At 37.2% G+C, this 123,809-nt stretch overlaps 2 protein-coding genes and 1 long non-coding RNA gene across 6 annotated transcripts; 2 read left to right on the top strand and 1 right to left on the bottom strand.

Annotated features, from left to right (window-relative positions):
• Positions 1-3,536: 3,536 nt before the first annotated feature.
• On the bottom strand, positions 3,537-40,101 carry ANKMY2 (ankyrin repeat and MYND domain containing 2). 2 transcript variants are annotated; one of them, XM_077856660.1, is made up of 10 exons: positions 39,822-40,101; positions 34,579-34,643; positions 27,440-27,578; positions 25,467-25,565; positions 16,490-16,650; positions 12,021-12,235; positions 11,148-11,283; positions 8,138-8,266; positions 5,976-6,105; positions 3,537-4,692 (listed from the first exon to the last, which is right to left on the bottom strand). In XM_077856660.1, the coding sequence occupies exons 1-10, from the start codon at positions 39,886-39,888 to the stop codon at positions 4,508-4,510; spliced, it is 1,326 nt and encodes a 441-aa protein (XP_077712786.1). In that variant the 5' UTR covers positions 39,889-40,101; the 3' UTR covers positions 3,537-4,507. The 2 variants fall into 2 exon arrangements, with proteins under 2 accessions (XP_077712786.1, XP_077712787.1); XM_077856661.1 differs by lacking the exon at positions 39,822-40,101 and adding an exon at positions 37,213-37,281.
• Positions 11,452-16,663, top strand: LOC144288813 (uncharacterized). The gene is made up of 3 exons (XR_013356808.1): positions 11,452-14,223; positions 15,088-15,262; positions 16,331-16,663. It is a non-coding gene; the product is annotated as an uncharacterized LOC144288813 (long non-coding RNA).
• Positions 40,102-40,443: 342 nt separating the features above from the next.
• On the top strand, positions 40,444-103,529 carry BZW2 (basic leucine zipper and W2 domains 2). 3 transcript variants are annotated; one of them, XM_077856664.1, is made up of 12 exons: positions 40,444-40,600; positions 64,380-64,444; positions 72,719-72,895; positions 77,585-77,688; positions 79,626-79,691; positions 83,027-83,162; positions 86,432-86,541; positions 91,244-91,414; positions 93,672-93,818; positions 95,166-95,304; positions 101,977-102,099; positions 103,068-103,529. In XM_077856664.1, the coding sequence occupies exons 2-12, from the start codon at positions 64,387-64,389 to the stop codon at positions 103,094-103,096; spliced, it is 1,260 nt and encodes a 419-aa protein (XP_077712790.1). In that variant the 5' UTR covers positions 40,444-40,600; positions 64,380-64,386; the 3' UTR covers positions 103,097-103,529. The 3 variants fall into 3 exon arrangements, with proteins under 3 accessions (XP_077712790.1, XP_077712789.1, XP_077712788.1); XM_077856662.1 differs by lacking the exon at positions 40,444-40,600 and adding an exon at positions 61,733-61,782; XM_077856663.1 differs by lacking the exon at positions 64,380-64,444 and having other exon boundaries at positions 40,467-40,600.
• Positions 103,530-123,809: the final 20,280 nt, after the last annotated feature.

Genomic DNA, 123,809 nt, shown 5'->3' with positions numbered 1-123,809 from the left:
AGGAAAAGAGATTTGTTTTGGTCATTGGTATGGGTGAGTGGCTCAAGATAAAAGTGATATAGTATGTGGATCCCAAGATTTGGTCAGAGAAAGGATTGAAATGTTCTCTTGTTCTCTCCTCTGGATCACTTATTCTGTAAGAAGCCAGCTACCATGTTGTGAGGACATTTATGCAGTCCTCTGGAGAGCTTCACCGGTGAGGAACTGAGGCCATGTGAGGGACTAAATCCTGTTGCCACAACCATATGAGTGAGCCATCTTGCAAGCAGCTCCTCTGGATCTAATTACATCTTCAGATGACTGCACTCCTGGCTGAAAGCTGTATTGCACCCTCCTGAGAAATGCCCAGTCAGAATCACTCAGTTAAGCTGTTCCTGTATTTCTGGCCTGCAGAAACTACATAAGATAATGCTTATTGATGCTTCAAGCTTGATAAGTTCAGGGGTAATTTCTTACATAGCAATAGGTAACTAATAGAATAACTCAGTATAACCCATGGTGCTAGAAGTATTTGTGGTAGGTAAGGATGTTTGGTGAAGCCTGGCAAACTCTAAGAAAGTCACGGTGCAGTCTCAAAAGTCTCAAAAGTTTCTTGAGTAAGGCCATACTACCTTCAGCAGAGAACTAGTCATTGTTCGAAGAGCAGTTTTAGGCAAATTACTGCATCTGCCCTAATACTAACAGCCTGACCAATGAACATCAGGTAACTTTGACCAAAGCTACTAATCATGAGCTGAGTACTATCAGACCCACCAAGCAATAGATGGTGGGTGGCCAGAGCAGCAACTTATTTCATGATGGAAATGGTGGTATATTTGGAATTAGATTCAAGCTGGCCCATAAGTTGCATAAGCAATATTCATTTTGAATTAGATTGCAGTATGTTGGATATTATAATCTCCAGGTTAACAACTAAAAGAATTGTGAAAGTGTGTAGCTTGATATTTTATTTTTAAACCTGCAATTGCTGAAAAGGATGAAAAAATTATTCCAATTACAAAAATAGGGCTAGCAAATTTTAATCTCCTTGTAAAAGAACTAATGGGAGAACGTCTCCTTTATATGAAGAAAAAGATTTCCTTAAAATGCACTCATATTTCATATTCAGTAATGAAGGGCTGCAGAGTGGCTGTGATTTGAAGATATTGTAATAAATACCATGTAGGGACAAACACAAAAGAGAAGACACGATCCTGACTTAAGTAACCTAAAACTCTACAAAATGCAACACACAATTAAGATGGTGCTCTAAGTTCTTTGTTTTAAGCAACAGAGAACCATTCAAGCTGATTGAAGTTTTCAGTTGACTATTTCAGGATCCATCAGCTCTCATGACCAGGAAACAGAAAATATCAACGTATAGATCCATATACAGGGTAGCGGCTAATGGTTGGGGCTCTAGAATCAGACCCAGCTGAGTTCTTCTGCTTACTAGTTGTTACTTGGACAAGTTAGCTAACTTCTCTAAGCTTTCATTTCCTCTTAATGGTAAGAACAGTTAATTCATAAAATTTCAAGGATTAAGTTAGACAACGGACATAAAGTCTTAGGTAGAGTGACTTTCTCAGTCAGTGCTTGGTATATGTCAGCCAATCCTCTCATTCTTTTCCCAAGAGCAGTTGTGTCCTTTAGGAATTATACCTGATGTCATAGACTGAATGCTTGTGTCCTTACACAAAAAAAAATCTGTATACTGAAATCTAACCCTCAACATGATGGTATCTGGAGGCAGGGCCCTTGGGTGGTAGTTAGGTCATGAGAGTAGAGCCCTCATGAAGGGGATTATGCCTTTTTAAGAGGCCAGAAAGCTGGCTACCCTCCTTCCACTATGTGAGAACAGAGCAAGAAAATGGCCTTCTGTAGACAGGAAGAGGGTATTCACCAAAAGCTTGACCACTGTGATGTCTTCTAGCATCCACAACTATGCAAAATACATGTTTATTATTTAAGCCACCCCAATTTATGGTAATTTGTTTTGTAGCACCCAAAGTAAGACACCTGGTGTCCTAGTCAGGGTTCTCCAGAGAAACTGAGTTAATAGGGTATATGCATAGAAAGAGAGAGAGTGATTTAAGGAATTGGTTCATGATATTTTGGGGGCTGGCAAATACAGAATTTGCAGGGCAGGCCAAGACAGGCCAGAAATTTAAGAATGAGTTGATGTTGCAGTTTTGAGTCTGAAATCTGGCAGTCCTTTATTGGGACTTATTTTGATCTGTACTATTGGTACGTCCATCTTGTCAGCTTCTTCAGCATCATTACTGGATATATGAGGCAAAAAACAAAACAAAACAAAACAAAACAAAACAAAACAAAACAAAAGCCTCAGAGAAAAAACAAAATGTCATTGCTTGGATCCTGAGGTCCCCAGCCAGTCTGCCTCATTTCTCTATCCTACAGTCTTATGTTTGTTTGATATATAATATCCAGGATTTTAGTTTTACTTAGTAGAAGAAATAGAGGAAAGTATGTCTATTCTGCTTCCCAGAAGCAAAGTGTTTGGATTATTTTAAAGATTTATTTATTTGAGAGAGAGAGAGCGAGCATGCAGCAGGGGGGAGGGGCAGAGCAAGAGGGAGAAGCAGACTCCCCAGTAAGCAGGGAGCCCCATGTGGGGGGTAGCATCCCAGGACCAGGGATCATGACCTGAGCTGAAGGCAGACACTTAACCAACTGAGCCACCCAGGTGTTCCAAGAAAAATTTCTTGATAGCTTATTGAAAATAACTCAACATGGTTTTAAAAAAAAATGAATTGATGACCACCTATTTTGATGGTATTATAACGGAAACATCTATTTGAGATTATGTATAATAAAGGAAGGGAGTATAATCAGAATCATTGTCTCTTAAACTCCATTTTCAGACCACCTCTTCCCTGAAATATATCTGTAGAAAATTTTAATGTTGACATGACTTATACCTGAAGTCCCCTTCGTCCACTGGCAGTTACAGCGGTGTTAGAGTTCTGATTCATGTCAGCATTCACTTCGATGAAGGGAAAAAGTACCTCTACATTGCCACACCTCTTGCTTTTCCTATTTCTTCCTGCTTTTTCATAACCCCCCATAGTATCCGAAGACAGGCATCATGTTAACACAAAATGGCGGTAACACAAACACACACACACAAAAACAATTAAAAACCAGATAATGCACATAAAAAAGATTGGTGAGGCTTGTCACAACTGACAAGTTTAGGTGCAATCTGCCTGCTGAATTCCTACCCAGTTAACCCTTCACACTGAATTCGCTCACCTAATGTCTTTCTGGAGCAGCGTGCTAGAGGGCGTGCAGAAGGTGTGGTGCTGGGGCTGGAAGAAGTCACTGAGAGGAAGGAAGAAGAGAGCCAGCAACTCAGAAGAATATGACCAGTGCAGTGAGGTGGGAAATGCAGTCATTTTGATTTACAATTGTACACATGGAAATACTCATTACTCTGTTTTCTAGTATTGGCTGAATTTCCCAAAATGTAAGTTCTCTTAATATTTCTCTAATATCTGCCATCCCTCGATAGCAATGAGCCAGGAAACAAGATGTGGAGCTGGTTATATCAGTAGGCACGATTTATTTGACAATCATCACAAGAAACTCTGAAACGCAGTGCTATCTTCGGCGATCAGGCCCTAGCTCTGCTTCTGTACTGCATATGCTAAAAACTGGTGCCAGCACATTCTAAAAGTGACAGTTATAAATCTGTCTCTGGGCAGGAAGAGCCCAATGAAAAGCTTACAGGAAGATAAAAGTCTTTCAAGTAGAATATGGCACATGAATTGGTTTTATAACTGGGGACACACTATGTTTAGCCATTATTTAATCTGAAATTTCATGAAACATCCTTTTTAATGCACATGCTGAAATAATCGTGGCTAGGCCTTAGTTCTGACATTTCTGAAGGTACAAATACTAAAGATAAAACGTGACTGCAAGAACCATATAAAGTTTAGACTGCTCAGGATTGTTTCTATATAAAACTACAGTGAGCTGAACTGTGACAGATCCTGTAACATACAACTTTTTGCTTCATGTCATTGCATCTAAATAAGTAAGACTTCACTATTGTAAATGCTATTTATATGCATCTTATTCACATATAAGTTATGATTCATTTACCCATCTCAGTGGCTAGAAAATCCTTTCTGAAGATCTCTCTCCTACACCTGTTTTGCTTGTCCCTTTGTTCCCCAGAGCCTATATTTCTTCTTTAAAGGGATTTCTTTGGCTTTGAGAACAATGGCTGGGAAGCTGGCCTCAGAAAGGGAATAAAAATGTTTCTTTGATACTTTGAAATAAAAATTTTCCCTTGGAGTATCTGTCCAATTACAGTACAGCAATCATTAGGAAATCAGGGCATGGTAGACAGAGCTTTGCTTGAAGGCATCTATTCTAGGAAACATGGAATCCTGCCATGGTGCCATGCGGTGTCACGAGGCAGTGAGGACACAGTCACATGAGCTTTCCAGCTACCTGCCAGGGTATGAACCGTCCATGATGGCACCTGCTCTGGCTTTCACTCCTCAGATTCCTGTGGACCTGCAGGAGCATCCTGTAAGCCATCCAACCCAGCTGCATTCTGAGGGTGTTCTTTCTCCCCTTCCACAGAATCCTTAGGGTTACAATCCTCTTGGGAGATTCCTGCTTCAGCCTCTGGCTGCTCTTCATTAACACAATTAGAATTGACATCAAGTTTGCCATCTGATAAAAAGGGGGAAAAAAAAGGTCATTTTGTTATTCCTACCAGGTATCAGTCTCTCTTCTAAATGCTTTACTTGTATTAAATAAACTATTTAATCCTCACAACAGCCATGTGAGGTAAATGATTTCTGCTATCATTATTATCATGATTTTTAACAAATGGGGAAAACGAGAGAGAAGGGTTTGGCAACTTGCTCAGAATTTCACAGCCAGTACAGCAGCAGCAGCAGGATTTGGACTCAGGCCTCTGGCTCCACAGCCAGGCCTTAAATCGAAATGCTTGTCTGGGTCTGACAAAATGTGCATTCAAATCCAGCTTTGCCATGAATTAGCTTGAAGTCTTTGGGTAGGTTATTGCCTGTGCAGGGTTGTTTCCTTGGTCCAGAAAACAGAAGAAAGCACAGCAGTCAGAAAGCCTGACTATTCTCTTAACAATTTATTTGTACAAATTAAGTTTAATTTTGTGCAAATCATTCAATTCTACTAATACCGTTTTTCAAGCAGGTCGTAAAGGCAATGCGGTCTTCTGAGGGGGGATGTGGAAGTACTTTGTATCAGAGTCAACTGGGCAACTTTTTCAAACTAGATGCACTCTGCAGAACCTATGATATATTCTCAGGGGTGAGGCACAGGAGTGGAGGTGGTTTTCTACTATAGTCTGTGAATCATTGCTGAAGCAATTCACTTTCTGGTAAAAATGAGTCATACACCTCATAAGGGAGGGAGAGAAAAAATAATATGGAACTCAATGCCCAGACACTTATAGAAACTTAATCTGTACATTTGATCTGCAATGTAATCTGTAATTTATAAATTTACTCTATAATTTCACCAAACCTTTGTACTTTAATTAAAATAAATAGATAAATAAATGTTCCCAACCTTGAAATCCTTGGGTAGCCATGAGGGGAAATTTAATTATTTCCTTAGTCAAAGACCTTAACATCCTTTGTGAGCAAATATAAGTAAATACTTATCTAGAGTCCCATTGCTGCAGAGCATTCTCATGAGTCAGAATGTAGAATACAGAATAAACTATTCCTTAGAATTCTATACCTCTCTGTCTTCCAGTGACTTCTAGGCTAACCATATTCTATACATTATCCCAACAACCCTAAATAAGTACACATTTAAATGTCATTCTTCTATTGGTCATCTCCAAGTCTCCTTGGTCCCCTCCCACCCCAAAGAAGACTTGGTTCCTTGGTGCCTTTGTTAATATCATTAATAATATCATTCTTCCCAATGAGGAGCAGTATATATATCGCTTTTTATATACTTACTGTTTTCCTCTTCACTCTTTTCTTTGGCAGCTTCCAATTGTTGTTTTTCATAAATGTCCTTTAGATTCTTACAGATTTTCTTATGTGCAAACCAGTGTGTTTTCTGGCAGGTTTGATCACAATATATTACCTGAAAACAGTTGTAAGTTTATTTCACTTCAAGAGCTGTGATTGCATGATATTCCAACTACGTCATTAAACCAAGAACTATACTGTAAAAAAATGTGGTTTCCCGTGCTTTCCTTTATTTTTATTTTTTTAAAGATGTATTTATTTTGATAGAGAGTGAGCATGCCAGAGCAGGGAGAAGGAGGTTGAGCAGAGGAAGAGAGAGTCCCAAGCAGTCCTGAGCAGAGGAAGAGAGAGTCCCAAGCAGTCCATGCTGAGTGTGGAGCCCAACACAGGGCTTGATCCTACGACCCTGAGATCAAGACCTGAGCCGAAACCAAGAGTTGGACATTCAACCAACTATACCCCCCAGGTAGCCCCAAGCTTTCTGTTAAAACCATGATGCACACTAATTTATATTTTTAATTTTTAGCTTACACTTTATAACAATGGATATATAATAAGTGGTCTACCAAAGACTAACAAATGATTTATGAAGAGCCTACTATGTGTCAGAATTATACAATGACAAGGAAGATAGTTGTCTCAGAGGAAACTAGGGTTAAGAAAAAGCTGGATGGAGCAGCATTGAGAGAGGCAGATACTCAACAACATGATTTACATCCTAGTATAGGTCATAACAGTGATAGGAGCACAGAGGAAGCAGTGACTCACTCTAAATGAAGGGAGTCAGTCAACAGAGAAATGGGAAAGAAGCATTCCAAGCAGAGAGATTATCTTACACAAAAATGCAATTAGGAAAGTGAATTATATGTTGAAGGACAGCAAAAAGTTTGTGTAAATGGAGTTTAGAATTTTGCAAGATTATATGCCAAACACCATGCTAAGCCCTTTATATAAAAAGAACATATACTGTAGATTGTTTCATTGGTCCTGACTCTTATTTTTCCCTTCATGTATACACTTTCCCATGTGACTTCAAAGTTCTTTTCACTGAAGGGAAGGAGAATTCACTTTAAACTTGGCTATGTGGTGTGTTTTGGCCAAAGGAATGTCAGAGCATGACAATTTCAAGACTAGACTTCCAAGGGATCTCATGTGTTTCTACTTGTTCACTTTTACCTCTGCCATCATAATTAGAGCCGGCTCAGCCTGGTCTGCTGGTCCAAAGAGGATAAGCGATATGTGGAGAAAAAGTGCCCCAGCTAACCCCAGCCAACTGCCAACATGGGAAATTAGCAAATGATTGTTTTAAGTGTTTTATATGCAGCGACAGTTAACCAATGTAGATGGTCTCAATGAATTCTCACAACAACCCCATTTCAACCCCATTTCAACAACCCCATTTCACAACCCTTTGAATTGAGGTTCAAAGAAGTAATTAAAGGAGATGAAGCTGGAGGACTAATTAGTTAAATCAAAATGTAATGGGTATGATGAAGATGCTTAAGAATGCTAACTTTACAAACAATAGGAAATTAATATAATTCAATTAATTAATTAACATAATTTATAGGGTACACTGAATGTACAGAGAATCCTTGTGATAGTGTGTGTGAGAAGATACATGCATTCCAAAGATAATGCTGCCAGAAGTGGGGAGTATAGTTCAGAGAGCTTAAAGATTGGTGGCAGTAGGAAGGGAGTTGTAGTTTTACAAGGGAGAGATGATGAAGAGATTACAGTTCAAGTCACCATCAGAAGATTTAAGATTGCATATTTATGAACTGTCCTATTCTAGGTCCTTATATCAGCACCTGTCTCAATCCCTTACAGAGAATCTTTCCCTCCTTCATTCCTTCATTTACTCATATTCTTTCTCTCCTAGAAGTGGTCTGTGCAGAAGCTGGGGCAGCCTACAAGACTGACAGAAGATAGGGCACAGACCTACATTTATCCATTCTTCTCTTCCAAAATTACTTTTAAGTATTAGATGCATTGAATTAGAATTTACACTATATTAAAATGTATTAGAAAACTAATGTCAACCATTATATGTTTTTTTCAACCATTCTATTTAGAGAATATTAAAACTTCAAGTTGGATATGAAATCTAAGCCAGATCAATGAACTTCAAAGAACTTCACTCTTACCATCTTGCATACGGAACATCTTTTACTTGCTCCCTTTTCGCCACAGGTAGTGCAAAATTCAACATCCACAAAACCCACCTGACCAGTGATGGCTTGGGTAAGTACAGAGAATGCAGTAGGATCAGAACCCTAGAATAGGTATGAAGAAGAGAAAAACACACTTGAAAATCACCATGGAAAGACTACAGAGATGACACTTCATAAACAATGTTGTCTAGAAGCAGGCACACAGAGACAATATCTATATGGCTAGCAATGACACAGACTTTATCTGCATTACCTTATAAAAGCATGGCCGTTTGTGTGAACTACTGCTTCAGAAACGAATTGATGGTATGGCTGAATAACGACATGGCATCTTGTCACTGTTAGGTGGCAAGAACTCTTTCTTCTTTTTTTTTTTTTCTAAAGATTTTATTTATTTATTCATGAGAGACACACACACAGAGAGAGAGAGAGAGGCAGAGACATAGGCAGAGGGAGAAGCAGGCTCCATGCAGGGAGCCCGATGTGGGACTCGATCCCGGGTCCCCAGGATCAGGCCCTGGGCCAAAGGCAGACGCCCAATCGCTGAGCCACCCAAGGATCCCGAACTCTTTCTTACATAAAGTCTCATCCTCTACCTTAAGTAAGAATTTGTTTAGGTTACCAGAGCTCTTCCCATGGAAAGATATTCAACTTAAAAATGAACATACCCTATAAAATCAGAGACATTAGCTAGTCTTTCAGAAGTTAAAATATATGCTGTCAGTTGATAAAGCAAAACATCTTTAATAGAATTCTCTGTTACAATGCTGATGCAACACTTCTTAAATGCAGCCATGCCCCACACGTCCTGCTGAGCTTTGTGACAGGGAGAGGCCAGAGACCCACCGCAGGCAGACAGTTCCAAAAGCTCTGCAGGAGGGCCCAGGCATCCACGGTGCGAGAAAGTGCCACAGGCGATCCTCATGGCACAGCAGCCAACCCTGAGAATTACCAGGCCACAGGAAATAATACTGCTTCAGAGGCTTGTGAACTCGTGAGTTGAACAAAACGCATTAGAAAGTAAAGAGTGGCTAACTGGGACATTCACAACCACAAGTGTTCCAGATAAATAAAGTTTTCAAGAGAGAATATGTAACTCTTAAAGAACAAAAATTTTAAGGAGAGAAAGTTTTCTAAAATGCATGATATACCATCTCATCTCTATTCATAAACCTTTTCTCAATGACTCATATCACTAAGATAAACATTAACAATTACACTGCATAAACTTGAATGATAATCATTCCATGATACAGAGCTACAATGAATTGTTCAACCCCACAATGGTCTGCTTTGACTTTTTTTAAAGTACATCTGGGCTATTTTTAGTTTTGCTGTTTTCCCCTTGGAAGGTGGAATGTCAGCTACCTCTTGTTAGTGTTGGAAACACCCCCTGGAGGCAGTGCTAGCTGCTTCTCGGCATCTGTTCCCACAACCACTTCACTAAGAGAAGCATAATTTCATTCAGCATAACATGGTTTAGGCCAGCCGAAACTGCTCATTGCCCCCCAGACAACCTGTGAAGCTAAGAATAGTCACATTGCACAGGTTTCTGAGAGAGCTCGTGTTTGCCACGATAGACCCCTTTCCTTTTTCTTGCCTGCCTGAGATAAAAATGTGAGCTTGGAGGAAGAGCATCCGATGCATTGCAACCATGAGGTCATAAGCATGTGTATAATCATCTTTACAGCTAAAGAATATTGGGTGAAAAAATGGGAATCGATTCTTGAGCCACTGTGACAGATCTTGCCTACCTACTTTTACACTTCTGAGTATATGGGAAATAATAAACCCTACTGATTTAATTTGTGGTTAGCTAGAGTTTGATAGGTGTACCAAAACACATTCATAATTGACAAACCACCCTCATAAGCTGCTAAATTTAATCTTCTAAATGCCCAAATGCCAAATAGCCAACTATATTAAAAAGTAAGGGTAAAAAAAAAAATCTCTATATGAAATCATGGAGAACTCTCAGGGACAAATCAGTGCGTGAACTTCATGAAACCATCCAGTCTCTTGAGGTCTTTCTTATTTCATGGTTCTGAATAGATTCTTAATGTAGGAAGAAACATCTAGAATCCACTTGTCCTTATTTTTCTCAGTGAGAAGGATGGGACAGCCTAGAGGAGGCAGAGAAGAACCCACACTGCCTGAGGGCAGGAGGAAGCCATGGATGGGACTAGTGTCAGGATCAATTTCTTACCCAATAGAAAAAGGTGATAAAGGTTTTGATTGAAATATATTAAAGCATGACTGGTGTAGCTACAGTGAACAGAAATGTGTTCAAACAGGGAGTATCTTAGGAAATACTACTTAAATATATGGAAAAAGGGCAATAAATAATTCAAAGAACAGATAATAAGTTGACATTTACTTCCTATAGCTGGGAAGTATGAATGTAATTTTGAGAAGTATGGAAAATTTTATCAGAGGCCTTAAGGTAGAATATAAGAAGCTGAGACATACCTTGAGACTGTATGAGGACATACAATGAGCCTCCCCATGACTCATCCCTTCATATCTCCAACCAAGCAGACACCATCAATAATCATTTCCTACCTTCATCCAGTGTGGGACTTTGTACTGGTTTTTCATGAGTTACAAGTGTACATGTGTGTATCTGTATTACATAGCAAGTGTACCCACCTTTATAGATTTCACAGAGGTCTTTAAAATGTAATTTTCCATGTAACCATCTACATTCCAACATAGGAAAATACTATTTATTAAACCATGAGCTATATATATAAAAATGAAAGAAGGGGATCAAGAGTGGGAAACAGATGAACAGAAACAGGGTTAAAGGTATATCCATTGCCATGTCTATTCCTGAAAACTGTCCAAAATAACAAATAATTATTTTTCTGTTAAGTAAATAAATTATTAATAAACTAATGCTAAAGAGAACTTGCCTGTGATTGTACAAAATAGGGTAATTAGGTCTTACTGGTAGAGTTAACTTAGTTATGAGGAGCCTTACAATTTCAACAGGAGCAATGCTTCGCACCAGCTGCTGGAGGAGTGTGGCTTCACAGTAAGGAAATTTTCTGATACTTTCTCTTATGATCTTTTCTTGATATACGGGAAAGCCATCAGAAGCTCGGCCTTTTAACAAGCTGAAAGATATTTTTTATAAAGTAACTGAAGTTGAATCTCGAAGCATTTCCTCCCAACTGAACCCATGAACTTTTAGTTTCTTTGCTACTTAAGATTTTCATGGTCTCTTCAAATCATGAGGATAGACTAATTCAAACTGCTGTTCTACCTGCATGTTAGGCTAGCCCATATCAGGTTTACAGGCCCTGCCATAAAACACACTAACCACCGTTACCGGATTAGCTAGTTACTTATTACCATGCCAGTTATTTGTACCAAGTGTGAAAACTCTCATTAAGTTACACCCTTCTGACATAGTTCACTTTTCTCAGTAAAACTATGGAGGAATTTGACCCTTGGTGGTCAGAGAACAAGGATAACATGCAGCTCTCCCAGGTTCAGTAATGGAGATAAGCTGAGCACCATTATGAATCCAGAGCCACAACCTACGGCATGGCATACCCATCCTCAAAGTTGGACTTGGGTTACTTTCTACCTTTTACACATCTACTTAACTTCTCCAAACTTCAGATTCCTCACCTGTAAACTGGGGATAACAAAAATATCATTGAAAAAGTAAAGTACTGAAAAATCACTCAATCTAAATATAGCATTGCCTCTTATTTCCTACAGACTATGAACCCAACAATAACAACTACTGCTAAAATGCTTAATATTTTAATCTATAATGAGTCTTCATATAACAAAACATTATCCATTTGGGTATATTTTACACATGACATGGGAGAAACAGTACCTTTTGATCAGAGTGTCCAGTTTATTCTCTCCATCTTTTAAGAAGTTAATGCATTTCTGAAAGATACAGCTGATGTAATGCATTTTCATAGCCAATACTTCATTCATGTCTCTTTGCTTCATACATTTCTCACAAATTAAATCCATCACTTTGTAGCATTTATTCAGAGCGGTTTCTTCTGCCAGCAGAGGATTCTCATTTATAAGCATCACGATCTAGAAGAAATTCCAATGACCTTAGAAATTCCATGAGAGGCTTTTCATTGTACAAATTAGATTTTTAGTTTTGGTTGATTTCAACAGATAACCAAATAAAATCTTTCTTAGGGTTATACATTTACTAGGTTAATTCAAATTAGAATGCAAATTGCCAATGATCAAAGTGAAAAAACTAATATAGAAGGACCCTGGCATCATGAGATTTCTTGAAATCTGTATATATAAGCTGTCCCATGATCTGTCATCAGGCTGAACCAGGTGTTATTATTCCACTGAGAGTTATGGCTTTAGATTCTCTGTTAAAAGCACTTTTACTAAAGCTAAACACAGCATATTTACATATGCTTTATATACAGAATCAATTCAAGCAATCACTACTTATAGCTAACATTACTAGAATTTCACAGCTAGGAGTACTGTAATTCTCATTAATTCTTATTAATTCTAAGGAAATGAAATTTTAAAGGAACTAAGTCTAAAAATAAAAAGTGTATTACTTTCCAATTAACTATATTTCTCTGTGGAAATTTTTATGATATGCTTCTAATCTTCTATGGTGATGAGAATAGGTCAAAGAGGAAAGCAAAAATAGCCTTAAAAAGAGGAATATTAGAGAGTTATCAAATATGATGCATTATGAGTCCCACACATCTTATATATGCACAGATTAAGTACAAAATCAGTGTAAGGAGTATTTTTTACTGGCTTTGTAATCGGATAATTACCTACCTGAAGGTCTGCACAGGGTATGACATAACAGTAATGTAAACACATGCATAACATGGGCACAATTGTATTCACAGAGAAGTCAGTGTTTGTTAACCTATGTGTTACAGCTAACTACCTATCCTGGGTAATGTAAATGTCAGGGAATTACAGATAGCAGATTTCATGAATTAGATCCTTTTCTTCAGACATGAAGAAAGACCATTTGTTAACTTATGTAAATCCCATGCCTAGTCTCCTACCTGGAAATTTAACATAGATTAAGTATTCTTGTGAAATCAAAATATTATTTGTACTTATTTTTGATATTACTAGATTAATATATAATCTAATATTTTACTTAAAGTATAGCACTCAAAAATAAATGAGGGGTCAAGAAATAAGTATAATGAAAAGCCTTGTTGATAAATTTGCCGATGACTTATCAAAAATTAACTTTTGGCAGGGAAGGCTCATTAATTACATGTTTATATTTCTACTGTCAACTGCCACCATTTGAAACTATTCAATATTTTTGTGTAAAGCATTTATTATCAAACCATAGGATGTTAAACTTAAAAGTAAAAACTTAAAAAAAAATCTCAGAACCCAGACTAATGATTTTTTCTTTGTTATGACAGTAGGCTTTATTTATTTCATAATATGCACCACTATACCTAAAGAAAAATGATATACAACTACAGCTTTACTATGAGCTTACTGAAACATTTCATAGATACACACAAAAGAATAATATTTGAACTAGTTTCCTTCCTTTAATCTCTGTAGCATTATAAAGCCATCCATTATAAAGAAAATCTCATTATTAATTAGTGAAGAGAAATAAACATATTCCATTAAGCATAAAAGCCTGATACCACTCATCTCCCAAAGAACGTTAGAATATATTCATACAGTGGCATTTTGAATTATTTTTATTTTTTAAATACCTTTAAGAAAAAATTATCAAACCAACGATTCTGGGCTTAAAAAGTTAATAATCAAAGACAGGATCACTTGGGTACATCTGTCTCCTGACTACTTAGGGACCCTGCTCAATTCTGTTGTCATTTTTTCTGTGATTCTGGTTTTTTTTTTTTTTCCCCCTATAACCTCTGTATTCCAGGCATCAGCACAATTCCCAGAGTCCCTGTTGAAAACAAACCTCCTTAATGCTACAAGAGCCATTTACCCTTGACGCAAATGCAGCTGTGTTAAGTGCACTGTAGTGAAAAGGTGAATTGTGTATCGAGGAAGATTTCTGTGCTGCTTTTTAAAAGGTCTGGGACTTTATAGAATGGCTGTTAGTTACTTTTTTATAATATACCCCAGGAAGACCGTGGCTGGCTTGGAAAGGGGTAAAGCATTGAAAATAAGGCACCACAAAAGCACCGTACAACTTTTATCCAAAGTGTGGGAGAAAAAAGGTTTTCAAGTGAATAGATCATTTATACCTACAAAAAGCAAGGTCTGATGTGAAGAAAGGAACTATAATCATAGAATAATGTCTCTTATAAGACCAAGTGTGCTAAAAAAACAAAACGTAGGCTATTTCAGTTTCTATATCTTTACCATTTATTGCCTTCATAAATATACCCTTATTTTAATTTATTCAAACATGTGCTTTTAAAAATAATTAGAGATACAATAATTCTTAAGCCATTTAACCTGAGAGTCTAGGTTCCATGTAAAATAAAAAAAATACTCCAAAGGCTCAATTATCACAATTATTGAGATTATTGCAAGCTCAAGGGGGTAGAAACATAGATATAAAAGACAGTGAATCAGAAAAACAGAGAATTTCTTTAGTCTAAACTAGAAGATCCTATAATGCTCAGGCTGGAAGGACCACAAGGGCCTTGTAAAACCACACATATTTTCTACATCGAGAAATACTATATCCCTAGGAAAATTCTTGTCTTCCCACCCCAGCCTGTCCCACCTCTAAAAAAAGAATGCCATGGACAAGGAGTTAGTTCCTATATAGAGGTTCTCTCTTCACCTTTATATGCTGGGGGAAAAAAAACAAACTATTGATACTGAAGCTAAATATTTTTTAAAGGTTAAATTCTAAGTTCCATGTAATCTCCATCATAAATATAAACATTCAGTTCATGGCTGAATTTCTTTTTTTCCCCACTTAGGTTCACAACAAGTGTTACCTCCTGGGGTTCTTTCAGGATGTGTAGTAAAACATTTGAGTTTTGAAATAAAAAACAGAATAGACTCCACTAGTCTATCTTATGGAAGAGGATCTGCTAGTTTGTCATCCTTCTTGCTGGCCAAGAAAACTCATTTGGGTGGAATGCCATATGACAGGTATGTTTTGTTGGTTTGTTTCTTAAGCTTCAAAGTCTGTATGCAAAGTGAAACATCAATAAAGTAATAACCGGACATATAATTTGGAACTTACACCTTCAAAATGAGTGTCAGTCTTCAAAAGAGTCACTTTATGAGAACTGTCCACTTATTTTAATGGTGTTCCGGATGTTCCACAGATTCACTATAATAGACTTTAAGGGAAATCTATTTCATTGCATTTAGAGTAACATTTTGTATTAAGGGAAAACCTCAATCTTTGATCCAATTTACCATCTTGCTCACCAGATAGTTCTGAATTACTTTCAAATCTACATATATTACGAAGAAAGATATGAATAATTGAAATTTGAAAAAGAATTCTTTTTTTTTTTTTTGAAAAAGAATTCTATGGGTAGCACACACAGAGTTTTCTGTAACGGTTCCTTGAGAAAACTATACTCATTTGGATTGATTTATAAAAAATAAAGTTAAAAAAATTTTTTGTAAACAAAAAAAGGCTTTATGTAAACTATGAAGAAAAGAGCACTGAAAATAGTTCAGAATGGCTCTTGAAGTGTCTCTGTTAAGCCAAATGAACTTCCAGGTTGGTCTAAAAAGTTGGATCATCTGTGTGATTTGACTAATACTGGAAGAGCTATATTACTTAAAGGCATCAAATAGCTACTTGCATTAAAATACGTGCTCATGATTTCAGAACATTTGCTGATAGGATAATTGTTATATCCTACCCTTCCAAAATCCCCACACCAGTCTGTGTACCAGGTTCCAGCTTCTGCGAGTATTGGCTGCTATGGGCTCAGAGCTGCCTCCTGCTCCAGAAACCTGCCTTTATCCATCGGTAGTTGCCTTCTTGGTTGGCAGTACCTGGGAGCATGTCCTCTCCTTCAGGGGACAGGCCTCAGTTAATGGCAACTGAGTGATACAAAAGCCTGCTCCCTTGCCTCTCTGGAGCCCTAACAGTTCAGAGCTCCCAGTGAGATGAGGTGGAAGGTAGGCTTCAGCTGAACCCACCTCTTTGCCTAGCTTTTCCTCCTGGTCCAGTCTGTGTCCCTCACTCTCTTTCAGGTTTCAACTGAGAGCACCCACCCCTTCACTGTAACAACTGAACAACAGGCCCCATTTCAAGCTCCACATCGGCAAGATCCAACCAAGACGATGATGATCTTATATAATTAAGAGCAGTTTAAACTCTGAAGCAATATTTAAATAAAAAGCAAACACTACCTTGACAGGATGAAGGTTTGTTGTAGTAATAATTTTGTGCAGTGGGCCTGCCAACTTTGGAGGCAGTTTTGGCTCTTTATCCAGTCCCTGGGGTTTAGTGTAATAATCCAATCTCTCTCGAGGAAAGAAATTGTTGATTATAGTCACACAATCATGTTGACCTTTTAATAGAAAAACAGGAAATTTGTTATTTTATTATTCAAAATGTGACATTTTCCATTTTTTTATTATTTATGTTGCTGTATTCTCATGAAGTAAACATGCATCAATGTCTTTAATTTTCAGGAAAAGAGAGTAGAAGAGGAGAAGGAGGGGCAAAATGTTTTGAGGAACATTTATAAGCATGCTTTGTGAAGTCCAAAACATAATTCCCTTTTAAAGACACAGAATCTATAGTACATATGAAGATTATGTGGATACAAAAAAATGGATTTCAATTTATAATTGACCCTAAATATTTGATATAAGTTGCTTGTTTTCAATTAAATTTAAATGTATCTTCTTACACCCTTACAGAAATGGTCATTCTTTCCTAATCACATCTAGCTTTCTTTACACAAAATATAAATTTATTCTATAAAAAGTTAATAATAATAATAACAATATACTCATCTCCCCAAATTTGAGAAAAGCTTGGTCTCTTTGTAAAATGAATTAGAGGGATCCCTGGGTGGCGCAGCGGTTTGGCGCCTGCCTTTGGCCCAGGGCGCGATCCGGGAGACCCTGGATCGAATCCCACGTCAGGCTCCCGGTGCATGGAGCCTGCTTCTCCCTCTGCCTGTGTCTCTGCCTCTCTGTCTCTCTGACTATCATAAATTAAAAAATATATATATATAAAATGAATTAGAGAAAAAGTTTTGCTGGCATAAGCTTGGAATTCACAGTATGGCTTCTTAAAGATCCCTATGCCACTTGTCTAAGCCATCTCTAGAGGTAAAACTGGTTCTATGAAAGCAAAACTGTCTATGGAAAAGCTGGTGGCCTGAATGTGTATTCCTGTCACTTCCCCATCTCCAGCTCCCTCACCACTAACTCTCTGGGGCAAGGAAGTGGCCACTCTAGGACAAGCAGGCCGAACCTGCAAGGCACTTTCACAGGTGCAGGCTTTTGGGATCTTTGGAGGAGAGACTTCTTCCTCTTTTCTGCCTGCAGAAGGCAAAGGAACCTGCCTCCCAGCAGCAGAGAGTCCTGGGAAGTAGGTTCAGGCACTGGGGCTCCCAGAGAGTTGGGTGGCCTATGTGGTCCCTAACCACTTGTGCATAGTCTTAGGAGTGTCTGCTTGATCCAGCTGACAAAGGTGATCTGCAGGGGGATTGCACTGCAGACAGGGTGGACTGGGGTACTTGAGGCTGGTAGAGAGCCCTGCTTGCCTGGGATTTCATAGAGTACAGCAGTTTCCCACTTGTGTCTCAGTGAGGGCAAAATATCTACTGATTTGCTGACCCTGGGCCCACAGGTGTAGAGACAGTGGCCCTTCCCTTCACTACTCCATAATTATGTCAGCTCTACCTGGCTGCCTAGAAGATATAGAGCAAAGTACCCAAGGGGATCCAGCATCACAGAAGACTATGCATTGCCTCCAACAGATGGCTTCTGTGGTGGGAAGTATACTTACAACATGGACCACAACCACAACCGAACCACAGCCGTATCACCAAATTAGAACACTGAAATTAAGTAGACCAATTACAAAATGTAAAGTTTCGTGGACTACAGAAAGATTCGAAAATTTAAAATAGACAAAAAAAAATTAAAATAAAATTAACAGACAAACTGAAAGAGGTAATCCAGGTTACTACTGAAGACTAGAATAGTAATGTTGAAGATGGAGTAGATGTAATATCTCAAAACAGAGAAAAATGAGGAAATGGAAATAAATTATTATGGAAGAGATGAGAGCTGTAGGGAGGATCCAGGAAATGTAAAGGTGAAAAATAATAGAAATCCCTGAGAGAAAAAGAGAAATGGATAGGGAATTAATAATTAAACAAATGATAGAAAAATATGTCCCTCATGTGAAGGGAAATTTTAGTGGTGATCACAATCTCGTTTTTGGTATTCAATGCTGTTCTTAAGTACCGAAACACCAGGTTGGTTTGTTTGTTCTTCCTTTTTGCCTTTCCTTTTTTTAAATTGATCAGAAAGCTCCAACATATGTATCTTGAGAAGTCAAACAGTAATAGCATACGTTAAAAATATGAGATGCTCTGTTAGGCAAACAATCATCTCCACCTCCATAATGTTCATAAAGGGAAAGACACTTAGAATCAAGCAAATCCCCTACTATAAGCAGGAAATGAACATGACAGCATCAAAATTAACACAGGTCCCTGTGTGTGGGAATTTGTAACTGTACAGGAAGGAACGAGAGATGAAGACAGACTACATTGTTTTCTTAAAACACAACCTATATCCAGCTTCCATTAGCAGATGTGTGATGCTATTTAATAATAATAATTTTAAAAAGCGTTCTAAAATCACTACTAAAAAGGGAGTGAAGGGATGGGGTAACTGGATGATGGGCATTAAGGAGGGCATGTATGTAACGAGCACTGGGTGTTACATATAACTGATGAATCACTGAACTCTACCTCTGAAACTAATAATATACTATATGTTACTTGAATTTAAATAAAATTAAATTCAATTAAAAAAATAAAATAGCTCCTACAAAAAATCAAAATCAATAGAGAAAGAGCTGAAAGTAAAGGAAATGGGGGGAAATATGGATTAAGCTTGTTGCTATATTTTCTTGTCAATCTCTCCACTAATATAGTCAGGAAAATCCCCATGAACAGTTGGCAATATTTGTACGTAAAAATACTGGCTATATAACAATGACACTATCATTGGACTAGAAGTCTCTTTTGTAAGAAGGACAACATAATATTACTTTATTTTTACTTAACTTCAGGGTTAATCTTTTTTACATTTTAGATAATGCTTAGATTATCTTAATATTTTATTTTAACTAAGCTGCTAACAATTAATGTTATTAGAGTGATATATATTTAAAGTTCATAAACTAACTTAATTTACATTTGTGTTTATAATTGAAACAATTAAATATTTAGTTTTACTGGTGTTAAATTAAATTACTTAATTCTGAATAAATACAAATAAAATAGTACTATTATTACAGAAAATAAATGCTGGGCAGGACGGTGGGCGGTCAGTGTATCATCTGGGGCCAGTATTACCTTCTCTAGACTTGAGTCTTCCTGACTGAATGGGCTCACTGAGTTGGTCCTGGGCAGGATTAATGAGAACACGCACACACACAACTAAACACATCTTAGTAAAAATTTTTTTATTTTTTAGGATAAACTGAAATTGAAACACCCTTCCAGAATGAGAAATGGAAAGTTTACAAAGGAAAATAAATTCTCATTTCCAAACATTTACAAAAGCATGAAGTAACTTCTATATATGACTGAGGAACAGAACAGATACAAGGACCATGAAACTAGCCCTGGTACAGCTCCCATTCCAGAGAGAAAAGTAATTTCGGTTATGATAGGTTCCAAACCATATTCCAACCATATTCAATCTGAGAAGGTCCTGTAACCCAAACCTAAATGGGAACAGAGAGCTGAAGATGGTGGGGGAATGGAGCACACCAGCCGTTAGCAGCAGAGATGGTTAACCCGAATAATGGGTGGCAGCAACACGACTCAGAAATTACTGTGTTGATCGTGAGGATTAGTGAAAGAGAAGTAACTCATGGTGAATGACAGTCTAATAACATTTTGATACTAAAAATACTAAACTCTCTCAGCAAAGTCCACAGCTGGTAGCAGTGGTGGAAGAAGAAAGGAAAGGCGTGTTGTCTGACAAGGCAAAAACAGAAATTGTGGAGAAATACATGACTTAGGAGGATTTTCTCATGTTAGAACTGCTAAATAGGCAAATGCAGTGCCTTGGGGGTGGGCCATGGGGATAGTTTTGTTCTTGCTTTCAAGGAAGTGACAAATACGGGTTTAATTAGGAGTACTGTGAATAGGAGATAAGCATTAGTGGAATGGGAAAGCATTCTTGACCTTTCAAATTAATAAAAGAAGAAAAAGATGTACTCTGATATGACCAGGCCAGCCATGTTAAGGAAACACACACACACACTACACGCAAGCACAAGCAAAAACATCCACCAACCATGAAGTAAAACAAAGCGTAAAAAAAATAAGGTAAAAGAGGAGGAATGCAATCAAGTTTATCAGTAATCCTATATACACATAAGCTAAATATCTGTTAAAAACCAGAGACTATCATTTTGGGTTAGAGAACAGAGCACACCTACACGGGTTTATAAACATAGGAGTATAGCAGTAGTTACCCTACTAAAATGAAATAATAAAGATTGAAAATAAAGAGATGGGCAAAGAGATTATTGATAAATGCAAAAACTCAAAAAGGAATCAAGAATGGCTATAACATGTAAATTGGTGCAGCCACTCTGGAATGGGTGAGCGGGCAGGGTAATTTGGGTGATGAGCACTTGATGGATGTTATTTGCAATTGATGAATTGCTAAATTCTATCCCTAAAGCAAGTAATACACTACATGTTAACGTGAATTTAAACAAAATCTAAAAAAGAGAGAGAGAAAAGAACAGTCTATCAGAAAAAGTAGAAATAAAAACTAAAACAAGACAAAGAGTGGCATTCAGCAATCTAAAAACAATAGCAATATCATAAAAAATAAAGAGCTAAAAATACTTCTATTAAAAATAGGAGAAAAAACCAGACATGCCAATTTTCACTATTATTTCTTCTTACTTGGAAGCCTGGAGCTAATTCAAATAGAAATAAACTCCAATTAAAAAATATATAAACAACAAAAAAAAGAAATTGAGATTCTAATAAAAATGACAAGAAAAAAACAGAAATCCATAGCTTTCTCCTTATTACCTGTAACCAGCTAGAAATGACAGTGTGGAAGTAGTGGGGGGAATTCTCCTTACAACATGAGCAATAACTATCAGCTATTTAGAAATAAACTTTAAAAGAATGTAGTTTTATTTAAAAGAAAGAACATATGTGAAGGGAATCTGATGAATATGACCAAAGGACCAAAAACAAGTAAAAGAAACAAACAAACAAAATATATATATAGGTATACCATGCAATTGAATAGGATATCTTATCATAGAGTTGTCAATTCTCTGCCAATAATTACATAACCATTTAATGAAAGTCCAATAAGAACAAACAACAAAAACAAAAAAACAGGGGAAACAATGAAGGAGGAAAGTATTCAAAGAGAAATAACTGAAGGGAACATTTTAAAGTCAATGTGATCAAGGGGGATCCCTGGGTGGCTCAGCGGTTTAGTGCCTGCCTTTGGCCCAGGGTGCGATCCTGAAGTCCCAGGATCGAGTCCCGCATCAGGCTCCCTGCATGGAGCCTGCTTCTCCCTCTGCCTGTGTCTCTGCCTCTCTCTCATGGCTATCGTGAATAAATAAATAAAATCTTTAAAAAATAAAAATTAAAAAAAATAAAGTCAATGTGATCAGACAACGTGGTATTAATATAGAAAATGACAAGCAGCCCCATGGAAGAGAATATGGGATCCAGAAATAGATACCACATATAAGAGAATTTAATGAACCACAAAAGTGGTATTTCATTTTCAGTGGGAAAATGTTGAGTGGTTTCGTAAGTGGTACTGTCACAATTAACTAAATATCCAGGGGGAAATGAACTTTAAAAAATTAAATCTTGAAAACACACATACACATAATCTGAAGGACATTTAGAAGAATACTTATCTAACCCATACTCAAAAACTCTTTTGTCAAGACAAGAAACATGGAAGCTATAAAAATGAACTATTTGAAACACATTTGATAAGAAGTTAGCATCCAGGGATCCCTGGGTGGCTCGGCAGTTGAGCATCTGCCTTCAGCTTAGGACATGATCCAAGAGTTCTGGGATCGAGTTCCGCATTGGGCTCCTGCATGGAGCCTGCTTCTCCTCCCTCTGCTTATGTCTCTGCCTCTCTCTGTCTCTCATGAATAAATAAATAAAATATTAAAAAAAAGAAAGCATCCATAATACACATAAAGCTCCTCAAAGCAATACGAAAAAAGACAACCCAAAGAAAAAATAAGTAATGAGTATGAGCAGCCACCCACAGAAAAGTACAGATGACCAACAACAAAAGCAGCTGAATTTCATGAATAATAAGGGGAAAGTACATTCACAATGTAGCATCTTTGCAGCTATTAGATTGGCAAAAATGAAAGAGTGAAAACACCCAGTTCTGATGAAGACATTAATAGGAATGTGAATTGCTATGTCCTCTTGGAAAGCAATAAAGACTTATACTAAAATTAAATATATTCAGACCCTGTGTTTGAGTCATTGTACTTCTGAGAATGTGTTGCATGTACTTCTGACAATGTGTTGCACATATTAAAGCATCACCATGTAAAAATGGAAGATCAAGGATCATTATTACTTTATTCATTGTGAAGTGATTTTTAAAAAATTGTCAGCTGGGCATCTGGCTCTTGATTTCGGCTTAGGTTGTGGTCTTGGGGTCATGGGATTGAGCCTTGCGTCCAGCTCTGTGCTCAGTGGCAAGTCTGCCTGTCCCTCTTCCTCTACTCCCCACTCACACATGCTTTCTCTCTCTCTTAAATAAATAAATATAATCTTAAAAAAATAACCTGTAAAATTTAGCGATAGGGGAGAGCTAAATGAACTCTGGGCACCTGTATCAGAGAATATTAGGTAGCTGCTGGCATCACTGAATTGAGAGCTACGGAGATGATGAGAGGGACTTTCAAGGCATACTGGTCAGTGAAGGAAACAAGTTACAGGGAATATATTTGTATGATAAATCTTTAAAAGATAAAATTTTTTAAAAGATAAAAATCCTGCACATGTGTGCACATATTTATGTAAACCTTTCTGCTGGAGGGCAATAAAAGGGGACAATGACTTTTTAAAAAGAGTAACCATAATGGAAAATATGTCAATCAAAGAGTTTAATTTTTGTCCATGAAATTAATCTATACAGATTAAAATGGAATGAAAACATCATTCTTAGTTCTTTCATTTTAAGATGGGATTGTGGCCAATTTCTACCTTAGATTTTTATGGATATAGTAGTGTTAAGAAAAATAAAAGGAAAAGAGCATTGGATTTATTTTGGAAAAATAGGCTCCTCCATTTCTAGCCCTGTGATCTGAGGATAGTCAGCAAATCTCTGTCTGAGCTCTGTTTTGCTACATTGTGAAATAATGAAAACTTACAGAGTTAGGTAGAACTTTCTTTGATCTAATTGTTGAGCATCATGGCACAGGTCAGAAAATGGAGGTCTCTGGAGGGGAATGGATTTGTCTATGATCTTGTAATGATTTAGCAGCAGACATGAACTAAAATATGAGAATCAAGATTCCCAGATTAGTCTTATTTTCCTCTTGTACTGACACCCTCAAAATTAGCTTGGAGGTGAGTTAGGGACAACCAGAGCACCCTTAATTGTGGCAAATAAATATTATTCCTCTGAAGTTTGTACTGAAAAACTATACTCTTCTCAAATCCTCCTAAAATTGAGATAAAATAATATTTGCTCTGACAGAGGTGTCATACAGTGACTCAGTGACTATCTGACTTATACACTGGTAGCTACCATTAGCTACCATCTAGTAGTTTTCAAATAATTTAATAACAAAATTAAACAAAATATTTGGTTGATGCTTCCTATATCAGACTAATTCCCACTAGATCTCAACTTAAATGTAATTTCTCTCGAAACCCCCTTGGAATAGGATAAAAGATCCCTCTCTTTGGTCTATTTCTATGAAACTCTTAAGTTTTCCCTTGAAGTATATTTCTACAATGCTTGTCACTGCTGTTAGCCTCTAACTGCTATGAACACCACTGTAACCAAAGTACCTAAAGTGATGCTTGGTGTGTAGACTATGAACATTAAGTATTTGTTTAACAATTTATTAGTCTCACAAAAGCCCACTTGCTGCATTCTCAACAAATCAGATATTTATATATCTGCTTCTCCATTTATGGGCCATCGTCCTTAACTGCCAACTCAATGGGACCAAAATACCAATGATCAGATATTCATGCCACTTTCTTTAAACCCCTCATATTATGCCCAGTAAAAGGATTAATATACCAAGAAATACTAGGCACACACAATAAGTGTTTGCGCTTGATGAGGATGATAATGAAGTGGCTATATATTATTGTTAATGTTCCTTCCTATGAAAAAAATTGTACTGTTGAAATTTTTATTAGGAACAGTAATTGATGGCATCCATTCAGTGGTACCTGTAAATCTCCTTAGGTCAGCATCTCATTTAATCTTTTCAATAACCATGAACCAAGATACGATGAGGAAAGTTAAGTTTAGAATAATTAAGTAACCTGCTACTGAGTGGCATAACTGGAATTTCAATTGAGGATTATTGACTTCACAGTTCATGTTCTTGACTTTAGATTAAACTACTTCCCTTAAAGAAATAAAAGAAAAAAAAAGAAATAAAAGATACTCATTCAAAGCATTTAACTACAACTAAAATGGTCCCATTATTCTTTGTATTTCATGAAGTAGAAATTCAAAATAGCTTTCTCATTTTCTCCAAAGTGTCACTGGATAGTTTACTAAGTTAGATAAACCCTAGTAAACTGTAAACATTTTTCTTTTTAAAAAATAACCAGGGCAGCCCTGGTGGCTCAGCGGTTTAGCGCCACCGTCAGCCCAGGGTGTGATCCTGGAGACCTGGGATCGAGTCCCACATAGGGCTCCGGGCATAGAGCCTGCTTCTCTCTCTGCCTGTGTCTCTGCCTCTATCTGTCTCTGTCTCTCGTGAAATAAATAAATAAATAAATAAATAAATAAATAAATAAATAAATAATAAACATGACAGCATTTGCACTTTGAGAAGCAAAATGATATTTTTTCATGGAGGACACTTTGGATACAACTTAAAATTGCCATAAAAACTCACCCACAAAGGCTGCCATCTGAGCTGCTGTTCTTCCTACAGAGTTTACAACATCTGTCTCAGCACCAGCTTCCAACATTACCCACGTGATGTCTTTGTTACCTGACGTTAAAAAGGAACATATCAGTTAATATTAAGGAATGAATAATTCAAATACCCTCTTCTAATTTACCTGTACCTTTTTCTCCATTTAGTTTTAGGTTTCTATCTTGTGAATATTTTCATTTTTTAAAACATCATAACTACAATAGAGGAAAATAATATAAAAATCCTCATAAAAATTAACCTAATTTTTTATAAAGCCCCTTCAGGCAATACAAAAATAGGATAGAATTATCACTTTCTGTTAACAAAAAATATATATATGTTTCTTAAATATAATGCTTAGTGTAAAGTCAAAACAAAAAGTATCAACAATAAAGAGAGATAAAATGAAGTCTCAACTTAGTATCTACTAACCCATCCCAACCCTCATACCCACAGGCCCTGGAATAATGATTTAACAGGTGATGGTCTATTTTTCTATATTCTTTTCTCTCTAAACATCCATTTGCCTTTATTCTATTTGCATTCTATTACTAATGTAATCATTACAGATATTTTGCTATTATAAACTATACTCAGTGGCCAGCATTTTCCATTAATTCTTGCAAGTTCAAACTATGATTTCCTTAGGAACAGTTCCTAGAAAACACTGCAGAATCAAAGTTATGCATATTTTAAATGCATTTTGCTAGGCTGACTTCCAGTAAGGTTGGGCAAATGTGCATATCCCAAAATGGTACAGAGAAGTCCCTATGCCAGTGCTGGATATTATCACTCTTTCTTAATCTCTGCCAATACAGTAAGTGACAAACGACCATTTATTCTTCTAATTTGCATTACTTTGCTTATTAGTGAAAATGTCTTATATGCTTATTAGCCAGTTGTATTTCTTTTGCTCTCTACTCAACTTTTGGTCCAATTTTCTATTGCAGGACTTGTTTCTATATGATTTATGAGAACTCCTAATATATACTGATATAACCCCATAAGACATGAAATAAATATTTTCCTTAGTTTTTCACTTGTATTTTACTCTATATATGGCATATTCTATATTTGGAAATGTTAAAATTATATATAATCAAATTGGTCAATGTTGTTCTTTTTTTTTTTTTTTTTAAAGATTTGTATTTATTTATTTAAGAGAGCATGAGAGAGAGCACAAGCAGGAGGAAGGGCAGAGGGAGAAGCAGACTCCTCGCTGAGGAAGGAGCTTAATGTGGAACTAGATCACAGGACCCCAGGGATCATGACCTGAGCCGAAGGCAGATGCTTAACAGACTGAGCCACCGAGGCACTCAATTTTGTCCTTTTTGAATTATATATTTATATATCATACTCAGAAATGCTTTCCTGTTCCAGGCTTATAAAAATACACATTACTGTTTTTAAAGTGTGAGAATATTCTATTACATCTTAATTTTCTTTAAAAAATGTACAATTACAGATTAACTCCACTTAATTTTAAATATTTCCCAGTTGTCTTTATTCAAAATCATAAGCAACAAGAGTGAGTTTCTGATTAGATCAGCATAATTTAGTACATAAATCTAAGTGAAGCAAAGAGGTCTATCATAGCAGCTATTTTCTTAAGAGAACAACAAAGAAGTTTTCAAATTACTTCAAAATACAAAGATACAGAGCATCAATATAACTAACCTGAAAGAATAATGATCCAACTCCTTAACTCTACACAAAATAAATTGTCAATACAATCAGGTAATTTAAATACATAAAGAAATATAACACCAAATTAACTATATAACATATTTCACACATTATAACTTTTCAAAAACCAATTCCTACCTTTTCTATAAGAACTGATCTTAAAATTACTAAATAAACATTTACTTTAAAAGTATTCATGGACTTATAACAAATTAGAATGGGTGACTAAAATTAATATATCAGAATAAATGTTAAAACTTCACCAGAAAGTGCAGCAAACATGAGGGCTGTGTATCCATGTTCGTGTTGATGACAATTTACATCAGCTCCATGTCGTAAAAGTAATTTGCACATATCAAGTTTTCCTTTATATGCAGCATGCATTAGAGGGGTCATTCCATTCTTTAACAGAAAGGAAAAAAAGTATTAATTTTACTTATTCACCTCTTCCCCTATAAACAGCTCCTGCAATTAAATTAAAAACATAAAAAGAATATGAATTAATAAATTCATCTTTATAATCTGTTAAGTACTTTTATATTGATTCCTCACTTGGATCTTCCATAAACTGCTGAGGAAAATCAATGGTTTTGTTACTGATTTTTTTTCATGGGTTAGCAAACAGATTTAGAGACTTGCTCAACCTCACATAACCAGTAAAATGGCCAGGCAGGCACCAAATCTAGATCATCAGGGCTCTCATCTCTATCACATATATTTAGTTCCTGGGAAAACAGATGAACCAACAGATACAAATACATAATTTTTTTTTTTTAAAAACCCTCAAAACAATTAGAATGCCTATCAAAGAGAAAGTTGAATGAAGCATGTTATATCCACAACATGGAATACTGTGAAGCTATTGACTGAATGCATCTGTCTCTATTGAACTGGGAAAATTTCCATAAATTACTATTGCCAATGAGAAAAACAAGACGCAGGAAATGTATATTAAATTAATGTACATTAAATTAAATTAAAACAATGATCCCCAAACCACATATATATTTTAATTATATATATGATTTGGTCATACATGTGATTATATAAATATGAGAAATGGTGGTATTTACACTACCTTGTTTAGTCTTCATATGTTTTGTGCATATACAGTGTAACATCCAACCTTATTTGTTCTGGGTATCTGACACTATTTGGTAGATAAATGAACAAGCTGTTCTCTATAAGTGAATTTCCAAAGTAAACCAGGATAAACTATATAAATGCTACAATCTCAAAGCTGTTTTTCATTAAAAAAAAAAAAAAAAAAAACACACTCCAAAACATAGAATCTCTTGCTGTAGTAAGTCTCTGAATGTTAAAATACTTTGAATTATTCTTTATGATTCCACACTATTATTATGAACATAAGCCATCAATATTCTTGAAGGACTACTAATGTGAGAATTATAGAAAGGCTGGAACCTTTCAAGTGGCTCTCCAGGAGATATCTCAGTAGTAGTCAATGTTTCTTAAGAGTAATAAAACATTAATAAGATTATAATGTTAAGACTCCCTTTACACAAGTATATACAAGGATGAGGTATTTCAAGGTTAGGAGTGGCTTGGGTGGATATAGGTAATCAGGATCTTACTACAGAGGCAGCTTTGAGGAAGTGGGAATGAACTCTATGGTTATTACCTTTTGAATAAGGCAAAAATGTATTCAGAACAGGACTAGGGTGGTAGCCCCTGAAGGATGCGATAATCTGAATGTTAGAAGCTAGCATGCAGCATGGGTGGGGGGAGTGGGAAGGAAGGACACGGTACAGGCAGGTGGGCAGTTAATCACACAGCAATTTCATCCTACAAGGAAAGGTTATCTAGTTCTGAGTGAATAGCCTGACACTGTAGTACTGCCATATGTGTGTGTGTGTGTGTGTGTGTGTCTGTATGTATGTGTGTATATATATATATATATATATATACACACATACACACACACACATATAAATCTAAAGCAGCTTTCAACACAATGTGAAAAGATGCTTAAGAATTAAGATGTGCAAAATTTTTGGATGTTACATTGCAAAGTGTCCTCATTTATTTATGTCTGCTTGTGTTTTAACTGTCCTCTGTATTGATCGCTTCTGTCCATTTACCTGTCTGCCTCCCTGCTTCCTGATACTGTTTCCTCTTTTTTTTTTCTTAATTTTCTTTCTTTCTTTCTCTTTTTCTTTCTTATTTACCAGCAATCTTAACAGGGATTGATTTTTAGAGCCAATCCATGAGAGATTTTTAAAGAGGCAATGAGTAAACCCAATCAAATCATTTGTATAATCTCCGAACTGGTTATTTCGGTCATGTCTATAACACAGTGTATGTTTTCTCATATCAAATTTCAGTGCTGAGTTGGTTGATCCTGGGTAATAGAAGCCAAACATGTGTTAAGTGACAGTTTACACTAAGCTTTTCTTTTCTTTACTGAGGTACAAATACATACAACATTGTATTAGTTTCAGGTATACAACATAATGATTTGATATTTGTATATATTATAAAATGTATATAAACTTTTCAAGTAAGTGGGTATCACATATACTTTCCTATTTCTTAGTTTAATAGGTTATAAGAACAAAAAAAATTACACATTTTGAATTCAATGATTACTATGCACTACCTTACTTATAATACTGTTTGTTATTTGTCGAAGCATTTCAATGGGCAAAGAAAAAAGGAAGTAACATTAATAAATTTTGATGTTCTACACAGATATAAAGCTACCATCCTATAAATTATCTAGTCTTTCTAGTATTTTTATATTTTTCCAGTATAAATATACCAAGAGAAGGAACTGCATAATTTAAAAAGCTGTCAATCTATTAGACATAGAATATTCCCATGTTTAAAAGAAATTAAATTGAAAATGTCATATTCGGGAACCCTGGGTGGCGCAGCGGTTTAGCGCCTGCCTTTGGCCCAGGGCGCGATCCTGGAGACCCGGGATCGAATCCCACGTCGGGCTCCCGTTGCATGGAGCCTGCTTCTCCCTCTCCTTCTGCCTATGTCTCTGCCTCTCTCTCTCTGTATGACTATCATAAATAAATAAAAATTTAAAAAAAAAAAAAAAAAAAAAAGAAAATGTCATATTCTAGTTATAAAAACAGACTAAGTTAGTATCAGTTAGAAAAATAAAATACCTAATGTCCATCCCTGTTCAAATTAGGAAGGCAGAAAGAAAATGTTTCATAAGATATTATCATAGTGTTATATATAATTCATCAGTTATAAGGGTTTTATTTTCATATTTTAATATCTTATTATTTAATATCTTTAATATCTGAAATTGAGTTGTACTTTATAAACACTGGAATCTTACATATTATCACCAATCTCCACCCCCTTCACTTTTTAATATCTCTGAAATCTGGATGAGTCTTAAAACCTATGGCATCTTAGATTCAATGAAACACCAAGACTAAAAATCCTCGCTTCCTTGTCATTTCCCAAAGGCAACTTTGGAAGAAGTCTGCTTCACTGAACTATATGAAAAGCAAGCAGTTACAATTCCTTTGATATTAATGACCCTAAAAAGAATTGAAGCTTCTCTCCTATAATTCTTGTATCAAAGAATTTATCAATATTAGCCAATTACGTTACAATTCTCTATCGTTACCTAAAGCATTCATTCAGTAAACATTTATTGAGTGCCTAATATAAGTCAGACATTGGTGGGTAGCAATGAACTGATTCCATGCCCCTCCAGTCTAAGTCCCTGACATTTAAATTTCCATTGAAGTTACAAGGCAGACAGTAATACAAGTGCTATAGAGAAAGAAAGTCGAGTAAAAGGAAAATAGAATGCCAGAGAGTAAAAGGAGATTATCATTTTTAAAATGACAGTTAAGAAATGTCTCTCTGGGCAGGTGGCATTTGAACAAATCCTTTCCCGAAAGGAGCAAAGACACAGAGGATTTAAATCACTAGTGGAAGAATGCCCCAGGTAAACAGAATACAGGTAGGAGACTCTCGGGGAGAGGAGTACTGCCTTTGAGAAACATCAAGGAGGCTAAATCTGTCCCCAGTTTACTCAAAGCATCTCCAGGAATCTCCTTGTCTTGATCCTCATTCTTCTAAGGTTTTAACATTCAATATAGAGTGTGTCTAATGTTTTAACATTAAGTATGCTATTGTTTGTGGAAGGTTTCCACAAACCTTTATCTTTTATCAAGTTATAAACACACACACACACACACACACACACACACCTATTCAATCCTAATCTGTTAAGTGCTTTTACCATCAATGGATGTTAAATTTTATCATCTGTTGAGATGATCATATTTGCTTCTCTTTTATTCTGTAATATAATGGATTACATTGAAAGATTTTCTAAAACTGAACCATCCTATCATTTCTGAAGAAACCTTACTTGGTTATTATATCTAATTATTCTTTTTTTTTTTTGTGGTAAAGTTTTTTGGTAATTATTCTTTTCACACCTACTGGATCAATTTGGTAGTATCTTAGTATTTTTATGACTGAGTTATAAACTGAATTGGGGGTTTTCTCCAGCTTTTTCCTATTTTAGCATTAGTGTTGTGCTACTTTTATTAAATGAGTTGGGTAACTTCTTTTTATGACCTAACAGTACACTTTGTGTAAAATGAGAAGTCCTTGAAGGTTTTGTAGAGCTAACTCAGGTTTGCAGCTTTAGAAAGTGGTTAGCATTTAAATACATTTATACAAATTTTCCTTAGTTATTCCAGTTTTTCTGCTTCTATATGAGGTGAATATATTCATTTTTATTTTTCTATGAAGCCACTTTTATACGAGTTTTCATATGTCCTGGCTTAAACAAAAAACTTACAAAAATTTCCTTTATAACTACAGTCATGATCTTAGTTTCTTGGTGTTTATTTCACTATTTTCTTTCTTAGACTTTCCAAACTGTGTCTAATATTTTGGTCTTTAGGTTGATAACTTTGTTTTTTCTTTTCTTTTTAAACAGGTTTATTGAGCTATATAACTCACATACCATACAATTCACCCATTTAATACATACAATTAAATGGTTCTCAATATATTTGCAGAAGTTATACAAGTATCATCACAATCAATTTTAGAATATTTTTATTAACCCCACAAGAAACCACATACCATTATCAGTCATTCTTATGTACCACACCCCCACCCCAAGCCCCTGCCCTCTATCCCAGTCCTAGGCAAAACACTAGTCTAATTTCTATACCTATAGACTTGCCTATTTTGGACATCTCCTATAAATGGAATCATATAATATTTAGTCTTTAGTGACTGGCTTCTTTCACTCGGCAAATGTTCTCAAGGTTTGTCCATGTTATGGCACTTACCAGGACTTCATTCCTTTTTATGAATAAATATTCCATTGTATGGATATATGACATTTTGTTTATCCACTGGTCAGTTAAGGGACATTTGGGTTGTTTCCAGCTTTGGCTATTAAGGATAATGCCACTATAAACATTTATAAGCAAGCTTTTGTGTTGACATATGCTTTATTTTTCCTAAGTATATCCCTAGGATTGCTCGGTCATATAGAAACTCTATATTTAATCAGTGGAGGAATTGCCACCTGTTTCCGGAGTGGCTGCACCATTCACCCCCCAACAATTAATGAGGGCTCCAATTTCTCCACCTCTTCACCAGTACTTGTTATTATCTTTTTTATTATAGTTACCTCAGTGGGTGTGAATTGATGGTATCTCACTGCAGTTTTGATAGCAGCTAATACTGAGCATTTTTTTCATTTGCATTTTTATTATAGCCATCACAAAGGGTGTGAACTGGTATCTCACTGCAGTTCCTTGGCAGCTAATATTAAGCATTTTTTCATGTGCCCATTGGTTATCTGAGTATCTTTTTGGAGCAATATCTATTCAGATCCCTTGCCCATTCTTTAATAGGATTATTTGTCTCTTTTTATTGAGTTGCAGAAGTTTGTAATAATTTATAACCTATAGTTATAAGTCCTTTATCAGAAATGATTTATGAAACCATTCTATGGGTTATCTTTTCACTTTTTTAATGATATACCTTGAAGCACAAAAATTTTTATTTTATTTTATTCTTTTGTTGCTTGTGCCTGATGGCTTTTTAAACTGTTTATTTCTATTTTAGTTCACTGGTTCACTTTCTCTATTCTTCGAGTATAGCCTAATTCTTTTTTAAAATTCCAAGGTAAAAGCTGAGAACACATAGATTGAAAGTACAATAATAAATGCTGAAAAATTTCCTCTGAATATCACTCTGGCCACATAGCACAGCTTTTGATAAATACTAGATTTTGATGAATGTTGTATTTTCAGTGTTAAATAGTAGACAATTTCTACTTCTATTCCTTCTTTTACCCAAGAATTATCTAGAATTAAAATAAAACTTTCAGGTTGTTTTATTATTTGGATCATATTTTTGTTTATTTTCAATGTATTCTGTATTAGTCGAACTTTGAAATTAGCTAGTTTCCTTTATAAAACAGTAAATAATACATAGACTAATTTTTATCAATGTTCCATGTAAAAGAAAATGTACTATTTTTTTTCCATCTTACATACAGTGCATTGACTATCAATTAGCTATCCAAATTTTCTGCTTCTTATATTACTTTTTTGTTACTTAATCTGGTGGTTTCTCAAAGGTGTTATTGTGGCCTTACAAATTTCTTGTTTGAATTCTTTTTCTTTATGAATCTCAAAGCTTATGAACTTATAAGTGAAGGTTTACACCTACTATATTCTTGGTGGGTTACTGATTATTAAATTAATCTAGGAGAAAGGCATTTTATCTTTTTAAAAAATTTTTTAAATTTTTTGCTTTAAACTTTATTTTGTCTGACATTAATTTTGGTACTCATTTTTGGGTAAAAGGTCAATAAAACTCCTTCCTCTTTCTGCACGAGCAACTGACATTCAGTTAACTTTCTAGTACTAGAGCCACACTGTATCATAAAGTAGCTACTAGTTACACATGGCTAATGGCTGATATTGGACAGCTCAGAAAAGACATCACCATCATCACAGAAAGTTATTTTGAAGAGCAGTTGTTCTAGAAAGTTGGGTTTAGGTTTGGTTAGCTTTCCCTAGAAGTAGAATCACTTTATCAAAAGTATGCACGTTTAAAAATGACACAATTCCAAAATTTTCTCCAAAATGTGATGCCAATCTACACCTAATCCATTAGTATATAGAAGTCCAATATTTCCCACACTTTACAGAAATGATGATTTAGTTTAATTTGTTCTTATTTGATTAATAAAATTAAACATGTTCTTATATACTTTTTTGTCTTTTGTAAACTGCTTACATTTCGTTTAGAGATGAGTATAACTTGAGCACAAATGCTAGAAAACAACTCTTACCATTGCATTTTATATATTATCAATTCTTATAAAAATAAGCATTTTATTCAGCTTTTTAAATTTTACCTCATCCAAACAGTTGACACGAACATTCTTGCTGGCTAATAATGTTCCAGCTTCTTGGACAGTACCTTTAAAAAAGAAAGAAAAGGAAAAAAAAAGGAAGAAAAGAAAGAAATACAAAATTAGTTATTTATCATTACAACAGAAAAAAAACTAACATCATGGAAACAAATTTTAAAGGGTTATATGTAAAACTAAAACTAGTCTGGTTAGCTTGTTAGGAAATAAAGCATCAACATGTAGTATTTTTTCCACAATGTAATTATCCAGAAGAATTGATTTACAGAAGCCAAAATAGCTCCATCTTGTTTTTACTTCCAATGACCTTAAAGTATATTAAATTGGCCATATTTTCCCTTTGGCAGTGATACAATAACCACAAAGCATAAATAAGACTCCTAATACTGAAATCTTAAAGAGCATGTAGTCCAACCCACCATCTGAAGCTTAAATTCCAGTCAATGTAATAACTGGAGTTCAAAATGTAGTCAGTATTTATATGCCCTGTCATCACGAGGCCCTGTGAATTGATAAGAGCATTCTTATAATAGAATTCTTGGTTTAGAAATGCTTAGGTAAACATTTCTTTAAAGCCTGCTTCCATATAAAAGTGCCTTATGGTCAGCACTCAGACTGTCATACTGAACGTCCTCTAACATAAACCTGAAGGTTAGTCCTTTGTAAATTTGGAAATACACTGTAATTGGGCTGCACCTGTCAGGTTTTTCCAGTCTTCTGTAAGGCATACTGACATAAGCAAGTAGTTAAAGAGAGAATGTTGCTATTATCATTAATAACAGTCAGCCCACTCATTCTGCCAAAAAATTTCTGGTTTGACAGGGAAGGGAACAATGAAATTGAATGTTCTCAGAAAGAAAGGATGAGATAAGCCTCTCCTCCAAAAGGACATAAAAGAAAAGGAGCATCCCACAACTAGGAGTTATTTCTCTCTATAAACTGAAAATTACAGTTGCAGAATGTGCTAAATTCTGCTAGTTGCCCAGAGTTAAATGTGGAATGCAGAATAAAGATTAGCATGCTTCTCTCTCCCTGACCTGCTCCTTAGGCATCTGGTTGCCTCATACCAAGAGGGAAAAGACAGAGAAATGTCTCCCAGATTGACAGAGAAATAGCTCTGCTGGGAAAATGTGTCAAGTGAATGATTTACAAGTCCCTGGGTCATGAGAGCAGCTATCTTGTAAATAGTGCATTTTTCTGACACTGTACTCCATCTGAGGGCAGGTAATATCACTGGCTATAGCTCTGAAGGGCTACAGAGTAAGTGAGTAAAGCCCTCAAGCATGTAAGCAAGTTCTATATGGAACATTATCCACACCTGGCCTTCTCATCAGAGACTTTCTCCTCCACCTTTAGAAAGGAATTATAACAGAACAAAAACTCCAGCACCCCAATTTCACTTCAGGATGATACTTTGGCTGATATCCATTATTCAGTGAGAAATAATTGAAGTTATTTTTCCACCTAGTCAGGTGTTCACTCAGTAAAGGGACAATACTATAGGGACTGTGAGCATGTCAAAGCATGCCACATGTTAGGGGGAGGATAGGGATTCCGATTATAAACATTTGGCTCACGTGAGAGAACAGGTCAATGATTCTATGAAATGTTTATCCCAATGGCCAACAATCTAAGTTAAATCTGTCTTGTTAGGGAGTAATTTAAAATAAATAAGTAAAGATGAGGCGTGTATACATATACCACTGAATACCAGTTAGCCTTTTGAAATGCAGGGACCAGGATGGAGCTTTTTTTCTCCAACTGTTTGGGCTTCCAGATTTTGGAAAACAGATGAGCAAATGAGGAAAATGTGTAATGAATTCTAATTTTATTTTCCTAATATAATGACTTTGGTAGAAAACTATAGGTCTAAATACACTAATATGCACCATCTATCATACTTTAATTATACCTAAACATAGTTGGTGAAATAAACCTTATTGTCCAAGTCTACTTCATAAATCCTTTTATGTAAATAATGAAAAAAAGTAGTAAATTTATTTTCTCATTTAGTCAACAATCTCAGAGATTTCAGGTACTAAACAAGTAATGGAAGATTTTCTGATTTATGCCCTTAAGGAAAGTTTAATGTATTTTGAAATAGTGCTTCTTCAGTGCTTAACAAAAACTATATCAGAATTTAGAAGAATGGGTCAATGTACACGTAACATAAACTCATCAGCTGTGCTTCAGTGATCCTAATTTTCTCTTCTTAAATGTAAAATGGATGCCATCATTAACTATGATATGAATGGTATATATGAAAGAGCTTCTGTTTTATCTGGAACTTCTTGGCATTCCAACAAATAGATAATCTATAAACTACCTAGCATTTGATTTGAAGAAGAAAGTGTTCTGAAAGTGTCTAGAAGCAATGTGCTGTATTCTCTGGATTGTAAGTCTCACTCACAGTCAGCTTAACTTCTGAAGGGCAGTAACTGGCAGAAAAGAGATACTCAATAATTTGCTGAGTTTATTTTGGATTGGCCAAAATGACAGGTCACACTTGGCTGAAAATTTATTGTTAGTTCCAACTACTAGTGCTGACTAATCTAGCACTTCTCAAAGTTAAGAATGTAACCAAGGGAAAAAAAAAAAGAATTAAAAACTTCTACCCACCCACTTTAAAAAGTTTCTTATGCGTATTAATACAAGCTTTGCTTATGATCTTCATTCAACTGCAAAAAAATTTACAAATTAAACGCACACAAAACTATAAAATCAGTAACAGTTAAAATTAATTTAAAAACTAGTTAATTTTAAATTATTTTAAAATATTTTATTTTAAATAATAAGTTAAAAAAATAATAAGTTAGATTAATTAATACAGATGATACTGCGTTGCTGAAATTAAATTGCCTCTAGAAGTGAATATGGAATGGGCTGCTATGGTTCTGGTTTCAGTTTTAGTTTAGTTTGTTTTCAAGTCCAGTGCATTTCTAGGACCACAGGCCAAATGATATCTCTGCTTTGCCACTTATTTTCAGTGTGACACCGGACAAATTATCTAACTTTTCAGTTCCTCCGTTTCTATGACTATAAAGTGGAGATCACTGTACATACCATAAAAACAGATAACACAAACAGCATTTTAAATGCTTTACAGGCACTAACTCATTTGATCCTCCCAACAAGAGTGTGAGGTAGGTACCATGGAGAAACGGAAGCTCAGTAAGAGTAAGTTGCCCAAGGCCACGTGACCAGCAAATGATTGAGATAGGATTCCAAATCAGATCTGCATGGTGAACCACCACCCCATGTGGTCTCATCATGCTGTTGCTTAAAAATAATTCCTAGGGCATCAAAATCAAATATATCAACAGATGTAAAGTGCTAAGTATTATGATGTAAAGTGCTATGTATTATGTCTGGCTCATATTCAATATTCAATAAAGGTAGATTATAATTGTTATTTTCTCATATCTCCCATTATTTTTCTTTGAGAGTACAGTGATGTCCCATGGACCTTCACCTGAAAAGAATGTATCACCGACTAAGTCCAGTCTCATTTCTTCATGGCTTGGGCCAATGAAATCGGTGAACCATACTGTGTCTGTGCACAAATGCAACGTGATGTACACTGTGGATCCAGAAACAGCAGCAGTAACCAGACTAAACTTTACATTAATTCTCGTTTATACCATCTTCAAAATAAAGACTGGTGTACACCCCCCCCCCCAAAAAAAAACCCACAAAAGCATCCAAGGCTTCCCTTTCCACTTTATAAAACTGCTCACTTGTTCATACTTTGACAAACCGATAGCTCTGTACTGTTTAAAAGCAGAACGTGCATCTCTGGTGGATTCTGAGCGGATCCTGTTTCCTTCTGCCCAGCACAGTACCTGGCTCACAGCTGGCGCTCACGTGTTAGAACTGAATCCCAGAGCCAACCCGGGGAAGGGAGAAAGTAACCGCAGGACACAAAGCATGCAGTACCAAAAAAAACAAAAAAACAAAACAAACAAACAAACAAACAAAACACAAAAAAGGGGCCAGAACCGTGCAGCACAAACGATAAAAGCACCAACTCCATGTCCTACAGTCCTGGGCAAAGATCACTTAGGATAAATGTAGCTGTGACTGGTTTAAAACTGTTGAGATCAGACCAGGTGGCCTTGGGCTCATCTGCACCAGTGGGGTTCAAATCCGATTTTTTTTTTTTTCTCTTTTCCGTCTAGGCTTCCCCTTGTCAGTATTAAGAATAAATCTGCCTTACTCTCCGAGGGTCCAGATTTGAGCCAGGCTGCCCGACAGGAAGAGGGCTGGCAAGTGGGGAGCCTGCATGGACAGATGTGCAGATGTGCCTGCCTCCATCCTGGAGCGTAAACTGTGTCCGCGGTGCCTGTGCAGGAGAAGCCACGTAGTCACGCTGCTGTCACCTGCCAGGTAACGGGACTCGGCAGGGGACTCCTCCGGGACGTCCACTCGGGGGCAGAGGGGAAACAGGGCCCCCGGCCGGTCCCCGCGGCCCTCGCGGCCCGGCACCCGAAGCTGCGGAGGTGGGACAGGCGCCGGGAGAGCGCCAGGGCAGGCGCTGACGAGCACGCGGCGGGGAGCGGAGCTGGGCGAGGGCGCCGAGGGCTGCGGGCGCCCGGCCAACCTCCTGGCTTCCCCGCGGGTTGCAAGGAGGCCGCGGAGGCCGGGACGCAGACCCCTCCGGGTAGCAAAGGACAGACCTAGTTCTGTGCCCTTGGAAAGAACCCTTCTCTAGAGGATTTCCCTCCCACCCCACCACCTCCCCCCCAGGCGGGGGCGGGGGCGGGGACGGCCGAGGCATCCAGATTCTTCGGCCTCCGGAAGTCGAAACGGCCCTTTAGACAGACACCCTTCCAAGAACCCGAGGCCTCCCCCTGTCGCCAAGCCAGGCGAGGGTCAAAATCACCTGGAGAGTTTTGCAGAAGGCGCACCATGGGACCCACACCCAGGGGCCGCTCGTTAACGATCTGAGCCGGGGCCTGGAAATGTGTTTCTTTCCAAAAATCGGATTCGGAAGACGAACCGCCGCAGCCTCCAGCTCCTGTCGCAGCAGTGCTGCTGGCTCCCCTGCTCGCCACCCCCGCAGCCGGTCCCGGGCCAGGCCGGGAGACACGCTGCTTTCCCGGTGCGAGGCCACCAACGTCGCCGGACCCGCGGCGGAGGGTCCGCCCGGCCAGGGCCGCCTCCAGGCTCCGCCACGCCTCCAAGACCAGGCCTGCGAGCGCCCCGCCGCAGCCCAGCAGCGCCCATACCTTTCGCGATGACTTCTAGCAGCTCCTTTTCTTCCCGGGTCAGCTCGCCTTTCGTTATGTGCACCATTGCTCCCGCCAGCTTGAAGACGGTTCTATTTCCTTGGAGGTATTAGAAAAAGAAGCAGTGTGTGCGCGTGTGTTAGGAACGCCGAGCGCAGCGGGGCAACTCGAGGCCGGGGCGCTGAGCAGCCAACCGCGGAAGCGCCCGGAGGCTTGGCCCCCTCCCGCGGGCTGGCGAGCAGCTGGCGAGCTCCGGCGAGCCGGGAGGTCCTTGGGCCGGCCCCGCGGCCGCCGCCGCCCGCCCGCCCGTCATTGGCCAGGCCGGGGGGCGGAGCCACAGGAGGCGGCAGCCGGAGACTCCCATTGGCGCAGCCCGGCCGGGAAGAACCCAACGGAGAAAACCAGGGGGGGGGATGGAAGTCGTCTTCCGCCTTCCCCGCCGCGCCCTGCCGCTCCGCTCAGAGGTCTAGGCGCACGCAGCCTTCAGGCTCCCTCTCCTGAAGTTCTGGGCCCGGGCCTGGCTGCTCGGGGCGCCGAGGCCCCCGGCTGCGGCGACGAGGCCGCGGGTTCCCCCGGGAGTGGCGCGGCCCGAGCGGGGGGCGGCCCGGGGGGCGGGGCGGCGCGGGAGGCGGGGCTGCGCCGGGCTCCGTGGGTCGGTGTCAATGTGTCTGTCCTTCACTCCTCCATTGTCTGCCGCCGCCACTGCCGCGGGTGCCACCGCCGCTGCCGGGATCGCCGCAGCCTGCAGCCTCGCGCGTCGCCGCTACCTCCTCGGACAGGTGAGGAGCGACTCGGGCGGTGCGGGGGGCGCGTGGGAGGCTGCGGGGAGCGCGGCCGCCGCCCCGCCCCGCCCCGCCGGGGGCTCCCCTCCGGGCCGGAGCCGGCGGCAGGAAGCATGTGCCCGCTGGGGCGCTTCCCGGCCCCGGGGTGGGGGAGCCTGCCCGCCTCCCCCGCGGCCGTCGCAGATGCCGCGCGCCGCGCCCCAGGCTGAGGACCCGCCGCTCGCCACGTCCGGCCGCCGCGGGGAGACCCGGGACCGCGAGGCGGCGGGGGCGGGCCACGCGGCGGGACGCGGTGGGTGCAGAGCGGCGGGGGCGTGGACCGCCAGATGCGGCCCCCCGGAGGCCGGGGCTGGGGCCTCGGGCCAGGGGCGCGATGGGGGAGTGCGGGCGAGCTGAACGCGGCGCGGGAGGGCTCTCCAGAGGGGGTAGTTCTCCTTCGGCCAGCCTCGACCGCCTCCCCCCCTCCCCTCCCCACCCCCCTCCGGCCAAAGCACACACACTCTGCTTGTCATCTCCTCCGGCCCCTGTGGACGCCGCGGAGGAAAACCGGATCTGAGCGCCCCGTGGTGCCTGTTGAGGATGTTTGGAAGCAATTCACACTTAAACTAATACTTGGTTTAGGAGCGATGGCCCGGGGGGAAGGGGGAAGGAAGGGCCTCCGCTCGGCTGGAGTTCCCGGTCTCTTTGTAACTCAGATCTTGAGATTTATGGAAATAGGGAGGGGAGGGGGAAGAGGGCGGAGATTACATTGGTGTTGCTGTCTATATATAGCCGTAGATTAGCCTCCTAATCCAACCTTCATTCAACCGTTGGAGGTTGCCTCGAGCGAGCTTGCAGTTTCCCCCGTAGGTAGTAGCTAGGGGGTAAGTACAAGTGTGAACCCTCCTGCGGCTCAGAAGCGAGACTTAGTAGCTAAGACGGAGTCAGTCGTTGCTCCAGGGCGCGCCTCCGCAGCATATTTACGGCATCAATGAAAGCTTCCTTAGAAATTAACGTTCATGTGTTACTGTGGTTTTCTCTGCCGACTTGTATTGATTTTTCTTCCTAGACGCATCTACTTCAAAGAGAAATATTTGAATAATTATGTAGACTTTTTTTTTTTTTTTTTGCTAAGCATCCCCCACCAACCACTCTTTCTCCCCACAGTGCCACATATGAAATGAAATGCATTTTCATCTGGCCTTCTAATGCTTCTATTTCTTTTTCTTTCTTTCTTTCTTTCCTTTTTTTTTTTTTTTAAAGCATTCACGAAAGCTTCTGAAATCCTGGAAGATGTTCATCATTATTTCCTGCATTTAGCAGAATCTTTTCTAAACTCCAGCTGTTTTCTTTTTAAGGCTTCATCTTTACAGGCTGAGGCAGATCCGAGCCAGAACATCTCACATGAAAATACTTCGTAATTATTCATCTCAGTGTATAACAAAGAAACTGTTGTGTGATGATGCTTTAATAATGATGTCCCTGTTCAAACGACCAAGTAGTAAGGCTTTTGAGAGTGACCAATCTTTTGTAACGCTCAGAATGCTGTTCCTGCTACAGTTACAACTGATTTAAAACATAAGTAGCATGCAGAAGAAACCCACAAATGCTTGCAGAGTAACCTCCTCTAACATGTGATGTAACATTTTCGGCGGATCCCTCTCTAGAACTGGGTACTTCATTGCCAGTATTTCCATCTCTTGTGCCAAATTGGGGCCATGGTTGCTTGAAGGTCACACCTGTTTGTCTCACTGAGGTTGTCAGTTCCTCAAGGATAGCAACTTATTGCCTATTTTCTTGTTGCTTTATGGCATCTGGGTGGCATTTAGTCCTCTGAATACATGACTTCAGTGAATTTAGTCAATGCCATTTAAAAAACTTAACACCTACCCAGAAATGCAGATAAATACTATGTTTAAATTCCTAGAAACCGGTGCGTAATGGATAGCATTCATCTGATGGATTACATTAATCATTTTGTACAGGGCAAATATTTAATGTAGGAATAAGGTTAGCTAATGAGCATACCTTAAACTTGATCAAGGAACTTTTCTTGTACTATGAACGTATTCATGTCAAAGAAGTTTTATTGGTAATAAAATAGCTACCACCCACTTACGGAGTTTTTGGTTTGTGCCAGATATTCTAGCAGATGCTTTATTGTATAGAATCTACTTTTACCATTGTTATAGTGACCTGAGTTAGTCAATGTTACCTCTATTTCAGCAGAGAAAGAGGACAGAAACTAAAATAACTTAGTAAGTTTGCCCACAGCCCCACAGTTAGGAAGTATCAGGGCCAGAATTGGAATCCAGATGTGCCTTCAAAACCTTTCTCTTTCTGCTATTTTCTGCCTACGTGGATGGCAGTAAAGGGGAAATTCTGTAATCTTCAAGTAGTCAGGAGAGAACACATCTGTGTGGTTCAGCATGCCACAGGTACAACAGCCTCCTCCCTACCTCTTTTCCCAGTCTTTTCTCCATGCCCAGCAACCATTGGTATCTGTTTCTCTCAGATCCTTCCTGAGAAGTTTCATATAAACATAGTTTATATGTTTATAGCTTATATGTATATTCCCACTTTTTGAAAGAAACTGGAGCATACAAACACACTTTTCCACACTGCATTAAAAATTTGCTTTGGTCTCTCTTTTTCTTTTGTCACCTTTTAAAAAATAATATTTTCTGAAATGTCTGAAATTGTTGTGTCTCTTTTCTATTACTGCCACCCTAGACCTCTCTCCTGGCCTGTTCCAGCGGGTTCCTAAGAAGCCTGCTTCTCTCTCAACTCTCCTCATCCAGCTAATTCAAGATGCCACCAGTTCAGTAAACCTTGAACACCCACCCATCATCCACCCAAGCATGATGAGACATAACTCTGTAAAGACGGAATTGATTCACTTAAAACATGTCAATAGCTTTCCACTGGCCACAGAACAGAGGTTCAGTTCTTGCTTGGAAGGCTCCAACTTCTGGTCCCAGCCGGCATTTCCAGTCAGCCAGCCCCTCCCACACACTAAGGTCACCACACTTCTGGTTCCCTCACATGCCAGTAATTTCCACCTCTTTGTTCCTGCTTTTCTCTTCCTGGAATGCCCTCCCTTCCCTCACCACAGGGCTCTCTGTCTCCTCAGATCTGATGGACTGCTTAACTTTCAAAATACCACTTCATGTAAACTCTTCTCTCCAGCTTTCATGATCACCTCTCCCATCTCATTCAGTGAGGGCATCACAGGTGCTAGAAAACACATTACTTCATAGGTTTGAAGGGGGGGTAACTAAAAAGCTCAAAGTCTCTACCCTAATCATTGCTTCTTCATCTGGCTCCCCATGAAAATACCTGAAGCAAGTACCTTTTTCGTGACATTCTATGATAGTTCTTATTTATCTGTTTGACCCCTCCTCCTTCTCAACTATGAATTAACTAGGACTAATTTACTCTTGTTTCTCAAAATCGTAACCTAGTGTCTGGCACCCAGTGTATACTCACTGGTTGCTGAGTTGAATTTAGTTTGATCTCTGAGTTATTTTAGGTGGATTTGTTTCCCTACTTGACTAATCCTTCCTGGCAATATGAGGTGATGTGGCACGGAGCGCACACAGCCATAACCAAGGGCAGAAGGTCTTTAAATGTTTCATTCTCAGGCTTCTTGACATTCTGATTGATGAATGCTGTCAACCAAGGAATAAAAAAATGTTAATATGCACATGTTACACATTTTGCATGCCATTCCTGGATTTCCCCCATTATAGCCCCAGACCTCCAACTCTCTGCTTTTAGAGAATGCTGTTTCCTTTTTGTTGCAGGGGAATAGCTTGTTTTCGAGCGTTGCATCTTTCAGGATAATGTTTCCTTGACGTTCGATTTTCTTTTCTTAGGTACATTTTTTTTTTTTTTTGAGAGAATATTTGACACTTTTAAGGAATTTCATTTTAGGGGATCCCTGGGTGGCTCAGAGGTTTGGCGCCTGCCTTTGGCCCCCAGGGGTGCGATCCTAGAGTCCCAGGATCGAGTCCCACGTTGGGCTCCTGGCATGGAGCCTGCTTCTCCCTCTGCCTGTGTCTCTGCCTCTCTCTCTCTCTCTCTCTCATGAATAAATAAATAAATAATCTTTTTTTAAAAAGGAATTTTATTTTATTTTAGGTTTGAAAGAATTATTGTAGCTATATTTTTAAAAGATCCCTTGTCTTTTAGAGATATACTCTGAATTATTTGAGAGAATTATATGGCATCTGAGATTGGCTTCACTATAATTCTGTGACCATAGGAGACAGACACCGAGTAAGAGTATTAATGAAGAAATTGACTTGTGTTAACACTTGAAGCTGGGTGATGAGTACATTGATTTCGTTAAACTGTTCTACTCTTGGGTATGTTTGAAATTTTCCATAATGAAGTTTTTAAGAGGAGGATTTGGAAGTATTACAGCCTCTAAAAATTGTTGTTGTTGTTTAACAAAGCAGAAGAAATAATATGAATGCAAATGTTCTTTCTCTATACTTGGAATTTAGCTTATGCAATTATTCATTTAATGTTAAAACAGTTATACCTAAATCTGCAAAGGATGATCTTGTGAACAATGCATTTCCATAAACTGTTCACATCACATTTTAGCTTCTCCACAAAACTAAGAGGTAGGTGGCATTGCTCAGTGCTTGTGTCACAGGCTTATGAATATCTCACTGGAAGCTAATTTTCATCTTTTTTGGAAAATGACAAAGTAATTTGCAGACGAGTCTGAATAAGGGGTGTAAATATATTGAATTTAAAGGAAAAAAGCAAGATGTGAATGAAGTGGAGATACCGATTTTCTTCTATTCCTTATAAACCATTTCCAAAAAAGAAGTACCAAAACTGTTGTGAGCAATATCAGCATTTTTAGGACAAGTATATTAATGTAGGAATATAAGACTCAGAACTTGTGCCTGCAAGATTCTTACTCAGGGTTTGCTTAACTAAATGCTTATTTTCACACTTACTTCCTGGATTCTTACAACTTTATAATTTAATATATCCTGGTATTTAGGTTTCTTTTATTATGTCTTGGACTTTTTAAATGTTAATGATTCCCAAGGCCGACATGGAGATTTTTTATATCATTTTTAACATGTCTTCCCAGACTTTGACGGATTTTTAAAGATTTAATTAAGCTTCAAGGTGAAGTCTTCACAATGTCTAAGGACAATGTAGCCAATCCAATATCACTGCCAGATATTGCTGAAGTACACATTAGTATATCTCTAGCTTCATCTCATATTTACATTACCTATATCACTGTGCAATTTAAAACTATGCTGGTGCCTCTTATCTGTGTGTAACAGAACTGCTCCAATAATTAAAAATAGAAAGCTATTTCTGTATCAGAAGAAAAAAGTTAGTACCCCCTTCCCAATATTAGGCTAGAAAATTGATGGTTTTGTCTCTTGTCATTTGATTGTCTATTGTGGGATTGTGTTAAGCCTAGAAGACAAAGCAGCTCTTTAAACTACATTGATCACCCTCTGAGTAGAATTTCTTCCTGGTCTGTTGATCGTGGAGTAAAGCAGGCCCACTAAGTAGCCTCTTCTGATCTGGTAGGAAATGATTATGGATGGTCTCTGGGAGACAGCCAAGCACAACCAGAGCTCTGGGAATTGGAGGGAGAAAACTTTATTTATTTATTTATTTATTTATTTTATTTATTTAATTTATTATTTATTTATTTGTTTCTTTGAAAGAGACAGAGAGGGATCCCTGGGTGGCGCAGCGGTTTGGCGCCTGCTTTTGGCCCAGGGCGTGATCCTGGAGACCCGGGATCGAATCCCACATCAGGCTCCCAGTGCATGGAGCCTGCTTCTCCCTCTGTCTGTGTCTCTGCCTCTCTCTCTCTCTCTCTCTGTGACTATCATAAATAAATAAAAAAAAAAAAAAAAAAGAAAGAGACAGAGAGACCTAGTATAAGCAGTAGGGAGGTGCACAGGGAGAGGGAAAGGGAGAAGCAGACTTCCCCCTGAGCAGGGAGCCAGACAATGATGATGCATGGCTTGATCTCAGGCCCGTGAGATCATGACCTGAGCCCAGGTAGATGCTAACTGACTGAGCCACTCAGGCACCCCAACATAAAAATTATTTTTAAGGAGACAGTCACAAGAGATACAATTCTAATAATTAAATCTCAGAATTGATATGTTATTAAGAAAAATCTTGGTGTTCATCTGTTATGACCAATGAGTCCCAAAGAATAAGACATTTTTTCCTCCAGGAGGATGGTATGATATCTTTCAGGAGATAGGCCAACCCCTGAACCAATAGGAACTGAATGAAGTAATCATCCTAAAGCTTTGTCCTGCTTATATCAGTCCATAGGTTAGATACCTTTGAGAACCCTTTGCTTGTTCAAGTGGCATCTCTGATACCTACCTGCCTTTCAGTTCTAATTGGAGCAATGTTTTTACTCCTCTACCCATCAGGCTTCCTGATCCTGGAATGCCCACCTCCACCCATTTCTGTATCAAATTTATTCAAATCCTTCTCAGCTCAAATGATCCCTCCTCCCCACAGCCTTCTCCAATCCCCAGCCAGAGCAGTACAAACAGGAGTGTGAATTCCAGAAGGAGTGGAGCTCAGTGGGAGGGCTAATTCCTGGACAAAGTGGGATTTTGAACGAAGTCTAGAAAGGACTGGTAAATTTGGCAAGCCAGAAAATGGACAGCATTCCAGGGAGAACAACCCCCTAGAAAACCAATTATAAAAAATATAACATTAAAATATTTCCAAGATAAATATGGGCTGCAGTTTTAGGGTCATCCATACAGGAACAAGCAATGATTTCACTCAAAGACATGTTTTTCTCAATGTCAACTTTTTAAGATCATAAAAGTAGTAGATTATGTTTTAAAGCATACATTGATGATGTTCTTACTCTCAAGTACTTTATAAAGCGTGACGTCACATGTTAAGACTAAATCAAAATTACAAACCACCGCGTTCAGCATTGGTGATAGCAGAAAGTTGATACTAGGCATGAGAATACAATGGAAAAGAAAATCATATACCTATTAGAATTTTTTGCCCTTGATTACACAATGATTTGAAGTTATCCAAAACGACTAGAATAAACAGCTAGAAAATAAGTAGGAAATTCTTTGTGAAGCTTACTTTTTAGATAAATTATATGAATATCTGATCCATGGAATTTTAAAAATCTATACCTTAAAGGAATTTTAGGACTTTTTACTGTCTCAATTTGACTTTTTTTTCCGTTTGGACTATTCTGATTTTGATGTTGATTTTTTTTTTTTTTTTAACACTTTTACTCAATGGAATAAGGCCTTGCTGAAACAGTTAAACCTGAGAGATATGACAGGGATTTAATAATCAGACTAATGTGAATCACTTTAATGCAAGATTGTGGTTGTCATTAGGAGTTTCTGCAGCATTTTCCCATGGTGTCTATTAGGGAATAAAATATTTGATGATTTAGAATAATTTCTGGGTTTTTAATAGAAAATTGTACTAATATTAGCAGAATATACACAAGAATACTTTTCATTCTTAGCGCACTCTAATGTTGATATTGATGCCGTGAGTCTCTTTAGAAAATGTTTTTTGGATAGTTAAATGCCAAATGGAATGATTGGGCTTATTCTGAATTTGACATGCATTGACCAGAGTGCCAAAAAAATGTTCTGAGGGTCATATTTGTAAACTATCTACTTCGAAAATAAAGGTTTAAGTAACTCACTGAATGAGCTATTCTTTTGGCAAATGCAAAAGAGACAGTGCTTTTGTTATTCTTCCTTGATTTTTTAATATCAGGTGTATCTTTTTTATGCAAAAGAAACAAAAAATAATGTAATGATAACATTTAAGAAAGCATAATGGCCCACATTAATAGTAAAGATAGTGTCTTAGGGCACCTGGGTGGGTGGGCTCAGTCAGTTAGGCATCTGACTTTGGCTCAGGTCCCGATCTCAGGGTCCTAGGATCCAGCCTCACACTAAGCTGGTAGCCCACTTGTCCCTCTCTCTCTGCACACCCCCATTCATGCACACACATTCTATCTCAAATAAATACATGGGGATCTGAAAGAAAGAGTCATTTGGGGCTACCTTTAGTTCTCTTAATTGTGCAAATAACATTTTAGTAGGAAAACAGTAACTTACATCTGTGAAAGATGTAGAATTATATTTAGTCTATTCATATTTCAAGTTATTTTTATGTTAGATGAGGACTTTCAAAAAACAGTTGTTATAGTCACCTGGGTGGCTCAGTCAGCTGAGCGTGGGACTTTTGGTTTTAGCTCAGGACGTGATCTCATGGGTTGTGGGATCAAGCCCCACCTACAGCTCCAGGCTCAGCCAGAAGTCAGCTTGAGGATTCTAACCCTTTGCACCTCCTCCCATTTACATGTGCATTCTCTCTCTCCCTCCCTCTTTCTCATAAATAAATTAGATGGATGGATGGATAGACAGACAGAGAAATGCAGTTGTTAGATGTGCTGTTATATTTGAGGATTTCTAAATAAATCACAAGAAAACTACTGGGCAGAGGTGAGTAATAAGAAGGAATACCAACCCTTAAACACTGCAGGGTATATATCATAAGCCACTGTGGGGTGAGCAGTTTTAGAATATTCTACTATTATCCTGTTCTTATACATTCATGCAGAGGACCTTACTGCTTTTCAAACTTAACTACAACAGTTTCCTGGGTTTGTGATTTCTTTTTTCTTTTTTTTTTTTCTTTTTTAGATTTTCTTTAAATTCAAGTTAGTTAACATATAGTGTATCTTTAGCCTTAGGGGTAGAATTTAGTGATTCATCAGTTACATGCAACACCCAGTGCTTATTCCAACAAGTGCCCTCCTTAAGGCTCCTCACCCAGTTACCCCTATACCCACCCTCCTTCCTTCTGGCAATCCTCATTTTGTTCCCTATAGTTAAGACTATCTAATAGTTTGCCTCCCTCTCTGTTTTTTTTATCTTATTTATTTTTCCTTCCCTTTCCCTAAGTTCATCTGTTGTCTTAACTTCCACAAATGAGTGAGATCACATGGTATTTGTCTTTCTCTGATTGACTTTGCATAGCGCAATACTCTCTCGTTTCATCCCTGTCACTGCAAATGGCATGGTTTCATTCTTTTTGATGGCTGAGTAGTATTCCATTGTGTGTGTGCACATATATATATCAATTATAAGTTTTTTATGTATATAAATATATATACCACATCTTCTTTATCCCTTCATCTTTTATTGGACATTTGGGCTCTTTCCACATGTACCCATTCAAATCACTATTTTTGTATCCTTTGGATAAATACCAAGTAGTGCAATTGCTGGATGGTAGGGTAGTTCTATTTTTAACTTTTTTAACCCTCCATTCTGTTTTTCCAGAGTGGCTGCCCCAGTTTGCATTTCCACCAACAATATAAGAGGGTTCCCCTTTCTCCACATCTTCCCTGACATCTGTTATTTCCTGAGTTGTTTATCTTAGCCATTCTGATTCCTGTGAGTTGGTATCTTAGTGTGATTTTGATTTGTATTTCCCTGTTGCTGAGTGATGTTGACCATCTTTTCATGTGTGTTGGCCATGTGTATGTCTTCTTTGGAGAAATGTCTGTCCGTATCTTCTGTCCATGTCCTGGCTGGATTTTTTCCTTTTTTGTATGTTGAGTTTTGATAAGTTCCTTATAGATTTTAGATACTGGCCCTTTATCTGACATGTCATTTGCAAATTTCTCCTCCCATTCAGTAGGTTGTCTTTTAATTTTTTGATTGTTTCCTTGGCTGTGCAGAAGCTTTTTATCTTGATGAAGTCCCATGTCATCATTTCTAAGGGGGAAAAAAATAAAAGATGTGTGTTTTCCTCAGTATACAAGGTAATAGAACTGGATTATTATAAACAAGAAGGAGAACCCCACATTGCTGGGACAGAGGAAACCGCTGGCTAGGGGAAGGGATGTGGTGTTATTATTCAGGAGTGGGAAGATTGTTTTTGGTAGAGGTGAGCCTCTACAGGAAACAATATGATAATCAGCTTCTATAATACTAGAAACCATGGTGCCATAAATTTCCTATTGTTTACATGTCCCTCGGAGGCAGAGCTTTTGTTAAATCCTCTCACTAAGGATTTTTTTTTTTTTTCTTTCTTAATAGAACTCTGGAAAACTGTTTGGCATTTAGGAGATGATGAATGCCAATTCAGTTTATCCAAGTGCTGAACTAGACTTGAAAATTAATATTTATGCTTTATCTAATTCTAAACCATAAAATCTATGAGGCAAATAATGAAAAAGGCTGCCTTTGAGTATCATAGAAATAATTGCCCAAGACACGGCAACAATTTTGGTTGACTTTTAGGAAAGTGCACTAAGTGGAGTCTGGGTTAATCAGATTCTGGCCCTGACTGTTCCTTGTATGTAAGCTCCTGATACACAGGAAATTTTTTTTTTTTTTTTTTTTTTTTTTTTTTTGCTTTTCTCTCTTATCACCAATGTTAGGATGGAATGCGTGACCTCAGGCAAATGGTATGGTACCCCAGAGCCTTATTGGATTGTTAGATGAAGATCTGGTTTTAAGTCCTTGGTTTTCAAAGTGTTGCATGCTTCATGGATATCAATTATAAGTTAAAACATTAAAAAAATGTATTTAATTATTAAAACCCTCATAAACACAACTGCAGCTCCAATGGATTGTATGATCACTTTAACATCTTGAAAACCATTACTTCTTGTGAACTCATACTTGCCAGGCTTTGTGCAGTGCTTGAGTACAATCTCCACCTGCTAGAAAGTAAGAACCATGCAACTTGTCTGATTGGCCCCTGTTGAATTCCTGTTGTTACGTTTGAGCCTTTAAAAAATGTACTTGAGAGAATCTATAGGTCATTGCTGGTTTGTTTTGTTTGTTTGTTTCATTTTGGGTTTTGGGGGGCTTTTTTTTTTGCATTTTCAATTTTGAGTTTGTGTAGTCCACTGCTATAAAATTATGTCAGGGAAGACAGTCCCATATCCAGTGTGCTGTGTGTCATTAAGTCCTAGGCTTGGCTTTGGCATTTCTGTACAGTACATGCTCTGCCCATTGTGAAATACTCATGTATGGTAAGTGTTTTTGTTGTGCAACCCTTCAAATAAGGCTTCATCTGCTAAACAGGCTTGGGCAGGTCCCCCCCTGGGAGGTTTGGTGGCAGGAGTGGCTTGGTTGAGAGAACTCATAAATGCGGATATTTGGATGCCTGCCCACTACCACTTTTGAGTTTCCTGAAGGTCCAGTATCATGTTTTTTAATTGAATGCTCCAAAGCAAAATTCTCCCATTGGTTACTAGTCAGGGTGGTTTGTTTGTTTGTTTGCTTTTTTCTAGAAGATTCTATTTTCCTCCCCTTTATTAAAATGCTGAGAAGAATGGAATATACTTCAATCCCGTTTGCCATAGTTACATCTTCTAACTTCCCACTTAAACTAGTAGTCATACACACTCTTATAAGTTTTTCATCTGACAGAAAATCAGCTTCAAAAAACTGAGTTGCTCTCTGGCATTTGGCATCACTCCCTGCTGATTCTGTCTTTTTTTTTTTTTAAGACTACTTTCTTTTTTTAAAGGTTTTATTTATCCATGAGAGGTACACACACAGAGGCACAGAGACCTAGGCAGAGAGAGAAACAGGCTCCACACAGGGAGCCAGATGTGGAATTCGATCCCAGGACTCCAGGATCACACCCTGGGCCAAAGGCAGGTGCTCAAATGCTGAGCCACCCAGGCATCCCTTAAAGACTACTTTTTTAGAGCAGTTTTAGTTCATAGCAAAATCAAGAGGAAGGTGCAGAAATTACTATATACCTTCTGCTCCACACATACATAGTCTTTGCCATTATTATCATCCCCTTCCAGAGTAGTACATTTGGTACAACTGATGAGTTTATGGATCATTTGATAGCACATGGTCTGGCATATCTTGAGTTCCCATTATAAATCTTCCACCCATTTTCTTTCTTTTTTTTTTTTTTTAAGATTATTTATTTGAGGGGGTGGGGGAGGGGCAGAGGAGAGGGAAAGAAAGTCTAAAGAAGTCTCCTGCATCTGGCGCCAGGCTCTATCTCCAGACCCAAGATAACAACATGAATGAAAATCAAGAGTCAGCCACTCAACCACCTTGCCACCCAGGCACCCCTCAATGTATTTTCTATACAACCATGTATGTGTATTTGTTGACATAAATGCATAGACATTTTCTGAAAGGATACATAAGAAAATGTCAAATTATTTGTTAACTGTTTCTATGAGTGGGATTCCACTTTATGGACATATATCATGAGTGAAAGTTGGAAAGTGTTCTTTATTTTTTTACTGTTATGCCCTTTTATACTGTAGTAGGTTTTTTTGCCATCAGTGTATTAATAATACTTTACAGATTAAAAGAGACCTATAGGGGCAGCCCAGGTGGCTCGGGTTTAGTGCCGCCTTCAGCCCAGGGCCTGATCCTGGAGACCCGGGATCGAGTCCCACGTTGGGCTCCCTGCAGGGAGCCTTCTGCTCCCTTTGCCTATGTCTCTGCCTCTCTCTGTGTGTCCCTCATGAATAAATAAAATCTTTAATTAAAAAAAGGTATTTTTATACCTTATTCAAGTAATCAAATGGCATGCATTATAATCTATAAAATATATGACCATATATTAATGAGATAAATAATGGGTAAAATAAAAGGCATATCTTGGTAGATATTGCCCTCCTAGATCATCACCTTGTGAGATTTTACATTTACCCTGTTGATAATTCAGTTGATCAAAAATGTGTTACATTTATTTATTTATTTTAGATAATCTCTACACCTAATCTATGACTTGATTTGCAACCCTGAGATCAAGAATCACATGTTCTACAAACTGAACTAGGCAGACACCTCATCAATAAATGTTTTATTTTTTTAAAGATTTTATTTATTCATGAGAGACACACAGAGGGAGGCAGAGACATACAGAGGGAGAAGCAGACTCCCTGTGGGGAGCCCAATGCGGGACTCAACCCCAGGAAGGACCCTGGGATTACAACCTGAGCCAAAGGCAGATGCTCAACCACTGAACCACCCAGGCTCCCTCAATAAATGTTTTAAATTACTTTTTTGAAAAGTGTATTCAGGGGCCCCAGGGTGCCTCAGTTGGTTGTCTGTCTGGCTCTTGGCTTTGGCTCAGGTTGTGATCTCATGATCATGAGATCCACATGCTCAGCACTGCATCCACTTGGAATTCTCTCTCTCTCTCTCTCTCTCTCAAGTAAATACATAAGTAAATTTTTTTTAGAAAAAATATATTCATTGCCTTTGAACATTATACAAAGGAGGAAATTTTTAAAATATTAATTAAAAGAAATTTTGATTAGTGGCAGCATAATTAGTTTAATGAATAGTTATCCTATATTGAAGGAGGGAAATAATTTGACAGGTAAATTTTGGGATGTAATCTTTTTAAATCAGTTATTGTATAACATTTTGTACTTGCATGTTTTTTGCTTTGATAAGTATTTTTTTATGTATATACAGAAACAAAAATGGACTGTTTTATTTAAAATTTTTAAAAGCCTTTTCCGTTCAGGAACTGTAACTTTGCCTTTAGGTATTTGTTTGAATCAGGAGAAGTTAGAACTTCTTACTTTTAACAACCTTACCTCTTAATTTGCATACATTCATACATACACACTTTTTTTTTTCCACTGTTGCCTTTATTCTTTCTATGATGCTAATCTTTAATAATACTCTTTCATTTTATATAATTCTCAATCTCTCAGTCAAGACTGTAGTATAGAAGATGATTTCCATGGCAGGAATAATACATGTAGTTCAGGACATGGTTAAACAGGTCATGGCTTGCTTATGCCAAGGATCTTGTGTAGTCTGTGTATACAACAGTATAAAGAATCCCCATTCTGATGTTACAGTAAGGATATTTGAGGGGAGTGTTTTCTTGTATCTTCAGATAGTCAAATACAAGGAAATATGCTAACCAGAGTAGTATATTATAGGCATCTTCAAATCAAGATTTGACTTTTGCTTTGCTTGCCTTTTTTTTTTTTTTTTTTTTTTTTTTTTTTTGCTAAACTGTGCAATCAGTACAGCAGGGTTAATTTAATTCTTACTTCACAGCTGACCATATTCTGAAGTATCTGGGGAGATATAGTAAGTCTCGTTATGGCAAGCTTTATTTCTAATCAGTCCCAGAAAATAGAAAATCCTCATGTTATTTAAGTTCCTGGCTTTTTCAGCCCCCTGAATTGTTCTCCTTGCCCATCCTCATTCAGAAAGTACATAGGACTTCAAATGGATGTTTGCCTTTGCTCCTTGGTTCTGTATGTATATGTTCACTTTTTTTCTGAACCATTTGAGAGTGGGTTGCATGCCCTTTGCCCCCTATTATTAGAGCATACTTTTGATAGAGCCACAGTGCAATAATAAAATCCTGTGAATTTAACATAGATATCATACTTATCACCATAGTCTATACTCCATCAATTGTCCTAGTAATGTCATAAAAATATGAAAATTGTATATATGTAACATGTATGATTACCTCACAGCACATACACTCAAGGATTGTATGCTGCATTTAGTAATGTCCTTTTCATTCTCCTTTTATTTGCTACAGTTCTTTGATTTTTATTTTGTTTTTGTTTTTTTAAGACACTGACATTTTTTAAGAACACAGTTGTTTTGAAGAATGTCCATAGATATGCATTTGTTTTCTCATCATTAGATTCAGATCATTCATTCATTTTTGTTTGGAATGCAACATAAATAATATTCTGTTCTAACTGCAAACATCCAGAGCCACGTGATGTCTGTTGTCTCTTGGTTAAGGTGTTATCTTGTTTCTCCACTGTGGAGTTACCATTTTTCTTTCTGTAATTTATGCAAAGATACTGGAGGCTCTCTGAATATCCTGTTGATCATCAAGCATGCCTGCACACATGTCAGGGCACTTTTAGTATACATGGATGATTCTAGCAAGGATCCATTTTTGGTACAATGATGCAAAATGATGATTTTCTACTCCGTGTTTCCTTCTCTCTGTATCAGTTGGCATTCTACTGAAAAGAAACTTTCATTTCTGCCCATTTACCCTCCTTTCCCTTGTGCCCTGATGTATTTTTCTTTCTCTGAAATAAATGAGTATAGGGGATCCCTGGGTGGCTCAGCGGTTCAGTGCCTGCCTTTGGCCCAGGGCATGATCCTAGAGTCCTGGGATCGAGTCCCATGTCAGGCTCCCTGCATGGAACCTGCTTCTCCCTCTGCCTGTGTCTCTGCCTCTCTTTCTCTCTCCCTCTCTCTCTCTCTCTCTCTCTCTCTATATATATATATATATATATATATACATATATCATGAATAAATAAGTAAAATCTTTAAAAAAATAAAATAAATGAGTATAGACATATAGATTCTTCCTTTATTCACTGAATTATTGTCCAGGCCGTTTTCCATTATTTTGATGGCCACATTATCTCAATTATCCTCAGGATGATTTCTATGTAGTTTGATCTGTTTTTATCTTTTTTTGTTAAAAGCAATTCACTGTTTTTTTGATATAAGACATCTCTAGCCTTGGAATCAGCCATTTATCTTTTTTTGTTAAAAGCAATTCACTGTTTTTTTGATATAAGACATCTCTAGCCTTGGAATCAGCCATTTATCCAAAAGATCTTTATTTCTTTTAGTAGGAAATGATACTTGGATCTTGTGTCATATTTCTTTTTATGCACAGATAATATTATTACTTGTGACCCTTTAGGGATTGGTTTAAATTTCAAAAGAGGTTAAAGAGTTTCTGTTTAAACATATATAACTTTTTAAATTAAAAAAATATATATCCTTATATTATAGAAAATATAGACAATTAATGTAACAGGAATAAAATGCCCTTTGAACTTAGTGCTCATGTTGACCACTATTGAGTGCTAGTGTGTTTTATGTAGCTTAGATCACATAATAAATTATATATATATATAGAGAGAGAGAGAATTTGTTGCATTGTTTTTGTTTTGTTTCTGTTTTTTGTTTGACTGTTTTTCAGGGTATTCTTGCTGTTTTTACCTAACGTATCGTTTTCTCCAAGTTTGAAAAATTAAACAATTGTAGTTTTCAATCTTCGTTGTCTTTCTATTCTCATTACTGTGATATCCAAAAGTAGGAAACATTTATTTACTTGGCCTCCTCCTTTTCTGCCTCCCTCTTCAATCCCATATTGTTATTTATACTCCATCTTTCCCCTGATCATCAGAGGATATAAAATTATCCATGTGGAAAGACAGCTATTAGTATTAAAGACTGTGGGAATAATTTATTTTGTATACTAATTGCACTTTTGATTTTAGCTATGACAAGCTACTCAGTGATAAATGTGTTTTCTCTAAAATTAACATCACTGTTTGGCAAACAAATAAGTGATTCGAGGAAATATCCGCCTGGTTGTTGCTCTGGTATGTTTCGATATATGTGGATAGTTTTTAAATAGTGTGAACAAATCTCTGGTTTTGCAAATAGTATTTTTCCTTTTTAGTGTAGGATTTTTTAACCTTAGCACAATTAAAATTTTGGACCAGAGAACCCTTTGTTTTGGGGGAACTCTCCTGTGCATTGTCCATTACTTAACAGCATCCATAGCATCTACCTAGGAGACATCAGTAGCATCCCTACATCCCCAGCATGACAAAATAAATGCCTACACACATTGCCACCTGTTCCTTGAGGGGATAGAATTACCCCAGGATGAGACCCCTGCCCTAGAACAATGCTTAACACATAAGCACCCCAAAATACAAATTAATACATATTTAAACCACAACTGCCCAATTTTTGGGCATTTCCTGGTTTTATACCACTATTTCCTCTAAGCTCTCAGAATTTATGGTTTGAAATCTTGTAGGTATACAGTCATCACAATGCTGTTATCTGGTAGACAAAAGTTCCAAGTGTCTTCACTTACCAAGAACAGAGGCTTGAGGGCATTTTGCTGCTAAAATACTTTGAAACATTTTACTTGAGGGGTGGGTTTTCTAAAAGCCAAAATGTGCTGCAATGTCTGGTGTGTGTGTTTGCCTGTTTCCACCTTAACAGGATTTGAGAGACTTAATAATCACATCAGCAAGATTAGCCCATCTGTAAAGCCGAATGGAGATGCTTGGTCAGTTATTAAGAGAAGGGAAGGACCTAGGAGAGATTGCATCTAGGGCAAGTGGAAGCCCAGAAAAGGGAATTTGCATGCCCCCCAGGATACTTTTTAAAAGTCAAAGTAAGCAGAGGGCATGGATTGATAGGATGAAAGTATTTTAGGATTTTATTTCCAATTCTTGAAAGTATTCTAAATTAACTTCACTAGAAAAAAATAAATGAGCTTACACATTATCTTAATTTATTTCAATGAAAAGGTTATATGTTATGCTTCAAATGCAATTTTTAGAATATTTCTGTTTTTGCTAAAAGGAAAGCAAAATATCAGCATTCAGAAATAAGGTAGGTATACTAATAAATTTAAGGTATAAAATTGTGAAATGTGATAATGAAAATTTGACCATGATGCCTTTATATCTTAAAAGATTTAGATAAACAGCTCTTAGTTCTCTTTTTTTCACAACATGATTCCTTTGGGCATTGGCCATTCTTTCCTTGTAAGGTGGTTGCTTAGCACAGTCTAGTTTCCACCATTTATGTCCCTCTGGAAATACATAGTTGTAAATTTTTGAGGAGTGAACTATTAAATGTGATACTCTTTAAGAAAGATTATTTTTCTTCTTTTATACCATTAAGGATAAGAGAATAAAAGGATACCTGGGTATGGCTCAGTGGTTGAGCATCTACCTTTGGCTCACTCCGGTTGTGATCTTGGGGTCCTGGGATCCAGTCCCATATCAAGCTCTTCACAGAGAGCTCTCTCTGCCTATCTCTCTGCCTCTCTCTCTCTGTGTCTCATGAGTAAAAAAATCTTTTTTTTTTTTTTTTTTTAAATGGAGGGCAGCCCCGGTGGCGCAGCGGTTTAGCGCTGCCTGCAGCCTAGGGCGTGATCCTGGAGACCCTGGATTGAGTCCCACATCGGGCTCCCAGTATGGAGCCTGCTTCTCCCTCTGCCTATGTCTCTGCCTCTCTCTCTCTCTGTCTCTATGAATAAATAAATAAAAAATCTTTAATTAAAAAAAAAAAGGATAAGAGAGGGATCCCTGGGTGGCTCAGTGGTTTGACACCTGCCTTTGGCCCAGGATGTGATCCTGGAGTCCCCGGATCGAGTCCCACATCGGGCACCCTGCTTGGAGCCTGCTTCTCCCTCTGCCTGTGTCTCTGCCTCTCTGTGTGTCTCTCATGAATAAATAAATAAAATCTTTAAAAAAAAAAAAAAAGATGAGAGTAAAGGGGATATGAATATAACAGTAGTATTTTTGTACTAAAAAAGAGAATATCTGATTTTATTTAGAAACATTTTTCTTTTATAGGTAGGCTACTATTTTAAATTTCATTGTTGTTATTTTTTTTCCAATTATCATAAGAACTAAAACCCACATAGAATTTGCTTGGAGATACAAAGAAGCATTTTGTAGAGGCTAGGTGATTTTGATTATAGAGAGGCTGTTTGGTACAGAATCATGATAAGGACATTATACAAGATAGTGTTATTCTAGGCAACAAAGTGCAGTGCTATTGTAAGCATTTATCTGGTCTATTGCTTTAGAATATTATAATTTACACTTTCTGAGTGCAACTTAATTATTTTTGCTTCTCTTGAGATCATTGTTACCAACCCAAATGACTCCTGGACATTACAACTTTGTTTCTGTGAAGGATTTGATGTATGTTCTTAGTGTTTTAGCTTTAATGGAAAAGAGAATAGTTTATAACTATGGGCAATTTTTAGTTCTTTTTATTAAATGCTACATTATTTTGCTCATTTGGAATATAGAATAAAAGATGGTTTTGTGTTCCTAAACACAAAGTACTTCCTGAGAATGTTGCAGTGAAGTGGCTCAGTTATATTACTAGTTTTGTGTGCTAGTATTACTATCTTTGTGAAACACCTTATATTTTGGAGATGATATTGTTGCCCTATAACTTTTATTATCTTAGAATTGAAAGTCGTCGTCTCCTCCTCCGCTGCCGCCTCCGCTGTTGTCGTCGTCTTCCTCCTCCTCTTCTTCTTCTTCTTCTTCTTCTTCTTCTTCTTCTTCTTCTTCTTCTTGCTCCTCCTCCTCCTCCTCCTCCTCCTCCTCCCATGGTTATTTACTACCCACAGAGACTTTCACTTTGAAGTTTGTTATTTTTTTCTTTCTCACGATAGCCACCTGGTTTTGAAATTTGAGCAAAATGTTCCTCAGAACTAAATTTTTTTTTTTAATTAATGAAAATCTTTCTGTTCTTTATACTTTCACCTCTGTTATAGAATTGAAGTGTGTTGGCCCATAATGAATTCTTAAAAACTGGATTGACCAACATAACCACTAGTCGTATTGGCTATTTTCATTTTAATTAATGAAAATTAAATAAATTTAAATTCCTCAGATACACTAGCCACATTTCAGGGCTCAAGGACTATATGCATCTAGTAACTTCCATTTTAGACAATATAGATACAGAACATTTCCACCATCACAGACAATTCTGTTGGATACACTGCTTTAGAAAGCAGGTATGGCAGACCACAACCTGAAAGACCAGTCTGATCCACCACTTATTTTGTAAATAAAGTTTTATTGGAATAACTGGTTTACATGTTGTCTATGGCTGCTTCCAGGCTCTAATAGCAGAGCCACACCATGCGGCTCACAGGACCTAAACTATTCTCTTTTCTCCCTTATAGAAGAAGATTGCTACCTCACTTTATGTAGCATATCATATTCATAATGTTGAAGTTCTTTGAATCACATAGTTATATGTATATATTAGCAGTATAACATATGATATAAGGCAGATTATCATAGTTCAAAGATGATCCAGACCCAAAGAACAGTCATCTCCTTCTAGAAACAAGAAAGTTAGTCCTTCTCTGGTAGATCAGATTCTTTCCAAAACGAAGGGAATTAAAGAAGAAAAATACCAGGCAAGGCAACACACAATGTCAATCTACTCAAAGTGTGCTGGGCAACCGCAGAATTAGTACACAGTTGCCAAAGAGGCCAATCCATTTGAGCTGCTGGTCCATTGTCACACATGGGCCCAGAGTCAGTTTGGGAGTAAGGGATATAGAATCTACAAAGGACCCAGGGCAGCTAGGATATTAACAGAGGGGAGATGGGTGAAAATTTATTTTCTAATATGTTAAACTTTAAAAAATCTTTCAATTGGGCCTTTCAATTTAGGAGTTTATTAAAAAAATGCTTATTAATAAGGTACTTAATTTTGAATTTTTGATGGATTGAATCTTTTTAATATTTTATCATCTTTTGTGGAGTATCCAAGAAATTTAGTCTCTTAGGTAACATGAAATATTTAAATCCATTCGTCTTTTAACCATTTTACATACAGTTTTCTTGTAATACTATTTTAAACCATGTCCCCCCCAAATGGAGCTTTTCCATTTGTTTGTATGTTTGGCTTATAGTTTTTGAATGTGTGTGTATATATACACATATGTTGTACGCCAAATAAATTTTGCCTCTGAGGATTCTGTTAAACTCTGATTTAAAAAGTGCATATTGGTAGGGCAGCCCGGGTGGCTCAGGAGTTTAGCGCCGCCTTCGGCTCAGGGCCTAATCCTGGAGACCCGGGATCGAGTCCCACGTCAGGCTCCCTGCATGGAGCCTGCTTCTCCCTCTGCCTGTGTCTCTGTCTCTCCCTCTCTCTCTGTGCCTCTCATGAATAAATAAAATCTTTATTAATAAATAAATAATAAATGAATAAAATAGTGCATATATACATATGTGTATATGTATTTTTAGTTAGTTGTTTTCAAGTTGTAAATTATAATGTGACCTAATAAAAATAAGCTTTTGGCCTCATAGAACTGTCTTTGTTATTCTTTGTTACTTTCCCAGGTTTAAGCTAGCACAGTTTCTTATTCTGAGTGCCCTTGCTTCTCTTCCACCAGAGCTTCAGTGAGTGCCTTATAAAGCCTGACCCTCACTGAAGCAGATTATAATGTAGCACGAACTGCTAAATTTAGAGACAAGCCAAGCTTCTGCTCTAAATAGTAACAGCTGAGCAATACAGACTTTTGGTGAACAGAATATCTTCATTTAATCTTTCAATACCAGTAGGTGAGTTTCTGTTTGTGTTTGTTTTAAATTGTACTGCTGTACACGTCAAAATCTTTGTATGCTTTTTTGTTTACACGTTATTATTTTGTTTTCCACATGCAGTATAGGAGGCTGTGAGAAATAAGGTCACAAAACTAAACCATGAAGAAACAAACTTGTATTTAGAACTGAAGAAAGTGTAAATGGAGCTAAAGATTTTTGAAATAGAGTAATTCTGTCATAGGCTGTTTTGTGGTAATTCTTCATCAGAAAAACAGCAACAAAATGCCAAGGTAGAGTTAGAGAATTCTGTGAGTTTATATTCTGGACTGTAAATAAAACTTTTAGAAAAGGCTCGCAGTTCTTTTTTTTTTTTTTTTTTTGTTCCAAAGTAGAGACATCTTTAGCAAACAGTAACTTTGCAGCATGTTCGCTTGCTAGAAAAGCTTCAGGCTACTTGGAGTATATTTTTGTTATATCGCAGTATGAGATCTAAACTCTTTAATAGATATTTTTTCTTTGCTAGCCCAAGAAAATATTTTATGATATTTGTAGTGTTTGGGAGGTGTAGAAACACACACATTCATTATAAGTACCCCAATGAAATCTTTGCTAATCTAAAATGAATCTACTAAAAATGCCAACAAGGAAATTTCTGTGTATTGTAGTGAATGTAAATAATGCAGCTGTATTTCCAACCTCCAGCAAATAAAATGAGATTTCATTGATGACATTTATTGCGTTTATAACTATTTCAGTATGTAGCTGCTACACCACCCCACCCCGCTGTGCCCCCCCCCCCCCCCCCCCCGCCCCAGAGGATCACTTTCTCTACTCTTTGTTCTAGATGTGTAATGCTATTCTATTGTAAATGTTTGTGGATTTTGTCTCTGCCAGACCCTGTGCACATTGAGGGCATGGATTTGGGCTTAGTCAGCATCTTTATATCTCATAGCATGATATATTAAGTTCACTATAGGATTAATAAAACTTCTCTTTCCTTAAACCATAAAAGAAATTACTTTTTGTGTTTGTTACTTTATTTTTTAAACAATTTCGCTTTTAAAATTATGATTAAAGTTCAAGTGATAAACAGATTACTTTCTGTATGAGGATAGATTTTCTTTCATGGTGTAGAAAAGTTTTGGCATATAAATTGAATAATTTTTACATGTTCTTAAGGATCTTTTTAAACTTTGAGACATAATTAGTTTGCTTAAACACAGTACATTTTCTTGATTGTTTAATAGTGACTTAATTAAAAAATCTAGACATTTTCAAATCACAATTTAAAAAGAACTTTGAAAGGCAATTAAATAATTTGCTTGACATTTTCTTAATTACATCGTCTTCATAATTTTGGCAATCTGGATATATTTTCAAATTATAATATTAATGTCACAAGGTTATTCTTAATTTGTAAGAGGTCTTATGGGGCAGGATTTTTGTTTGTTTGTTTAAACTTTTTTTGAAGATAAGTTAGTCATCCTTGAATTTTCCTTGTAGAGAAAAGCAAATATTATGTATATTCCCTCTTTAACCAAAAAATTACACTCCACACTTTTATTCAGCTTGCTTTTTTCCATTGACAGTATGCCTTGAACATCTTTCTATGTCTGTGCAACAGCTTATTTGACAATTATTTGCCAAATGTGAACTCTTCACTTGGTGTTGTTTTAGGTGCCAAACATACTGTTTTGAGTAAAACCTACAAAGTCCCTGCTCAGATGGAGGTTACACTCTAGTGGGAGAAATGGACCATAGGCAAACAGCTCATAGTGAATGGCAGTAGCACAGTGAAATGCTACTAAGGGCTGTGAAGATAAATAAAGCTAGATAAGGAGAGAGAGAGTGTTTGACAAGGGGCACCAGTAGTGGAGGGACCAGGGAAGACCTCTGAAAAAGGAAGCACTCAAATGAGGGCAGAGAGTGAGCCATGGGAATGGCTGGGGAAGGCCCAGAGGAGAGGCAGCCTTGTCTGGCAAACTGAAGAAGACAGCAGGATGGCTGGAGCACAGTGAGTGGTAGGAGAGACACAGATGTCTGAAACATGATCAGAGAGACAACCAGGGCAAGAAATGTAGCATTGCATTTAGACCCTAACTCATTCCTCTGTAAAGCTTCATAACTTTCCATTTGATGGCTTCTTACAACTTATTTAACCAAACCACTGTTTATGGGCATTTAGCTTTGCACATTTTTATTCAATAATCCTGCAACTAAATCCCTTTACACACGAGTGCAAATGGGCATAAATACGCATATCTGTGTGGGTGAAATAGTAAACTTCTTGTAAAAGAATTGCTGAACTCAGGTTATGCACATGTAAATGTTTACATTTGCCAAATGCTTTCCCCCAAGTACAGCATGGAGTTTATTCCCTATGCCAAATTTTATGTCTGTGGTTGCTTTCCCTCTGACTCTTGTCAACACTAGATGTTATTCAATTTTAAAAGTTTGGCTAGTTCAACAGTTAACAATCACACCTTGCTTTAAAAAAGTGTATTCAGGATAGCTGAGGTTGAATGTATGCTTATTATCCATACAATTTTTATGTGAACTGCTTATTTGAAATACATAATCTTTATTTTCTTTGTTGTTTTTTTTTTTTTTTTTAGAAATTTTATGAATAAGCATCAGAAGCCAGTGCTAACAGGCCAGCGGTTCAAAACTCGGAAAAGGGGTAGGTTGTGCTGTGTATTTGCGTGTGTATGGGGCTTTTTGAGAGTGAGTTAAGTTCTGACCAAGTTATGAGATTGGGGAAGGATTAGAATTATCCTTGTTTCCACTGAACCTCCCTACTTACCTTCTTTTGAGCTCTGGATGTAGAATCTGAAATTCTGTGTTCAAGCCTCTGAACAGCCAGTTATTTGTGTTTGATTTTGGACAGGTCATTTAACTTGTCTGAACTTGGTGTCTATCTACTAAAGGAGGATGATTCTATCTGGTCAGGTTTCCTCGCTCTCCTATGAAGCTATGAAGATAATAGATAATAAAATCTACTCATTTTTGATCTCAGCATTTGTATCTGAGTTTTGCTGTCTCTGTTGCTCTTAAGAAAATGTTGAGAACAAAGATGGTAAAGCTTAGGAGAAAAGTAAATGCAGGAAGGAGATATTGATGAGTTTTTACTCTTAAGGACTTAAGAAGTCAAATTAAATTGACTACCTAAATATCTTTAAAACTCAGGATATTTTCAAGTGTCTTTTATTGTGGGAAAAGTAGTAAGAGGCCCCGTTTGGTGACCAGTAACATTTCTATTTGTATGAGTGGTTTCTTTTTCTGTTATGTTCATCTTACCATCCTCTCTGTGTAAAGAATAGTTTTACATTTTTCATCAGTTTTGCATAATTATATAGAAGTCCTTTTGGGCTTAGAAAAAAATAGTTGAGCCATAACTTAATAAGGAAACTTTTTTTTAAAGGGAAACGTAATATGAAATTATTATGTTGACTAACACTGAGGACAATAACTGAAACATTTAAGAAAGTATCATATAGAAAGATGAATGATGATTGGATATCCCTCTGTAGGCCTCATTGCTGATTATGAAGCATAACCGCATATAATGGACAGCAAGTGCTAAATTGTTGAATCGATAACCCATGTTATATGACTTTGGCATTTCCAACATTGAGGTAGCCCCTGCAGCTTATGCTCTCTTGCGTAAATACTATGTCTGCATAAGTAGCAAGTCTAACCTGGCAAAAGGTAAGGAAGTCTCAATGCAATCAGTCATTTGGAGTAGAGGAGTTCACCAGAGAGTCACTGGATAGCAGTGGAGGCTACATTTAACTCTTAAGTGCTGCTTGCTGGGAATTCACATTCCTACTAAAAAATGAACATTAAAAAACCGTGAAGTAGCCAAAAGGTGGTCATTTGGCACAGTATGTCTTGTGATTTCCCCTTTTCCTTTTTTTTTCATTCCTGTCTCATCCCTATAAGGTAATACACATGGTCTGAACCATCTCCCTCTGCTAATTCCTCATCTTGGTCTTACAAACTGTGTCCCCACCACATTTCCCGGTTGAAATCCAGATGCTGGTATCAATACAAGGCATTACAGTCAACGCGCCTTCATTATCTCATTGTTTAAAGCTGTCATGGGGAAAAAATGATATGGATAATTTCAAAAGGACTTCATCAGCAAGGAATGATGTAGTTCAGAAAGCTAATTATAGTTAGGGTATTGTTGAGCCTGGTAATGTGATAATATCTAACATATGCCCAACTGTGAGGTGCAGAAAGGTTCGCCTTTGCCTGCCCACTGGGGGAACGTGTTAATCTCAGACCTGGATCTCCAGCTCGAACAGCTTTAGAGCAGCTTTATTCGTGCGACGCTGATTCACGGTAACTGAGCTTAAAAGCCAAGAGAGGGCCCAAGGATTGCACAACAGCAGACTTGATTCAACAAGTAAACTGGCCTTAGAGTCAGTCTTTAGTTTTGAACTGGAAAGGTTTTCTCTGATTCTGAGATGGTTTGTCATTTGGTGGGCAAGATTGTGCCTGTGTCTTGCTGTGCTGGAATACTCTGAGAGAGCTACCCGGAAATATATATTATTTGTCAGTTGATCTGGATTTATATAACTCCAGTCTGTTGGGGATTTAAGTGGCACTTGAGCTATTTTGTGCCAAACTGCTGGCTGGAAAAAAAAAAATGGAGTCAACCTCATTTTCTACACTTCACAATGGTGAATTGCCTCCTGATGATTTATCATGTTTTGGCTTTTCTTTTGCTATTATGATAAATCTGACTTCAGATAAATGGTTGGCAATTTTGTAGAGCTGAGGCAAAAAAAAAAAATCTAGTGAGGATATTTCAAGGTCATTTTCATAGGCTGTCTTCTGAGGTTCTGTCTTCAGTTTAAATCTGTTTGCTAGCAAAGCTGCTAATGCTCTTCCGTGCCAAGCTAGTAAAAAAAAAATGTATTTTCTATTGCTTAACATCAAAATTAAACATTATGATAGGACACATTTAGAAATCCATTCAGACTCTTTCTTTATGAAATATACACATCTTGTTTATGATACGACTTCAAAGAAATTATGTTTTCTAGTGTGGCTTGTGGGAATTTGAAACAATGGAAATTTCTCCCCTGAGCCATTATTATGTTTAGCTAAATGAAATATTTAATAACAGAACTAGCCTCCCTATAAATTTTGTAGAGAAATTGGATTAAAATTAGTGAAAATAGGAGAGAAAAAAATGAACAACTGCAGGCATCCAGAGTGAGCATATACCCTGGGTTCTCCCTGAGATTTTTCATCTGTCTTGGCAGTTTTAAGTCACTCTTGGATTTATAATAAGTGTTAGCAACTAATCTAGTATACCTTCAAATGTTGAAATATATATGTTTGTATGTAAATATAAATATGTAAATTATACAGGTATGTGAATAGTTAGAAAACCCATGATTGTTCTTCATTTACTACACTTAAGTGACATTCAAAAAAGGATGTAAAACAAAACAAAAAAGGATGTAGATTTTGTTTTCATCACTTAATTAACAGTAGGGAAAATGTTCTATTAACCAGTTACGGAGGTTTCCAGAGAAAGAAATATGGTTAGGTAACTTGCAGGCATATTTGAGCATCAGAAGTAAGCCTGTTTCTCTGTCAGTATAAGGGCCAGCATGACTAACTCTGTAGTGTCACGCTTGTGATTCACCAACACAGTGTAAATTTTAGACCCTAATTATATAGTTCCCGCTTCAAGGGAGGTTTGACCTGCCAAACGGAAACTCAAGGAAGTTATAGCATATTTTCACTAGGATTTTATTAGTATTTTTTGCTAGACTGTCCTCAAGTGAAATACAAAGTACGTATAATGTTTCAGATAAAAAAGGAACTTGGGAGTAAAATGTCCTGTTTCCCCAAACTTTAATCAGTGTTCTTGCCATTTTCTTGTTGGGGAATTTTGTATTCCTCTGGATGGACATTTTATCAGGTCCTTTTCAACCTACAAAAGAATGATTAATCCTCGCATGCCATCACTACTTTGTAAGATTCCCAAACTGCACAGGATTATCTTGATCTGATGCATGATTGCTCACTGTTGAAGTATCTTCGGCCATGACATACTGTCTTCCTTCTCTTACTTTCCTCTTCCTTGGCAAATCTCTTGGGAAAACAGAACTGAAACGAAGGGCTTTGTACAAACACAAGTTTTTTTATGTTGTCTCTCCGATTCAAAACCGAATGCTCTGCATGAATTCTTAGCATAGCCTAGATTTTTACCTGGTTACTAACTTTCATTTTCCAATGCCTCACATTCATCATTTTCAAACCATCAAAGTCTGCTTCTCCACCGGGGCAGCATTCAAGGACGTTGTAGAGCCATCCCGGGAATGGCCTCAGTTGGTTTTGAAAGCCAGTTATGGGACACTAAACAACTTGTGGCATTTTGGCTTCTCCTGTTCTCATCAACAGAAAGAAAACTTTTTCTGTCAAGGGGGAAGGAGAATTATCTTTTGGCTGGACCCCAAGTGTTAGGGGGTAGTGTCCCATGCTTGCCAGTGAGTTCCTTCTGTGCAGTCACCATTTCCTCCTCTGGCTTCTCGTCATCTGTTCCTCTGGAGTTCCCATTCTTTTCCTCCCCTTCTACAAAACAAGCCCTTAATTATATTTTTTTTCCACCGTCAACATTTGCATGTTCTTGGCTGCATAATGTTTTGCTTAGGGCATCAAAAGGACTTTTATCTCTTGTTCATGAAAAATAATGTTCAAGTTACATCTGTCTTTATGGCATCTTACACAGTGTGACTCTGACTGGTACTGGGAATGCCATTCTTCTCTGGCTTCTCTGATGCTGTGGTGTTTAACCCCTTACAACTCACCCTTTCTACTTGACCGGTCTAAGGAGTCAGTCTGTACAGACCAGACAGGCACTGTCTGGTTTTCAAGGAGTTTTGAAATGTATCAGAGTCACCTGGTTTAAATGCTCAAACCATCCTGCAAAGCATGTTACAGCAACAGCAGATCGTCTCCCCAGAGGAATGCCTTCCACTCTTTATATGCTTTTTAAAATTTTTACATTCATGTGACCATGTAACATTCTTACATGGTTATTTCCTGACTTTGCTGTGGGGGGGGGGGGGAGGGTATTATATCTGCACTTGATACTATGGAAGATAAGGATTTAGCTCTCTACACAGCCCTACCCACCTGCAGATGTCTCTTTGTTTCTCTTTACTATGGGTTGGTTTTAGTCAGACCACTGTTTCAGGTTTGTATTACTGTGACTTTGTGCATGCTAGTCACAGTTCAGCTATTCCTTGATTATTCCTCTTTTTCTGAACTTCATTTTGTCTTTGGAGTTAACATTTCCTAATTTATCCTTTTTTGTCAGTCGTCATTGGCCGTATCTGAACACTCAGTACTAACATTTCCCTTCATTGCGTAAAAATCTTTGAATACAAAAACTTTAGGAATTCTCATCATATATCATTATACTATCAGAGGGAAATACTCTCCCGGGCGGTTTGCCTTCCAGGTCAGCAGTACAGCTGGCAGTATGAAATGTTGGAAATGTCTTTTTACCACTCTCCAGGAGAGTCCTGTTGCCTGGCTCATATTTTTTTTCTCTTTTTCCTGGGATCTCATGACTTAGTAAGATCATGAGATCATGAATGATTCTCATTTTGGTGGAGTGTCTGCTTCAATAGCTTTTTAGAAAGGAGTGTATGAGAAACATCATTTTCAAGGCCATGAATGTCTCAAAATCCATTTATTCTGCCTTTACATTTGGTTGATAGTTTGACTGAATCTCAGACTTAAGAGTTTGGAAATCATTTTCCCATAGAAATTTGAAGAAATTTCTTCTGGTTTCTGGTATTTCTATTGAGCAATTTAATGTCATTCTGTTTTTTGATAGTTTGTATTTGCTTTGGGGTTTTGCCCCTTAAACTTCCAATAGCTGCTTTGTTCCCAGCATTGAGATTACATGATAAGATAGGAGTCTTATCGAGTGTCCTCTTTGAATCTTTGTGCTGGGTGTCCTACAGCTGTTTACTGAGAAACTCATGTCCTTCAACTGTTTAAACCTTCTTGGAATTTTTAAATCATTTCTTTCCTTTAAAAAAAAAAATTCTCAGAGTTCCTGATTGGTTCAGTTGGCAGAGCATGCGACTCTTGATCTTGGGGGCTGTGAGTTCAAACCCCACGTTGGGTGTAGAGATTACTAAAAAAAAAAAAAAAAAAAAAAAGAAATCTTAAAAATAATGTCATTATTATTTGAACATTTGACTGGTCTGCCCTTTTTCTTATCTTTTTTGCTCCTATTTAATAGGTCTTTTTTTCTTGACTTTTATTCTAGTTTCTAAAAAATATTCTCAGCTTTCTCTTTCAGCTCTTGTATTTAGTTTTTAACTTTTTCTATTATACTTTCCATTTCCCAGAACTTCTTTATTCATGAAAGGATTCTTCATTTTTTGACATTTTATTCTTCCTTTCCTCTTCCTCCTCCTCCTTAACAGTTGCAGTGTCCACTTATCTCTCTAAAGGTATTTATGATAGGATTTTTGTGAAGTTTCTGGTTCATCATTTGCCCCTCCTTTCCACATCTAAAATCATTTTCTGAAAGGGGAGTGAAAGTGAAGTCCTTTGAATTGAATCCTACCTTTACCTTTAATTTAGTAATTTTTTTTCTGCCTCTTCTGACCTCTGATTTGTCATGTTCACTTGTTTTCAACAGTATGTGATCCTTGCTTTGTTTAGGATCTGGCTCCAGGAGCCCCTGATTGGTTCAGTTGGTAGTGCATGGGACTCTTAATCTCAGGGTCAAGAGATAGAACCCCACATTGGGCACAAGAATTAATGAAAATATAAATAAAAAATAAGATCTGACTCCAAATTAACCTTCCACAAGAAGTCTTTGAGTCTGCTGAGGGTAGGAAGCTCCATGTATCTATATCCCTAAATCCTCTGAAGCCTTTTCTGGGATTCTACAAATTCAGAATTATTTTCATTATAATAGTGAGATACCTTTTGCCTCTTTCACATATTCACTCATGGTTTATGGTGGTTTCCCAAAGGCTACATGATGTGTGATATCACAACAGATTGCACTCCGTGGATATGGGAATCCATCTGTCTGCTATTAAGCCAAGCATTAAAGAGATTAAACAAAGCCTGTCTTCACACTATTTTAATTTGATAAATATTTCAAAATTTTCTGTTTTAATTTCTATAGAGTAAGTATCCATAAAAATAACCTCCTTACAGAAAAAAGCTCTTTGGAATCCTCAGTATTTTTTTAACGGTGGCAAGGGGTCATGAGACCAAAAAGATTGAGAACATCTGCTCTGAAGCAATATATATATATATATATATATAGCTCATGGTATATATTAAATATTTAAGTGTCCTGGAATAACTTATCTTATAAAAAGAAATAAGTGTTCATTACATGTGGAGAAAAGGAAATCTTCATGAAATGTTGATGAGAGTGTAGAGTGGCATAGCTAGTATGGAAAACAGAATTAAAGTTCCTCAAAAAAATTTAAAGGGGCTCCTGGGTGGCTGAGTTGGTTAAGTGCCCAACTCTTGATTTCAGCTCAGGTCATGATCTCAGGGTCCTGGGATCCAGCCCCGCATTGGACTCTGCTCTGCAGAGAATCTGCTAGAGGATTTTCTCTTCCTCTTTCTTCCCCTTCCCTCCCCTCTCATGTACACACACAGTCTCTCTCTCATAATAAATAAATCTTTAAAAAAATAAAATAAAATAAAATAGAACTACCATATAATCCAGTAATTCCACTCCTGGGTATTTATCTGAAGAAAATGAAAACAGTAATTTTGAAAAGATATAGTCACCCCCATGTTCATTGCAGCATTATTTACAGTAGCCAAGGTATGGAAACAGCCATACCTTCTATCCATCAATGGTTGAATTGATAAAGAAAATACGATATATATATATTTATAATAGAATATTATTGAGCCATAAAGATAAGGAAGTCTTGGGACAACCTGAACAGTCCTTGAGGGCATTATGATAAATGAAATAAGTCAGAGACAAATACCATATAATCTTACTTATGTGTGGAATCTTTCAAAACAAAAAACCTAAACTCATAGAACTGACAGGTGGTTGCCAGAGGCAGGGAGTGAGGGGCAGGCAAAATGGGTGAAGGTAGTCAAAAGGAACAAATTTCCAGTTGTGAAATAAATAAGTTCCAGGGATGTGATGTACAGCATGATGACTAAAGTTAATGATACTGTATGGTACAATAGAAAGTTGTTGAGAGGGAAGATCTTAAAAGTGCTCATCACAAGAAAAAATAATTCTAACTATGTATGGTGGTGGATGTTAACTAGACTTACTGTGGTAATCATTTTGCAAAATAGACAAATACTGAATCATGCTGCACATCTGAAACTGATATGTTGATTATAATTGATATACTGATAATTGAAACTAATGTATGTCCGTAATAATAATAATAATAACAAATAATAAAATAAAAAAGAGATGTCCCTCTTTATTTCCTCTCTCCTAATCTTTATTTTGTTCATTTGTTTATTCTCTTTTATTCTGAGGCACTTCTTCCTGAGTCATTTTCTTCTAAATGAAACAAAATTTTAAGTTTTGATCGTTACACCTTATTTTTTCTCAGATAGTTAGGGTTAATAGATTACATTGGCCAATCCTATGTATGAAAGAAATGATCAATTATCAATTTTATTGTATGTTAGAGTTAATATACTCTTCTGGAAAAAAAATATACTCTTCTGGTCCTTTTAAATAGAAAAATAAATTATTTGATCAAATAAATATTTAATCAAGGGGTTTCAAAACCTGTAAATCTAGCAGAAAAGCTTAGTTGTCTTCCAAGTTTTAAATAATCAAACTGTCAAATATAATATCAAACTATCCAATGAACAAAGCAAATGTATGGTTGCATTTGGGAATAGGATTGTAAATAAAAAGAATAATTTTGTAACTTCTTTATTTTAGATGAAAAAGAGAAATTCGAACCCACAGTCTTCAGGGATACACTTGTCCAGGGGCTTAATGAAGCTGGTGATGACCTTGAAGCTGTAGCCAAGTTTCTGGATTCCACAGGCTCAAGATTAGATTATCGTCGCTATGCAGACACACTCTTCGATATCCTGGTGGCTGGCAGTATGCTTGGTAAGCCGGGCGTTATAGATTCTTCTTGTAGTACTTTAAATTCCATTGAAATGTTTCCTTACAAGATAGAATCTTTATAAATTTACATTAGTGAGAGTTAATAAAAAATAGAAATGGGAGTCTCTACAATTTTTACCTAATTTACAGTTTGGGGTGATAGTAGTTTGTCTGTAGAAACAGTTATTGGTTAAGAAAGGCATAGAAATGACTATTTTTGTTGATGTCACAACACGGCCACTTTGTTGTATAGTGAAAGGCCAGGTTCCCATGCATCTCTAATTCTTAAATGATCTGGAGCAGATATAGGAAGAGTAATTGCTGTAGTAAAGTATAACTTGGTGTATGTCTGCTAGTTCCTTCCAATATATTTATTTAACCCCCGAATGCCTAGTACCTTTTTTTTGAAGCCATCCTTTTTTCTTGTAGTGAAATGTAACTGTGTCAACAAATTTACAAGTAATCCTCTGTTTTTCATTAAATGCCATTTAATCCATAAATAATAAAATATTGGAAATATGGTTTAAATCTGGTTTTTAAAAAATGTACAGTTGCGAATATATAATTAAAAGGAATAAAGATAAAAGTTTAAAAAATTATTAGAGATGGATTAAAAGCAAAATAATCTTATAAAGCAGAGGCATTAGAGAAGAAGGCTTTAGAATACTATTTGAGTGACCTGGTATGTTGACCTAAATGTTGATTAGATATCATAATGACCCATTCGTCTCATATTTATTCCTTAGAACTTAGTTTTTATAAGTAGTTTCTGTGGTAATCATAAATCACGAGAAGTGGTCAAATCTGCTAGGCCAGTGATTTTTCAACTGCCTAGAGGATATTTGCAAATGCGTAGAAATGTTTTGGTTGCTGAAAAGACTTGATGGTGGAAGTAGGTATGCCACTTACTTTCCCATGCAAGGGATATTCAATATAATGAAAAATTGCCCTGTCCTATGCGATATCAGCACCTTTCACTGAGAAACACTGTTTAAGCCAGCCTACTTTAGGACAAGATATATACTTTCATCCATTTTGAAGTAGAGCCATACCTTAACTCTTCCCTCTGAAAAATCTCTCCATTTTGGTACATGCCTCCACTACTCCCAGGTCCCCTTTTGATCTGTATAGCTGGTTTTCACTACATACCACGTTAGTTTTGTTGCTGTGATTCATAGTAAAGATCTACCTTTCCACTGGATAATTCAAGTCCAAGTATAAGATCTATATGTAATGTGTTCAAATCCCATGACCCAGAGATAACAGTTGTTAATATCTTGATTAATTCCCTTCTTGAAATCTCTTTACCTATGCTAATTTTTGAGAATGGGATGGTATTATAGAAGTATGATACTCTGCATGGCTGTTTTTTGTTTATTCAACAATATATTATTGCCTTTCATGTCCATGCGTGTTACTTTAGATGATTCCAAGAAGAACCAAAACCATACTAATTTTGAAACATATTTAATTTGTTCCTAGTTGTCTTTATTGTAAACAACAATATAATCAGTATCTCTATACACGTAGCTTTATATTTTCTTATTATATCTTTATATATTTAGCAAGGATTAATGAATTGAAGGATATCTCTGTCTTTGTCTACCTATCTGAGAGAGAAGACCAGACCTCAAAAGCAATATTCTAATTAACATTTTATCAAAAATCGTGTTCCTACAATTTACCTATACCTTTAGCAATATTAGGTACTCTCAAGCTTGTCAGTTTTAAAATTTTTGCCAATTAAGTAAATGATATTTTCATTCAAAAATTTTAAATCAATGGTGAAGCTGAACATTTTCTGATGAGATGATTCGCTTTGTATTTCATTAATTATGATATACTTTGGTTGATGTACTGGTAAATTCTCTACAAGAATGGTCTTCTGCGGGCAGCCCCGGTGGCTCAGCGGTTTAGCGCCACCTTCAGCCCAGGGCGTGATCCTGGAGACCTTGGATCGAGTCCCATGTCCAGCTCCCTGCATGGAGTCTGCTTCTCCCTCTGCCTGTGTCTCTGCCCCTCTCTCTCTCTCTCTCTGTGTCTCTCGTGAATAAATAAATAAAATCTTTAAAAAAATAATAAAAAATGCTTTAAAAAAATAATGGTCTTTGGCAAGTTTTGATTTGCCAAAGTCACTCATGACTATTAGTCAATCCTGTAGACCATTTTCAGTTCTTAGTGCTGACCTTCTGTCGTGCTGGAAAAGTTTACTTTTTTCCCTTACATGACCTGTATACTTCACATTGATAATCTCAAAGCTTCATTAACCATCTGTATAATGATGGTCAGCAAATTGATAACTGTGGCCTCAATTTTGCTTCTTCACTCTACATGCATATATCCAAGAAGGTAGGGTAAACTATGTGGTAAGACTTAAAAGCACAGCAGGTCCAACCCCTGGACACCTACCAGGTTGAGGCCTATGATGTAATGGAGAAAGCCAGCCAGGAATAGTCTTTTTATATAAACACTTTGTTTACTTATTGAGTATGGGAATTGTCCTCACACCTACACAAAAAATTTACCTTCGTGCATTGTTCTTAAAACAATAGTCCTCATGGTTTTTCAGTTGTATTCTTTGAAGAGTAGATACAAGAAATATTTTTTCTTTCACTTCTATTTTGAGAAAAACAGCAGGCCCACCAAAATTTTAGAAAAAGCAAATAATATTTGGTTCTAGCATCAGAGTGAAAAACTTAATGCAAGCTATAGCAGTATTATTAATGTGTAACATGTTTTGTAAAATAATGCAGTTTTTAAAACTTGTCTTTTACGGGACCTGGATGGCTCAGTTGGTAAGCATCTGCCTTCTGCTCAGGTCATGATCCTAGGGTCGTGGGATTGAGCCCCACATCAGGTACTCTGCTCGGTGGGGAGCCTGCTTCTCCTTCTCCCCCTGCCTACCACTCCCCCTGCTTGTGCTCTCTCTGTCAAATAGATAAGTAGATAAAATCTTTTTAAAATTTTTTTTAGAAAGCAAAACTTCCTCTTAAGGAAAAAGACTAGTTTCAAAATCAGACTTTTCAGTTATGTAACTTCTGTCAGACAGGAGTCATTAGCCCAGAGTTTTTAGATTATCATCTTAATAAAATTTTGTTCCAGGTGGTTGTATTCATTACATAGGGCTAATTAAATCATGCATAAATTAATTGCATGAAAATAGATTTCTGAACAAGCTGACTTTTCTAAAAAGTAATTTGCTTATAAAACTGTATGCAAGGGCAGCCTGGGTGCAGGATCAAGTCTCACATCGGGCTCCCTGCATGGAGCCCGCTTCTCCCTCTGCCTGTGTCTCTGCCTCTGTGTGTGTGTGTGTGTGTGTCATGAATAAATAAATAAAATCTTTAAAAAAATAAAAATTAAAAAAAAAACTGTATGCAGGAGTATGAAAAAGGTTGGCTAGGTATAGCACTTCTCATCCAAAGATCTAAAATCACAAGTTAAATCAAGGCAGTTATATAAATAAATAAAAGAAGTAGCTGATATATATTCTTCAAATATTTGTTGAGTGTATAAAAGGCATTAGTCTAACTTGGCTTATTCAAACTTCCTGCCCTAATTACAATGTAGAATCAGAAAACAAGGAGCACCTGGGTGGCTTAGTTGGTTGGGCAGCTGCCTTCGGCTGGGGGCATGGTCCCGGAGTCCAGGGATTGAGCCTGGTGTAGGGCTCCCTGCTCATGGGGAACCTGCTTCTCTTTCTCCTTCCCTCTACTGTTCCCCCTGCTTCTGCTCTCTCGTTTTCTGTCAAATAAAAATCTTTTTTTAAAAAAATCAGAAAATGAAAATATCTAGCGTTGACTCTGTTCTAATCAACCAGTGTTTGTAATGGCCATCATTGAAATTTACAGGAGAAGCCTTTGAATGTGCAAAGTTGAGTCATAGAAAAAGACATTATTTTGTTCTAGTCTGCTTATTCCATGACATTGTGTAGGCAATAAGGAAGAAAGATGAGAGAGAATAAAATATACCCTTTCCTAGCCAGCATAGCTACCCAGTGATCAAATACAAATAACAAGGAGTCAAAGTGTATACTGTTCAACCCTGTGTGGATAACTGCCTTGTTAAAGAAGGGAACCGTTCCAAGTCTATTCAAGTAGGAAGTCATAAGGTCTGCTACAAGAGCCAAGTCTGGCCAACCTCGCTGTTGGTGACCTGGAGTCCAGCAAAATGTTATCAAGCCTGAAAAAGTGAACCATATCCTGATGTCAGACACATCAGGAACTACATTGAAAATAACTGAGTCCGGACTTCTAGTGATAGTATCCTGGTAGAATAATAATCTCACACACTATGGCAGTAGTAGAAAATGGAACAACCAGTTTACATTGTATTAGAAACATACACAAATATGTAACAACATATGCATCTACACAGACACCCCATCCTATGAATTTTTCTGTGCTTCTAGGTTTGTACATCTACTTTTATTGTGGGTTTTTTTTTTTTTTTTTATGATAGTCACAGAGGGGTGGGGGGGCAGAGACATAGGCAGAGGGAGAAGCAGGCTCCATGCACCGGGAGCCCGACGTGGGATTCGATCCCGGGTCTCCAGGATTGCGCCCTGGGCCAAAGGCAGGCGCTAAACCGCTGCGCCACCCAGGGATCCCTACTTTTATTATTCTTGGTATGCAGGATGCATATGCTCCTGTCATTTCACAGTTGTCATAGTAATCACCTTTCCCTTTTCAGCCCCCGGAGGAACACGCATAGATGATGGTGACAAGACCAAGATGACCAACCACTGTGTGTTTTCAGCAAATGAAGATCATGAAACCATCCGAAATTATGCTCAGGTAGAGTCCATCATTGAGAGATTGTTGTATAAGAAGGGACACATTTGAGCAGGAATTAGGGAAACATTAGGTTCAGAAATTCTACAGGCTACTTTTTAAATAGGAATGTTAGCTCTTAAACATATGAAAAGATAACTGCATTCATAAGGCAGTGGGCATTATAACTTCGCAAAGGTAGACTTGTTTTCTTACCTCTCACGTATACAGACAGAGAATTAGATGCTTGCATAAATTCTCATGGGATTATAAATTGGCACAACCTTTAGGGAGAGCAATTTGGTGTACTATCTTTTAAAACTAAAATCACACACTGTCTTTGACCCAGCAGTTCCATTTCTAGGACTGCATCCTACAGATATGTTTGCATGTGTGTAGAATGACACAGACAGTGGGAGTAATCAGTGATGCTTGTACTAGCATCATGGGGTGGAAACAGCATGGAAGTCATACCAGTAGAGTACTCGTTAAAACTTTCTAATTCATATTAATAGATTATTATGTAGCTATTAAAAAGAAAGAGAAGGAAGGTATTTGTGATATAGAGAGTCTGTAAAGGATTCATATCCATATTAAACTAAAGAATTGCAAGTCAGTAAGAAAAGGATAAGCATCCTTATTAGGAAAAGATGTATGGGCATTTCAGAGGAGAAGAAACACAGGTCTCCCCCAAAACAGATGAAGACATGTTCAAACTTATTAGTAATTAGTGAAACTTCAAATAAAATCATGCACTATCTTTTTTGCATTTGTTACATTGGTAGAAAAATAATAATAATAATAATAATGTCAGGAAGTGGGTGGGATCTTGTAAAGCTGAACATACATGCATCGAACACAGCCAATCTAGGATTGGTGTGTTCCTGTTCTGTACTGACTCTTTAACAGTCATTGTTACTCTCAGTGCCAATCCAATCCGATTTGTTGGATTTTAATGCCATTTGTTTTTCTTTATTGCATATTAGTTTCCTGCCTGGGTCATTGTCCTTTCTTCATAAAGGGCAACACCGCACTGCCATTTTTACTCTTGGACTCCATCTTGATCACATTAAGGAATAAATATACTGTTTTAGATGGGAGTATATTATATGGATGTAAGAGAAAGGAATTAGAATCAGAAATCATTTCAGTTAGAAAAATATTATATTGATAAAATCTCTATTTAAATAAGAACATTATGTTATTTTCTTCAAGCTACCATAACAAAATACTGGAGGGCTTAAACAGTAGAATTTTATTATTTCCAGTTCAAAAGGCTGGGGAGGCATGATCAAGGTGCCACCCAATTTAGTTCCTGGTACAGTCTCTCTTGTTCTTACAAGGCCATCAGCCCTATGAGATTAGGGCCCCACCCTTATGGTCTCATTTAACTACCTCCTAACGTCCCTACTTACAAATACAGTCACATTGGAGGCTAGGGCTTCAACATGTTTATTTAGTAGGAACACAAACATTCAGTCCGTAGCAAACGTCATTCCACTTTAAAAAATAGCCCAGAAATCCACTGACACAGTTGCAAACCCTGCATGAGTGTTCTCAAGACTGTGGGGGCCAGTAATCTTTTATAACTATTAAGTTATACCAATTTTCACTTGTCTGCCAAAAAACATGTTTGTGTCAGCCAAGAGTCAAATTTCTCTGAGGTCTGCTCTCCTCTCCATCATATCCTTGATTTATATGATTCTGTCTGCAACCCCATTCATTTCAGTTGTTTTTAATCTCTGCATCCCACAGTTTTAACATTATTGTATTTTCATCAAAGTCGTGTTTGATTTCTTACCTATTTTACTCTTGACTGAATTTCTTTTATTCTACACGGTTGAATTTAACTACAATTTTTCTTATTATTAGAGGTCCATGTTGTGGTTATTGTGAGTTTCTATACCTATTGCCTTTTTAAATTATTTACCTAATATTAAATGGTTCTCTTTTATGTTTAGGTCTTCAATAAACTCATCAGGAGATACAAGTATTTGGAAAAAGCATTTGAGGATGAAATGAAAAAGGTAAAATTCAAATGTAATGCCTTATCTGCTTAAAGTAACTAAATGGAGGGGTTGGAAATTTTGCATCTACAGCAACAGTGCAGAAGTACCAGGGACATAGTAAAGTTTTTAATAAACGTTGAATGAATGAGTATGACAGATCACTAGCTAATAACTATAGGAAAAAATACATGATTAACTTAGACTTTGTTCATTCATGTTTACTGTCAGATAGCATGTTTTGCTCCAAGAAATGATTTTATAGCATCTGATCCCTGACCTATATGGGCTTAAAATAAAAACTGGAGATTCCAAATATGCGAGAAAAATGATTATATCAAGGGAAGAGTCTAGATACGGTGATTTAATCAGTTACAGCGTATGAGAGAATATATGGACAGCTAATACCCAGAAAAATTCTTTTAATTTCCAAAAGTACAGTTTAGCAAAGGGATAAAAGCATGTCTTTGGAGATAATATATGAGTGGCAATCTCACTGAGGTTTCTCAACTGTAAAATAGCTGCAATAAGATGACATACCTCATGGTTGCTGTAAGAAATGAGATAACACATAAGGTAGTTTAATAGAGTAAGTAGCCTCTAGTACATATGGAAATAAATAGTACCTCATTAAGGAAGAGCTCTGTTCAGTAATTGCAACATGTTCCCTCTTCCAATTTCTAAATCTTGTGTATTTATATCTAGCACTCACTACATTAACCTGTTACAGATGTGCATGTTGCTTTCTCATTGTTTCCAGTTTTAGATAACTGCAGAATTATAAACCAAGAGAATAAAGGAACCATAACATCTATTTTGCTACTTACTTACTTCCCCCTATTCAAAGTGGATCCATACCAAAAAAAAAAAAAGTGGATCCATACATGATGGAAGATTTTGACAGTAAAATCTTTCTTCAAACAATGAAGGGTAGCCACTTGAATTGATTAAGGAGAATATCCATGATAAATTCTACAGGGTGCAGAGCAACCTTTTGGTAGCTTAACCTCAGCAAATCACTCAGTTTCTATGTGCCTCAGTTTACTTTTCTGTGAAATGAGGATCCAGGCTTTTATAAGTAGTAACACACAAAGTACTCAGAAAAGTAGCTGGTACCCTTGGCAAGTTTTAGCTGTTACAAACGTATAATTCAGTAGAAACACTACATTTTTATATATATAATTATTTATAATATATTAGACCTATATAAGTGCATTTAAAAATCTGGAAGGATACCTATCAAACAATTAATAATGTTAATTCTAAGGAAGCCGGACTAGAGAGATCACATTTCTATATTATTCTGAGGTGATAGATTTTATTCTTACTTGCATGTATTAAAGCTTGCTTGCTTGCTTTATTAAATAGGAAAAAACTTAAATGGAAAAAAAAAAAAAGTCCATTACATTGCTAGGTGCCTAGAAAAATAACAATGCTTGATTAAATTTAAAAAATGGGGGACGCCTGAGTGGCTCAGCGGTTGAGTGCCTGCTTTTGGCTCAGGGAGTGATCCCGGATTCTTGGGTTTGAGTCCCACATCAGGCTCCTTGCATGGAGCCTGCTTCTCCCTCTGCCTGTGTCTGCCTCTCTCTCTCTTTCATGAATAAGTAAATAAAAATCTTTTTAAAAAAATAAATAAAAGAATGGAAATAATGGAGGGAAATGATGTAAAGCATTTAAATAAGCACTTTACTACTTTTGTCTAATGTATTACCTGTCATGTTTTTACTTCTATTAGCTCATTGGTATCTTGAAAGCTTTCTTAGTTATTTCATTCATATAATGAATATACTTTCAAAAATGATTCATTTTTCATGGTATATCCATTTTTTAAGGAACATTCTGGAATACACACAGCATCTGATTTTAACATTGATTAATATAATTGATCGATGTGAATATTACTTTTATAAAAGATCTAACTTTTGTACTATTTTGTTAGAATGAGTATTTTTAATGAGTGCGAGTGTATTGATGTGCTTAAAAAGTACTGTTTAAAAGTTTATTTTGGAAACTATCTTTCATTATCCACTTGAACCTTAATCATCTTTACAATCAGAGGAAAAGGCCAGATTAATGTGAGGTGTGTATGATTTTGTCAGCCTTTTTACTCTGCCTCATTCCTGGTGCTCCCTGGAGCTGTATCCATTGATGCTCTCATTCCCTCATTGTTTTCTTACAAACTTTGAAGGTGACTTTTTTTTTCAATTCTTTGCAACTTTAATAGGCATAACCTGGGAGTGAAATGGACAAGTTTGATTCCAGTTCTGCCACTTACTCATAATATAAACATTTAGAATCACATAACTTCTCTGTAATGTAATAATCCTATAACTGTCAGGGATGGTAAATTAATATTGCTCTACGTGCTGCACAGAGTTAATGGAATTTCATTGGTACAAAGTAATGAAAAAGTCAGCAATGCCCCAGTTGTGATGTTGAGCCCTGGGGATCTTGGTAACATGCCCAAGGACTATGATAGTCATGGAATAGAGTCAAAGCACTAGGTGGGGAAAGAGGGGGACGTTGCACATGACTGAATATACTCTTAGAATTAAAAATGGGAAGTGAGGTATAATCGCTTTTGCTTAGGTTTTCCATTAGCCGTTCTGGGGTTGCTACTTTTTCAATTACCCCTCCAAAACTGTTCTTTCTAACACATCAGAGGTCTTTTCTCCATTAAGAACTTGTGTCAGATCCTCTGTTACCTCATCACCAGGGCTGGTAAAACTGCATGATCCGAGAAATACCAAGTTTGAGTCTTGTTATTTTTACAAGAGCATCAAGAACTTAAGAAACCCCTTTCTCACTCAACATTCTTGCTTTGAAGAACATTATATGCTCTGAATTCAGAAAAGTCTGTGATGATGTCAGAGCTTATTGACTTTTTCCTGTTTTTTGTTCATTGTGCCTTAACAAACCGAAATAAAATGGGTAGATCTAGTGGGGGCACAGGATACCCACAAAAATGAAAAATGTGAAGGACAGTAATATACGTCAGTAAATGCTGTGCTTATTATGTAAAATGTACCATCTGTCCTCTACAAAGTCAAATGTAAATTTTTTATGTAGCCTATTTACACTGTTCAAATGTCTCTTTTTGTTTCCGTGAATGTTATCTATAGCTATGTGTAAGTAAGTAAACTTGGAAGAAAGGAACCATGCCTGAGAAAATCACTTTCCTTAGCCTCCAGTTTACGAGTGAGCATATGTGTGTGTTTCTAATGAATAATAACTATGCTCTGCATATGACCAGCTAGCTGTTTGCCATCTAGCCATGCGTGCACATTCCATTTGTTATTTTCCTACTTTAGTCCTTGGCTTTATAGACATAATTTCTTTTGTTTGACCCACAGCTTCTCCTCTTCCTTAAAGCCTTTTCCGAAACAGAGCAGACAAAGTTGGCAATGCTGTCGGGGATCCTGCTGGGCAATGGCACCCTTCCTGCCACCATCCTCACCAGTCTGTTCACCGACAGCTTAGTCAAAGAAGGTAATTACTCTCGTGCTTTCTTAACCTGGCAGATATAAAAAGTAATGCCACGGATGGTTAGAAAAATACCAGTACCTCTTCTTATTGTGTTCTGCTACCCAGCCATCCTTCATGTAAGAGAATTTCTGTTTATCTTTAAACAATAAGAATTGTATGTGCTTATTGTAGGGAACTGGAAGACAGAAGATGCCCACTCCTACAAAGACAAATAAAAACTAATAATAACCTGAAATTTGGGCTGTAGGACTTTAATGTCTAGGTCAGATAACCCTGAAGTTGATGTAGTCTAAGCCACTTCTCTCCATTTAGTTGCTACCGGCATATTTTGCTGGGAAAATGCTTCATTGTGCTTTGTGGGAATTTAACCTTTTTGACCTTAGGCACAAAATACCAGCGTGTAGCACCCACCTCTAGTATAATGAAAAAAAGGCCCCTTCATGTTCCCAAATGCTCACTCCTCCCCACGCCCCACCAGGATGTTATTTCCCTGGTTAGGACCATTCTTCTAAACCATTACTTCCCAAAACCTTGTGCTCAGATGTTCATTTTATCACATTTTAAGATATTCATTATCTCAGTTTTAGAAAGAACGTCCAGATGGTTGCCTCAAAGTCTTGCTTTAATTTTAAGGCATTAAGAGTTTGATAAGCATATATACAATCACTTGGTTATAGAATAAAACAAAAGTGGGCTCTTAGAGGAGGATAATGATATTCAAGTTATAATGCAACACAAAACAAAGAGTTATTTTTTTCTTAAAAATAAAAGAGCTTTTGTGAAAACATCTGCTTCTTAGAACGTAGTTTTTCTCCTACAAATTTTGAAGTCCCAGCCTCGTTCATGCTTACAGTGAAATGGATTCTAGTTTCCTTGTAGCTGAAAGAAGATTAGTAAATTTAGAATCAAGTGATCTTATTTAGAGATTTTCTATAGTTTTTGACTTAACATAGCTTAGATTTGTGACAGTTCAGATTCTGTGATTATTAGTGTGTTGTTAATATGACATTTTAAAGTGTTTTCCTAAAGAGAATTTGTGATACTTCACATCTTATTTATGTTGTGAGCCATTTTACACTTAAATAAAACAAGGTAAAATGTAAACAGTAAATGCCAATTATATTAGATTATCCTAGGCTTCATAAAAAAATACTTTTCTTTCTAGTTGTAGTAAAATTCTAAGTGATACCTACAACTTCCTTTGAAATGTATCAAAAATTATTAGCCTGATGGACAGTGATGGAGCAAATAAAATTCTAACAGGTATAAAATTTAGGTAGTGGGTATATGAGTGTTTATAGTCAATTTATTCAGTTTTTCTTTATATTTGAAAATTTTTATATTGAAATTTAAGAAAGAGGGGGGAAAGAAAAATACATTTGCTACGGAATGACAGTGTTTGTGTCATATAATTTTTTCTGACACTCCACCATCTTTAGAAGCTAAAGGCTTAAACTTTCCCTTCTTCGATAGGAGTATATTGATAAATTACACCTTTTTCCCAACTGCACACAATAGCTAAGGAGAAAGGATTATTCCACTCAGAAGAATCTTGAGTATAGAGAAATTTCCCAGATTTTCCAATAGGAACCACTGTTAATGCAAAGTGATAGGTTTAAGCCAAGATTTACATTCCTGGTTTAAAACATTATTTTTAATGAAATACAGATTATACTGCATCTTAATTTTTGATTTAATGACATAAATATATACTAAATTTTACATTGACTTGGTGAACTGAGAGTATTAAAAATTCATGTCAACAAATATAAAATTCCCTAGTATATAGCACCTGTTCTATTGTCCTAGCCATAGTTTTCAATTTTTTTTCTTTTTTGACTAGTTCCTCTGCTTATTCAAGTGAAGAAAACTGGATAAAGTTGGCGTTTGCCTAATTTATATATCAATTGGATGCTTTTACATGCAACTAACTTCGAATACAAGACTCAAATTGCTATATAAGAACATTTGTTGACATATAAGAACATTTTGTATGTAACAAAAAGTATAGAAGTCGCCTCGACTTCAGGGTGAACAATAATGTCATCCAGGTCTCAGATATTTTCTCCCATTATTTCTCACTACCATTTAATAGCATCATTCCAAGTATGATTTCCCTTGTCATTGTAAGATGTCTGCTGGCACATGCTTTCTTGTTCAGATTCAGTGAAAGAGTAATTCTCAACATAGGATAATTAATTCATCTTGCTTTCACCTAATTGGCTGTCATAGGCCACATGTTTTGTTTTGGCTCAGTAGCAGTTGCCAGGGAGATGCCCTGGGCAGATTAGCTACCCATGAGGTCTCTAATCATTGCAGAAGGAGGTGGTACCAGGACTTAGACTAGAAGTCACCTGGCCTAAGCAAAGTTAGAATACTGTTAGGAAAAGAAAAGGGGAATAGAGCTGCTTAGACCAATAATAGTGAAGCTTCAATTGAGAAAAATCAATTTAATATTTCAACTACATTTTAACTCTTAAGTAAATGTAACATTAACTTGGAAATTTGAAGTGTTCACAGGAGAACTGTCTACTCGTTATCTAATTACTTATATTTGGAAATAAATCTTAATGTTAGTATGGATATGTAATCGAGTGGTTTTCTGATTACTGTGGCTCTTTTAGTCATCTCTTTAAAAATATCCCGAAAAAAGTTCAATTTGAAACAGCCTCAATGCTTTTATAGTTTAGCTCATGAGTATTTCAAATGCTTTTTATAAAAAGTAAAATTGTAAAGTAAATAATGTACTGTCTTGCATAGCTGTATTTATAGCCATCACCAACAATGGTTTTTGACTGGTATTATTTATCAGCAAAATAGTTGACATGTTGCCATTTCATTTTTTTGTTTGCTATACCTCAGGATTACTATTACACACATAAAATATTGGTGAGCCACATAGTGAAATGGAGGCAAAAGCACTAGAAAGTACTGGGTTTTTAATCTGTTTGAAACCAAGGTAAAAATAAATAAATAAATTTACAATTATACCAGGTTGGAATTAGGGAGTCCCACTTTGAAAACTATTTTAACTTTTTCCCTCTTATAAAAAATACTCTCTTGAGTAATGAAAATAGAACTGTGCCTAATGAAGAGAACTGCACCTAGAGAGCTATGCTTTACTCAACCAATTCAAGTATTTGAACAGTTTACTCATTTCAGGAAACCTAGGGCCGGGTGGCCTTGTCCATCATCACAAGTGGTTTTGCTTATGAAAGGAATGAAACTCTCACTTTTTTTCTTTTTCTTTTTCTTTTTTTTTTTTTAAACAGGTATTGCAGCCTCATTTGCTGTCAAGCTTTTTAAAGCATGGATGGCAGAAAAAGATGCCAACTCTGTTACCTCTTCTTTGAGAAAAGCCAACTTAGACAAGAGGCTGCTTGTAAGTGTTGTCTAGACAAGGGATTGTATGCTTGATGTGTCAGTTGTGGGTTTGTCAATCCATGACTGAAATGCTTGGGTCTTTGTTAAATTGGAGCGTGGTTCCTTTTATTTCTGTATATTTGGCAGATCAAAACTAATTCCAACTTAATCTTTATAAATAAATGGTATGATAAAATTAAGGAGTCCAATTTTAAGTTGTAATATTATAAAGTCCCATCAGTCCCACCTAATTAAACATTTATGTGTTAGGTTAGAGATGGATGACACTGATCTCACATGATTGTTAATTTAACAAAATAACAGTTTAAACAGGATTCCTTGTTTATACCAAGATACCTTGGAAATACTTGGGTATTTGCAATAAACTGCAAATAAGTTTATTGTGGTTGATTCTAAGTTTCTGTGATCACAATTACTTGATTATATTTTTATTTCTCTTTGTATTTAAAAAAGAATCAAGAGAAAAATTTTGTTCTTATATTTCTATCTGCTCACTATAATTTCTTTCTGCTAGAAGCAACAGATGTGCAAATGACAGAAATTTCTCCAAGTGACATTGCTTTTGAAATCTAGGACAAAGTCTAAAATTGAAAGACACCTTTATCATCTTCTCTTCACCTGGTCTTTCCTGTTTTTCACTTCTGAAGTGTTCCAGTGCGCAAGGGTATCTGCTTGTCTGTAGGGTAATTCTAAAAGTGGGCTCTTCCCCTCAGAAAACCCAAGGATAATTTTAACTATAAATGCTTTCACTGTCCTTTTTTTTTTTTTTTTTTTTTTTTTTTTTTAAGATTTTATTTATTTGTTCATGAGAGACACACAGAGAGGCAAAAACATAGAGGGAGAAGCAGGCTCCCAGCAGGACCCCGGGATCACGACTGGAGTTGAAGGCAGGCACTCAACCACTGAACCACCTGGGTCCCCCAATGCTTTTATTTTCAATCACTTAAAATTTCTTATCTCTTAAAGCTTCCCTTAAAATAGCCCTTTTGGGTCTTTAAAGTCTTAATATGATTAAGAAGAAAATTTTAAAGATACAGAATCTAGCTAATTTCTGGAGCTAATAATAAGTTGTGTGTGTGTGTGTGTGTGTGTTTTAAAGGTTTTATTTATTTATTAATTCATGAGAGACACAGAGAGAGGCAGAGGGAGAAAGAAGCAGGCTCCTGACAGGGACTCTATCCTAGAACTCTGGGATCACGCCCTAAGCCAAAGGCAGATTGCTGAGCCACCCAGGTGTCCCTAATAATAAGTTTTATTCAGCCTATATTTGAGTGCCTGTTCTGTGCCAGGCATGGTCCTAGAAGCTGAGGAGCCAGGAGAGAACAGGATAGAAAAGTTCCTTGCCTTTAAGAACCTACTTTCTCAAGGACTTCAAGTAGATCCTATAAACAGAAGGAGAAAACATAAGTGATAGGTGTCAAAGCTGAATGGAAGTTCATGGGAAGACAATATATTCTTGTTCCTAGGTCTGTGGATAGGCTATATCTGGGCCACGTCCCACTGTGATCCATATACCTTTTCATTCTGAGACCTAGCCTGCAGCTGCACCTCCCAGGTGGGCCATTCTGTCCTCATGGCAAAGGACCAGGAGCACAGGAGATAGAAGTGAATCACTCCAGTGTAGTAAAAGCTCAGCTCTTACTGGCCGAAAGAAGTCCTCGTGAAGCCTAGAAGTGGGGTGTGTGGGAAAGTTCATTCTGTCGTAACCTACTGTTCCACCTCTGCACACAGACACAGCAAGGAGGGGCTTTCTTAATACTTATTTAAAGGAGAGAGGGCAAATGATTGGGAACAAATATACAGTCTATTATAACTTGCCACAAAAGACTCAGTTATTTCTTAAGCCATGATTCCTTAAAGATGCCAATAGGCAGAGCTTGGTTAACTTTATTAAGTCACTTAATTTTTTTTAATGTCTTTCCTTTTTGAAAAGTATATTATTTAACTGTTCCTATGAGGTTTCCATGTCAGCATATGTTTTGGATATGAAAAGCACAGGTAGACATTTCTACAAGAATCACTGTAAGCTTGACAAGAACAGAGTATTTCTCTGTGGACCGTGCCGCTTGCTATTTGCTAACTCAGTAAATGAAGGGGAAACTAGAGGGTCAGTTTCACCATCAAAGAGGAAATTTTTTGTTTCCTTAACACAACAAAATTCTCTCTGACTGTACTAGTACATTTTAGGAAAAAAAGCATATCTCAAAGTTCAATAGTTACCCACTTCTGTAATATGGAAGCACAAAAAAAAATTATAGCAACTCTGAAAAGAGGGGATGGAAGGCAACAGACTAAATCAACCATTAAAATATGTAGTTCAGGAGCACGTGGGTAGCTAAGTGGTTGAGCGACTGCTCAGGTTGTGAATCCTGGGGTCCTGGGATCAAGTCCTACATCAGGATCCCTGCACGGAGCGTGCTTCTCCCTCTCCCTATGTCTTTGCCTCTCTCTGTGTGTCTCTCATGAATAAATAAACTCTTTAAAAAAGAATGTAGTTCAATAAGAAATTAAAAGTGCTATGAGGAAAAAATGAGCTAGGGAAGCTCTAAGGAGTGTCAGAGTAGGATGCGATTTTCAGTGGTAAGAGAAGGTCTCTGACAAGGTAACATTTGTGTAGACTTGAAGGAGGTAAGGAGTGAGCAATCTAGGTATCTCTAGGAAGAGTTCTCCAGGCAAAGGAACAGAATACAAAGGTTTTGGGGCATAGCATGTTGGGGGCAGTAAGGGGGAGAGTGGTTGGTAAGAGTGAAAGATCAGCTCAGAGATGTAGCAGGTCGATAACATCTAGTAACTTTGGTTTTTATTCTGATGGAAAACTTTTGGGAAATTCTCAGCAGGATTGTGTATAATTGTGTTTAGGGTCTAAACGGGATCACTCTGGCTTTGCTTTTGGGAATAGACGCAGAAGCGGGGAGACTTTAATCTGATGGACATTTGTACCTAGATAGGGTTTTTCTAACAAATACAAACCATATTCCAAGCCAATAAATGTCGTGATAGGATTTAGACCAACTTTACTTCGGTTTAATCTGAATAATAATCTTCAGTGTATTATGTGTCATTTATAAGGGCTATGGATATAGTTCATAAATAAGCCACCAGTAATATGTTTGATGATATATTGCTCTGAACATAATTTGCAGTCCCATTCTTACTAAATTGAATATTGAATACTTGTGTGGAGTAACAGAATAATTGGGTGTCCTCAGCTGTGACCTTAAATATAGCTGGCCACATAATTTCAGTCAAGCTCCTTAGCCTTGTTGAGACTTCAGTCATCCTCTATAAAAATTTTTACTTTACATAATTATGAGAAATATGCCCATCACATTTTGATTCATAGAAGAAGCTCAGATTAGTTCCCAGCATCTCAGATTTGGAAGACCTCTTGAATGACAGAACAAATGTGCCAGAATTTCAGTCTGATATGAAATGTTTGCTTTAACATGAATATGTGTTTGTTTGTTTGTTTGTTTGTTTATTTTAAAGATTTTATTTATTTATTCATGAGAGACAGAGAGAGAGGCAGAGACACAGGCAGAGGGAGGAGCAGGCTCCCTGTGGGGAACCTGATGTGGGACTTGATCCCCGGTCTTCCAGGATCACACCCTGGGCTGAAGGCAGGCGCTAAACCACTGAGCCACCGGGGCTGCTCTGAATATGTGTTTAATAGCTGCTCCCATCAACTCTTCTGACATTTTGAAACTCGGAACTCAACAAGACAAGTTTGGGGATGATGATATAGAGAATATTGAAATTTGAGTCATGTCATAGAAGGCTTTGGCTCTGTCCCTCTACCTGGTGGCAAACCAGTTACAGATTTTTCCACCGAGATTTTTACTGGAGCAATATAGCCCGTTGACCATACATATGCAAATCTAACCACCATGAAAGTTTGGATCTATTTTTTTAGACTGCAGCAGTCTGAAAAATGTGAGAGTTTTAAAAACTGTCTTAATATCTTAGTTGGGTGTTAAAGTCACACAGGATTAGAACATGACTAAGTGTTACTGAGACTCTGCCAAGCTGTGTAAGGTAAAATGGAAATGAGGTAAAAATATGCAAGCAGCCATGGTATACTGCTCTCTTTAAAAATTTCCAACAGAATTATGTAATGAACTGAAGAGTTGATAGGGTTGGTTTAGATTAGATCTTGCTGTGACTTAATTTAGAGCCACCATCATTAATAGACAAAAATTTTCTTTCGCTCCAAGCTAGTATTAGAATAATAGCAGCATTTTCTCAGAATGTGAATAGAGGTTCTTGAGATAATAGTCAATGTTGTTTTTCTAATGTTATCTCAAGACATCTCAGCAGTATCAAAACTGGCTTTTGCCTTTTAACTCCTAAGTTATCATATTATTTGCATTTAATTTAGCAAGTTTACTTCTGTATTCATACATGCTACACTTTGATTAAAGTGAAAGAGATAGTAAATATTGGTTCACAATGAGTGAAGCCAGTTTATAGAAGTTGGTTAGCATTTTTTTCTCTTTTTCTATAAAACTGCCTAATTTTAGAAGGTGCTTAGCGAATGCTCAAGAAATATACCCAAGATTTGTTCTTTTGACAATCATCCTTTGTTCTGGTCTTCCAAATATGAGATGGCCTGAGTGCTATTTTAATATGAAAATGTCCTTTATGCTTACTGAAATATGAATAGTTTTTTGTTTAATAGTCTTTGTCCTTTTGTCTTTCAGGAACTCTTTCCAGTTAATAGGCAGAGCGTGGATCATTTTGCTAAATACTTCACTGACGCAGGCCTAAAGGAGCTTTCCGACTTCCTCCGAGTCCAGCAGTCCCTGGGCACCAGGAAGGAGCTGCAGAAGGAGCTCCAGGAGCGTCTTTCTCAGGAATGCCCAATCAAGGAGGTAGGAAACCATCGGCTTGTATCACTGCAAAACACATGAATGGGAGCAGTAACATCATGTGGCACAGACTTGACCTTCCTGAAGGAGACTTCCTTTTTTACTTCTGTGAATTTTATGTATTTGTTTATACCATTTAAACTAGCATAATTGCAAAGTTTTGATTCAGAATCCTCTAGCATGTTCCAGAAATTGATGGTCATTTCCACGCAAGTGATTTATTTTATCAGGCTACTGTGATTAGCCGAATAGTTCATCTGTTAAATAGAGTTGCCATCCACTCCATATACACCATTATAGAGTGGGTTTTCCATTTTATCGCAGATAATATAATATGGCTAAGTATATGGTTAGTATTTGAAATCAACACTGGGGGATCCCTGGGTGGCGCAGCAGTTTGGCGCCTGCCTTTGGCCCAGGGCGCGATCCTGGAGACCCGGGATCGAATCCCACATCGGGCTCCCGGTGCATGGAGCCTGCTTCTCCCTCTGCCTGTGTCTCTGCCTCTCTCTCTCTCTCTCTCTCTCTCTCTGTGTGTGACTATCATAAATAAATAAATTTTTTAAAAATTTTTAAAAAAAATTGAAATCAACACTGGGTATTTCAGGGATCACTGGGTATGAATATGTAGGGGTTTTTTTTATTTTAAGACAAAAAATTTTGATGGTTTTTTAATTTATATCTTGGGAAAAGAGCAGTTGGGCCAGTGGCTTATTTGATCATACTCGCAATAGCTGTGTATCCCTGTAAATGTAAATACTACCTTTTTTTATAATGGTAGTTTGTATAACTGTGACTGTATATTTTTAATTTTTAAAAAATTTACCATCTGGGACACCTGGGTGGCTCAACGGTTGAGCCTCTACCTTTGACTCAGGGCATGATCCCGAGATCGAGTCCCTGCATGGAGCCTGCTTCTCCCTTTACCTGTGTCTCTGCCTCTCTGTGTGTGTGTCTCTCGTGAATAAATAAATAAAATCTTAAAAAAAAAAAAAAAAAAAAAAACTCCCATCTGAAGAAAACCTCCTATTTGAACTTTAACAGTTTTTACATGATAATCCAAAATTAAATCAAGTCCTTTCCTTTTGCCATTCACTTCCAAGTCCCAAATGCTTAGCACTCTGTGCTCTAAGCCCCACACTGTACCTTATGTGGCTGGAGAATTCTGGACCAATGCTATCCAGCAGATGGAGGTGTTGTGACAAAAATATTTCTAAGTCTCACGGCAGTAAGGTCAGTAATGTATTCAGGAACATTTCTCCAAGTAAGAACTTGAACATGACTTTTCGATGGAGGAAAAAAAAGCAAAACCAACATCATAACACTGTGATGCTTCTGGATGCAAGGATGTCACCTATCTTGGCAGCTTCCTCCAGCCAGCTCAGGCACTGGGACCTCCCAGTCCCCTCTCTTCTCTAAGGCCACTTAACCCATTTATGACACCAGCCAGGAGGAAAGAAAACTATGATATTCACTGATAAGTGGGGACCAGGCGAGAGTTGTGCTATTCACAAAGCAGTAGTATACTTGATAGAGATTATGGTGTTTCATCACTGTCTTTATGATTATATTTCAAAAGGGAAAAGACTTTTCTAAACAAGTTTGATTAAGCTAGGCAGACCTTTTATTCCAGGCCATCTGATTGGAGGATAAATTTGCATATTTAAACATGATTCTAAGGGAGAAAATAACCTGTCTGTTGTTGTTGGATTAATATGTATCATATTAAAAAAATTGCCTCTGCACTTTACAGTTTATTCACATGGGGAATCAGGGTCATCAGAAATAATCATTAAGGAATAAATTATAGTGAATGGACTTGCACAAACCCAAGACATCATTCATCAACGGGTTTAAAGTTGAGAGTTGAGGATCGGAGGAAAAGAGTCCCGGCTCCATCCCCTTGTTTGAAACCCCATGAGAGAATCAAATTGGCCCACGTAATCTGCTCTGCCGGACCCAAGGGGGGTTGCTGCATGTAAAAGAATTAACTCCTAAGGAACAAAGATTCCCTCTTATTTCTTACTACCCAGCAACTCCTGGCCAGAGCTGAGCCTATTAATTTTTGGACTAAAAATAAATCTGCTTCGAGAACACATCATTGTGTTTTTCCTCCCTCTTGTCCTCTGAGAATATGTCCCAGGAAAAGAGGGACTGAGCAGAATATTTATCCACCCAAAACCTTTTACTGACCAGGCACAGTGAGAGGGAGCCTCCTATCTGCCTGTTCCTCTTTGACCCCTTCCTCCCTGAAATGTAGGTGGTGCTCTACGTCAAAGAAGAAATGAAGAGGAATGATCTTCCAGAGACAGCAGTGATTGGACTTCTGTGGACCTGTATAATGAATGCTGTTGAATGGAACAAGAAGGAAGAACTGGTTGCGGAGCAGGCCCTTAAGCACCTGAAGGTACAGACTCAAGAGGGCACAGTCGTGGCTGCAGACCTATGGCAGCTGTCAACTCTACATTTGACACATGGGTTCTAACTGCACTTCACCCAGGTTTAGGCCAAAGATAGATGTCCATTTTTTTTCTTTGATTTTGTTGTTGTTGTGGGTTTATTTTGTTTTGTTTTGATTTCAAATTTGCCATTATCTAAAATGTCTCAGAGGTAAGGGCCTATGAAATATCAAAGAGTAAATTCTTACTAAACACAATGTCGGGGGCACCTTGGTGGCTCCGTTAGTTAAGCGTCTGCCTTTGGCTCAGGTCATGATCCCAGAGTCCTGGGATCAAGCTCCGTGTCGGGCTTCCTGTTTAGTGGGGAGTTTCCTTCTTCCTCTCCCTCTGCCCCTCCTCCTGCTTATGCTCTCTTGCTCTCAAATAAATAAATAAATAACCTTAAAAAAATAAACACAATGTCAGAAAATTCACAGAATAATCATATTCAGTATTTAAAGAAAAATATGGCCTAACTATTGTTTTGTTTTTGTTTTTGTTTTTTTCTTTCTACATGACAAAAATTCTTGGTAATTTTAAGTAGACTACTGATTGGCATTAGAATTTGAGAAGTGTCTGGTCGGAAGTCAATTCATTGTGTAAATTGCATGTTTTTTTCATGGATACATGTTTTTGCTTGTTTACTCCCTATAAACCTATATTAAGATGAGTGAAAGACTTAGATCCTTCCTTCAGAGTTTACATTTGAACTAGTAAGTCAAAAACTACCTAGTAGAAATTAGGTAGAATGTAAATTAAAGAACTCTCAGGGTTTAGAACAGAGCAGTGAGTAAAATCTGCAGGTTAACTTGATCCGGGAGGGCTCCTTGGAGGAAATTTGTGAATGGGGTTAGTTAGGTCTTAAGAAAAAACGGTGGCTATACATCAGGGACCGGAAACCAGGGACAATTGGGACAAAGGGAGCAATATGAACAAAATGAACAAAACCACAAAGATGACCTGTGAGGGGGGTCCGGGATATATGGAAAAGAAAACTCCACACTCCACCAATACCGAATGTGGCCACTCCAAGACCTCACTCTATTTTCTTTTTATAGTGCCCAGTAGATGACATAGTACATGGCCTTTAATAAAGTCAGAATTTCATATTTGATCTCTTCTTCTTTTAGTGGGTGCTGTGAAGAAATCTGATATGACGCTAAGATAAAAGATAAATTCTGATTGGACACTGTTATAATCCTAAAAGTAAATGCTTTCTAAGCAAACCCCCAGATTCCAGCTGTGATTCAAGTATTGTTGGCCCTGTACTTCCCATGAAAATTAATGGTTGGTCTTATTCCCCACTTCTGTTCCAGCAATATGCTCCACTGCTGGCTGTGTTTAGTTCCCAGGGCCAGTCAGAACTGATCCTCCTCCAGAAGGTTCAAGAATACTGTTACGACAACATCCATTTCATGAAAGCTTTTCAGAAGATCGTGGTTCTCTTTTATAAAGGTATCTGTCCATGTTACTCTACAACGTTTCCATGTTTTGTTGAAGCTCTTTGAGGCCCAGCACAGGGTTGGGGGAGGCAAAGGGGGAAATGGGGTTCATGCTAATTTTTGCAAGTTTTAGTGAGGCAACCATATTATGTGAAAAGAGAAAGTGCAAATGCCATATAGGCATGATTAGGCCCCTGGGCCCATTGCCAGAAGGCTGATGATAAACTGGTTATTATTTTGGGTGGGGAGGGATGGTGAAAAAGATTGTACTAACATAAAGTAATGAGGTCTGCTTTTGAATTTTAAGGATTAGCTCTAATAACAGTGACTACTGAGGGCTGCCTGTAGTATATTCAGACCTGCTCAGATGCTAAAAAGCTGACTAAAATTACTGAAATAATTAGCTTTTTACTTTGTATTTTAATTATCTGGTCCAGCCATTCTCCTGTTCTTCATGGAAATGATTATTTTTAGAATTTACACTTTACTGTCTTTTCATTGTATTTGGAAGGATTAGGTTGTCATGACAACTAGCACTGCCTTTAATAAGTGAACACTATTAGAGTGTTAACTGATCTCATTTTCTATACCTGTAGTATACAAAAAATGATCCTGGGCTATTCTTTGGTCTGAGTTCACATAGTTTTATGGGGGGAAGAAGGAGCACCTAAGAAATGATACATTTTGAACATTATAAAATGATTAACATCAACTAAATGTTTCTTTTCCTTTCTATGCGTTTTTAAATTTGTCTATTTTGAATGATAATTTGGACATGTGGAGTGTAAGAATTTTATATTATTGATTAATAGCTATTTTTAAAATAGCATTTCACAGAGTTCTAATTATCCAGATTCTTCGATGCACATATCTTGGCTACAAGTGTTTGGGTAATATTTTACTTTCTCAGCATGAGGGTATTCAGCACAATTTTTATATCAGTAGGAGTATGTGCTTACACGTCCCATTTGAAGTTCAGTACTTGGTGTGTTTCTCTGGCCAGATCTGAATTAGGTCCTCTTGGACATGGTGTCAGGAGATATCGACGTCCTAAAACTAGGGCTTAGAGGATGCCCAAGGTGACCCATCAGAACCCAACCTGAGGGTCATATGGCTACCCACCTGCGGTACCCAGTAGCCAAGAAAGAGAAACCGTGCACACCCAGCCCGTGGCCACTCTGTCCACACTACCATTGCTCACTTCACTGTAAGCTGGTAGAGAGAGACCTCGGAGACAGGTTTCACATTTGCTTTGTGAGTGGCCAGGATTATCCCCTACAGAAAAGCAAACTGTTTGTAAACTACTAGCCTAAGCACACAGTTTACTTTCTTGTCACTTAAGAGCTAACCCAACTGAAGCGAACTGGGGGTGGTGGAAGGGGAGGTGGGCGGGGGGTGGTGGGGGTGACTGGGTGATGGGCACTGAGGTGGGCACTTGACGGGATGAGCACTGGGTGTTATTCTGGGTGTTGGCAAATTGAACACCAATAAAAAATGAATTTATATTAAAAAAAAAAGCTAACCCAACTAACCAAATCTTTTTGTAACAGAGACATACTGTTTGAGCCTTATCTGCAGGAGCACTTCATTTTATTATTGAACTTGATTTTCACACACACACACACACACACACATGTACACGTACTACTCTGTCAGTAATGGCATCTATTAAAATTCTTTTTCAGATTTCTCATTTTAACCATTAATGTCAACATTCTTTCCCACTGTACTCCTTATAACATCTATTGACAACAAAACTGGATGCTTTGAGTGATTTCTTATTCTTCATCTCCACATGCAAAAAAACAGAGACCTGGAATTATAAAATTAACAAAGAAGTGGATACCAAGAAGAAAAAAAAAAAAGCAATAGCTCTTCCTAAGGCCATTGATTAACTAGGTGGTCAGGTTTTAAGTAGTTAAAAGTCAGGTCTGTGGAAAGTATGAGCGAACCCAAGGGAACACAGGAAGGTGTCAACGTCAGTTTTATTATGGCTTAGTTATTTTCGTGAATGAAATCAGGAAACCATAAAATGGAAACCGAAAATACATCACTGAGGAATGAAAACTAAGTGTTATTTCCTAGGTAGTTTCATAATTTCCCACAAAATTATACAGATAGGCTATTATACTGGATGAAATAATTAGATTTTTTTTTTTCCTCTTGGAAACATGGAATCCCCGAGGAATGATCTTTCCACCCTACTATTAAGAGTTAGTGTTTACCTTCTTACCTTTTTTTGGATAGTGGTTTTTTATTCGACCTAATTTTATCCAACAAACATCTGTGCACCAGGAAATGTACATTTTTTGTTTTACGAGGACTTGGATATTCTTATTCTGTATTTCATATGCCTCGAAATGCTTCAGGAATAGTGTGTATGTATTAAAGCACTCTCTTCCCCAGTGCTACTGTGCATATGAATCACCTAGAGAGCTTATTAAAACAGATTCCCCAGAGATTCTGGTTCAGAAGGTCCAAGTTCAGGCCCAACAAATTTGCATTTTAACACATTTCCAGGTGATGCTGTGACTGTTGGTCAGGACCAGTGGTCTAAAGAGTTACAAAATGCCAGAACTGACAAATTCTATGAACTATAAGAACATGCATGCTCCAAGATTATACTTCTGTTTAATTCCATGTACACACACACATTCAACAAATACCAAATAGTATCTCTTTTGCTTCTTTTATGTAGTAATGTGGATTCCCTTTATTTATTGTAAGGAATATTTTGCTTTAAAGCAGGTTTTTAAAAATGTAATAGAAATAAATAATTTCTCCTTTCACTTTTAATCTCTCTGTTAATATACACACATACCTTCCCTTTATTTCTAGAATGTTTCTAGAATGTGAGGATAACAGACACTTGGGGGTATGATTTGCCCTGTCTCCTTGACAAACTTAATTATTTTTAAATGAATGCCAAATTGAAAGATTTTTTTTTCAAACATGTAAATAACAAGGGAGTGAAAGTGAATAAACTATAAATAATAGTGCTCTTCTGGAATGAAAGAAAAAGTAGGGATTGGTCATTAAGTTAAGATTCACTTTCAGTATTAAAATCTAGATTTTTACATTTCTATGCAGTAAGAAAAATAGTAAGATAGTAAGCCCATCACTAATTTTCAGACATTAGTCACCTCTTAAAATAATTTCTCTTCCTTTTGTCCCAAAGCTACGTACCCATATTCTCAGCATGTAGATCTGAAAAATATAAAACTCCCTTCTCAAACCCTGTTAGTACCTCTATCATGGATTGTGTGGTTTGCAGATATTTCTGAGGTTAAGTTCTGTCCCTCATGCACATTTTTGTGAAAGAAACTTTCTTTTCTCATCCTAAAAAAAGGTGAGTGGCCTTCTCACCATAGCATTCTTAAGGTAAATTATTTTTGACTTGTATGTCTATGTGACATCCCTAAAATAATGAACTTCATAAGTTTTAAGTGACATCGTTTTGGGTTTCTGTTTTTAATATATATTTTTTAAGATTTTATTTATTTATTTATTTATTTATTTTTTTTTTTTTTTTTTTAAGATTTATTTTTATTTATTTATGAGAGAGAGAGAGAGAGAGGCAGAGACACAGGCAGAGGGAGAAACAGGCTCCTTCCGGGAGCCCGACGCGGGACTCGATCCCGGGACTCCAGGATCGCGCCCTGGGCCAAAGGCAGGCGCGAAACCGCTGAGCCACCCAGGGATCCCCAGATTTTATTTATTTATTTTAGGGAGAGAGCACATACAAGAGTTCACAAGTGGGGAGGAGGGGCAGAGAGAGAGGGAGAAAGAATCTTAAGCTGACTCCATGCTGAGCAGGGAGCCTGACAAAGGGCTCAATCCCACAACCCTGAAATCCTGACCTGAGCCAAAACCAAGAGTGGGACACTTAACCCACTGAGCCACCCAGGCACCCCCGCAAGTGACATGAGATTTAACGTAAATATCTAAGTAATCTTTCTTACAGCTTTGCCATTCTCAGACCACTTGTACAGTCTTCTCTCTTTGATCCTAGTGAAAACCCAGCATTTAAATTATAACTCTGCAAATTGAGAAATATGTAGTTTTTCTCATCAGGTTTATTTGTGCATCATACATTTATTGAATGCGTAGTAGATGGCAGATCTTCCATTAAATGCTGGGAATGAGACGATGAACAGAATAGATCCTAAATTTTAGAGTGTAGAAGAAAACCAAGAATTAAAGTCACCATTTCATTTCTAAAATAAGACTCACACAGAGGAGGATGAGAAGTGAGATAGGATGTTAGAGGCACATAGTATTAAGCCAGATAGAATGGAAGAAGATATTTTGTAATCTGAGAGAATTCTACATGCACTTGTAGAATGTTTTTCTTACTGTACTTTTACTGATATTCTATTCCTAGCAGGCATTTCTGGGAGATCCCGACAAACACTGTTGTTCTTCAGCGTTAATGAACTCCTCTCCCCACTTTTCCTTAGTAGGGGAGGAAGTTCTCTCTTTGTACCTCAGGAAGTTCTTTCCTCTTTAGATTAGGCCTTTCACTAAACAAACGTTGAGTTTCTTCAACTTTTTGATGTCTGTGCTTTTGCTTCCTAAGCTGTCCTGTGTAGTTGTTTTTGCCCCCTCTTTATTATTTCTTCCCTGGTACTAGAAATTTGGTCTTGCAGCAAGTATTCATTACTAAATTAGGCTCTTCTAGGAACTCAACTTTGCAGTTTGTCTCACTTTCTGTGGACAGTGCTTCTGATAAGTTTTACCTAGTGATTCAGTGTCTGTTTGACCAGCATTTTAATAGTGACATGGCCTCTTGCAGCCTCTGTGGGGCAATAAAATGCACGGAGGAGCTCTTAATCTTCAGAAGGAAAACCTGAGGGAAAAAGTGCAGTCTCCATCAGCTTTCCAACATGAGCATTGCATCACACATAGTTCATTAAAGTAAGGAGATAAAATAGCATTTCTCTATGTGTTTGTTACATTTTAAAATCTGTTTATTTTATAATAATAGTTCTGTAGTGCTTGCCTGTAAAAAAAAAAAATACATATGTTAGATTTACATGCTAAGTGATCTGATAGGAAAGCATGACCAAAACAGTTTGGAAATTGAGTGATCTAAATCATAAGCCTCTTAAAAAATGTCATAAAAACAAATTCTCTAAAAAGGACTAAAAAATCCATGTTTGAGTCAATAAGTGTTCTTGAAAAATCTGCAAAGCAGCCTTGCACAAGAACAAGTCATGTCCTTGGGCTATGTATGAACTGTCTGCTCCTCACCTCTGCAAACACTGGGCTTTGATGGCAAATGGCCAAAGTCTTTTTATCATTGTGAGAGAAGAGTAGGAGCTGGGAATGGGAGCGAAAAGATGAGATGCTAAGAGTAATTCTATAGGACTCTTGATTATGATTTTTACACCCAGCTTTTATGAATGAGTAAATCCAGACTTTCTTCTTCCCTTGCAAAATGTAGTGTATTTAATGATGAAAATAAGGAAAACAAACTTGATATTTTCTACAATCAGTTGTGTGCATTTTTAGTCAATTCACTCTCTTCCACTGAATTCAAACCAATTAATTTTGAAAAGGACTTCCAGTTTGGGTTATGAAAACATTAGTGATGTTTTCAAAGAAAACAATATCAAATTATTTTGCTTGTTTTTTTAAGTTAAAATTATATTTTAACTGCAAAACCTCATTAGTGTGATTTATCAGCATTTCTAATGGATTGGGTGGGTGTTGGGGACAATAATAAATTCTTTTTATCTGCTTCCCATCTCATTTCTTACCCTGAAATCCCAAAAGACAACCCATTGGAATGTTGGCAAAATACATAGACCATTATTTTCATATTCTCCTTCCTGTTCTTAACATTAAGTAGTCTAAATTAGTGGTAACTTGAGGGTTTCATGGCACATCTGTGGGATTTAGAATTTAAGGTAGAGTAGTTAATAGATAATGCTTTTTGCTAGAAACCTATAAGAGTCTACCTAATGTCCCTGTTTTTCTCTTAATGGAGTACAAAGAAAACATTGCTCTTGTGATTTAGGATATTATAAGAAATTCATGACTTTGTGATAGAATAAATGTAGAATTTTGAGTAACATGTATATTGGTCCTATGATACACCCAGATAGCTCATCTTCATACTTGTTTGTTAATAGCACTATTATATTCTACTTATGTGTTTTTATTTGCCTTTTTTTTTTCTCTCCTAAGAGAGTAAATCCTCTTAAAAGACCAGTCATTTGAGGTTACTGCTTAATCAAGACGTGTTTGAAGTTGGCAGAACACAGAGTGTTCTGAATTGCTGGAATTGCTGATTCATTTGCAAAATTACAAAATAACCCACTTTCCTACCAGCAAATTAGCACTGGGAAAGATTTCCAAGTCCCAGTAGTGACTCACAGATGAGCCTGCAATATATCATGCCTGATGGGGTATATCATCATCATCATCATCATCATCATCACTTAAGTATTTGCTAAACTAACTCCCAAAATACAGCACTGTGCTTGCTATATGGAAATGAGCTTGATTCCTTTTCATCTTGATACATTTCAGATATGGGTTTGTTTTATAAGAGAGCTTTTAGTATTTTAAAGTGATTGGTTTCTATTAAATTATAAGACAAAAATTGCTTTAAAACATGACATTTTTTTAAAAATGACATTTATGTAGTAACTTTGAAATCTTTGGTTTGAAATTGCAGCTGATGTACTGAGTGAAGAAGCAATACTGAAATGGTACAAGGAGGCTCACATTGCCAAAGGCAAAAGTGTCTTTCTTGACCAGATGAAGAAATTCGTTGAGTGGCTACAAAACGCAGAAGAAGGTATGATGCCATTTAACAACCATTTTAGCAGACACTTTCTCATTATAATTAAAGGTATCTACCTCTCCCACAGGTTTTTCTGGCTCTCCTAAAACTAAAGTCCTTAGGGTATTTTCCATATCGAACATCTTGCCTACAAACTTAGCCTTCCTTTCTGAAATGAAAGCAATGAAATGTCCTACATGGTTTAAAAAAAAAGATAACCTGTTAAATTGTCCATCCTAATGGGGGACAATGGAATAAATCATCAGGCTTTTGTGAAAGGGGGAAAAATTGGCTACCTTACTGATTATGGGATTATGTAGGTTTTTATAACCCCTTAACCAGTTCACTAGTACTTACAATGGGAGTACTCAGTGAAAGAATAATATGTATGAGTATGGTACATTTTTAGAAAGGCAAAGTTCATTGAAAAGCAAAAAACAGTTTGCTACTGCCCTCGTGTGACTCTCTTCCCTAGTAAATGCATGCCTGTAGCAAGAAAATTTCTTTGGGAGGTTGGGGTTGGGGTGTGAGACAGATTAGAAACTCTTCCATGACTTTATTTAAAGGAATCTCTGGGGACATCTGGGTGGTTTACTTGGCAGAGCATTTGACTCAGGGTCATGAGTTGGAGTCCCGTGTTTGGCCTACAGTTTATTTAATTTTTTTTTTTTTTTTTTTTTAGTATATATGATGCCTAAGCGAGCACTACTTAATAAAAATTTTTTTAAAAGGACAGGTGCCTGGGTGGCTCAATCAGTTAGGCTTCTGGCTCTTAGTTTTGGCTTGGGGCATGATCTCATGGGTTGTGAGATGGAGCCCTGGTCAGGATCTGCGCCCAGCAGGGAGTTGACTTAATGAGTCTCTCTCCCCCACCCCCGTGCTTGCTCTCTCTCTCTCTAAAAATAAATAAGTAAATCTTTATCTTATTTTTTTAAGGAATCTCTTAATAAAAAACCTGACTTTTCTCTCTCTTCTCTCCCCAGAATCTGAATCGGAAGGTGAAGAAAATTAGATGGCTCAAGAAGCACAATACCTAGGCTACCACACAACACTTTTACTGGGAATGCTGAACCATTTGAGAAGAGAAACTTGGCTTCTGTTTTCACAAAGGAAAAAAAAAAATAGGATAGGTTTCCCTCATGCCGAGGGGGAAATGGTTTTTGTTTTTGTTTTGTTTTTAAATGGAGCCCTGAGGCATCAGCTATTATACTTGGGACTCTACCTCTCACTCACTATATGCTAACTTAAAGCCATTCAACAAGGAGTCAAGTAGGTATCTGAAATTAAATACTCAACAGACTCCTCTTTTTTAGCTGTATTTTTCAGGTACTGTGTGGTGAACGCCCCACTGGTGTCTATTACAGGGCCACTTTGGTAGTTGTGTATCTGCTCGTATATGTGATTTGACAAACCAGTTTTTTAAAATAAATGGCTTTTTAAAAATCTGGGCTTCTATTCTCAGAGCTTTCTTTAGTGCACATGACTTTTTACACAGATGACCTTTCATCATTATGCTTTTTCCCTCCAACCAAAATTGTGAATGGTTACATTTGTCATCTATAGAAACAACTCTGTTTCTTTCACCATCATAAGTAGTACATTTCATTCTTCTTCATACTGCAATAGAAATTGACCCAAAAGTCCACAGCCATACACCATCCTGAACACACTCAATTTTGTCTGATCTCAAAAGCTAAGCAAGGTCGGGCCAGATTAGTACTTAGATGGGCGAAATCAACCCAAAATACATGCACATTAGCACTAATACCATGAAGCGATAGTATTTTATAATTATTAGGTATGTAAATATATAGTTCCACACTTCTCATGTTTTCTCAGTACTATTTCCTCCCTGTTTGGAGGGGTAATTGATATACATATGTAAACAGATCTTTGTTTATATTTATAACTAGGTGAGTTTTGTCTTTAAATTATCTTGTCCTCAATAGTAACAATGTGGAAACATCTTACTGTTTGGGAAAGCTCATAGTTTTGTTACAGGGTTCTTTCTTAACTCTTGAAAAACTTAAGGAATGCACCTGTTGCTATTGGGGCAATCAATGGTTATCTCCAAGACATTTTATCTAAGTATAAGAGTTGAAACAAGGAGGATACATGCCAAACAACATTCAGCAAATTAAGTGTATAAAGAACTTTATCATTGTCCTGTCACCATCCTGTATCAAAAGACAGGTTTCTAGTCAATCTATTTGTCCTCAGGAAGAAAAGGAAATCTTTTCCATATGACAACTACACACCTAAATCTGAACATGATGGTTTCCTCCTGTATTTTAAACACTCAGCCTTTGATTGATTCCTTTCTCCCCATTAGAGCACTGTCAAGTTCTCTGTCCCAACAATGGATAGGGAAATATCAATTTGAATAGATCCTTTTGAAAAAAATCCTCTGTATGTGAGAATGTCATTTTCATTACACAGGAATAATGACTGAATAACTAAGCCAGGAAGAAAGAGCTTTACAGCACCTTGAAGTGATTAGAATACCCCTGGTTGTACGTATGTCTATCCTTGAAATTCTGCTGAGCGATGCCCCTCTTCCGAACTAGATTTCTTTTGTAGTCTGCTTGTTCACAATTTCCCTGTATTATAAAAGAAAGTATTAATGCCTCATCTAATTATGGTACACTGCCCTGGAGATGAACACCAGCTGGTACTGGGACAATTCTAGAATGTGTTATTCTTCTAGGATAGACGTTTGAAAGAAATGCAAAAACCTGAAGGGAGAGGGGTCTGATACCTTCCAGGCTATCAATTCATGACAAGCCTCCGTTATCTAGCTACCCCTCTTCCCCCTACCTAAAAATTAGTAGTATGAAATGGTAGTTACATCCTAGAATACATGCAAGTGTGTTTGTTTAAATTGAGAAAAATGGAAAATTTTAGTTGGAACATAAATTTGGCCATCTAACTTGATAAGTGCTGACTGCCAATTAAGATACATGGCATATTTCAGAAGTGGAATAAGTTAAATCTGTATCTGATATTTTGACAAAAATAGATTTATTAAAGGTAAAAATTTTGAAAATGACATGCAATTTGTAATAAAAATTTTATGTCAAGTTTTATGTCTTATTTCATATATATCATGTTTAATTTTATATGTCAATGTGTAAAAGACTTTCCCCTTCAACTTGGGGAAACAACAAAAAGTGTGTTGGAGGATACCTGACTTTGTTTTCACTATATCAAAGGTGAGCACACAGAGCTAGAAAGGCACAGAGTTGTCCAAAGCCTTAAAGTTAGTGACCAAGATAGAACTAAAAGTCCCATCTTCTGAGTCCCACACCTAATACTCTTTCTCCTCTATGTTCTTCTGTCAAATTATAATGAAAATATGTCTCTACAATTCAAGCAAGTGTTTTTTTTAAATAGCACTTTTTCTAGATGAATAAACATCTAGAGACTCCAGAAAATCACTTTTCTAAATTATAAAAAGTAGCACTGATAAGATACTCAATACTTAACATTTTCTAGCACAGAATATTTTTTTCCAAACAATTTAAGATAGTGATTTTAAGGTAAGCAAGCATGGAGGGGGAAAATGTTCAAATAGCAAGGACTGTATCAATAGATAAAGACAATATGGCATAGATATAGATATTTGCCATTTGTGACAACATGGATGGAGTTGAAGGGTATTATGCTAAATAAAATAAGTCAGACAAAGGCAAATACCATATGATTTCACTAATACGTGCAATCTAAAAAACAAAACAAATGAACAAAAACAAGAAACAGACCTATAAATACAAAGAATAAATGGTTGCCAAGGGGTGGGAGATGGGCAAAATGGGTGAGAGGAGTGGGAGATAAAGGCTTCCAATTATGGAATGAGTAAGTCATCGGAATAAAAGGTACAACATAGGGAATACAGTCAATTGTATTGTAATAGCGTATGGTGATAGATGGTAGCTACGCTTGTAAGCTTGGCATAATGTATTGAGTTGAATCACTATGCTGTATACCTGAAACTAATGTAATATTGTTTGTCAACTATATTCAAATAAAAAGAAAAAAGCATCTTAAGTATTTTTAAAACTAACAAAATAAATAAAAGTTTCTGGATAGTCACAAGTCTTGATTTAATGTTAAAATAATGAAAACACTGAAAGAAAATGTAGGAAATACCTACATAACAGGCATGGGAAAAGCGTAACAAAAAAAAAAAAAACAAAATCTGATTATAAAATGTCAACACGTTTTTTCATATTGAAGCATTCATACATGAGTAATAAATACCAAATATATGTGGGATCAGAGTTTCAACAGATTAGATGAAAATATTTTTGATAAAAATAATCAACATAAAGAGCATCTATAAATAATGAAAAAGTGAAAAAAAATCCAAAATGACTGAAAAGTCCATTAAAATGGGCAGACAATATGGAAAGATGCTCAATCAAAGCATGTGCAAATAAATCACGACCTTTAGAGCTAAAACTTACAATAAATATTAACACTTTAAAAATCTCATATTCTTTGACTCAGCACTTCCATTCTGGAACCCACTCTATAGGTGTGCCCACAGACATGTGCAGTGATCATTCTGTTAATAATGAAACTGTAATGGACAGATTTTTAAATTGTCTAGTGGAATAAATTATGATAAAGCCATCTGAGGGAATGAGGTAGACTCAAAAAGTTGCTCATAATATATGATTAAAAGAAAATGTAGTTTAAGAATATTTTCACCATTAAGAAGAGCTGTGTCTATATAATATACCTTTATAAATACATAGAAAGGGAATGATATTTTCTAATTATTTCTGTATTAGTCTTGGGCAGAGCTGGAAGAAAAAGAATTTTTCCCTTTTTATTCTGTATACTTGAATTTCTTTAGAAAGAACATGGAAGGGATGCCTGGGTGGCTCAGCCGTTGAGCATCTGCCTTTGGCTCAGGGTGTAATCCTGGGATCCAGAATCGAGTCCAGCATCAGCCTCCTTGCAAGGAGCCTGCTTCTCCCTCTGCCTGTGTCTCTGCCTCCCTCTTTGTGTGTCTCTCATGAATAAATAAAATCTTTTAAAAAGAAACGATGACATAGTTTTCTGCTACAGAGATGAATACTTCCAATGTTTTTATATTCTTACAAATACTAGTTTTGCTTAATTCTTTAAATAATGGGTCCATTCTACATCAATTTTATGTCTCACCCTTCATTAAATACTATTCTGTAACATTTTTACCACATGAATAACTCTTCAAAAACGTGATTTTACAATATATGTAATTGTTCTTATTATGGATGGGCCGTATTTATAGCCATGGTTCAATATGAGACATTTTATAACTCTGCTTTTAAAAAGCATTCAAAAATATTTGAAAAATATTTAAAAGCGTAACCATTCAAAATATTTTTACTTAAATCTGTTTATGATTATTAAGAAAAATAGAAATGGAATTTAGGATTAAATAATTTGAATATTCTTAACACAATGTGGTCTTACTTTCTGAATTTGCATTTATACATCTGAATGCATTTACTCCCATATTGGGCATAGTTCAAGGCAGTATCATTTTAGTTAAAAATTTTAACATTTTAAAACTCTCTGTTAGCCTTTAAAGATATGAAAGTTTAAACTTCTAAAAAAAAAAAAAGTTTAAACTTCTGAAATTCAGCAGATCTGATTTATAAAACTGTAGGAGTAGGAAAAAGTAAAATATTTCATTTACAAGCCAAGAAAACCAGCAGTCTGGAAACACCTCAGGTCTTGTCTGGCTATAGAATCATCTGATTTGAGCCAACGTGGTGTCCTCACCTGAGGTGATTCAACATCTCTGACCTCACTTTCTCCCAGCGAATGGCAATTACCTCTCTCCACTCTATTTTTGAAAGATGATGGGCTTCAAAGGCCTTCCGAATAGATGCTTTCTACACTGCCGTGGCCCTCTTCTTGTAAAATGAATGTGAGTAAAACAATTCTTGCATGAAAAACACCTTTTAAAAAAAAAAAAAAAAAAAGAAAAACACCTTTTAAGAACTAGTCTTTGCACATCTAAAATCTCTACATCTTGGTTTTGTGTCTTTCAATTATTTATCGATCAATAAATAAAAATGCATAGTCTATGTCTTGAATAGAAACAGCACATCTTGAATGTAATCAGCCATCAAATGAGACAGAGAACATTAGCAGAGTCTCAGAAGCACCTCCCCCCCCCCCCAGCCCCGTGCCTTTCCCAATCTCCACCTTCACTTCCTCAACATAAATCATTACCTTGCATTCTGACAGCATAGAGGCATTTTGCCTGTCTTCGAAGTGGTTGCAGACAGTGTTATTTTGTTTATAACCTTCTTTCATTCAACTTTGCTTTACCAATTTTGTTGTTGTCCTTTGTTTAGTTCCTTTCTGATATGTAATTAAGTAAATACAATCTTTCTACCAACAATAATACCCAGCTCTTTCAGCAAGAACATGTGAAACACGAGAACTTTTTTTTTTTTTTTTGAGAGGGAGTGGGGAGGGGCAAAGGGAGAGAGAGAATCTCAAGCAGACTCCATGTCCACCTTAGAACCTGATGCAGGGCTCAAACTCATGACCCTGAGATCATGACCTGAGCCAAAATCAAGAGTCAGACCCTTAACCAACTGAGCCACCCAGGTGCCCCAAGAACATTCTTTTTCTAATGAGCCAAAATGTTGCACTATTTTATTTTGGTACAGAGAATATCTGTTATTTTGGTACAGAGAATATCTGTTTTTCAGAGATAGTTTTGGAACGCACACATTTCCTCATGGTAGCTATTACAAAAAGAAAATCATGCCTGCCTTCTCTGAAGCAGTAGTCGCATTTTATGTGGGCAAGATCAATTCTTCAAAAATTAAATCAGAGACTACTGTGGCTTCAATTACATGTTCTGCCTCCCACATTTTGCTTTTGCTGGTGTGTAGGCAGAGGAGTACAGAGATGAATTTGGGATTGTCTGGCTTGAGCTTGGAGGCAGCATTCTGCCATTAATTAGCTGTTTAACTAATTAGCGAGTCACTTAATTCTTGGTATTTACTTTGCTTAATTGTAAAATAAGGGTCTGGATAAGATCATTCCTTAAACTAGGACTTCACAGCTCACACTACCCAAAGTTATATGCAAGACTCTGCTGGCAGCAGATTCTGAGTGGTCTGTGACCTAAGAAAGGTAAACTATAATTAGGGTAGGTTGATGGTTCTCAAAGCTCAGTATGCATCCAGATCACTCAAAGGGATCACCTGGATTGCTGGCCGCAACTCCCTGAACCCCAGTACAGGGAGTTTCTGACTCAGTAGGTCACCTGGGCGAGGTCTGCACACAAGTTTGGGGTGATAACTGATCATCCCGGTATCAGGATATTACTGAGAACCACCAGGGTCGATGGTTACTAAGGTCCATTTCCGTGCTGATTCCTGCAGTCTATGCTGTCTTCAACGGTGGGGATGGGTTGTATTTTGCTCAACTGTGTATCTTTGATTGCCATACAGCACAACGCATAGCTTGGCAAGAAGTTGGTGTCAGTAAATGTTTGAATAAATAAACCCACAAATGTGCCTTAAGAATTCCTTTTGAAAGGGTTGATCATAAATTCCATCTAGTGTTTTCCTATATCTTCTTTTAAAAGTTCAGCATTGGGACCGCAGCCTGACTGCTACTCAGTAAGAATTTGGATTATTGCACTTTACAGAAATGCATCATTATTGATTGTGTCATTTTCTAAAACAGATCCAATAAAATATAGGCCCATAACTTACAAAATGATCCTAACACTATCCCTTATCGAAAGGAGAGAAAATGAGTAGGAAATATCAGAGAGGGAGACAGAACATGAGAGACTCCTAACTCTGGGAAATGAACAAGGGGTGGTGAAAGGGGAGGTGGGTAGGGGGTTGGGGTGACTGGGTGATGGGCACTGAGGGGGGGCACTTGATGAGATGAGCACTGGGTGTTATGCTATATGTTGGCAAATTGAATTCCAATAAAAAGAAATTTTAAAAATAAAAAAAATTTTAAAAATTAAAAAAAGAAATTTTAAAAAATTAAATTAAAAAAAAAAACACTATCCCTTATCTGTTTCCAAAAGAAGCAAAAATATAGTCTTGCATTTTCTAGCCAGACTCTGTGAGAGTGCATTCTGAGTGTTGACAACACCGTATTGAACAACTGTGAGCTCCTTAGTCTATGTTCCCATCCTAGAACAGATCTAAGAAAGGCAAAAGGTAGGATCATTAGCTTTCAGACTTTTGTGTGCATCCAAACATGGAGGGCATGTTAATTACTGATTGTGGACAACAGCCCCAAAGCTTCTGACTCATACATCTGGGGTGAGGCCTGAGGATTTGCATTTCTATCAAGCCCCAGGTCCTGCTGCTCCTGCTGCTGGTCCAGTGACCATACATTAAGAACCACTGGGATAGATGGCTTCTGATCCCTTAGTAACTGGGATGTTGAAGCAACCCAATCCCATCGAATGGAACCTTAAATTAGACGAGCTGGAAAGTTTTTGAATTTCTATAATTTCTTCCCTAGCTCTCTCAAACTCCTATCTCCTCTGAAATTCTAAAATATCCTAAGAGGTGTGAAAGGATTTGACACATCTCAATCCAGATAGCTTTGACTTCTTACCAGAGAAAATCAGTTGAGTAAATACTGGACCATTTCTTAGCATTCTCTTTCCCTTTGAACAGGAAAATCCTGTGGTTTTCTATGTGTGGAACCCCCAGAACCAACAGCATCAGCATCATCTGGGAGTTAGAAATGGCTGTTGTCAGAATCCACTCCAGATCTACTAAATCAGGAATTTGGGGGATAGACCCTCCAATCTATCTTAACAAGCACTCTGGTGTTTCTGATGCAGGCTTAGTTTTAAGATCGACTAGCTGGACCTGAACTTCAAGCGGCAGACCACCGTGGCACACATCCCTAAAGACACAGGGTAGGAAGACAATTAAAACTGAAGCAGGACAGGCTTTGGTACAAGGTAAGAGGTGGTCAGGTGATATCATTTTTTTTTTTTTTTTTTGAAGGCTGATCAGAGACTGAAAGCTATCCCTGGAGGGAAGATGACCTGGTATGCTTCAGTGATATAAGGGAAGGGGATAGAAGATGTCCCTGCCCTGTAGCTATATGGCATTGATCAAGCCATGGAAGAGCTGGCAGCTAATAAGAACTTATTCCCAAGTGTGTGGGAATGCCTTCTGAAAAGAAATAGTTCTTCTGAAAACTGATTTTTTTTCTTTTTATCTTCTTATTGAGCAATGAAATGAAAATATATTTCATTTTTTTCTCCTTTCCAATATGCTCATCAACAAGCACAACAGCAGGTTCTGTAGTAACAAGCAGCAGCTTTTTCAAATGCAATGGAATCTAGAAGATAAGTATTCCCAAATATATCTCAAAATAGACTTCTGAGTAATAAAGTGGAACATAGGGGCAATGGAGTAGTGAAAGAGGAATTCTGCATGTACATGCATACATAGGAGAATTACAGTTAGGCTAAGTAGCTTGTAACAAAAGATTGTTAAGGGGCGACTGGGTTGCTGAGTTGGTTGAGTGTTTTGGCTCAGGTCATGGTTTCAGAGTCCTGGAACTGATTCCCAAATTGGGCTCCATGTTCAGTGGGCAGTCTGCTGGAGGATTATCCCTCTCTTTCATCCTCTGCCCATCCCCCTGTTTGCTTGCTCACTCTTTCCCTTCTCTCTCTAAAATAAATAAACCTTAAAAAAAAAAAGGATTGTTAAGTTCTGATACCTCATTAATGCTGGGGATAAATAACAGATGGACTATCTGATCACTGATCTTCTTTTGGCCAAACCTTAAAGCTTTGCCATGGAGCTTAGAAAAGCTGTTTACTTTGCCCATATGGTCTCTAGTCTTTTGTTCACATCAAAACATGTTTCACGTCATAGCATGAGACTACTCAGTGGCTTCTGAAATATCATGAACAATGGCAATGGCCCAGTGACTGTTTGCAAGTGCATTTTAACATTTCCAGATGTTGGAGTGCCTAGCTGACTCGGAGTGTGTGGCTCAGGGTTATGAGTTCGAGCCCCACTTTGGGTACAGAGATTGCTTAAAAATAAAATCTTTAAAAATAAATAAATAACATGTTATTGCTTTCTGCCATAATTTCATTATGGTCAGAGAACATACACATTACGATTTTAGAGCTTTTGTGTGTATTAAGAAGGTTTGTTTTACAGCCCAGCATGTGGTCCGTCTTGGTGAATGTCCTATGTTCACTCAAAAATAATGTTTAATCTGCAGTTGTTGGATGAGATGTTCTATAAATATATATGAGATCAAGGTGGTTGATGGAGTGGTTCAGAGATTCTTTCTTCAATGATTTATTTGTCCAGTAATTATATTAATTGCTGATAAAGGGGCACTAAAATCAACCTTAATTGTACACTGTCCATGCTCTGTTTAAAGTGACCAATTTTGCTTCATATACCTGGAAGCTCTGTTATTAGATGCATATACATTTATGATTGTTATGTCTTTCTCATGAATTGGACAGCTTTTCATTATGAAATGTCCTTCTTTACCTCTTGCAACAATCTTTACCTTGAAGTCCACTTTCTCTGTTAGTATAGCAGATACTCCACCCTTTTTAGGCATACAATTTGTATGGCATATCTTTTTTCATCCATGCTCTTTATGTCTTTGTATTTAAAGGTTGACTCTTGTACACAATATACAACTGAGTCTTGCTTTCTTTCTTTTTTTCTTTTTTTAAGATTTTATTTATTTATTTGACAGAGAGAGCGTAAGAGAGAGTACAAGCAGGGGGAACAACCAGGCAGAGGGAGAGGGAGAAGCAGGCTTCCCGCTGAGCAAAAAGCCAGATGTGGGGCTCAATCCCAGGACTCTGGGATCATGACTTGAACTGAAGGCAGATGCTTCATAGACTGAGTGATCCAGGTGCCCCCTGAATCTTGTTTAAAAAAAAAAAATTCATCTTGATAATCTCTGCCTTCCTAAATGGCATGTTTGGTCCATTACTAATACAGTTAGATTTAAGTATACAATTTTACGATTTTTTTTCCTACTTCTACCCTCTAGTTTTTAGTCTTGTCCTTCTTTCCTACCTACTTCTATAATTAATTGAATTTTCTTAGAATTCCATTTTAATTTGTTGCCTTCTAGCTATGCCTTTTTGTTATCTTTTTAGAGATTGCCTAGGGATTACAATGAACACACAAATTTTCAGTCTAGTTAGAGTTAATATACTTCACATAAAATATAACTATACAGGTCTATTTACCCTCTCTCCCATCCTTTCTTGTAACAGTTGTCATATATACTGCATCTATAAACAGTAAACACTCCAGAAGACAATACCATTACCTTTTGTTTTAACAGTTCTATGTATTTTGGGGGATCCCTGAGTGGCTCAGCAGTTTAGTGCCTGCCATTGGCCCAGGGCGTGATCCTGGAGACTGGGGATCGAGTCCCACGTTAGGCTCCCTGCATGGAGCCTGCTTCTCCCTCTGCTTGTGTCTCTGCCTCTCTCTCTCTCTCTTTCTCCCTCTGTCTCTCTCTGTGTGTCTGTCATGAATAAATAAATAAAATTTAAAAAAACAGTTCTATGTATTTTTTTAATTAAAAAAAATAACTTGTATACCTATCCATTTATGTACCATTTTGCTGGCTTCTCTTCTTTCCCAAAGATCTGAGTTTTTAAACCTTGTATCATTTCTCTTAATGAGAAAGCAAAACTAAAACCAAAAAGCCCTATTTTGAGAATTTCTACAAGTACAGACCCGCTGACAAATTATCTTAGTTATCCTTTACTTGAAAATGTCTTTATTTTGCTTGGATTATTAAAGAATATTTTCACCGGATCTGGTGTTCTGGGACTGCAATTTTTATCTTTCAGCACTTTAAAGAGCTTGTTTCACTGTATTCTGGCCTCCATTTTTTCTGATCAGAGGTAAGGGGAGATTCAGATCAATGTGCTGGAACTGCCCCCACACTCAAAGCTTTTACATACGCATACACATGTGCACGCACACACACACACACACACACATACACACACACACACAGAGGCATGTACATGTTTAAAAGTTTGGAAGAGACACACTCATCCAGTGTTCTTCTCTTCCTCTAAGTATCAACTCCCCCACAATGTGTGCCGCCCACCAGTATCTGCCTTATTGTTTTGTCATTCTCCAGTACCTCCAAATAATTATTTTTCTTACTTTGTTTTTTTCTTTTAAGATTTTATTTATTTATTCATGAGAGAGACAGAGAGAGAGGGGCAGAGACACAGGCAGAGGGAGAAGCAGGATTTCCACGGAAAGCCGGATTCGGGTCTCAATCCCGGAACTCCAGGATCACAACCTGAGCTGAAGGCAGACACTCGACCACTGAGTCACTCAAGTGTCCCTGTTTTTCTTACTTTGTTTGGAGTTTGGAGTTGGTTCCTATGAGGAGTTTGGTTGTATAGACACTACTTGGCACTTACCAGAAGCAGGAACTTTAACAATGAATTATTTTGGGAATCTTATTGACCAGCTCATCATTCCAACTTACAGCTATATACATACAACACCCACACCTATCCTCGTTCATGTATATATTTATTACATGTAAGCTTTTTTCAACTTTGTTACATTTGTCTCATTAAAAAACCCGGGGGGAAAAAAACTATAATTTCCACATCTGGAGAACTAATGTTAGAAACAATTTATCAGGTTCTTGTTAAGGGATTAAAGTGGGGTTCAGCTCATCGCAAAAGTCAAGAAAGACCTAAGAGATAACAAGAACCTATGTCTGCTGTGAACTTGGCACCTGACTTTCCTAAACTCAAACAATAATTCACATTCTATTCCAAGCCTAGATCCTACTCAGAAATAATTATGAAAGTCCCTTATGTTCAGCTTGATTGTTCACAGATCCAAGGAGAAGGCTCTGGTTCTAGAAATCCTCTTTTTATATCATTTTTAAGTTCCATAGGACAAAAATCTCTATTAAAACTTAAACAGGAAGGCAGCTATGCTTACCACTATTTAAAAAAAAAATCAGGAACTGGGAATTTAGGCTACTGTGGAAAAGAGAGAATGCCTTTAGGTTATAATTCATATAATAAAATTAATAACAAACAGTGAATGAGCATCAATATCACACCATAGGATATGGGGGTAGTTGTCAGGCCTCTGATTGTTTTTTATATCCTGATAGGCACCTTTAAAAGCTATTATATCTTGTTATGCTCTAGTTGATAGGAAAAACACAAAATTATAAATAAAACCAGATTTCCTCATAGTTTTACCCGGAAAACTGATAACTTTAAAAATAGACCATGAGGTCATTATATTACAGAACTTATTCAATGATTGTTTTTATTCTAAAATTATATTAAAATAAAGGATACCAAAATCTGTGTTGGTCAGAATTCTACCAGAGAAATAAAACCACTAGAAGATAGATAGATAGATAGATAGATAGATAGATAGATAGATAGATAGATGATAGATAGATAGATAGATAGATAGATAGATAGATAGATAATCACTGATTTACTCTTATAATAGCTTTGGAAGACTATGTTTGTTTAGGTTCAGAGTCTGAAGTAACGTCATTTTTGGGACAAGTGCATCACATGGGATTCAAGAGACTACAATCTCCTCCCAAATTTTTTTAATTAAAAAAAGAGGCCATATCCTCCCTGTTGTTCATTCTTACCTTCTCTTGACTTGAGTTACTTCTCTTGCAAAATCAGGTAGTTAATTATGATGAACTCTAAGAGTACATATCTTTCTAAGTGCGTGATTCCATAATTTCAAGCGTAAGTAAGACCTGAAATTTGGAGATATTCCAGAACTCTGACGTCTTTGAACCCTATCCCTATGCTCTCAGGATACCATAAAAGAATATTAGAATAAAAAGATTTAAAGACTTACTAAGGCCGCAAATCACAATTTTTAAAAATGCTCCATAAAATTCATAAAAGCCACTGGCCAGTTCCTCCACTATCTTGTGGTTAAAAATATTTGAGTCAAATGTTAATTCCTGAAGTTGTTTTAGATAACGTCCAAAGGTTTGTTTCCTCCCCTTGTGTATAAAAGAAAAAACAGTTTCCATATACAATGACCATCTACGTTTCAAACAAACTAATTCCCCAGAGGTTTGTATGATTGGTGCATTGTTTTAGATGTGGGGAAAATATTCTGGTCCTTCAACTCATGCTGAAAATAAAGAACAATTCTAATAGTGAGAAATTTGCAAATAACTAAATGAATACAGTAGATGCCTCTGAAGATTGAACTGCAAAATATGTTAGAAATGTGTGCATTCAGGAAAAGTACATAGAACTCATGCAAGAATATGTGGATTCAAAAATAAAAAAAATAGCAGCCAGCTGGCTAGGGTTTGCCCAATAGTGGTATCAAGTTAACTCCTGGCAGAGTTACAGCTGGACAGCCTAACTCCCAGATGAAATATGTTTGCATCATCGACTCCCCCACTCTCCTCACATTTTTGTCCTGGTGCTATTTGTCTTTCTGATGTATTCTCATAAGGGAAAAAATGAAGAGCAAAGGGATCTCAAGGTATGGAGAAGTGAAGGGACAAGCAAAGGAAGGCCCAGGCCTGATGGAACGAAGCACCTGCTCTAGTGACTCACTTACTCTTTGTCCATCTCTGTTAGGAGATGGCCTGAGAACATGACAAGGTACTGTTTCAGAAAAAGTCGTGGGCCATTTTCTAAGAAATATGAAGTAGTTTATGTAACTCACTGTACATTTTTTACTTTAAAAACTCAGGTAGGGCAGCCCTGGTGGCCCAGTGGTTTAGCGGTGCCTTCAGCCCAGGGTGTGATCCTGGAGACCTGGGATCGAGTCCCACATAGGGCTCCGGGCATGCTTCTCCCTCTGCCTGTGTCTCTTCCTCTCTCTCTCTCTCTCTCTCTGTCTGTCTGCCATGAATAAATAAATAAAATCTGAAATAAATAAACAAATAAATAAATAAATAAATAAGTAAATAAAAATAAATATTAAAACTCGTAATAAACTTGAATTGTTCAAAACAGTAACAAACTAAGGAATATGGCTTATGAGTCTCCTTTTTTAAAGCAGCTCTGCTCACCATTAACCAAGGCTGTATAGACTAGTGTCTGTTTGGGATAAATTGAGGTGATTTTTTCTCTTTGCCTTATTAACACTGAATAAAATTTTAAAATTAAAACACAGTGCGAAAGATCTAATTTTTGAAACTTGATTGGGATGTTTGGAGGTGGTGCTAACATCTAGAATAGTAAAACCCAGAGTGAACTAAATATAACTTCTTGCCTTGTTAAAATCTCTTCTCCTACAGGCCATCTCTCAGCAGAATTTCAGCAGAAAATACTGGAGGACATGGACACACATGTACACACATACACAATCAGTCCTGAGTTTGTTATCTTGGAAGGCAGATGAGAGATGAAATGAAAAAGCAATCAGAGAATCCAGCTCAGAAGAATAACAGGAAACAGAATAATATTCCTAATTCTACATGGAAGCCCAAGTAAGCCATAGACAATCTGGGCTCTGAACCAAATGGGAAAGAGGATAATCAGAGAAAACCTCAAAGATCGATATTTAATTAAGGAGAATAAAAGTATTGCAGTCGGGTAACATTTTTCATATCATTTTGGACTGATTGTTCCATACTTATCTTGAGATAATAAAGGTTCAAGATGAGTATATTCTACTCAAATTTACGGGAAACTCAAATGACATTAAGCAGTGATGAAGAACACATGAAACTTACTGATTAGCGTCACTAATTGCATTTAGGTATTGTCATTTCCTTCAATTGTCCTCTATGATGTCTGTCTTATTTAAAGTTAATTTGTTAGTGTTTTTCATTATAGTGAACAGCTTTCTAGTCTATATCTGAAGCCGTCACACGTGGGATGTTTTTAGAAACCCAGCTATTTTTAGAAAGCAGCTTAGGTGGCACCATTGCCCTCATGTTTCAACCACCTTTTAGGCCACTAACTGGAGGCACTTGTTTGAGCAGCACTGGCCTCACACACCTAAAAGCAACAGCATAGGCAACATATTTGGATCCCACAAAGGAGATGAGTGAAAGCTTCTTCCAGACCATTCTGATATTAATTTCCTACTGGCACTGTAACAAATCACCACAAATGTCATGGTTTACAACCATACAGATTTCCTATCTCACCCTTCTGTGTGAGAAGTATAAAAGTAGTATAAAATGGGTCACCAGAACTGTGTTCCTTGTGTGGGCTCTAGAAAAGAGTCCAGGGCCCTGCCTTTAACAGCTTCTAGAAGCTGCCTGCTTTCTTGGCCTGTGGTCTCTTCCTCCCTCTTCAAAGTTAGCAGCATAGCCTCTCCTTCTGTGCATCCTGCTCTCCCTCTTGCAGGACACTCGTGATTCCATGGTGATTCCATGACACCTGAATAATCCAGGACAATCTCCCATCTCAAAATCCTTAATCACATCTGCAAAGCTCCTTTGCCCTATAAAGAAACATATTCACAGGCTCTGGAGATTAGGACATGGGTATCTTTGGGGGAGGGTAGGGGGTATAGTATGTGGAGTATTATTCAATATACAACTGTCAAAATGCCAATAGAATATAAAGAAGCTTGGTTATATGCTCATTCACAATGAACCATTTTAAGAGGAAAAAGAAATGATTAGCCCAAGGTACTTTAATTCAGCCTTGATTAAGTTAAAGGGAAAAAGCCACTGTAGATAATGATTCCTGAAGTGAAACATGAGAGGAATAATAAACTAGTACTGAAACAAATTAACTCCAAGAACTCAAAGCACCAGGTCATTATTATATGTTTAGAGAGATAAGGAAGATAAAGAACAGAGAATATTTAGCCCTTATTAGCCATAAAAAGTAAGTTAAATCAACATTTAGTCTATTCCTTATCATCCTAAAGTGAGTATCTTAGTCTGTTTACTGAAAGAAGGAAACCTTCCCCTAATATTTAAATTTTTTATTTGTTTTTATGTATTTATATTTGATTTTCTTAAAGATTTTATTTATTTATTTATGAGACACACAGAGAGAGGCAAAGACATAGGCAGAGGGAGAAGCAGGCTCCATGCAGGGAGGCCAATGTGGGACTTGATTCCCGGAGCAGGATCACGCCCTAAGCCTAAGGCAGATGCTCAACTGTGAGCCACCCAGTTGTCCCTATATTTAATTTTTTTTTAAATTAAATATGCTCTAAGCACTGTTGACCTTAGAACTATTTTCTTTTATGAAAAGCAGTGTTTGTGAAAATATTTGTTTTGGAGAATTGTGTTTGTTCACTTAAAGTATAAACAATGTTTGTCGTAGGAGGTTGAATTTATTCACCAGCACTCATAATTACTGTAATTTAACCTATCCTGTTGGAAGTAACTCAGCCAATAGAAAAAATAAAAGTTTAATCATTAAATGAGTCCTATTATAGCCTTCTTATTGGTAAAATTTAATTTTGCAAGTAAACACTTTGTTGATTTTAAGAACAATTGTTTTCAAAACATAACAAAATCCTTTATTCCTCAGTAGCACAGTATTTTTATGAGTCTTTTGATCCATCAACTCTCAGTAGCGTGTAAGTGAATCTTAAATATGGATATCCGGTTGTCCCAGTATCTCTCTTCCTTTTTTAGGCATTTGAAGTTTTTCATAATTCAAAGTGAAAAAAATTAAATTATTCTTACAACTATTCTAAAATATACACTTAAAATTTTATTTTAGAATCTATTGGGAAGTAATTACAAATGTAATTTTGAAAGTTCTGTGATAATGCAAGTGGATTTCAAATCCACATAAACTTCTAAAATATCAAGTATTTCAAAATAACATTAAAGCTTTTATTTACCACATGGATTTTAAAGCAGCAGCACATCAGCTAGCCTGAACCTAATACTGCACACCATCAACCACAAATAGAGGGAAGCTCCAAAACATAGGATAGCTCAAAAGTCAGTGACATTTTAAGTTTTGATAATCTGAAAAGTATAAATGTCTCAAAATCTAAAAAAAAAAAAAAAACCCAACCATTTGAAAAAGGAACTCATTTACATTTATTATACTTTCACACAGTTGAGAAAGTTTGAAAGATAAATTTTTTTTGTTGTAAAAAACTCAAAAAGTTTACCATCTTCACTGTTTCTTAATGTGTAGTTAAGTAGCATTAAATATACTCACATTGTGCAACCAATCACTGGCACATTTTCATCTTGCAAAACTAAAATGCCATACCTAATAAACAACTCCCCATTTTTCCCTTTCCCCAACCCCTGGCAATCACCCTTCTACTTTCTATTTCTATGAATTTGATCCTGTAGATACCTCAAAGTAGTGGAACCATATTGTGACTGGCTTATTTCACTTAGCATAGTGTCTTTGAAGTTCATCCACATTGTAGCATGTGTCAAAACTTCCTTCCTTTTTAAGGTGGAACAAAATCCACTGTATATGTTTCACATTTTGTTCCTTCATTTATTGGGTTGAGCATTTGCGTTGCTTCCACCTCCTGGCTATGGTGAATCATGCTGCCAGGAATATGGGTATGCAAGTATCTCGTCAAGACCCAGCTTTCAATTCTTTCAATTCTTTTAGATACATATCCAGAAGTGAGATTTCATATTCAATTTTTTTGAAGAACTGCCATTCTGCTTTCCATAGCGTGGGATCATTTTGCATTCCCACCAGCTGTGAACAAGAGTTCTATTTTCTCAATACTTAAGAAAAAGCGGGGCGGCGGGGGGGAGGGCGCCTTGGTGGCTCAGTTAAACATCTGCCTTCAGCTCAAGTCTTCATCCCAGAGTCCTGGGATCCAGACCTAAGTCAGGCTCCTTGCTCACCAGAAAGTCTGCTTCTCCCCTACCTCTACCTGCTGCTCCTCCAGCTTGCTGTCTCTCTCTCTCTCCCTCTCTGTGTGTGTCAAATAAATCAATAAAAATATTTTTAAAAAATAAACTAAACTTAAGAGTTGTAATTTCTCCATGTCCTTGTCCACACTTGTTATTTTTTGTTTTTCTTTGTTGTGCTGGTTTTTATAGTAGCCATTCTAATGGGTGTGAGGTAATATATGTCTTTGTGGTTCTGATTTGCCTCTTCCTAATGATTAATTATGTTGAGCAGATTTTCATATGCTTCTTGGCCAAAGAATATATTTTAATGTAATCATTGGTTTTATTCCATGTCTACCATTTTTAGAGGGACTAAAACATATTTAACCATTGATTTTTCAAATATTTCAAAACTAATTATAGAGTTATTCAGTCTCCCAAGTGATACTAATTCTGTAAGTTTGTATATCCATACTACTGAAGATACTAAAACTTAAAACTGAACTGAAGACTTTTGGGATACAGTGTATATAAAAAGAGATATTCAGGCTTGCCCTTTGAAGCTGTACCTGGTGAGAGCCCCCACTGCACCTCTGGGCTTCACACACCCCAACAGCCACACCTGGAACTACTTGACTTGCTTCCACCTGGAATATAATACCTACAGCTCCTGCCCCAGCTACTTTTCCGTGGTGGGCAGCATACCCTCTGTAGCTTTCCACTGCAGTAGGTGTCCAGGTAGCAGAACACCTCTCAGACAGCCATCAAGATATCAAGGCAGGTGGTGAATACCCATGTCATTCATTTTGCTTCTTGTTTTGGGAGACCATGGATGCCCTTAAACTCTTCTCTCTTCAGGACCCCCTAAGGTGACTGACCCAGGCTGGAGGCTCTACTGGATTGGGGCCTCTGCCAGCCCCAGAGCCTGCCTGGTTACCAAGAAGCTGAAGATGCCCTGTTGCATTAAATAAGAGAGTCTTCTTTGTGTCGGTGTGATTATTACTTAGCTCTTAAAATTGTGTTTGTATTGGAGCACCTGGCTGGCTCAGTTGATGGAGTATGCAACTTGATCTCGAGGTCTCCAGTTCAAGCTCCATCATGGGCATGGAGCCCTACTCAAAAAAAAAAAAAAAAGTTTGTATTATCAATGTTACTGTCCTCCTGCAAGCTGGTAAAACTTTGGAGATCCAAATTGTTCTACACTTTTGAGTATTCAGAATACTTCCAGCATTTTTTGGCTTTGATCTTGCTAGAGATTGCACTCTCTGGCAGCTTTGTCTAAAGGCTAATGAATACACACACAAAGAAGGAAAGCCATAACAGTATTTTGAATTTGCCATGGGTTGTCATGTGTCAGTGGGCCCAAATCTCTAAGATGTGACTTACTAGTTCCTTCTAAATCATTTGAATACCCTGAGTGGTACATAAATAATTGAATAGTGACTTTTAATTAAGACTCTGTAGTGAAAGCTGCTTTATGCAAAATTAAATGTTTTTTAATAGCTAACTTAGAAATCACTTTTAAACACTGGAGGTATCATACCAGGAAACTCAACAAATTACTAATTTGATTTGGTAAAGTGTTCTCGGATGACATTAGGATTCAATTTCTTTCTGTAAATGAGTGTTGCCTTTCTTTCACAAAGGTCAGAATTTTATTTCAATTGCCTGTACTTGTTACAGAAGAGAAGATATCAAGGGAGAAAACCTAGACTTCAAAATATGTTAAATAATATTTTATATTAATGTGAAAAAATAATATAGCCTATAAGTACTTGAACTAGATACTGGTTCATACTTTAAGTGCTATAGATATTAAAGGTAACTAGGTGTTATGAATTGCACTGTGCCCCCACTCAAATATTGGTGTCCTAACCCCTACTATCTTAGAATGTGACCTTATCCAGAAATAGGATAACTGCAGATGTAATTAGTTAAGATGAGATCATTCTTGCATAGGGAAAATTGAACACAGACACAGAGAACACAGTGTGAAGATGAGGGCAGAGATCAGAGTGATCCAGCAGAAGCCAACCAATGATAAAGATTGCCAGCAAACCACCAACAGCTGAGAGAGTGGCACGGAACAGGTTCTTCTGCTCATTCTGAGCAGGAACCAACCCTAATGATATATCAATTTCAGACTCCCAGAGTCTATACCTGGAAGACAATAAATTTCTACAGTCGATGCTGCCCAGTTTGTGGTACTGTGTCATGGCAGCCCTAGCCAAAGGTTACGGACTGAATGTTTGTGTCCCTCAAAATTCATATGTTGAAGTCCTATCTCCCAATGTGATGGTATTTAGAATTGAGGCCTTTGGGTGGTAATTAAGTTTAGATGAGATCTTGATGGTGAGGCCCCCATAACTGGATTAGTGGTCTTATAAAAAGACATCAGAAAGCTTGCAGTGTCTGTCTCTCTACGCTGTGAAGACAGTGACAAGCTGAGAGAGCTCTTGCCACAATCCAACCATGCTGGCACCCTGATCTTGGACTTCTCAACCTCAAATCTGTAAGAAATCAAGGCTTGTTATGTAAGCCACCCAGTCTATGGGAATTTGTTACAGCAGCCTGAGCTAAGACACCAACTAATATATTAGGTAATCCAGGTGGAATTCTGGATGAAGCACCAACAGCTCTGCTGGCTGTCTGAAACCAAGTTTAAATAAAAATTTCTTTTAAGGTACTGGGTATGATTATGATTAAATGTCCAATTTTCAAGCATCCTAAAATTGATCAGAAATTTCTTCTGGAAACAGATGAATATAACAAATACTATTAAATATGCAGCAAAGACCATTTTCTAAAACTCTTTAAAATTGGGAATTTTGTCATGCAGAGCTAATTTAAATATTTGCTAAATTAAAACCTATAATAAGGTTTCTATAAATGTGGCTAAGCAAATAGAATTTTCGTTT

This window comes from Canis aureus, chromosome 18 (genome assembly GCF_053574225.1).
Source record: "Canis aureus isolate CA01 chromosome 18, VMU_Caureus_v.1.0, whole genome shotgun sequence".
NCBI classification, from domain to species: Eukaryota; Metazoa; Chordata; class Mammalia; order Carnivora; family Canidae; genus Canis; species Canis aureus.
This window is presented reverse-complemented; position numbering and strand designations above follow the sequence as displayed.

Coding starts and splice junctions, on each gene's coding strand:
- ANKMY2 (XM_077856660.1), bottom strand. CDS start 39,888: ATGGTGCACATAACGAAAGGCGAGCTGACCCGGGAAGAAAAGGAGCTG. Junction 25,566..27,439: donor CATGTTTGCTGCACTTTCTG/GTGAAGTTTTAA, acceptor TTTTAACGTCAG/GTAACAAAGACATCACGTGG. Junction 16,651..25,466: donor TCAGATGGCAGCCTTTGTGG/GTGAGTTTTTAT, acceptor TTCTATTAAAAG/GTCAACATGATTGTGTGACT.
- BZW2 (XM_077856664.1), top strand. CDS start 64,387: ATGAATAAGCATCAGAAGCCAGTGCTAACAGGCCAGCGGTTCAAAACT. Junction 64,445..72,718: donor GTTCAAAACTCGGAAAAGGG/GTAGGTTGTGCT, acceptor TCTTTATTTTAG/ATGAAAAAGAGAAATTCGAA. Junction 102,100..103,067: donor GCTACAAAACGCAGAAGAAG/GTATGATGCCAT, acceptor TTCTCTCCCCAG/AATCTGAATCGGAAGGTGAA.